The 144,179-nt window shown below is 41.5% G+C and overlaps 3 protein-coding genes across 4 annotated transcripts; all 3 read left to right on the top strand.

Moving 5' to 3' along the window:
* The first annotated feature begins 12,479 nt into the window (after positions 1-12,479).
* taf2 (TAF2 RNA polymerase II, TATA box binding protein (TBP)-associated factor) lies at positions 12,480-64,620 on the top strand. The gene is made up of 27 exons (XM_074683540.1): positions 12,480-12,973; positions 14,038-14,092; positions 17,182-17,342; positions 20,172-20,290; positions 20,407-20,548; positions 20,816-21,047; positions 25,005-25,189; positions 25,667-25,780; positions 33,629-33,728; positions 34,020-34,105; positions 35,352-35,487; positions 35,578-35,732; positions 38,887-39,001; positions 39,098-39,207; positions 44,245-44,310; positions 44,479-44,605; positions 44,805-44,930; positions 48,896-49,036; positions 50,225-50,335; positions 50,552-50,745; positions 52,168-52,307; positions 52,615-52,684; positions 53,774-53,883; positions 57,244-57,473; positions 58,156-58,320; positions 60,072-60,174; positions 62,125-64,620. The coding sequence occupies exons 1-27, from the start codon at positions 12,924-12,926 to the stop codon at positions 62,421-62,423; spliced, it is 3,642 nt and encodes a 1,213-aa protein (XP_074539641.1). The 5' UTR covers positions 12,480-12,923; the 3' UTR covers positions 62,424-64,620.
* Positions 64,621-67,274: 2,654 nt separating this feature from the next.
* On the top strand, positions 67,275-115,459 carry enpp2 (ectonucleotide pyrophosphatase/phosphodiesterase 2). Of its 2 annotated transcripts, none has more exons than XM_074683588.1 (25): positions 67,275-67,321; positions 67,870-67,975; positions 78,696-78,851; positions 80,970-81,095; positions 83,410-83,470; positions 83,560-83,657; positions 83,755-83,834; positions 84,791-84,910; positions 86,537-86,592; positions 90,996-91,061; positions 92,548-92,620; positions 92,765-92,873; positions 94,177-94,302; positions 96,066-96,097; positions 96,431-96,558; positions 100,053-100,128; positions 100,241-100,328; positions 100,406-100,575; positions 104,007-104,052; positions 106,356-106,495; positions 108,514-108,649; positions 110,933-111,010; positions 111,102-111,234; positions 111,550-111,703; positions 112,650-115,459. In XM_074683588.1, exons 1-25 carry the CDS (start codon positions 67,304-67,306, stop codon positions 112,818-112,820), a joined length of 2,547 nt encoding a protein of 848 aa, XP_074539689.1. In that variant the 5' UTR covers positions 67,275-67,303; the 3' UTR covers positions 112,821-115,459. The 2 variants fall into 2 exon arrangements, with proteins under 2 accessions (XP_074539689.1, XP_074539688.1); XM_074683587.1 differs by having other exon boundaries at positions 103,917-104,052.
* Positions 115,460-120,873: 5,414 nt separating this feature from the next.
* nod1 (nucleotide-binding oligomerization domain containing 1) lies at positions 120,874-137,435 on the top strand. The gene is made up of 12 exons (XM_074684515.1): positions 120,874-121,034; positions 123,654-123,852; positions 123,988-124,162; positions 127,010-128,822; positions 131,666-131,749; positions 133,085-133,168; positions 133,281-133,364; positions 135,411-135,494; positions 135,578-135,661; positions 135,739-135,822; positions 135,904-135,987; positions 136,867-137,435. Exons 2-12 carry the CDS (start codon positions 123,676-123,678, stop codon positions 136,937-136,939), a joined length of 2,826 nt encoding a protein of 941 aa, XP_074540616.1. The 5' UTR covers positions 120,874-121,034; positions 123,654-123,675; the 3' UTR covers positions 136,940-137,435.
* The last annotated feature ends 6,744 nt before the right edge of the window (positions 137,436-144,179 follow it).

The following is a 144,179-nucleotide window of genomic DNA, read 5'->3' as shown; positions in this document are numbered from 1 at the left end:
GTACCCAGAGAGGAATTTAAACACACAACAGAAACTGCTTGTGACCGCATTATCTGTGGACACTTATCAGACTGTGACAGACCAGGACGTTAATATGTGTCAATAAATCAGAAACCCTTCCAAACCAAAAAGATCACACAGACTGCTGAGTCTGAGACCAGGTTCATAATACAAGAACCAGAAAACTACGTCCAGAGAACTGCACCAAGTCAGAATATTAATGGTTGAGTATTTCAGGGTTAATAGACTAGTTTATCATTTCATAATAATACTTAATTCTACTTTGGTCATAAAATCCGTTTTTGATAATCATAATTTACGGCTTCACTTATTATTTCCTCTCTACATTGAGTCCATGTTTGGGTATAACTTCAGCCCAAAACCAGCTTTTTCATCACGGCTTCCCCCGATGCCGGGGTAGTATGGGCTCCGCTGCCACGCTGTCCTCTAGGGCAGCAAAGTTCAGCGGCACTCGCACGCCATGGCACTGTTCCACCAAGAGAGGGCGCCTCCGCACCGCGGCGGGAGCTTCTCATGGTGGAGAGGCTGCAAGGGGCATCCATTCTCTCCCTCAGATGGGAGAAATGGGCCGCGCTTGCAGCCTCACCTTGGGTGTTAAAGACGATCTCGAGGGGATACAGGCTGCAGTTTGCAGCAGTTCCCCCGCGATTCGCCGGTGTAATACACTCACAGGCTCAGGGAGAATCAGCTCGCGTTTTACAGGAGGAAATCCTCTCTCTGTTAAACAAAGGAGCAATTTCTGTTGTACCTCCTGCAGAGAGTCAGAGCGGGTTTTACTCAAGGTATTTTCTGGCCTCCAAACGGGGGGGTGGGGGTGTATTCGCCCGATCCTGGATCTACGTGCTCTGAACAAATACCTCAGGAAATACAAATTCAGTATGCTGACACATGCATCGCTGCTGCGTCTTGTACGACAGAGCGACTGGTTCACTTCTGTCGACCTGAAGGACGCGTATTTCCACATCCCAATTTATCCTCCTCACAGAAAGTATCTGAGATTCGCTTTCAGGGGGCTCTATTACGGGTACCGAGTACTCCCCTTCGGCCTATCTTTGAGCCCAGGGCATCCGCTTGGCCACATATCTGGACGATTGGCTGCTGTTGGCACAATCGGAGCAGGAGGCCACAGCGCACACGAGTATTGTCATACAACACCTAATCTATTTGGGTTTCATGATATACGCGGAAAAGAGCATGCTGTCCCCAGCACAGGATATAATCTTCCTGGGATTATACCTGGACTCAGTGACGTTCACAGTCTGTGCAGCATGGATGCTCCTCTCAGGGTAGACGCTCTAGCGCACGCTTGGCCACACGACTGCCCAAGCGTCGATACGCATTCCCGCCCCTGATACCCCCCACTCTGTCCAGAGTGAGGGAGCACGGCCACGCACTGATTTTGATAGCTCCACACTGGCCTGTGATGCATAGGCTGACGGAGATTTATCAGCTGATGTGCGCTTAACCCTGGCAGCTCCCGCTGCGCAGGGACCTGCTATCGCAGGGGGGAGGGGCGATATTCCACCCACACCCGGAGCGTCTGGCACTGTGGGCCTGGCCCCTGAGTGGTTAAATCTGTCAGCTGTGGGTCTTTCACAGAGGGTTATTTCCACTATACAAAGTGCTCGGGCCCCCTCCACTAGGTCTCTGTATGACTGTAAGTGGAAAGTGTTTGAGGGATGGTGTTACAGAAACGGCCACATCCCTTTTCAGTGTCCTGTGGGGGTGATATTATCATTCCTGCAGGACCTGATTGACAAACCTAGGGCTTTCTCCACGGTTAAAGTGTACTTGGCAGCAATCGCTGCCTGTCACGTGGGGTTTGGAAAGCAAACAACGAGCCAGCACCCGCTGGTTTGCCGCTTTATGAGGGGAGCGCGCAGGCTTCTCTCCGTGTCCAGACCGCTGGTGCCACCATGGGATCTGGCTGTGGTTCTGGAGGGGCTCAAGGGCCCTCCTTTTGAGCCATTGGAGGGAGCTAGCCTGAAACATGTGTCTCTCAAGACAGTGTTGTTGCTGGCTCTGGCTTCAGCTAAACGAGTCAGCGACATTCATGCGCTTTCGGTTCATCCCTCATGCGCCCAGCTCTTCCCGGGGGATGTGAGGATGATTTTGAAGCCCAACCCGGCTTTTGTGCCTAAGGTGGTGGGCTCATGTTCCCCTATTGACCTTGTGGCTTTTACTGCCTCACCAGGTGGGCAGTGGTCACATGCGTTATGTCTGGTCTGTGTGGTGCGCACTTATATTGATAGGACAAGGAGTGTCAGGAGGAGCGATCAGCTGTTCGTCTCCTGGGCTAATCCTCACAAGGGAAAACCTGTCACAAAGCAGCGTCTATCCCACTGGATAGAATAGAATAGAATAGATAGAATAGAAAATACTTTATTTATCCCCGAGGGGACATTCGGGAGTCACTGCAGCACTTAAGAAAACAAAAGTAAGAAAGAGTATAGAAAGTGCAAAAAGGTCCATAAGAAATTAGATGACGACATCCCGTCCACCACTCTCCAGTCTCCACCTCCACAGGGTCCAGGACTGAGCCTCCCCAGCAGTCTTTTCAGTCTCTGTCTCCTGGATCCTGTCTGCTCACAGCAGGCGAAGCTCCTCCAATGTGGGGCCGGCGTCCGATGTCAGCTCCGTCAGCCATGTCCGTGAACAGCACGATGCTGCTGGGTTAGCACAGCTAGCTCGTCCATCCCCCGGAGCTTGATCCCACGTTCCCAACAACGATGGATGGAAGGACAGGTCCACGTCGTCACCTCCCAGCTCACATCCGAGAACCAGCACGTCGTCCTCACCTCCTCCTCCTCACCTCGAGTGAAATCATCAAGCCCTACACTCGTTAGCATTGACATGCTACAGGCTGCTAACAGCTAATTTCACATGTAAACAATGCAGCCATGGTTACATGTAGGATCTCCAGACAAACACAGGAGAAAAGAAGTAAAAATATCACTGAAGCCACAAAAAGTTTGGTGTACATGACCAACAATGAACCATACAAAGTGATGATCCACTCCAAATACAAAGATGACAAAAAAGAGACGAAAAAAATTACAAGAAATGGACAAAGAAGAGAGAGCTACTGCAACAGGCAGCTACTTGGGCAGCGCCTAGCAACGGAATATGGATGGATGGTGGAGGTGATTGCTTTGGCTTATACGAGTCAGGGTTTGCAGCCTCCTGGGGGCCTGCGAGCACACTCGACTCAGGGCATGGCTACATCCTGGCCCTTATTCTATATGCTGGACGTCTCTGCTCCCTGCGTGGCACGAGCAGTTTTGCTGTCCTGATTTGAACGGCGTAATTTTCCCTGTAGGTTGGTGGACGCTATTCAGGCTAACAAGAACCACGTGATCTCTCCGTGGCGAGGTCGTGAGTGTCTCAACTCTTACTATCTCTATAGATCCGTGCCTGGGAATACCCGAGTTTTATGATTATTCGTACCACAAAACAATCCCATTTGTGATCCCGTGTAACTGAACATCTTTTGTTATGAAGTCACTTTTTCGCACACAGTTCATGTTTAAATGATAATATTGTGAGGAGTGACATAATGATCTTCACAGTAAATCCTGTAATCAGTGCAGCTTAAAAAATCCAGGCTAAAAGTTTGATTCAGTGTTGTCTGAATGTTCTCCGCAGAGACTTTGTCATGGACATGGGAGTGTATTAAAAACTGAAAACAGCATTTCTACTTTTTCTTTTCTTTTAAAGTAAACCAATAAAGGAAACACATTTTGTTACTGAGAAATCAGCTGGCAGCTCGGGCTGCTCTTTCATAGCTATGTATTTTACAGATTAGTGGAAGAAGAGTGAAATGTTAAAACATTCTTGGTGTCATATCTAATTCATCGATCTAAATACAATTCTAAGAACATCAGTTTTTTTTCTGAAAATGTTTTGTGCTCATATGATCTAATAATTCTTCTCCACAGGCAGATTTCCCCTCGCTGCACCGCGCTTCCCACTGACATGAAACTTGCGTACACGAACTCAGACCTGGTGTGGGATTTGAGCGTACCCGATGCCCATGTTCAGATTGATACATGTCGATCTGTGCATGGAAAGGAGCATATCCCCATTTTTTAAGTGTACGCACATTTGATAAACGAATGAGGGCCAGTGTGTTCAGACAGTGAAATCAGCATTTCAGACCCGAAATGCTCTTTAATGCGGTTGAAGTCTGTTTTTGTGGCTGGGTGTGTACGTGACTTCCAGGCTTTCTCCAGCCAGCCTCAAGCGGATTCTCGATGAACAGCAACTTGTAGCACTTTGGCATAGGCTTCACCTTCTAAACCGGATACCGGAAACCGGTTACCCCTTGGTCATAAACCAGAAACCCCCCAAATCAAAATGATTGTACCATACTTTCATTTTGAACACAAAATCCTTCATAGCGAGTCCATGTTATAACCTTGGCCCACAAAGTGAAAAATCAATTTAGAGTATCCTGGTCCGTCACAGTCTGGTAAGCGTCAGCAGATAATGCAGTCATGAGCATCCAGTGACAGTTGTGTGTTTTAACTCTGGGGTACACGCTGGATTTCAGAGGTCAAAAACACCATCTCCCCAGTCATTTCAGATGGGCTGTGGTAAAATTTAAATAATACACCTGGTAGAAATGTTTTACACATCTGATTGCTGTGGTGATTTGGAGATATTATTTGGCTGCCTTGTATTCAAGTCCTCTTTTTTCTGACAAGGTTTGTTTACATTAGTTATGGGAGGTTAAAAACAAGGTTTTACGTCATGTTTAACGATGGTTGACAGCTGCCGTTCTTTTGTATTTTTTTCAGGGATTGTAAAAAAATATGTCGGGAGAGAAAGCCAAGAGGAGATAAGGATTTTCAAAGGAAAAAATAAAATCATATATGGCTCCACGACTGCCAGTGTCGGCGCTTGTGATGGTGATATTTGGGCTTCAAAGCCGTACAATGGTAAATGATGGACTCCATACACAGTCTATGATCTAAGGAAATCAGGAGAGTCTCAAAAATCCACGCACAAATGCAGCATGGTTTCTAAGTCATAAACTTTTTTTTTTTTTTACATTTATGAATTCCTCCATGTGCGTTTATGAATTTGTGCATGCATTGGTAATTTTTTAACACATTTGAAAATGTGTTTAGACATTTGTGGATCAGTTCACATATGAGCCAATGCATTTACACACACAAACAAAATTGCATTTGAAAATTCATGAGACTGATCTGACTCCATATAGTCGGTGTATTTGGTGTGTTGTACTTCTGCAGTCAAAATCCGCACACATCCGCTGTTGTTGATACAGGGTGTCCGCTCATCCTTGAAAAGTCTTGAATTCATGCATCTAAAATGAAGGCCTAATGGTACAGCCTTACCAAACGCGAATTTGCGGCGGGATTACAAATAAAGTCAATGCAAAGACGCGTTTAGACGCTGATTCACCCCGGACGGCGTGTCTAGGGCATTTGGTGCGGCGCGTTTGGAGTGTTCGCACGTTTGGGCGGTAGACGCAAATTCGCTCAAGTTCAAAATATTGAACTTTCGACGCGAAGGCTGTGCCACGGCAGCCAATCAGCAATGACATTTCCCCACAACATCACTGATTTGATGACGTGTGACGCTCCCGCCACATGCTCCGGCTACAACCCCGAAAAAATGGAGGGGAAAATAATCTGTTCGGTGTGCCATTATCCTGAGTTATACGATACGACGTGTCAACTCTACAGAGACCGAAGCAGGCTTAGGTGAAAGTCGCAGAGGCGACAGGTTTTTAAGTAAACTTCTGTAAATATTGGTTTCCAGCTGGAAAAGGAATTAGAAAGCCAGAAATGTTAAAATGGGTCGATTTTTTTTCTTTGGGGAACATTCCCACAGACCCCCTGACTTTGCTGACTTTTCATACTTTAATTTATTCAAGTTTTATATAGAACACCTGTTGCATCTGTTATTCTATATTAGTGGTCCCAAAATTTTTCAGGCCACACATCCCGTTTCACCTCCTGACTTAGCTGATGCTCCCCGTATGTGCTTAGACTTCATAGCCACATATACAGTATCAAGTTTAATAAAACAGGCTACTGTTAACACAGAACAGAATGTACAATAATGGGCCTAACCATCTCTCACATTAGAAACTCTGGGGAGAATAACAGTAAGGAACAATAGAATAATGACAATAATAAAGTCAAGTGTGGTTGCAGTCATTACTACATCACAAAAATTCAACATTTAAATATTTAAACTGTTAACCCCCTTAAAAAGTGTTCCAATTATTGATTTAATTATTAATGTATTTATTTATTGATAAAGTTTGAATGGATGAATGTTAAATTAGAGGCAAGCTCATATCTGGCAGCCCAGATTTTTAGTTTCAAAAAAGAAAAATGTCCCAATTTTATTCCCTAAATAGAAAAAAAAACTCTGGTGTTTCTTACTCTAGGAATGACATGTTCATTTATTTGTTTTTGTTTTTTTTGCAACCCCCGTGATATATTAAGTATCTGCATGTTAGCTAATCAGTCCGGGAATATGGGTAAATACAAATCTATTGAGGGTTGGCTGGACAGGGTTCGCTTGGATTGTAATACAACAGGATCCCCTGACTATCACCTATACTCATCGTGTTTTTGGCCTTCAACATCATGGCATTAAAAAGTCTTAAATTTGTCTTTCTGAAATCTGCAAACACCCTGTGATAAACAAATTATAAAGTAATAATTACTTGCTAAATTAATAACTTGCTATTACTGCTACCACTTGCTAGGCGCCGCCCTGTTGGCTATGGCTGCCTGTTGCAGCAGCTCTCTCTTCTTTGTCCGTTTCTTGTAATTTTTTCGTCTCTTTTTCGTCATCTTTGTATTTGGAGTGGATCATTACTTTGTATGGTTCATTGTTGGTCATGGACACCAAACTTTTTGTGGCTTCAGTGATATTTTTACTATTCTTGCTCCTATGCTTGTCTGGAGATCCTACATGTAACCATGGCTGCATTGTTTACATGAACTCAGCTGTTAGCAGCCTGTAGCATGTCAATGCTAACTGGTGTAAGCCCTGATGTCTTCCTACAAGGTGAGGAGAAGGAGGTGAGGACGATGTGCTGGTTCTCAGGTGTGAGTTAAGAAGTGACGACGTAGACCTGTCCGTCCATCCATCATAACTGGGAACGTAAGATCTATCTCCAATAAGATGGTCGAGCTAGCTGTGCTAACCCAGCAACAGAGGGAATACCAGAGGACAGAGTAGCATCATGCTGTTCACAGACATGGCTAACAGAGCTAACATCAGACACCAACACCACATTGGAAGAGCTTCACCTGCTGTGAGCAGACAGTATCCAGGAGACAGAGATGGAGCATGACTGAAGAAGTTCAGTCCTGGACCCTGTGGAGGTGAGTACAGACAAGAACGAGTATGAAACAAATTTCTTAGAAAATGTTTTCTACAGCAGCTTTACCCCAATCCATGGAAAACATATCCTTCAAGATTATGATGAAGATAAAATAAGGAAAATAAGGATGAAATATATTCCATATCCACCACCTTCAAAAGTAAAGGAATTCAATTTCAACATTTTAAAAGAAATCTCTCCCACAAATCATTTTTTAAATAGGAGATTTAATATTGAGATGAGTGGTTTGTATTATTATTTGATGTGGATATATGCCATCTTTTGTTATTGTTTAAAGAATGGAGATGGAGGGAGACATTCTAAATGATGTCATAATGCCTTATGACATCATTTAGAATCTCTTAGAATCTAGGAAGATCAGTGTGAGCAGCACACAGCAGAGAACAACTGCAGGAGTTGACATTTTACTATTTCAACAAATTTACAGTTTAATTTTTTGAGGAGTTCAAAATGCTCAGGTTTATGAACAGCACCGTGAACAATTTTAGTGTGGGGGGGTGCGATTTACTCTTCAGTAGAACAAACGTTTATAAAAAAGAGGAGATACTTGGGGAAGGATCTTTTGGAGTAGTTGTCAGATGCACTCAAATGAACACAAACAAGAAAGTTGCCGTGAAGATGATTCAAAACACTGTTTCGTGGGCAAGTAGACGAGAGATAAGAGCACTTACTAATCTCAGGAAGCTCAAAGACAAAGGCATTGTTGAGCTTCTTGACAACTTCCAACACAAAGGACACCAATGTCTGGTGTTTGAAATGCTGGACGTGAGTCTGTTTGACTATATAGTAGAAAGGAAACTGAAGCCTTTTGATGTACCAGAAATCAGAGTGATGGCACAACAGTTGCTGGTGACTCTGGAGGCTCTGAAGTCATTGAATGTGGTCCATGCCGATATCAAGCCGGACAATGTGATGCTGGTGAACCATCGGCTGCAGCCCTTTAAGGTGAAACTGATTGATTTTGGTATGTCAGCCCCGGTCTCATATTTTAATGAGGGATGCAACCTTCAGGCCGTGGGTTACAGAGCCCCAGAAGTCATGCTTGGTTGCAAATTTGATGAGGGTATTGATATGTGGTCCTTTGGCTGTGTTTTGGCAATGCTGTACATCGGAAATCACCTTTATCCTGTAACCTGTGAATACAGCATGATGAATTTTATTGTGAAGCTACATGGCATACCTGGGACTCACATGCTGAGGTCTGGCAGAGGAACCGACATCTTTTTTACCAAAATGGAAAATGTGTGGAGGCTGAATACTAGAGATGAATACATGTTTAAGTCAGGAGTTCCACCTACAGATTTTGAAAACTATTTGGATCATTTGAGCAGTCTGGATGACCTTATGAAGATGAACAAAAAAGTCAAGACTCTAGCTGAAATTCAAGACACAGAGGCCTTCATAAGCTTTCTAAAATGTATACTGCAGTTGGATCCAGAAGAGAGAATTACCCCGACCGAAGCACTAGAACACAATTTCATCACAATGAAACACTTAGATAGAGACTCTTCAGAGAGTGATTCTGAATCTGAAGCACATCAAAGCGTGGAAAAATGCCATGTAGAGCCAACTATACGAAATAAGTCCTACAAAATATCCAAGGACAAGCGTGGTGACACTTTATCGATTGCTAGCTTAGGTAGCTTGGAGTTCTTGGATGACCAGCCTGCAGTTAAACCTGATAAGAGCTCTAGGGGAGAAAACGCAGCTAAATGTGAAACAAAGACTGACAATCAGAAAGATCATGCCCCAACCACAGGCCACAGAGAAGTTGCTAGAAAATCCAAAGCACATCTAGGTGTGAAAAAACGCCATCTAGAGACATCTCTACAAAAGAAGTCCTTCAAAACATTCAAAGACAAGAACGGTGACAATTTGTCGATTGTTAGCTACGATAGCTTGGATTGCTTGTTTGACGACAGAGAAGCTGCTGGAGAAACCATCTGTCCAGACAAAGAGGAGGAACAAACAGAAAGTGCTGGAGACCTTAAAGAACCATCCAATGACAAGAGGGCAGCCAGTAATAAGACAGACAAGACATCTAGCAGTGATACAGGGTTTGTGGAAGTGAAGACCAAGAAGAAATGGCTAACTAGAGTTGGCAAATTTTTCTCCAGGGTGATGAAGTGTTTTAGCTGTATCTCAGGGCAATTTGATTAGACTGGCCTGAAGTCAGGGTTTTTTTTGTTGGAGAGCCCTGGCCAACATGTTCTTCACCTGTAAAAGGGGTTTTCTCTGAGTGCTTCAGTTTCCCCAGCAGATATAACTAAAAAAAAAAATCAATAAAAAATAATTAATAGATAAACAAAATAGAATAAATAAACAACTCTTTTTAAAGAAATGATTCATTTTCAGCCACATCTTTATTTTATCTACTAATTAACATGTTGGTACACTTTTGAAGGAAAGAAGTGAAATGGTAAAGCATTAAATGTAAAAATAAGGAAGAAAAAAGAATGAAATTGTGAGTTTTAACATTCAGCTAGAATGTTTTCAGAATATTTTCTTTTCCTGTCCTTCACCTCTGAATCATCTGACCACTTCCCACTGCACTCCGCCCCTTCTTGAAGACAAATTTATGATGTTACATAAGGACCCGGATCTGGACGGAGCCTTCTTATGGATACAGGGGAAACGGAGAAGTACCAGTGGAAACCATGGGGGCGGTGTTGATGTTACTACCCAATACGTAGCTTTAGTATGACACAAAGAAGAAACAACAGTGGAAGAACTTTAACAGCCTCACAGACCACTTACGAGGCGGCCTCCGTTTTTGACTTTTATATTAAAGGTTTATCAGCAAAACCTCCTCTGCAGTTGCCATGTCTGTTTTTGAGTTTGTTGTTGTCATGAACTTTTGGCTCTGGGCTGCTCCCCCGGTGGATGTATTGGTTAGGGGAGACCGGATATGGTTGTAACACTTTTCGCTTCAGCACGTCCAACTCACATTCAGAGTTCTCAAACTTTAATGCAAAGTACCCACATTTATTTACTACAAATGACACCAATTCAAACCTCTGCAAGAATATCACAGACCTCACCAGGTAATGTCAATCACAGCGTTGCCGTGTAAATAGTAAGCTGGTGTTTTCAGTGGATGCTGAAATCACACTCCGCTTTGCACAAGTGCATACAACAGGACAACAGTACTGTTGTTACGATAATCGCTGACTACCATGTTGTGCATGTGCTGCTGAATCTGCTAAATCTGCTGCCTGTCTTTCAACAAAATGTGCATCTGTGGCTCCACTTCTGCACTCATATGATCCGCCCAACTCTACTTCAGTGGAGATCTTCCTTAAGTGGCTTCTGGACAAGACAGTTGAAGCGCCAACTACTGGCCTGGCATGCTGACTACAGCGTTTTCAGTCCCTCTGCATTTAAGTTTAAACACTGATTTCTTTAGCGTTTTCGGTTGAACCGTCGTTGCAACGGGGCCTAAGAAACTACAATTTATTCTGATAAAAGTGAAATGGTTTTATCTGGAATAGTAGAAGTACTAAACAAAATTATTCAGAAAATTTACTTTCTTTCCTTAAAAACAGTTTTTTTTCTATAGAATCTGCATGCACCTGTTTCCAGCCCTGACAATCACCACGTGTGATCAGGTTGGAAGTGGGTAAATGTTGAAATGATCATATGACTCCTTTATTATTCCTTTTTGGTGGAATTGGTGGTGTTACAACTCTCCCCATGTTACAATCATACTCAGTCTCCCCTAACAGCAAAGCCAATGTAAATGACGCACAGAACTATGTGAGCATATCATTTGCACTTTCTAATGATCTGCATGTATTCTGCACATGCTATTTTGCTCTTTGACAGGCACAATCCCCAGTGCACCCAGTTAGTACATAGGCTTTGTGCGTGCTCTAAAGTTTGCACATGTTTTTATACACGCAAACCTTTAGTAGATCAGGCACTATGTGAGAAATTCAATGATGACATGTCTTTTTAGAACAGAGTACCATGCTGTGTTAGTGTATGTGTGATTGTAGTGTTTACTGCTGTGTGCCAATAAACATGACGACTGCAAGTCAGCTAACAGTTGTTCCTTTTTTATTTTTTCTCATTCATTTATTTTTCTTTTTACAAAGTACACTTTTGGTTGGATACTTTTTGTCAAAGTACACAACCATTTACTGAAAACTGACAGTACATTTTTTCACAGAAACTCTCCTCACAAAAAGAAAAAATACCTTGAAAAACACATGATTGTCCTCAGATGGCTTCCACAAATTCTTGACCACATGCACCAGAGCTGGAAGAATTTGTCATGGTGCATGGTGTTTTGAAAAATACCATGTCCATCCCAGCTTCCTAGTAAATGGAGCATTTTCATTGCTCACAAGCCAAAATGGAGACCAGGGTTCTGATTTCTCCTAAACTAGTCATTTTGAAACCCAGTGTATCACTTTGCATAGCATAAATGTTTGTGTTATCAGCAATGAAACTGAGGATCATGTGATATATAGTTTTTGCTGTCCACAGACTCATAAATTTGGAGACATCCAGCTCTTTGAGTCATATCTGATGAATTACTATGTGGGGAAAACCTGGCCCTTTTGCTTTCTCGACAATTTACACTTATTTAGGTGTGGCGTCCATTGTAATGGACATTAAAAAATACTAATAAAAACGTGAGTTGGAAAAACATTGTTATGTAAAAGAGTAATTAAGATCAGCTAGAGATTATTATTATTATTATTATTATTATTATTATTATTATTATTATTATTATTATTATTATTATATATTTTTTGCTATTGATTTAGAGGCGTTAAGATTCGCAATTCATGTCGGAAAAGACGAGATGCTTGGCAAGCGCGCTCCCGTACAGCTCATGCACTTTTGCCAGCCAGCCAGATGATGCACGCCCACTTCTGACGTCGAAAACCATGTCGGTTTGTGTTTTTAATGTTTATCATGAGAAACACATAAAACTATAAGCAGTTGTTTAAAATTGGTTACATTTTTTCCAATGATTATTAATTAAATTCGTGTGTCAAAAAAATAAAGTTTTTTAAACGCGTTTGTTTTTATATTTACGCGGGAGGTTAAAGGTTAGAAACAAAATGGCCGACCACTGTGGAGCTGCACTCACATTTCTTTAAGCGTCCGTTAAAAAGGGAGAAATATACGGATATTTCATTACATGGCAGCCTCAAAAATAACCTTTTAGACCAAGTATCTTTGGACAAAGCACCGACATGATAGAAATAGTCTGATATTTTATCTACGGTCGCATTACAGGGCCATAAGAAGTCTCTCGAAGATGCAGCACTAAGCAAAAAGAGTTGTATCCTTCGCGGCTCGTTGCATCAAGTCTGATAAAAGATTACTATTGAGCATTACATTGAAATTTGAGCCTCTGCACGTGCTTTTATTTGGGGGTTTGAATCTCAGTTTTACGATGTAAAGCGACAAACATCGGTGGCTGAGTGGTGGACACGGAGCTGTGTTTTGGTGCTTTGCAGCGTCTGCTGAGACACAACGGGAAACAAGGATGAACCGAAAGAAGGATAAAGGATTTGAGAGCCCGCGACCCTTTAAATTATAAGTATCCTTTATTTATTTTTGTGTCATTAAATGGTTTGCTGTTGTATTCAGTGGCTTCGTTTTTTTCAGCTTTTAGTAAGCAGGGGTGTTTCGAGAGGGGGAACTTAAGTGATGGGTCCCTGAAATCCTGAACTGAGATGAGCTATTTGTGTTGTCAGACGTGGTACCTGTGTGCTCAAAAGCAGCTTTTTGGACTAATATTTTACAACAGGCTTTTTATTGTATCCAAACGCAGTTTTTCAACATTTAAGTCATCAGACAGCTGCATGGGAAAGGAATCAGCCAATCAGAAATGGGAATTTTTAATAGTAATAAAACATGAAAGATGTGAAGTTTTGTTTTGTTGCTGTTCTTTGGTGTCATTGTCTAACATTCACAGGAATTTAACATGTGACATTTTAGTATAAACTCTCAGGAGATTAGTGTAGTCTGACAGGGTTAATAAATGCAATATATAGCATAGATGTGTACACACTTGTGCTATGCCATTCCAATCAGAAAGTGTTTGTATAAGCCCCTGGCAACAATAACACAAGTTAAGAATACACACATGGTTTAGGTATAGAGAACATTTAAAACGTGTAGTTGTATTAAAGCTATGGTCTGCGATCTGAAACCCAGGTTGGCTGATGAGACAAATTTGAAAAACACAGCCTGCCTTCTTCCCTTCGCTGTGGAGGGTAACAGTAACAGCTTCCTGGTTTCAGTCTTAACCGGCTCCATGACGCTCCAGTAGCCGAGCAGCTAGATGATGTGAGAGAGGTAGTGGGTAAGGACGAGGCAGGACGGTGCGGAGCAGGGGGAGACAGGGGATTGGATGGACTCACGCACAAACCTGAAATGAGGGGAACAGCTGCTCTGATTGGTCAATTATTATGCTTTTTTTTGCAGCTGATGTACTGAATGGATTTTTTTTGTTCTTTTTGCTATTTATATTGTGGAGTGTGTTATGAATAATTATCAAGCTTCCTAATCGTAGAACATAGCTTTAAGTAAGATGGAATACTATGGACTAAATCTACAGCTTCACATGTTGACATGCTTTTCTGTCTCTGCTTTACGACCCACCAGGTGGTGTGCATCAACAACATCAACTTCCAAAGGAAATCTGTCATTGTGAGTACAGCAGTTATAGTACCATATTTTCCACACTACAAAGCGCTTTGGAGTATAGGGCGCACCTTCAGTGAATGGCCTTTTTGAAAACTGTTTTCATATATAGGGCGCACCGCATTATAAGGCGCATAGAATAGAATTTTCCAATCCGACAATTTTCTGTGCCGTTTTCAAAAAAAGTGCGCTGTAAAGACGAAGCCGTTTCTGCCGTCCACAAAAGCCGTTTCCAGAGATTCGTTCAAAATGCCATAGCTTTGGGAGGCGCTGTATTGCTCTAACAATAAACAAGAGAAGAAGCCCGGGCCAGCCTGTGAGCTAATGTTAGCACTTAGCAGAATTCCTCTTTACAGGTTCTTACTGCTTACCGCTGTTACTCCGGCGACGCCCCCTAACTATGGTACCCATGACTAATCAATATCGATCCATATATAAGGCGCATTGGATTATAAAGTGCATTTTCGGCTTTTGAGAAAACTGAAGGCTTTTAGGTGCGCCTTATAGTGCGGAAAATACGGTATATCATTTCATTCAAAGGATATCTGTTAAGACCAGGGGTTCTCAAACTTTTTTACACCACGGACCCCTTTCAGGTGTGACATTTTTCCAAGGACCCTCTCATTAGCATAACACTGATTAGCATAATATCAATACTATGTAACGATGAACCATGTAGTACTATGCAACAGTAGAACTAGGCTTCATGCCTACTTTTCTTAAATTTGTTTTGTAAACTTGAGAAAACGTTTGCTCCAAAGTGTATTTTGTTCTGTGTTTTTCATTTCTATTATTGCGCAGTGACAGACATCACAATCATATACGACTTGATCCCATGGAAAATACCTTAATTGAGCAGGGTATTGGGAAAAAATAATAGAAATTTTTCTTGGTGCAGGAGATAACATTTTTTTTGCTTTTTCAGTGACACAGCATGCTTTTACAATCATTTTTGAATTATTCCGCAGATCCCAAGCTATGGTTTGTGGACCCCTTGGGGTCCTAGGACCGCACTTTGAGAACCACTGGTTTAGTCAACAAGCTGCTAATACTGACCCAAGTAACACTCTCTGCTACGTTAAGTGCCTGAAGTGTGCTTGCTATATCTTATGCTGCGGACACACGGGATGCGAATAAGAAATTGGCCGAATTGGCAAATTTAAATGCGTGTCACGCCTGAGGCTGGATGCTGGACTATTTTGACAAGCTGAGGGGCGACGCGCCGACTCTTGATGTGTGTGAATATTCATCTCTCAACAAACCTCTACACTCAGTCCCTGAGGGGCCTGCTGCCTCTCCCTGGTTATCCACCTCCACTGGCCCTGCCTGGCTGTTCCCTGCGACCTCATCCTCGCACCCCCAACCCATGTTCCCGGAGGTCTCCCTGGAGATAATGAAGGGGTTGAGGAAAGAGAGGGGTTGAGGACCGCAGAGAACTTCCATCTTTTCCCTTGCTCTGCTGCTCCTTTTTTCCTGCTCCTTCCTCCTCTGTTTGAGGTCCCTGAGGCTCTTCCGACTTTTACGACAAAATTCCACTGAGGAAAACACAGTCAGTGACGACCCGTGCAGGCAAATCCAGCTGGAAACAAATATTTACAGAACTTACCTTCAAAACCTGTCTCCTCAGAGACTTTCACCCAAGCCTGCTGCTTTTTTTCTGGTCTCTGTAGAGTACACACGTCGTATCGTATAACTCTGGATAATGACACACCACACAGATTATCCTCCATCTTCCGGCAGGGTTAGAGCAGGTAGCGGGAGCGTCACACGTCATCAAATCAATGACGTCATGGGGGAATTTCATCGCTGCTTGGCAGCCACAGCACAGCCTCACGCAAATTTGCGTAGAAAGTCCAATATTTTCAGTGTAGAGGCGTCTGACCTACCAAATTTGTCGACGCACCAAACGCGTCCACAAGCCATCTAGGGCAAACTGGCGTACAAACGCGTCTTTGCATTGACTTTGTATGTAATCTCAACGCAAATTCACGTCTGCTGTGGCCGTACCATTAGGCCAATTTTAGGATTCGATTTTAAAAGGAGTGATCCCCTTGACAGGTTGTGATACTGAGAGTTTCTTCTAAGTGTTTGATCTTACTGCTTAGGGAGTAGGGGTAAAATATTGATTAATCAATGCACCAGGGGTTTCACGAGACCAAACAACAACAAAATTGCAGCTTAAGCAGCAGCAGCGTAAAACCAGCTTCTTCAGCTTTAAACTCTGGCGTTGGGGTTGTTTTGTTGCTCCAAAACGTGAGGTGGACCACATATGTTCCATGGGCATGAAAATCAAAAATCAAAGCATTCAAATCAATATCAAATTAAATCACATCACAATACCAAGCCCTAATAGGGTGAATCCACACTGGATTACTGTGTTACACATCAATTAAATACCAAAAATTACCATATTTTCACATTTTACCATGTTTTTTCAATCACCTGTAGTATTTTGGTCATAAAGTTGTTGGCCTACTTCCTCACAGACATCTGCAGGTCTGAGCTCCCCCAGTCAGTGTTAAACAGGATGATACATTTTCCCAATGTGATAACATGAGGTAGCGAGCCATAGCCAGAGACCACACCACCTAACGTCTCTAGCTGCTGCAGGATCGTGTATAACTCAGGATACTTTAGCTGCTTGCGGCCCAGCTGAACACTTCTTCTTCCATCTGCTCCCAACTGCTCTCAGTGTTTGTGTCCCTGCACACAGTCGAGGAAAATGCTGAACTCAAATTATTATTGCTTTATTAACTGTAAAAAAATCTTTATCCAGAAGATAATATCAACATTTTTATAAAACACCTGCTGAAATAAGAAACCTGGTTGGGCACATGCTCCTGTTGTTATTTTTCAGGGGGTGCTGGGAGGACATTCAGGGCTTCAGCACCCCTAAAAGTCAAAAAATGTGGATGCTGAATCTGAAGAGATTAAATGTTACAATGCAGCACATTTTATGATCGACTTAAAGAGACTTCTACAGCGAGGGCCCAAACTTGTCATCAGAACAGTTTCTTCAAAACAAAGCCCTCTATGCAGCTTACCTCAAAAAGATGTGTCCTGAAATGTTAAATCATTTATTTTTCATCCCTCAGGGTTTTGTTGAGCTGACCATTTTCCCAACTGTGGTCAACCTGAACAGGATCAAGCTTAACAGCAAACAGTGTCGCATCTACAGGGTCAGAGTCAACGACCTGGAAGCCCCGTTCATTTACAATGATCCCACGCTGGAGGTGTGCCACCACGAGTCCAAGCAGTGAGTACACCTGAAAGAGTTTAACCATTCATCATTTCTGTATTTTTTACTTTTTAACAAACCTAGAGGAATTACCTTAAAGTTATTTTCAAATAATACCAAGAGAAAGTTTGAATAATCAGTGACATCTTACAGGGATGTGGACTTTAAGGGTTACATCCACATGCTGGACGCTTTTCTTCTTCGGTCCATTGAGAGAGTGTTAGGGGGTGATGACATCACTTTTCAAGATGAAAATGTGTCTTACCAAAAGAGCAAAAAATGTGAAAACTTTCTTTAAAGAAAGGCACATAAGGTCAATATCATGGCCTGCAAATAGTCTGGATCTCAAGCCAACTGAAAATCTGTGGTAGAAAATTAAGAAATTGGTCCATGACAGGGCTCCAAAAGCCAGATTGATGAAGGGTACTGTTGGTCACTGGTTAAGTCCATTCCCCAGAGACTGCAAGCTGTAAGAAAAGCCAGAGGTGGTGCAACATGTTCTAGTGACGTGTTGTAGTCGTGTTTCATTGTTTTTCATGAATCAATTTCAATTTAATTCCATAATTGTTTCCCCGCTGCTTGATCTAAAAAAGAAATTGATACCATCTGCCACAGTTTTTCATGCTGTCTTCCAGTTTCTCAAAGCCAGAAAGTACGCATGCCCATGGGGTCAGGTGTCACTCGGAAGCACAACCAGGTGATAGTTTGTCCAGCAGCAGGAAACAGACGTAGTGTTAGCACATCATCAGTGGCATCCCACCAGTCTGTAAGCTCTGTATCTAAAGCTGAGGAGATATCCTGTTGAAAATATTAGCTTTCATATCCCTGTCATTGTTGGCGGCAGTCGTGTGTACTGCCTCCCAGCCTGACACACTGAGCGAAGAGACATTCAAAGTAGGGATAGACCGATTAATGGGTCGATATTTGGCATTTTGAGGCATATCGGCCTTTTTTTAATCTGACGGCCGATAAGAAACCAATTTAAAACTGTGCTGTTTTGGCTCTGATACAGCCGTGCTACTGTCTACAGTCAATACTCAGTCCCTAGCACTGTTCCACCCACAACAGTACTTATTGTCCCCACTGCAGTGAGGAAAATACATGTATACATGTATACCCCCAGGAAGGTCTGACAGCCAGCCATGGTTGCTTTTTCTCTAAGACCTAAAACTCAGGACACTTTATTGGTTGTTTAGGTTAAAACATGATGGTTTTATTGTTTCACAGGTATTGTTCAATGATTTTCAATAAAATAAGATTGGAACATTGAAGGTATATGCTGTCAGTTATAAAAAATAAAAAATGGTATTGGCTCAAATTGGTATCTGCAGGTCAGGCTTTTTAGTGATAGGTGATCGGCCGGAAAATTGTGATTTTTGTGGGTACACCCCTAGTTCAAAGGATGTCTTTTCAGTATTATTTTTGGAGGTCTAACTTTGGTTCCCACAGACAACATCTTTTCTCACTTCCCCTTAATGTCTTCATATGATGTCAACAGTACCTCCCCACTGCGCAAACAGACGTTTGGTAGACGTAGTTTCTTGGCCAAATTTAATCTTATTTAGAGCAAGAACAATTTCACTGAGCAGACGCTTTTCTTCCAAAGAAAAGAAATCTTTGTCGATGCCAAACCTGGAACCAGCATCCCCCCAGTTAACCAGGCCAAGTCCCTATGCTACTGTCACTGCTCCCGCTGCAGGCATCTAAGTCATTCTTATTGTTTCGATCCTCCTTCTAGCTTCTGTGTCTAACTGTAATCCAGTTTCTGAAGGTGTCAGACTCTTCCTGTTCATTTTCCTGTGGCTTCATATGATTTTATCAGCAGCTGATGTAACTGTAAATAGAGACAAAGGCGTTATACATTTCCACTTCAAAGGTGCCGCTTAGCTGAATGAAGCAACAGGAAAATTAACCGAAACAGGAAAACACATCACCATTTAAGGATTGAAACAGGAAATGGAAACAAACTAAATATAAATTTGAGTCAATGTTTAGAATCAGAAGTCCAGAAATGTTGTTTAAAGGACGTCCTTTAAACGACTGTCTGTGCAGCGGGCTCACTCTCTCCTGCTATGACGTCTACTTGACGTCCCAAAAGCCAACATCCTAGTGGGGTCCTAATTTGAAAATTGTGTAGATGTCCATCCAGAACTGGTCTTTGACCAACAGACGTGACGTGGACTTGATCTGCACATCCATCAGACGTCTGATGTTTAGAGGGGACACACAGCCTCTAGCTGAACTTCTTTCCTGGGCGCTGCACAGCTAGTAGATTTACATTAAAACATGTTTGATGACACCTCCCTGATGACTAGATATGCTATAAGACCACATGCTGTTTATTCCGTGTGATGGGAAAAACAAGAAAAAAACAAAGCTGCGTGTTTGAGGGAAGTCTTAACTATCAACTAATCAACTCTTGGTTAATTGATAACACATTTAATCTGGAGTATTTATTTTGAATTTGATTCACATTTTATCTCACAAATCTAAAAAAGATCCCATCCTGACTGCAAACATTTATTCTGAGTGTAAAAATCTACATTTGAGAAGCTATCGACACAAAATTATCCTCTTTATTCATCTCTTGTTTTAACAATGTCTGCATTTACTGATCACGGAAGAGTTTTGTCTGCCCTTTGCATGAATTTCTCACTCACCATTAATAAGTTGTATTTAGAATTCATGTACTGGAACAGTGAGGACAGAGTTAACTCATTTATCTTCAAGTGAAACTCATGTTCCTCAGATCAGACAGAGACGTGTGTCTTTAAATGATTCAGCACAGGAAAGAGAAAGGACCATTTTTTGACACTCTTTGTAAATGTTTTCTCTTCCTTTCTGTAGGAGGAACCTGAACTACTTCTCCAGCGCTTACACAGCAGCGGTGAGTGCGGTTGACCCAGATGCAGGACACGGGGAGCTGGTCATCAAAGTTCCCTCTGAACTCTGGAAACAAGGAGATGGTAAAAGGATGATATCAGAAGTTTATTTATAAAATAACCAGATACATTTGATGAGATAAATTGCTTTTCTCAAGCATGAGCTTCCATGGCTACATCTGTGTTTGCTCTGTCACCAGATCTAAAAGTTTTGAAGGTGTACATCGAGTTTTCCCTGGACCAGCCTAAAGGAGGACTCCACTTTGTTGTTCCTGATGTTGAAGGCAGCATGGCAGAGAGAGGGGCTCATGTCTTCTCCTTTGGATACCAGAACTCCTCCAGGTCCTGATAGCTGCTCCACAGCACAACACTACCACCAACAAACACAGCTATGAAGTAAAACAAGTTTATTTTTCACTGAAGGCAAGATGATTAGAGCTGCATTAAACTAGAATATCCAGTCGCAGCTGAACCTCCATCCACACGTTCAGTTTGGATGCCGAGCATGACCATGTCCCTTCCTCCTAACAACAACATGAATGACTAAATTAGCACTTAGACTGGTTTGTGTGTGTGCGGTCAGGGCTCATCAGAGTGTCTCCTCCACAGGTTCTGGTTCCCCTGTGTGGACTCGTACTCAGAGCTGTGTACCTGGAAGCTGGAGTTCACTGTGGATGCCTCCATGGTGGCTGTGTCTTGTGGTGATCTGGTGGAGACCATTTACACCCATGACATGAGGAAAAAGACTTTCCATTACGTCCTCCCCATCCCCACTGCGGCCCCTAACATCTCCCTGGCTGTGGGGCCCTTTGAGATCCTCGTAGATCCCTACATGCATGAGGTGGGTTTGTGTGCAGGGACTCTTTCTCATGCTTTCAGGATGACAGAAAAAAGATCAATTCAGTTCTTAGACACACTTATGGTGCAACTTGAACACATCACTGGTGGTGAGCTCCAGGTCGTCAGGTGTTTAATCAGCATGTATGATGCAAAAACCTGAATCAAAGCAAGTAAAACATCCATCTGTAGTTTGAAGCAGGAAATTGAGATCTGATGCTGTGAACTTATCACAAACTCTGTTGAAACCTAACCTGAACGACTTCAGAGAAACAGGATTTTTTGATTTGATATGAGTCACCTAAGAATCACAAACACATGTAGGAAAAAGAAAAGACAAAGCTGTTGTGGATAGTAATGACTGAATAAAGTATCCATCATTGTAATTTCTACTAACAACCACTAGATGTCTCTAACACAGTGCAAAAGTTGGTGTTCACTTTAAATGTGCCTCTCAGGAGTTTCAAACAGCATCAAAACAGTTTGATCAAAAGGCCAGGGCCTGTATTCGCAAAGCATCCTAAGGCTAAAGGTAGCTCTTAGTGACATCACTCTTAGAAAAATCTCAAAACTCCTCAGATTCTAAGATTTTTCTTAGAATTTCCCCTTGGTAAGATATAAGTTATTCTCGAAGCGTCTCAGGCAGAATGCTCCTAAGGTGTAAAACTGTTAGGAGGAGAGAGGAGGACTTTAGGAAGCCTCAGAGTGATGAAGCCTCATACTGGTGTCTGACTTTCCCAACATGCAAAACACAGTTTCTGCCACCTGTTACAGCTGTTAGCTGGCGATTCACCCCCTAAACCAGGGGTCTGTAACCTTTACTTTAAAAGGAGACATTTTTGCCTCAGCTCACCTGGATTAAAGTCATTAAGGAGCCACAAAATCTACTTTATCTTCACAATAAAGACAATACAGAGTGTAAAATTCTATACATCGTAAAATCTAGTCATTACTTATCTAAAAGAGAAGTTTTTCAAATTTATAATATTGAATATAGAATAGAGAATAGAAAATACTTTATTTATCCCCGAGGGGAAATTCAGGAGTCACCGCAGCATTTAAGAAAACAAAAGTAAGAAAGAGTATAGAAAGTGCAAAAATGTCCATAAGAAATTAGATGATGACATCCCGTCCACCACTCGTCCACCACTCTCCAGCCCAGCCAGTCTCCACCTCCACAGGGTCCAGGACTGAGCCTCCCCAGCAGTCTGTTCAGTCTCTGTCTCCTGGATCCTGTCTGCTCACAGCAGGCGAAGCTCCTCCGATGTGTCGCGGCGTCCGATGTCTGCTCTGTCAGCCACGTCCGTGAACAGCATGATGCCGCTGGATTAGCACAGCTAGCTCGTCCATCCCCCGGAGCGAGATCCCACGTTCCCAACAACGATGGATGGAAGGACAGGTCCACGTTGTCACCTCCCAGCTCACATCCGAGAACCAGCACTTCGTCCTCACCTCCTCCTCCTCAGCTCGAGGGAAATCATCAAGCCCTACACTAGTTAGCATTGACATGCTACAGGCTGCTAACAGCTAATTTCGCATGTAAACAATGCAGCCATGGTTACATGTAGGATCTCCAGACAAACACAGGAGAAAAGTAGTAAAAAATACCGCAGAAGCCACAAAAAGTTTGGTGTCCGTGACCGACAATGAATCATACAAAGTGATGATCCACTCCAAATACAAAGATGACGAAAAAGAGACGAAAAAATTACAAGAAACGGACAAAGACGAGAGAGCTGCTGCAACAGGCAGCTACTTGGGTAGCGCCTAGCAACCGAGAAGTGTGATGTCTTAGTTTCTCATTTTTTTAAATAATTTGATAAAAACAACAAAAAAAATCTAGATATTTCAAAAATTGCAAAAATGTAAAAAAAAATATTTTCTAAAAACCTCACAAATAAATTGAAATTTCAACAATTTGGTTTTTTTTTATTTCAATCAAATACATTTGCAAAATAAAAATGAAATTTCAAAAATTTTCAAATATATACATATATATAAAAATAATTTCAAAAATTTGACAAATTAAAAAAAAATGGAGAATTAAATAAAATTCCCTCTGAGAAAAATAAAAATTCTTATTTAAATATTATTTTTTAAAGCTATAAGGAGCCACTGCAAAGGAGTCAAAGAGCCACATGAGGCTCCAGAGCCACAGGTTGAAGACCCCCTTGACAGTCCGGTAAATGAGCATAGGAAACTCCATAACATTCATAGAGTTAGATAATCTGTTTGGAGGTTAGAGAACATTCATAGAGAGCCTGAATGGTAGCCTACAACACTTTTTGACAACAGCTTCACTTCACAATCTCTGCTCTCTCTTGGGGTTGCAGCACGTACCAGCGCTTCTCGCACTCAATATGCGCGCAAGGAGAGAAAATTACACATTAATTTGTTGGGCAATACACTCCCAAGTCTGTCTCTTCCCTTGTGCTGTGATCCTGGGAAGTTCCCTCTCTATACTCTTTGATTCTCCTCCACGAGCTGAGCCATCTGCAGGCTCTGTCAAGTTCTTTTTTTATTCATTTCATTCATTGTTTTGGTCGTTCTGCCAAACCAAACTGCTTTTTTAAAAGGACGCCAGCAATCACTAGAAGTTCTGACAGCTGAGTCTGCATCCTCCATTTAAGTCAAACACATTGAGTAGTAACATGAGCAGCATGGTAAACACAACAATAAGCTAATCAATATAAACATTGTGTAAATGAGGTACATTCAAACGTTTTGAAGCTAAAATACAATTCATTTAATTCAGCTGGGTTTCATCATCATGATGTAAAATTAATCTCACCATTACACATTTCTGAATACAGTCCAAGGTATATGACCCATTGATTTTACTAGAGGTGTCCCAGTCCGATATTGATATCGGATATCGGTCCGATATTAACCAAAAAAACAAGTATCGTATCGTATCGGAATGCATCCAAAATCTTCAATGAAAGCACTCCGTTCTAAGCAGTTTCTGTTACCCATTGGTTAATAATAAATGGGTTCGTTTTTCCTCATGCCTACTATTGCTGACGACTGTTCTTTGTTTGAACAATATCACTTAATCAAGCCTTTTCTAACATGACAGACATACTACAACATAAGTAATAAAAGTATGTATGTTTAATGCTGATATCGTATTGGATTAATATCGGTATCGGCCAATACTCAATGCAGCAGTATCGGTATCGTATCGGAAGTGAAAATGTAACATCGTGACATCCCTAGATTTTACTGTCCATTCATTACAAGGAGCTCCAAGCACTTTTTTCCTCATCTTTTTCACTTTTTTACCAACCAATCACAGCTTTCAGGAGACTGTGTCATACCAAGCAACAGGGTCAACCACACCTCCTTACTAAGATCAAAGTTTCTGTCTCCTTGCTCACAGCTGCTCTGAGAAACTTCCTGAATCACTCTGAAGCAAAGAATCCTTTGGAGCTCTCTGAGAGGAAAAGCTTTGTGAATACGAGCCCAGATTTGTGAAATAGGAGGTGGTGGCTTTACACCCGCAACCACTTTCTCATCCTGACATCCAAGCTCAATTGATCAAGACAGCAAAAATAGTAAAAGTAAAAAGCAGACATCAGTAACCTGACTGAGAGAGCAAATGTGATGAAGATACACATTTCAATCCACAAACGCATTGTTTACAATATTAAGGGGATTTAAAAATCCCAAGAAAATGACTTAGAACAACCCAAGTGAAGTTTAAAAGTCTGGGTTGTCAGACCTTGCATTAAGCTCTAGATTTTCACCTTATTCTTAGAAATATCCCCTATAAACCCCCCCAAAAAGGAGGTCATCATATGCCTCACCTTTGTTGGGGAAACAACAAGAAAATCAAAGCCAGACTACACCTTGGAAAGTGGCCTCCATGCTAGGACCAGTCTGTAGGGCTACATCACCACCGTGCAGCTGTCATCGCTGGCTCTGAAAGATGCACTCAGCTTGTCCTTTCTGCCCACAGGTGACACATTTCTGTCTGCCACAGCTGCTCCCCCTGCTCAAGCACTCCATGTCCTACCTTCATGAGATCTTTGAGTTCTATGAGGAGATCCTGACGTGCCGCTATCCTTACGCCTGCTTTAAGACTGTGTTTGTGGATGAGGCTTATGTACAAGTTTCTACGTATGCTTCCATGAGCATTTTCAGGTAGGCACGAGGAGGAGTGTTTGACTGACTCTGTGTTTTCAGCCTGTGAGATGCATTTGGACCATAGACTGTAAAATACACGGACATCATCTTACTCAGCTCGAAGTGAGATGGCCACAAAAACTGCTCCCCCTGCTGACTGGCTGGTATAGGGCAAGAAATCTGTCTCCCCAGTCATTCCATGTAAGCTGTGGTCAAACTTTAAAAATGAAGTATTTAAAACAGCAGCGCAGCTTCCCCTAAGTGTAATCTTTTTGTTCCAAACGTATCATACAGATGTTTTGATAAATATCTTAAAAGTCTGATGTTTGATATCAAGTGTGCTGAAACCATGGATGATACACCTGTCTTGTCTTGTTTGCAGTATTGTGTGTCTTGCAGGATGTTTAAGCTGAACTTTCAGTCATCGCTTTTCATTTTAACTCTCTATAGATCCTCCATCTTCTCTCAGCTTCTGTTACTGGCTCTGTTTTTCAGCACCAACCTGCTCCACAGCGCCATGATCATAGACCAGACCCCCCAGACGCGCCGCTGTCTGGCCCAGGCTTTGGCTCAGCAGTTCTTTGGCTGCTTCATCTCTCGGATGTCATGGTAAGACTTCATATGAAAGTGTAGCTGCTGGAGGACGGAGGTGAAGTTGTGAAAGGAGGGGGTTCTGGTGATGAAGGCTGCAGAAATCTGGACCAGTTTAAGCTTAAGGGGGATTTATAGGAGACACTGAAAATGAGTAAGTTACAGTAATCAATGCGGGAAGTGACGAGGCTGTGAACCAGGATAGCAGTAGTGAGGGTGAGAGAGGGATGGAGAGGAATCATTTTTACAGAAATGGAAATATGCAGAACAGGTCATGTTATTGATGTGAGAGTGGAAGGAAAGTGAGCTGTCAAGGCTGACTCTTTGCCTAAGAGGTGGGGGACACTGTGGAGCTGTCTGTGAGGACAGATAAAGTGGTAACGTTAGATTTTACCAAGTTAGACTTTTATTAACCCTGAATTTACCTTGACAGCTTTAAAGCTGCTTCACAGAGTAGGGCCCACACTTTCTCAATGGTTCATACTCGGGCTGTATCAATACACTAATTTTTCGATACAATGCGATACACAATATTCAGCTCACGATGCGATAAATGTCACGATACTTGGCTAGCGATACAATTCGATGCAATTTGATATGACACTTGTGACTGTTCCATTTACTTATATTGATTCAATTGATCTAAAAATTGAGTTCTTTAGTGTGAACACTGTTTCTAAATGGGCAACAGCGACACCAGTGGCTGGCTGACTTAATGCTCTTCCTACAAAGCGAACAGCGTGAGGGTTAGCAGGGCTTAAGACTGACTTTTTGCATTGGTTGCACCGGTGCGCCTAATTCTTTTTTTCACTATGAATGCCATCAGGTTACCTTTTCATCACTTTCTATGACCGTCATATAATGTTAATAATTTTACAACATGAATAAGGTGTAGAGAAATGTTTGTTATTATCTACAACATAATTATACAGAAAAAGAAAATGTATTAAGTGTTTAAAGTGCTTCACTGAGCAGAAATGTAACATTTTAAACTCAAACATTCAGTAAAATAAAATAAAAAAAAATTAACATTTTTTTATGTAATTTAATGTAAATAAAAACGGAATATTCTGTTGGTTTTAAAGAGTGAGAGGAAATATAGCCAAACAACAACTTCTGTCCCAAACAGAGAGCAGAAAGGTGACTCCTGTATGAGCGCCAGAAGGACTTACGATCACCTGATGTATGCGTTAATTGGCAGTACGAGCAGCACACTGATCATCATTACAGTCTCCACAAATTGATCAGGTTGAAGTTTAAGTAAATACAGACCACACAAAGTGACAGGGGGTAGCTCTGCTGGTGCTGACTTGGTGGGTATAAACCTGGAAATAGAGATGAACATTTCCTCTGTGATTCACGAGATATTGTGACATGTGCATCATTACACCTTTTAAAACCCAGAGTTAGACGATCACATGTCTGTTAACACTGGTAAATGATCATAGTAACAGTGGAATTGATTTTCTCCAGTAGCTGTTTTTCTTACATGCGTACAGCAGGGTGAACACCGCCGTGCGCCATGCAGAGATGGGAATTGTAAAAGCGCATTAAACTCTGAGCAGTTAGTGAACAGGACCACAGCTAACCCAGGGTGTCCGTGGGGTCTTAAAAAGTATTAAAAGTTGATAAATCAATTCTGGGAAAATTAAGGGCCTTAAAACGTATTAAAAAGTCTTAATTGTGGTTTTATGAGGTATTAAGTTTCATAGGTATTCAAGCTTTGACCCCCAAAAATATCCATGAATTTTTATTTTCCTCCTTGCAACTGTCCCCTGATTGGGACGTTAAACATTCAGCTGATAAAGTTCTAAAAAGAATAGAATAGAAAAGAATAGAGTTACTTTATTGATCCCAAACTGGAAAATTGTTATGTTATCAGCAGAAATCAATGGAGTCAGTAGAAAAATACAAAAATAAAAAAGAATAAATAAAAAAAATGCATAAACAACAGTAAGGATTGTGAGCGGTATAAACACCAGCTATAAATAATGTCATTTCTAGTTTCATAAAGAGAAATTAAATACAACATTAAAGCAAATCACACAATCTCCAGCCCATGTCCTAAATTTGAAAAATGATTAAATAATTTCTCATTTTCTTCAGCAAGTTGGCCTTGAATAACTGCTGTTTCTTGTTGTGGGAGTGTGGATAAACCTTGAGTTTCATTTGTTCTTCAAGCTTTATTCCTCCTTAGCTTACATCATTTCTGTAAAAATGTAAGCTACAACTGTCAAAAAGTGGATGCCAACAACAACTGAAAGTTGCGATAAAGTCTTAAAACTTTTTTAAAGGTTTTTGAAAAAGTCTTAAAAGGGTATTGAAATCAACCTCAGGATCTTAGCATATACCCTGTAACCAGAGAAAAAGGACCGCACTGTCTCTTATTGGTTTAGATCACAATCTGACCCTTCCCTGAGTGTGTTAGGTGGACACAGAGAGATGGCGCGCTTGCGAGAGAGAAAGAAAAGACATTTTCACCCAGCAGCGTCAGGTGCATCAATGCAAACACAAAATAGTCACACTTGTAATTTTTTTTTTAATGTATGTGCAACCAAATTGGTTGCATTCTGGTGCCCAGGCCAGGGGCAGCAAACAGAATGCCAGGTGGAACAAGAGGGATTTGAATGAGACTCAGTGTATCGATACTTGTGGCTGAAAAATCAATACTTTCAGCGGAAATAAAATTTATATCCCAGAATCAATAAAATACAACAGCCCTAGTTCATGAAGGAGCTGGCTCTGAATCCATGCTAGCATAAAGGCCTCAGTTTGAAGGAAACAAAGTTCCTGTTGTCCAGCATGAAAGAAGTCCTTTAAACTTTCTGAAACACTTTATCAATCATGTCAGCTGTAAACAGAGAGTGAACAGGTCTGTGCAGTGTTTGAACTCCTCTGTCAGCCCTTCTTTTTTCATTCTTCACACCATTACCTCCATCTCTTTCATCAGTACAGCTGACTGGAACACCTCGAAGGTCGTCACAGAGGCCGTCTGACTGTTTAAATCTTTACATTTCACTTCCTGCTGCTCCTCTCTGAGCCAGCAGTCCATCTCTGAACCAGATCTCTGATGTAAGTGTAGAAACTTCAGCCCCTAGATGTGATCAGATGTTGGGTTGTTTGAACTGGTTTGTCACCAACATGCAGGGAGTTTGATTAACCTCTGAGGCCAGATCTGAATGAAATGGAAAAGTACTGACATTGTCGTTTGGACTCTCATCAAGCACAAACCACCAAAGCCAGCAATTGTCTTCACTGCAGCCTGCTCTCTTGGAGGAGTGTGGTAACATTTAGCCTTCAGATGTTTTCGTATAGGGAAGGTGATGAGAGATTTACAGCTGAGCTAAGATGTTTTGTCAGTACGTGGAGTCAAACGTTGGGCCAGCAGCAGCCTGAAGACATGATGGATCTCTGTGCGACTGCCTGGCAGTTTGGCGTCTTTGGTTGGAGTGTGTGATGGATTGAGGAACTAATGAAGGGGAGGTTTCTTGTCAAGAGAGGCCCATTAGTGGGGCTTTAAAGGAGAGTTTTGGAATGTATGACGTGAGCCGAATTTGCAGATAACTTAGAAATGATTTGCTTCACATTGCTTCGGCTGGTGGTCCAACAAACTGTGCTTTCTGTTTGCAGAGCCTTGTTAGCATTTTGTGCTTGAATGTCGTCAGAGCAGTTTGTTTCTTGAAGTAGACCTTCAGACAGAGCAGATGGTGGAGTAATGATGTGCAGTTCTTAGTCCAAAGAACGGCCTCAACCCTTTCTTAGTGGATTCCTGCCTTGGTACAGGTTGGATCAGTAAAAACTGATCTTGTTGTGTTTCCACAGCCAACTGTGCCCTTCTTGGTAGGGGGCATGTTAGCTGGATGCCGATAGCTGCATCAGCTACAACAATGTGACGGCATAGCAGGGCGACACGGTGTACCCCCGCTAATAAATCCAACAAAGAATGTGACACATAAAACAAAGAGCAACGATGGAGGACACACAGCAATTGGTCTTCTTTGTGGTTGGCATGAGGCTCTTTGTTACAAAGCGCAGGTTTATCTGTTGTTCTTTATTATTGCTGTGGCAGGAAGTCTTTTCACCAATGCAGTGTTGTAGCTTCACCCTCTGAGGTCGGATTACTATGTCTGGCACCTAAACAGAAGGATACCAAAAAGTGTGATGGTATGGGTTGGTTATTTGGGGACCTGTCCCAGTTTCGGTCAAAGGAAATGCCACAAAATATGTAGCTAGGCCTGTCACGATAACAAATTTTGCTAGACGATAATTTTCCAAAACATTATTGCTGATAAACGATATTATTGTCAATATTATTTTGATTTTTTTTTTCCAGTTTTTCATTGATGCGATTATGATAAATGGGATAATAAAGTGAGTACACCATATCAAAAGCAAGAAACTTAAATTTCTTAAGAGTATTTAACTGTAATTAAAAGTTCAGGATCTTTTAAATAAAATAAATTAAACAAAAAATATAATCAATTTAACAAACAAGACAGAGAAAAAAATACAATGAAAATGAAATGGATTCTTTTTTTTAGAAAAAAATACATGTCAGTGAAAATAATTAATACTAATCAAAAACAATAAAACATAGACCCTGTCTCTAAAGAAAAAACAGAACTCTAAAAAGAAAAAAACAATTAAAACTATAGCCTAAATAGAAGGGAGTTTATACAGTTCCTGAATTGTTTGTAACTTTTTCCCAGTCAATCCGTACTGTCTGTCAAACATTTTGAACATTTCTGGCTTTCAACCGTATTGAAGGGCTGCATTTCTTTGGCAATGTAGCTGTCTTTGAGCGCCCACCATTTGGCGCTTTTATTTCTATTTACTTTGCAGACCAAAAGCCTCAGTAAGAGCGGACTGTCAAAGAACAAGGCTCCGCTGCACCTTCTTCTTCTTCGTCGCCACTATTTTCAAACAAATGTGACATATCAGCTCGTTGGTGTTCATGAGCTCACACTTTGTTCATTCTGATAAAAAACAAAATATTCCCACACTGGGACTGTGGCAGGCGGCTTAAGAACCGTATCTTTTGTGCCATCACTCATATTAGCGTGTGTTTCCTCCTTACCCCTCAGGACGCTCGCTTCAGCTCTCTCCATGTGTACGCACGAGCAGCCCCGTCGCAAAAGATGCCAATGATCGCATTTTGACAGATGCTCACTCCGCTCTAAATCCGCTATAGAGCCTATGCACCTCGATGTTAGGAAAGATAGACGTAGTTAGCCATCTTCTCATTCAGCCTCTTTGGTGGAAAGAGAGGAGGAAAACAAACATGCACGCACGAGTCAGTTTCTCGAGGCTGGCAAACTTACCGAGGACCTTTTTATTTATCGTTTGGTTAATTGATTTATTATCGTGATAGGCCTAGCTATCGGACAGCAGTTGGATTCAGCAGGACTCAGCATGTTTCAGTTTGCCTCAGCATTCAGAGCGAGCAAATTTCACCTGGAACAGGAAGTAGATGACCATGATAAATTGTTTCACTGTAACACAACATACACCATGTTCTGTAATGAACACCCATAGTGTGTTAGAAACATATGGAGCTACAGCTGTATCCATCTCGGCCTCTGTGGTTAGAATGTTGTTTCCTCTTCAGGTGATCTGAAACTAGTTATCTTGGCATGCAGCTTCACTGATCAAAAAGGAAACAGCGCTGCCTATCGAAGTGGAGTGAGATGCTCTGCATATGGGACTAGACCCCCAGTGTGACTTAGTTGGACCGCTGCATGCATGTAAACCCATTGAGTGTGACTTTACCTGCTTGCTAATGTCATGTCCTCTCCTCTGCTCACCACTAACCCCCTCATCATACATAGAGGATTTCACACTGTGAGAGCTTTAGGAACTTCCTGAACATATTAAAAAAGTATTTTGGAGTTCAGAGATGAAAGAGGCTTTTATGAATAAAGAAATATTTGAGTAGTTAAACCATCTTGGATCAAAAAGATGCTAAAACCAAAAAAAAAAAAAAAGAAATCTCATTTTAATCTGCCTTATCCAACCTTGTTCCCTTTTCTGGTCCTGCTGGTCTGTCTCGTCCTCTGTCCTCCTCACTGCTCTCCTCCCTGACCTCTAAACACACATCAGATGTGTGGCCTTGGTTTTCTTCTGCTGTTGAGCTGGCTGGTGTTGTGTGAGAGGAGAGCACAGGAAAGTCTTTGATTCTTGGCAGAGCGTGATGCTGCCTGCGATCAATTAATCAGAGCTGGGGTTGACTGGGGTCTGTAATTGGAAACAGGCTGTGCTCAGTCGCCCATCAGACGTGGAGAACTCCTTTCCCAATCAGTGAAACTGTACTGGCAAAAAAAGGTGGGTTTGTTATGAACGGCAAAAACAAATTAAGACATGGAATCACTGTTTTTCCCACCTTGTTCATCTGAGCTGTTTATTATAATGAAAATGCGACCCATTAGAGCTGTAAGGAGGCAAAATGTGTTTAAATAATAATGATTCAGGCCATAATGTTGATTATATTAACTTTACCTCATAAACCAAACTGGATTCACTTCAGCTTCAAGCAGCGAAGCCACCAAGGTTGAATTGGCATATTGTGTTCCTCTTTTATTGGCTAGTAAATCCAGGCTGATAGATTTATGAGACTAACTGTGCCACAGTTCTTCAGGGAAACACACAAAGGGTAAAACTCACCATAACACAACAGTGAAGCAGCACAAGTGTGGCCTTGTTCCCTCAAAAACTACTGTTTTTATTTGAAGGGCTTAGTACAGTGGGAGCAACGAGTGAAAAATCTGAGTTTAAGGAGATTTTTGCAGTTGAATGTCAAAGAGTAAAGAGGGGCATCCTTCCTTTAATTTAAACAAAGCTGGATGTTCAGACTAAGCATGTGCAGATTTTTAAACCTCTACATAAGTGCTTGGTGGTATACTGGTTAGGGGTGCACCGATCACAATTTTCTGGCCGATCACCGATCTTTAAAAAGCATGACCTGCCGATACCGATTTGGGCCAACAACGATTTTTACTTTGTATTTTTTATATCTGACAGCATATGCCTTCAATTTTCCAATCTTATTTTATTGAAAATCACTGAACAATACCTTTGAAACAATTAAGTCTTTGGGCTCTAATTTCGTAGACTAGGCACAAGCGCAGGCGCACCTGCCCTTCTCATCCTGTCGTAAAACAGCGCCACCTCTGCTGCAGAGCCACAGCTGGCTACGAGGCGCTCGCCGCTTAGTGTATCAGTCCGCGTGCGGCGTGCCAGATATAAACAAACGTAGGTAGTCTGCCAGGACAAAGAGACACAATGAGAACTAGAGCCTTTTTTAGCGGTGATTTTGTGTGAAAGTAACGCCCTGGAAATTCTCTAAATAAAGCGTGAATGCAGACCGATATCAGATTTTTTCGGTGGGAGTCAGTTTATTTGTGTTTTTGGTCAAGTAAGATATGGCCCCGTCTGAGTGCAGAGGAAACCGGCAGAGGAGCAGGGAGGTGGTGTTTGGTGCGTGTGCTCTGGGCTTCTGCTGCACAAAAACACTGCTGTAGGGGTAATTTCTGCCCTAAACCTTGTGATAGGACCCAACTTGTTCCATCCCGGAGTATCACTTTAAGCGGGATGCGGCTTGCCAGTGTGACCACATCCTTAAAGAAACAGCAGCTAAAATAAAGCATTTCAAGAATAGGACATTTGTAATTGTGCTTCCTTTAAATCATCTGATTAATGCACTGTGAATGCACTGTAAATCACCAGAGGGATAGCCCTCAAACTGTTGAAATGCCGGGGTCAAGGGTGAAGCCTGAAGAGAGTAAACTGTGAGGTTTTAATTGGAGAGGTTTAAATGGTTTGTGTCAGGCGGTTGAACTAAAATGACCTTACATGTTGTTTCCCGTGTAGGGCGGATGAGTGGGTGCTGAAGGGAATCTCTGGCTACATCTACGGTCTGTACCTGAAGAAGACTTTTGGAGTCAATGAATACCGCCACTGGATCAAAGAGGTAACAGTCCTAAACTTCCCACCTGGTTTCCACACAGACTGACTCACTCAGAATGATTCATCTCTTTTTTTTTTCATTATTTGTAACACAAAATTAATTCTGAAACATTTTTTGAAAGCTTTCTGATTTTTGCAGAAAAATCAGTAAAAAAAAAACTGTTCAGGGATAATCACTGATGGTCCTGTTTCTGTTGTATGGAGTCAGCATTAATTCAACTTTTCTCACAGGAGCTCTAAACTGTTTAAGTTTTGTTTCTTTAACTTTTATCACTTCTGTGGCTTTGTTTCCTAGGAGTTAGACAGGATTGTGGACTATGAACTAAAGATGGGAGGAGTTCTGCTGCACCCAACCTTCGGCGGAGGCAAAGAGAAAGACAAGTAACACATTTCATCCTTTACGTATATGCTACAGGCTAAAAGTTTGGAAGCAAGATCAGATTTGTACAAAAAAGATCAATCATTAGTATGCTTTTCAACTAAATAAACAGGACTATTTTATAAAAAGAAACTCATCAGAAGATATTTTTACTATAATTCTCAGATATTTCAGCTTTCTTTAAAATAACCATCTGTGGCTTAAACAACAGCATGGCATTTACAAGGCACCCATTCCACAAGTTTTTAAGGTATCTGCCAGGAATTACATTCCAAGTAGGGCCGGGCCAAATGAGAAACAAACTTGTCAGGATATTTTTTTTTTTTTCATATAAGTCAATACGGATATTTATCATGATATAAATCAAATATCTATTTTGTCAAGCTTTAATGCTCTATTACTCATAAATGAGTTGTGTAGATGTCAAAGGTTATTTTTGACTTGGTTTATGTTTTGTCAGAGGTTGAACATGACAGATGTACTGAACAACATTATATGACTACTTTAGAGAAATAAAACAGGAACGTCTACTTTAAACTAAACTTAAAGTCTGTCCAGAGAAAGGCTTTCAGGTCTTAAAAAAAACACTAACAAAACAGACCCTTAACTTTGTTGGTCAACTTCACATAAATAAATAAAAGCTTAATCCACAAAATGAATCCTTATGCTTTTAAGTTTTCTGGGAGAACAGAAACAAGATTGACAAAAACTTTCTTTTTAATGTCAAATAAATAAAATAATTAAATAATAATAAATAGGCATTATGATACAAAATGAATTTTCCATTTTTTTATCAGTGTAGATTCTGTCTCTTGGGTTTTTTGTTGTAAGGTATGAGACTGGAGAGAAAACTCAGTAGTCTGATGGAGTGATACTGTTCCTTCTCTGTGAACCCTTTAACTTCAGACAACAACTTTTGTATGCAGAATCTCAAAACCCATCAAATTGAAATAAATAATGCAAACTGTGAATTGCTTTTTCATTTTCACACTGAAGTTCTGCAACTCTTCTCAACCCTAAAACTTAGCCCATCTTTTCTGTGGTTGACATTTATTCAGTCTGGTAACATTAGTGTACATTTGAATGTAAACTGAGGAATTATTGATGGAAGGAAAGTCTGATCATGCAGAGAAAATAGAAAAGGGTTAATAGAAATTTTAAGTTGCTTCCAAATGTTTGACCTGTAGTGTAAGTTAAAGCCCTTTAACTTAAAAAAGAACCGCTCTAATCAAATGTTTTTCTCTGCAGTCCAACCCCCCACCTCCACTTCTCCAGTAAACACCCACACACTCTGTCCTGGGAGTACTACAAGATGTTCCAGTGTAAAGCCCACCTGGTGATGAGGCTGATAGAAAACAGGATCAGCATGGAGTTCATGCTGCAGGTGAGACACAAACAGCCTAAATCAGAGAAATGTGAAGTTCAGTATAAACTCTGGATTCATCCTTTGCTCTGTGTCGTCATCACCTGAAAGGTTTTCAACAAGCTGCTCAGCCTGGCCAGCACCGCCTCCTCTCAGAAGTACCAGAGCCACATGTGGAGCCAGATGCTCCTGTCCACTCACGCCTTCCTCAAATCCATCTCCAACGTCTCCGGAAAGGACATAGGCCCTCTCATCAAACAATGGGTGTATCCTTTTGTCTGTGTTGAGTCTCAGCCTTTGGTTAGCAGGTTTTCTTCTCATGTCCTAGATTTCTACAAGGGGCCATGTGAGAAATCTGAATCGTGTCAGAGGGACGCACCAGCAATAAGTTGAACTTAATTTTGCTCAGTGTAAATTGTAAAATGCACTTACTTGTAAATTTGATTAGCTGCTACTGGTAACCAGGAGAATAAGGATATTCTGGCAATATGTGAAATAGGAAAATACTCCTATAGAAGTAATAAATCAAAAACAATTTTAGCATGAAAATACAAATAAATTCAAAATAAGGCAATCTGAAGGCCGTGGAAATAGAATTTTAAACTGCAAAAAGTAAATGTAATTACCACATAAAACACACAAAATGGTGAAAATTGGTAGTGTAGAGTACCAGTACCGGTTGCTAGGTACTGGGCATCAGGACTGTATTGTTTCAGTTGTGAAAGGTACCCATCCTCACGAACCACACTGTGATGCAGCTGGACACCCAGGTATTTATTAGCAGTGTTTCCCATTAATTAATGAGACTGTGGCGGCCCGCCACAGTCTCATTTGGCCCCGCCACAGTCTCATATGGAGAAAAAAACAAGATCCGTCACTCCGTCAGATCATTGCACAGCTGTAATTTCCTACCGCACGTAAACAAGCAAGAACAAGAGTGCGCGCGCACTGGTCACGCTCATACACGTCACTCTTTACTTGATACGTTTGACTCGAACCAGATTCCAGAGACACTGGAGTGGGGCGTCTAACTCTGAGGTACATGCAACGTCTTTTTTGGGCATTAGCGCTCATGCTAACTGCAGCCGTGGCCACAGTAGCTCACTGCGCTGTCTGCCTCGTGCATACGACCAAAATATATACACTCTTTTCAGATCTATCAAACTCTGCGTACACACAGCTGAACGCTATTCCCCGTGATAAACCACACAGCGCCGAGAACAGCGTAAATGTGGTGACTTGAACACACCTCGTTTCCCGCCTTCAGCACGCCCGAACATAACCATATATGGTCAATGCAAATCAGTACGTGCATATTAAGTAGCCATGTGCGCTGTGGGATTTTATAGTGACATCAGCGTAAGACGGTGAACACAACAGACGGAGAGAGCATGGAAGAAGCTGAATTTCTCTCAAAGCCAGATACACAGCAATATCAGGAAATATCAGTCAGAAAATGATCTTGTATTGATTTAGGCTACATTTTGTGATGAAGTGGGCTGCAGCAAATTTAGGAATCTTTATTTATTTAGACAATTTTCAGCAGTCACTGTAGAAAAAAAAAAACAGCATGAAAACACAACACTCCTACATCCAGATAGATGTTAAAACAATATAAAGGGTTTCCACTTTGCTTCCCTTTCACCTACTCACATCCTCTGCTCTCTTTTCTCTCATCAGCTTCAAACACACACCTCTTTAACTCAGGTGAGAGAATAAGGGTAGGCTACAGTCTCAGTAGCCTGATAACGGATCACAGATCACGGAAATAGTGTAAATAACCTGTTGTTGAAATATTGTTCAGTAAATTTTTCAAAATATTGTGAGTAAGTGAGTTTTTGGTTTTGTTTCTGAATCAAATTTAAAATATTTCTGATATGCCTTAGTAAGTTCTTATTTATCAGCGTACGTTCATGTCGATGGTCCCAAACTGCACTTACTGTAAGGGCGATACATCGCGCTTAAAACGTACACACACATTAAAACCGCAGAGGGTCAGCGACTCTGCCACCACAGTCTCCTAAAATCCTGTGGGAAACACTGTATTAGGTATCAATCCTTCGTTTTGAGGGTTAGGTCGTGGTCATCAGGCTAACACCAGGCTGGACACCCTTCACCTGTAGGCCGCTTGGTCTCCGCCAGTGATGCGTCCTTTCACTGCAGTGTCATCTACTAACTTCACGGGATGTTGTTTTTGTGGGAGGTGACACAGTTGTGGGCGAACAGGGTGCAGAGCACAGGGCTGAGGACACATCCCTGTTGGTTACCAGTGTTGGTAATACTGCTGGTTAAAATCCTATAAGCCAAAACTCTGTATTGCAGTAGGTTCTGAACAGCCGCTTTAATCAAGCCTCAGTCCCTTCTCAAAGCTCTTTTTACTTTTACTTCCTCTTCCTTAAGCTAGGCTTTCACTTATGTCATGTCAAGAAGAAAAACATTCCAGATCAACAAATGGTAATCTGAAATCAAAAATATACAACTTAGAGATTTGACGATAAAATCAAGGATCTGCGTGTACACTTCTGATTTTTGACTTCTGCGTACCCCTAAAGCCTGGCTCACACTACAGGATTCTCGGCCCGATTTAACCCAGATTCGGTCCTCCCGACAATCGAGGAAGAAATCTGGTCAGGGACCAAAATCGGCCCCGACGTTCGGCAAAGATTATCTTCTAGTGTGAGCGGTTGACAGATGAATCTTTAGCCCCACGATCATCTCACAGACTCGTCGGAGCCACCCCGATAATTTTCAAACATGTTTGATATTTATCATTATTTATCACTAAGGATGACAACAGCCAATTAGAAAGAGCCCCAGAGACCAGACAACAGACAACAAACGCAGGCTCAAAATGCAACTGAAAGGCTCCGGGTCAGCTGACTGCGCGCTCCACTGGCCCACTCGAGCTAGTTCAATAATGCCTTCAAAAATATCACATAACCACGCCATTTTCATACAGTAGTAAGCTGTTGTTTTATCAGTGATGGGTGTGAGATCATGCCATTATTGGCTGATACAGCAACAGTTTCACCTCTGTCCCTCTGCGTGTGCGTAATGGATGAAAGGCACCGCTGCAGACAGCTCCGCTTCTCTCTCCTCCTGTCCCACTAGTGCGTTAAAAACCTCAGATCAAACAACTGAGCACATGTGGTGCATCACTCTCTCTGGTCAAATAATCTTGGTGAAATCCTGTAGTGTGTGCTGGTCAGTATTTTCAAATCTTGTTGTTAGAGTGTGCTTAAGATTTAAGAGAAGATGATCTGTGAAGATTCTCCTTATGTGTGAGATACAGCCCGATTTCAGAATCTTTGAAGATTTTTAAAATCCTGTAGTGTGAGCCAGGCTTAAAGGGGGTAGCTCTTGTCTCATTGTAGAACTCTTCCTGGGTGTATGTTTTTTCACTTAACTCTTTTATCTCAGAGACCAGAGTGCTGTTGTGAAGTTCTTTGGCAGTTTTAACTTCAACAGGAAAAGAAACGTGTTAGAGCTGGAGATCCGACAGGACTACACCTCATCTGGAACTCAGAAATACGTGGTGAGCTGGAGACTAAGGTCTAATATGACCAATAAAAGCTCAATGTACCATCAGTCACATACATGGTCCAGTAACTTCCCCTTTGTTTCCCTTCAGGGTCCCATCAAAGTGACAGTGCAGGAGTTGGATGGATCCTTTAACCACACGCTGCAGATTGAGGAGAACAGCCTGAAACATGACATCCCCTGTCACTCCAAGAGCAGACGGTACGTACTTCAGCCTAACCCAGGTTTACGCTCTCTATAACAACCACACCGCCATGGGATAGACGCGTAATGCTGTCTCCATCCCTGAGACTGCAGATCAGACACTTAAGCCACGTTTCCACCAAGCAGTCCGGGTCGGTTCGTCTCGGTACGTCTCGGTACGGTGCGCTTTTAGCGGCGTTTCCACTGACTCATCCCGGGACGACCGAGACGAGCTTTCCCACTTTTTTGGGACCCTTTCGTATGGGTGCCAGACTGAACCGATCGGGAGGTGGAGCAACACACTGCTGACAGTTGATTGGTCAAAAGAATCGTCACTTACCCCGACAGCGGCTGCATTTCTCCTGGTGGCACACAGACTTCTCTGAAACGAAGCTTGATTGCACTTAGTAACAAAGAGTTACATGAAAATCACAGAGAGGACGTAATGCTGCATGTCTTCCATCCGTGCTCTTTGTTTACTGTGTCGCGTTTTCTTCTTTGTTGGATTTAATAGCGGGGTAAACTGCTACGGTGTTGCACTATTGTTTACCAGCTGCGGCTTCCGGCATCCGGCTTACACGCTGCCCACCACGAGAGGGCACAGTCTGCTGTGGAAACACAAACGGGATGAGACTTAACTGTACCAAACCGTCCCAAACCGTACTGAACCGACCCGTACTGCTTGGTGGAAACGCAGCTTTAGGTTTAGGCTTGGTGACCTCACCGACTGATCTTTGATGTAATGCAGCAGGATGCCTCATCCACTGAATCTTCAATGAGTGAGACAGAAAATGCTTTGCAACACTGATTAACTGACAGATACAAAATGCCACCAAAGAGATCAAGTCTAGAATTTAATATAATCTTGCACGTAAGCTTAGCTGTAAAACAATTTTACACATTTCTTTAAAGAAAGCTACATTTTAATAAGTAGAGTGTGATACAGACTCCAAACTATATCGTGGTTTTGAAAGACAGATAAAGATGTACAGTGGGGAAAACAAGTATTGATGCTCCGCAGTTTACACATTTTCCCTCCTACATAGAACAAAGAAGTCTGTAATTTTTAATCTTAGCTACACGCCAACTATGAGTGAAAGAATCTAAAAGAAATTCAGAAAAGCACATTGTCTGATTTTTAAATGATTGATGTTCATTTTATTGCATTAAATAAGGATTTGATAGTATTGAAAAAGAGGATGAACCAGAGGAGCCATGGGAGAAGGTCATGTGGTCTGATGAGACCAAGATACAACTTTCTGGTTTAAACTACTCCACGTGTTTGGAGGAGGAAGAAAGATGAGAACAATCCCAAGAACACCATCTCAACCACGGAACATAGGGGTTGGAAACATCACCCTTTGGAGGGCTTTTCTGCAAAGAGGACAGAATGACTGCACCATACTGAGGGGCATGTATCCCCAGATTTTGGGCAACAACCTCCTTCTCTCTGTAAGGGTACTGAAGACGGGTCGTAGCTGGGTCTTCCAGCATGACAGTGACCCCCAACACACAGCCAGGGCGACTAAGGAGAGGCCGAAGCATTACAAGGTCCTAGGGTGGCCTACCCAGTCCCTGGACCTGAACCCTATAAGAAAATCTTTGTAGGGAGCTAAAAGCGCCCAGCAAAACCCCAAAACTGGAAAGATGTGGAGAAAATCTGCATGTAGGAGTGGGTCAGAATCTCTGCTGCAGTGTTTGCAAACATGGTCCAGAACTACAGGAGATGTCTGACCTCTAACTGCAAACAAACACGCTATAGAACGCAACTGCATTTTTTAAAAATAAAAAAATGTGCTTCTCTAGATTTTTTTGAAATTTCTTTTCTTACAGTTGAGGTGTATTCAGGATAAAAATGATAGACTGCTCCATTCTTTGTAAGAGGGAAACCTTACAAAATCTGCATTGTATCAATAATTGTTTCCCACACAGTATATACCAATAATTTCCGTCAACGCATTCCCCTTTTTTTGTCAGCATGCTTTTGTGACTTGGAGATTACAGAACCAACCAGCTGCTCATTATTTTTACCGCTCACCTTTTATCAACACCAGTGACTAACTGTTGGATTTATAATAAATAATGTTTAAACTGTATTCTTCTGAAGTGCTGATGCACTTTCTCCGTCTTTCTGCTGCTGACTAAACAATAAGTGAGAACAACATGTTGATTGTCAGATGCCCTTTAAAATGTCTATGACTCACAGCCTTACCTCTACAGCTTTACATGAATTCCCATCAGCCCTAGGGACATTTAAGAATTCAAACTCTGGCTGGATTATTTGGACCCAAAGTGTAGCACACTCGTTGGGGTTTTGGCCCTGACTGATGTGTTTACTGGCACAGTTTGTGATTCTGTTGCCTCTCTGCTTACAATCATAGATAGAGCCAAAGAAACAAAGAGCCTTTCACTGAGAAAAGTGATGTTTAATAGTCAGAAATTTGATAGTGTATTATTTGCAGTGGTTTTGTGGTTGATATAATGCCATGTAATAAAACTAAAAAACCTCCAGGGTTTCACTGTAAGCCTGTGTTTGAGTTCATGTCAAACTTTGATTTGACTTTGGTGGTCCTGGAGCACCTCCGATTTGTTCCTCTAGTTAGCATCTATTAACTCTTGGCTTCCTCTCCTGTCCCTTCTCCTCAAAGAGAGCTGCATTCAAGAGTATTAAAGGAGGAGACAGCTGCATTCAAAAGGACAAACGAAACAAACTGTTGCACATAAAGGCTGAAATATACCAGATGCGGCTGAAGTCAGTCTCCGTTCTGTCACAGCAAACTGATCAGATAGGTTTTTATTCAAGTCAGTCTTTCATCTCACACTGGATCTGTTCTATTGCAGACCATCTGCGAGGCTGGTTTGTCATGTCACAGGTAATATTCAGCCATTCTATTTTTGACGGACGTGGAGCTCTGACGCATATAGGCCTGTCACGATAATCAATAAATCAATTAACCAAACGATAAATAAAAATGTCCTCTGTAAGTTTGCCAGCCTCGATAAACTGACACGTGCATGCATGTTTGTTTTCCTCCTCTCTTTCCACCAAAGAGGCTGAATGAGAAGATGGCTCACTACGTCTATCTTTCCTAACATCGGGGTGCATAGGTTCAATAGCAGATTTAGCGGATTTATAGCAGAGTGAGCATCTGTCAAAATGCGATATTTGGGGTGAAGACAGGGCTGCTCGCGCGTACACACGGAGAGAGCTGAAGCGAGCGTCCTGAGGGGTAAGGAGGAAACACACGCTAATATGAGTGATGGCACCAAAGATACAGTTCTTAAGCTGCCTGCCACAGTCCCAGTGTGGGAATATTTTGTTTTTTATCAGAATGAACAAAGTGTGAGCTCATGAACACCAACGAGCTGATATGTTGCATTTGTTTAAAAATAGTGGCGACGAAGAAGAAGAAGGGGAGGTGCAGCGGAGCCTTGTTCTTTGACAATCCGCTCTCACTGAGGCTTTTGGTCTGCAAAGTAAATAGAAATAAAAGCACCAAATGGTGGGTGCTCAAAGACAGCTACATTACCAAAGAAATGCAGCCCTTCAATACGGGTGAAAGCCAGAAATGTTCAAAATGTTTGACAGACAGTACGGATTGACTGGGAAAAAGTACATGTTACAAACAATTCAGGAACTGTATAAACTCCCTTTTATTTAGGCTATAGTTTTTATTGTTTTTGGGGTTTTTTTGGAGTTTTGTTTTTTCTTTAGAGACAGGGTCTATGTTTTATTGTTTTTGATTAGTATTAATTATTTTCATTGACATGTATTTTTTTCCTAAAAGAGAGTCCATTTCATTTTCATTGTATTTTTTTTCTCTTTCTTGTTTGTTAAATTTATTATATTTTTTGTTTAATTTATTTTATTTAAAAGACCCTGACCTTTTAATTACAGTTAAATACTCTTAAGAAATTAAAACTTTATTATTCCATTTATCATAATTACATCAATGAAAAAATGGGAAAAAAATCAAAATAATATTGACAATAATATCATTTATCGGCAATAATATTTTGGAAAATTATTGTCAAGCAAAATTTGTTATCGTGACAGGCCTAGACGCATAAACTCAGTGTAGGGAAGATCAAGTGGTACAGGAAGTCGTGACCGGAGACTACCTAAAAACACCCTGTGACTTTCAAAATAAAACAAACTGTTTTAAAATCAGTTTGTATTTATCTTGGCTGCAACGTCGAACAGATGTTGAGCGGAGTCAGACCAGGAGTCATCAGGTTTGAGGTTTTACAGCTCAACATGAATGAAGAGAGACTTAACAATGGAGTGGGAAGAGCAGGAACTTCTATGTCTGTGACACGAGCTGTCTGTCAGTCATACAGCTTGATGGACTGAACACACAGGCGATGTGAGTTGACAAACGCAGTCAAGACGCAGACATATCTGGTGTATTTCAGGCGCAAGAGTGATTAAAAAGCAAGATTAGAGAGTATTCAAAACAAACTTGTGCATTTAGGAGTGGTCATGAAAAACTAAACTTGTGTTTGTAAGAGTGTTCAAAAAAAAAGGAAAAAACTTGAGCATTTAAGAGTATACAACTCACTACAGCATTGAAGTGTTGAAATAAACAATCAGCTGCATTTATTAGTGTTAAAAAATCAAACTATATCATTTAAGAGCATTCAAAACAAACTGCAGTCTTGAGAGTGTTCAAAATTAAGTGGTGCATTGAAGAGCTCTTAAACAAACTGCTGCATCAAAGAGTGGTCAGGAAATACGAGGGCAGAATTTAAGAGCATTCAAAGCAAATTACTGTGTTTAAGAAAAAACAGCCAACTGCATTTCAGAGCATCCAAAACAAAGTTAAGTCTTTGGTAGCATCCCTAAAAAACCCAACTGCAGTCTAAAAGAGCATTCAAAACAAACTACATGATTAATTCTGTTGAAAAGACAAACTACAGCCTTACAGAGCTTTCAAAACAAACTGGTGCATTAAAGAGTGTTCAAAATGAGCTGCTGCATATGATTATTCAAACCAAACCGATAACTTGTGCTTTTTATGGCTGATTTTTCGGGGTTTTTTTCTGTTGTTCCAGAAACAAGAAAAAGAAGATTCCTCTGATGAATGGAGAGGAGGTGGACATGGATTTATCAGCCATGGAGTAAGACATCACTTTTGTTGCTAATCCTTTTTAAACAAAGAGCTAAGTCGTCTCAGTGACATGTTACTGCAGAGCAGATACTGTATGCTTCTTCATTCACATCCACACACCTCTTTGGTAACGTTAAACGTGTTAAACAGGCGTAACATGTTCTTCCCATGTTCACAGTGCTGACTCTCCTCTCCTCTGGATCCGGATCGACCCCGACATGTCCATCCTGAGGAAGGTGGAGTTTGAGCAGGCAGACTTCATGTGGCAGTATCAGCTGCGCTATGAGAGGGATGTAGTGGCTCAGGTGGGTTCATGGGAAGAAGCTTTGAACCTGTCTTTGTTTTGAACATTTATAATCCCTCGTAATCTCTCCTTGCTCTTTGGGAAACATTCTGACAGCAGCTTGTCATTTTAGCTCTGCTTACAGTTAGGAAAGGGAAATCAAGTTGTGCTTCATCAGTTCAGATCAGTTTCCATCCTAAAAAATGTGATTCCTCTGCCAGGAGGAGGCAATCTCAGCTCTGGAAAAGTTCCCAACTCCTGCCTCCAGACTGGCTCTGACAGACATCCTGGAGCAAGAGCAGTGTTTCTACAAAGTCCGCATGCAGGCCTGCTTCTGTTTGGCCAAGGTATGTGTCAACCTGTGTGTGTATGTGTTGATCCAAACACTGATTTAGACTCAACAAGAGCTGCTGGGTGGCAGCTTACCATTGCAGAAAATGGAGTTTCTGCTTCTCAACACCTGGCTTTTGTTGAAAATAAATTTCTGGTGTTGGATGCACTGTTTGAAATAGTGTCTGGTACAGATGAAAGGAAGGGTTGTTTAGTTTTACACTAAGTCTAACACGGAGTTTTGGTAAACTTATTGATGATAATTGACAATCCCTCCATGTTTGAGGATCTCAGCCAACAAAGAGTTGAGTTAAAAAATGATCTGTAGTTAAATTTAATGATTCTATCACAAGAAAATGTCTCATGCAGGAAAATGAACCTATGATATCTGTCTTTGAAGAGGGGGTATTTTGCTGTCCCACACTGTAAACACAGATATACAGTACCAACCCTGGATGTTCAGACTGAGCATGTGCAGATTTTCAAACCCCTACATGTTCATTTGTTTTTGCAATACCTGAATCTGTCTGTAAACTGATCAAAACACTCTGTTCTGAAAATAGCATCAGCTCTTCACTCGACTTGCTAAAATAATGAGGTTATTCATATGAGGATGCCTTAACTGGTTTGTGACATTTTTCGAGGGGCAGGTTTCTTTGTGGATATTCATTTTATCCTTCTTTGGTTTAAAGTTATAAATTATCCTTTTATATTAATTTAATGACAAGTCAGTTTATTGTAGTTAATCATGATGTCATAGAACAAGCTGTCCTAAATTAATGCAAAAACAAGGATTATATTTTTATGATGACAGCAGCAAAAAAATATATTTTTTGTTGTAACTTTAAGGGGCTGGTAAGGAGTTTTTAAATGATCTTGAAAAGGTCTCCCTTCTCTATATATGCCTGATCTTAATCCACACTTTAAAATGAGATTATTTGCACAAATGTAGGCTATTTTGAAATTCAACTTCTTAGCTTTCCGATTGGGTCGGGCAGGACCAGATTGATTTACAGCACGTCTAAGTCTCTATGACATCACCACGCCAGCTGGTGAGGCTTAGTAGAGAGAAGAGAGATCTGTGTTTTTCTCTGCTGAAAAAGATTTCTGTGATAAATTTTGTAGTGATGGTGGACTCTGGAGCCTAACTGTCAGACAGAAAAAGGACAGAAGAGCAGAAGAAAAATAAACAGGAGAGAGATAGAGCACGAGCTAAAGGCTAACACAGGAGCTAAACTGTTTGTGCTAACATTGATTCCAACCCACAGTCAGCAGTTATTCTGCAGTGGTCTGTTCAAACTTGAGAGTCTTTCAATAAAATGAAGAGTGAGGTTACATTAGCTCTAATTGGTGAGTTTGTCCCGTTTCAAACCATGGCTCTACCTAACTGTTGATAAATACCTTACCTTGTGGCGTATTTGGTAAAAAGTTGTCTTGAACAAAGAAATGCAGAGTTAAAAAGAAGATCTGATCTCCATTCATTTCCAAAACAAACATAGGTCTTGGTAAAAATGATGTCTTCATGACAGTGTGTGTGAGACTCCGGGCCTAAAGGTGGCGCTGCAGTCTCATTAAAACAGATCCTCTTCACAGTTGGTATTGAAATTTCACAAAAACATTCAAAACACTGAAAATAAGAAATGGTCTAAATACCCAGAGAAAATTTCTGCAGTGTGAATTTGATCAGCCTATATCACCCAAGTGAAACTAGCATATTAAATGGGTCTAAGTTGATGAAATAACTTTTATTGTTTTATCCAAAGAGGGCAGAGGGCTGTACATGCATCTAAAAGAAGCCATCTTTGTCAGGGATGCTGTGGAACATTCCAGAAGTCTGTCTCAAGAGGGATACCACCGGACACAATCTGTGATGCCCGTGTTGTGCAGGTCGGCATCAGTGCAGACTGATGCCGACCTGTGGGTGGAGGATTTTACAGATCACTACCACTCCCTGCTGATGGGGTTTAGGATACACACTTCATATGGCAGACCCCCGCAAGGACACACAAAGAAAGGGATAGTAGGCAGGGAGAGGGTGTAGTGGCCGGTTTGAAAAAGACTGGATATCTCTGCCTCTGACAGGTCTCCAGAGGACTGGCCAATCAGAGGGAAGAGGGTTTGTGGACCAGGGAGCCTTAAAGAGACAGCAGCTAAAATGAAGTGTTTCAGAGGGTGAAGAAAGAGGTTTTTAAAACACCAGAGAGAGAAAAATGGGTTGTATCTGTAAATGATGTTTTCCTTGTATCATCAGATTAATGCACCATGCCTCTCATATCTCTCTGACTCAGCAGCTGATAAGTGAAGCCTTGATTTAGCAGCGTTTGCAGCCCTGAGCTCTGACGGCTAGCTTAGGACAAGCATGTTGTCGGGTTGGAACTTTGTGAAGTTAGAATAATTGAGGATGTGAAGAGTTTCTTTGCTGCACAAAGTAGGCGTTCTTCTTGTGTAGTTTATAAAAGTCACATGGCTCTTTAGGTAGAAGTATAAATGGGTTCAAGTCCCTCCAAACTAATTCTGAAGATTAACCCTGTATGGTGTTAAATGAGGCCATCCTGACACTGTGGTTTGAAATTTCCAGTGTTTGAAGGTGTTTTTACTTCTGGGCTCTGAGTCAGAGGTCACAGAAGTGAGGTTTAGATGGTCTGTGGTGTGGTGAACTTCACGGAAAACAACCCAGCTATGTTCTGGTTAATCTGTTGGAATTGCTCTGGAAATAATAAACTTGAAATGGAAAAAGAGAAGAAGAGCGTGACAGCAGAATCAAAGGACAGAGGAGAGAAGGTGGAGGGGAAGGGTGGAGGAGATCAATTATGGATGAAGGGAGAAAAAAAGAAAGAGGAACCAGAAAGACAAATTCTGTTTTAATACGTTTTTCTGTGTTTGCTGCTTTCTGCTAAAAGTGAGATGACTAACACATATACATGCAAAGTTTTCAGTTGGAGACCAATGTTTCACTTCCGCTGCAGCGAGGCCACCCACCACTTTAACCCTCTCGTGCTGCAGCTCAGCTGACAGAATAATCCAGGAAATTCTCTATTCTCTGGATTTAGTCTTTTCCAACTTTAACCCCACTGGATTTCCGCCATCCGGGTTCCACCTGAACCAATATTTTTGCAGCATGATAAACAGAGTGGAGCTTGAGATGGCGGTACTTCACTTCTTTCATTAGGCTGCTATGTTTGGCCGTGGAGCCCCCCAACAGACTCCATCCTTAATGGCCTTTGGCTTCAACTTCACACACGCATATTGTCACACACACACGCACACTTCAGTATGCACATGAGCACACACTCCACAAACCCACCGTGACCACGGAGTGAGTTATGACTGACTGTAACCCTTGGATTGACTTGGCTGCGTCCTGATTGGCTGGGACGGCGTTTTCTCGCTTGTTTTCAGTGGGAAGAAAGAAGAAACAGCTCCAGGCTGAAAATGTGAAAAACTGTCTAATACATTCCCGTGCCTAAAAAACCGACAGAGAAAACACAGATGTGCTGTGGTGTGTGTGCAGAACGGTGGTGGTGTCCATGTCTCCCTTTATTTACCTTACCAAATGACAACATCCTGTGTCAGTGACCCTTAGCCCTATATTACACATTAACATAAATTCCCCAATATCCTGTTGGAGCGCAGAGACCGCTGGAACCACCGCTCTTCATACCTGTGGAAACCTCATGTGCTTCTTGTGTGTACGTTTGGCTTTGACTTTGTAGTTCTGTTCTCACCACAAAGATTAAAATGAACAGAAAGGACATTGTTTCCCGTGCCCGTGTTTCTCTGAAGGAACTTCCACAGCTCGAGAGCGTGCAGGGCACCTCTGTGTACGTTTCACATTCCTCACGCTCGGCACAAACGGCGAATATTTGATTCTTATTGAGCTGTGATGACAGCAGATGGAACCCAGCTGACAGATCTGACCTTCATGTGTGGAGCTGGAGGGATAACCATGTGCTTCTTTTCTTCTCATGTGTGAATCTTACAGATAGCTAACTCCATGGTGAGCACGTGGCAGGGCCCGCCGGCCATGAAGTCTCTGTTCACCAGAATGTTCTGCTGTAAGAGCTGCCCCAACATTGTCAAGACCAACAACTTCATCAGCTTCCAGAGCTACTTCCTGCAGAGGGTGAGCACACAGTTCAAACACTCTGTCCCACACACCGTCAACCTTAACTGGTTTTACTTTGATGCTCCTATGACAGCGGATATTAATGCAAGTCATTCATGTTGTTTCAGTTCTGACAAACCAGCTTGTCTCAAGGTCAGGAAACATAGTATGACTACATTGAACTCAACATAGGATCACAGAGTCTGCAGATAAACAGTGTCAGTTTGCTGGGTATGGCTAACGTTAGCAGAGCTAGCACCACCAGCCTTCAGTCAGCCTCCCAGATGAAAATCATTTTTTTCTGACACCGTATAATAAAATAAAATAAAGTTCTTACAGCTAGAACAGTGTGAGATTTTTTTTTGGTCAATAATAAACATTTTTGCCACGTTGAAACCAGTTTCTACCAGACCAAGACTTAGGGACGATCCCAGTTGTGCCTCTTTCCCCTCCCCCTTCGTCTCACTTCTTGCCGTTGGCCCTCTGTTTTGAGCGGTGACAACACTTCTCTTAGAAACGAGAGACCGATTGATTTCCACTACGTCGTCACCCCTTGTTGCTCGCTGGCTGTTGTAGTCAGTGCGACTGTTTCTCCTCTTCCAAAGCAAACACATTTTTATGAAGTGATGATAAACTGATATCAGATTGTACTGCATCACATGAGTGAGGAGACAGCTAAGCTACCGAAGCAAACATTAAGCTAACATTACATTTTCTAGAAGCTATATGATGTAGCTCCTGAATACTGTAACGTTAGCTTATCATAACTTGTGTATCTAATGCAGCTACTGAATGCAGCTTATCTGACCAATCATTCATGAAATAGTTCATTGTAGTGAAGTCTGTTTGCTGTGAATTGATCACTTTAGTCTGACATTAGTGTAGCTATTATTAGCTGTAGCTGTCGCTATAGCAGCGTTAGCTAGATCGTTATTACGAGTGATTTCAGAATACAACCAACAATTCAAAACATGGCTAATATTTACGTGGGGAAGCAAAGGATTGAAAATCTGATTAAAATTTTGATATGTTGATATGGGAAATTTCTCATACCCCAACAAAGAATCCTGGATGTGCAAGTGCAAACCCAGGGGCTAATGGGGACAACTGGGATCAGCCCTTACACTAAAGACCCAGCTGTCTCATTGTGTTTCTCATGCTAACATCATCTCATTGGTTTGTCTTCCTTCCTTGTTTCTCTGACAGACGATGCCAGTGGCGATGGCTTTACTCAGAGACGTCCAGAACCTCTGTCCAAAAGATGTCCTCAGCTTCATTCTCGACCTCATCAAATACAACGACAACAGAAAAAACAAAGTAAACACTCACACTCCCTCACAAACATAAGTCATGAACTCTGGCTCACTCACAGTGGTCTTTGTATTGAGTCCCATCATAGAAATATTTCATATATAAATTACTGTTGTAAGCGTAATTACACCAACAGATATTAGCAGTAAATCATTGGTCTCACTGTGATCAACATCCTTCCTCTCCTTGTGTATTTTTCCTGTCCACCCGTCCCGTCTTCAGTTTTCAGATAACTATTACCGAGCAGATCTGATCGAGGCGCTCACCAACTCTCTGACGCCCGCCATCAGCATAAACAACGAGGTGAGGACGGTTGACAACCTGAACGCTGATGTCCGTCTCATCCTGGAGGAGATCACGAGATACCTCAACATGGAGAAACTGCTGCCGAGCTTTAGAAACACCATCACCGTCAGGTCAGGAGTGCAGTGTGTGTGCTTCATTGTCCTCTCAGTTTTTAAATTCAGTTTGACATCACAACATGTGTCTTAAAGTGATACTCCGGGATGGAACAAGTTGGGTCCTATGACAAGTTTTAGGGCAGAAATTACCCCTACAGCAGTGTTTTTGTGCAGCAGAAGCCCAGAGCGCTCGCACCAAACACCCCCTCCCTGCTCCTCTGCAGGTTTCCTCTGCACTCAGACGGGGCCATATTTTACTTGACCAAAAACACAAATAAACGGACTCCCACCAAAAGAATCTGATATCGGTCTGTATTCACGCTTTATTTAGAGAATTTTCAGCGCGTTACTTTCACACATAAACACCGCTAAATAGAAATGATTTTTATGTAAGTTACAATTTTATTCAAAATTGAAATTGAGTCAAAACTGATTATGGGAAACAACTTTTCTATTTTGTTTTTGAACTACTATTCGTCAAAAGCAGTGTTACATACAAACGCTTAACTTGAAAACAAAAATCAGTTTCAAGTTTGTCACTTAAACTATGGTGACATTTAACTGATGTTACAAAGAAATTATTGGAAGATAGACATGGTCAGTTGGTGGAACTTATAAATGTCAATTGGTGTAATGCAATTCTTGTACAAAAAACAAACTTATATTAGAAAATGACGTGACTGGGATTATGATTTTATTGTACAACACTGTAAAAATTAAAATTAAACTTCAAATGTTTTTAAACCAACCAACCCAAAAATTGAGAAAACATTGATGTCTAACTTGCGCAATACAAAAAAAACAAAAACAAAACATCATCAAGTTTAGAAATGAAATATATTAAATATACTTTGAGATTATATTTGTTATTCAGTCTATGGGCAACACACCGTGGAGTAGCTCTGTGATTACAGCCAAGATGTATAAGTTGTATTTTATATCTAACTCGGCTAAAATATGAATTTTTATTTTTACAAATGAACCGATATTAAAAGTTGAAAATAAAGTTGAAATACCAATATTGTATCTGAGGTCAAAGTATCTTGGTATATTGCTGTATCAATATCTTTTACACCAAAAAAGATGCAAAAGTGACCTCTAGACTAGTTTTGTATCATCATCAGCAGCTCTAGAGTTGTAAATTGAATCCTTAACAACATTCAGTGCAGTTTGTTTCTGTGCCATGTAGAGCTCTGTGCGATGTGGACAGTTGATATCAGAAGTCTTTCCTGGTCTCTTATATGGTTGGTGATGGAGAAGTGTAACAAGTACTGCGATGTTCACAAAGTTCTGTTATTTTTAACTGAGAGCATCAACTGAAAACTGGACTAAACTGTGTTAATGTTTTAACATCTGACAGTGTTTTTGCATTAATCCCTTGATAACAGAATCCTCCATGGTTCCTCATCCTTACCCTCCAGTTTTCTTTTTCTGCAGTTGTCTAAAAGCGATACGCCAGCTGCAGAAGAACGGACACATTCCCAGCGACGCATCACTCTTCAAGTCATACGCAGAGTATGGACACTTTGTGGATGTTCGCATTGCTGCTCTGGAGGCTCTGGTGGATTACACTCGAGGTGGGACTTTACCAGTGCTCTTTTGAACCTCCTTAATCTTCATTCATACATTAGCTTTGGTGGCTCCTGATCCATTAGACCTGCTGCTCTGAGTTAAACTGTAAAATACAGAACAATCAAAGACATTTCCCCTTTGTTTCCATCAGAAACAAAGGGATTTGCATAAATGAAAGATGAAGTTCATTTTTCCCCTACATTTAGCCAGATTTCCAAATTTAACTGTGGAATTATTATTATGTGTTTGTTTTGTTTGTTTGAAATGGGACGACCTTTAACTGGTGTTTCTGTCTGTTTGTTTGTCCTGCAGTGGAAAGAAGTTCAGCGGAGCTGCAGTGGCTGCTCAACATGGTCCAGAATGACCCGACTCATTATGTCCGGTAGGCAAACACATGTTCTCACTTCACACACATTCAGGCTTACATCTCAGTGTCCTTCTCACTGTAAACACTGTGTTATAAACACACAAATGTCTTTTGTCAGTGTTTACCACCATAATGCTATAACGCTCTGTAACTCAGGTGTAAACAAGCGCAGGTGAAGTTGTATGGAGGCTGTGTCTGGTTTAAGTGACATATCAACTGGAGCAATGAGGAGCCAGCACAGACAGGACAGGACCAAAGGCTAACTAAGCTAGTGATTGGATTTAAAGCCAAAAATGAAACTGGGGATCTATTGTCCTCTAAACATACGTTTATCTGTGATCGAGTTTTCTAATTTTATACCCTTATCCGGACAGTTTATCCCACAGGATACAGACATTCAACACCTGATTATCAAAGCTGTCTAGATGTTATTCAATATCTCTAAAAAGCAATACATAAATTCATCCTTAAGGAACAATATTTTATTAAAACAAGTTCTACCAAACTATAATTCACATGAAAAAAATTAGGACTTGCCTCATGGTCGCTGTCTTTTTCCACATAGGCTGCCATTCTGAAATTTGATAGAAATTTATCAATATAATTTTGAAAGCTGGCATGAAGTCACATGACCTGGAAATGACACCCCCCCACCCCCCAATAAATTTTTCCTAAAATAAAATTTTCATATACTGTATGCCCCTCCCCCCCACAACCTGCCAGATGTCTGTATCTCCCAGGATACAAAAAAAGTGAAACAGTCCTCGTGTTGTGGTCACAGCACTTTTCTTTGAAGCCCGAGATTAAAAATAGAGCCTCGGTGTTTCTAACAAAGGGAGCATTTTCTTTTGACTATATTAGGAATAAGGATCATTCTTCTATAACTTCTCTTCTGGTCGACTCAGATCATCTTTACTGAAGATTAACCTAAAGAGTTCACTTTTTCTTGAAGGAGGTTTTGGTTTCTCTGAGTTAAAGCAGTGACTGCAGTGTGTCTCTGACACCAGTGATTGTGGTGGTCAAACAAGTGAACGTGTTGTTTAGAGGTCCACGGTTTGATCTTGCTAGTTTGTTTGTTTGTTTGTTTGTTTGTATATATAACAGACACAAGATTCTGGGTATGCTCTCTAAGAATCCACCCTTCACCAAGTCAACTGATTCACCTCTGTGCAACGAAGCTCTGGTTGACCAGCTCTGGAAGCTCATGAACTCAGGTGAGATAACCACACACACACACACACACACACCCACACACTTTAGGCAACGCCATCAGAGTCTCAGATCAGCAGCGTAGCTTTTCCTCAAACCTTGATCATGATCATTAAATCAAATTAGCCTCACACAAGAATTACTAGTCAATGGGAGCTTATTTGTCCCTTTGAATGCATTGATTTTCTCATCAAGGATGAGAACAGGTTTTAAAAAAGGGTTAACCAGAACCAACTCAAGCTTTTTGGCCGTTTGCCTTGAGGCTTTTGGAGTTACTGGGGTCGAGAAATCGTTCCAGCTGTGAGTGGACTTGAAACTCTGGGAGACACATTGTAGCATGAAGCTGACTGGCAGCACTGATAAACTTTGACTCACAGGTAAAACTTTAGACTTGTTCATGCTGATGTTGGAGTTTTGGTTTTAGAGGAGAACTTTTCAGCAGATCTTGGTATTGAAAAGCTAAATCTGATATCCGTGACAGAGAGTTGAGCCAGGTGCCACAGTTATTTCAGCGGGTTCAGGGGGTCAGGTCTGTTTCCTTATTTTATCTGGTTGTTCCTCTCAGTCCTGAACGATTTGGGGTCTACGCTCTGGTCCCGTGCTTGTACCATTTATGTACGTGCACACTCCTGCCTCCTATTGTGTCCTCAGGTTACATGATTTCGCTCTCTTCCAGGGGGTCCTGTGTGTCTCTGAGCCGGGCAGCAACGCTTTAGCCTGCCAATCCAAACACTTGGCACCTCCAAACCCTAATAAGAGTCTGTTTGAACAATCCTTTATGTCCCTGGACGACTGGGCTCCTTCTGTAGCGTGTTATTAATCTGTTTACTCACAGGCTCGCAAATTTTTCAGGAAAATATTACTAATCATTATTTACAGCAAGCTTTAGTTTGAAAGACAGGGCAGTGTGTGTGTGTGTGTGTGTGTGTGTGTGGGTGGGTGTGGGTGTGTGTGTGTGTGTGTGTGTGTGTGTGTGTGTGTGTGTGTGTGTGTGTGTGTGTGTGTGTGTGTGTGTGTGTGTGTGTGTGTGTGTGTGTGTGTGGCTGTGGCTATGGCTGTGTGGCTGCTGGACACCCTGTCTGTGCCAGTTTAAACATGCAGTGACCATCGTGTGCTAACCTTAAATACTATGCTCAGAAAATGTGTTGGTTGTTTTATTCCTCGCCCACAAACCCACAGCCCCCCATGTGTTTAACACACACACACTTACACACACACTCACGCAGGATGGTGTTTCAGCAGCTGAAGGTCAGCGCTGAAAGAACATAAACTCTGAGGGCTTCTGCTGCTGTTAGACTCATCTATTTCTACTGTGCTCACAAAGCCACAGTCCACCCCCTCACACACACACACACACCGCACACACACACACACACACACACACACACACACACACACACACACACACACACACTCAGAGCCCTGGACACTGGGTCTTTGGATCGTCAGCTCAGCATTATTAGGTGTTAAACTCTCCAACACCAGCAGCAGAGGAGTCACAGGGTCAGGTACAGCAGGAAAAGACAGGGGTTTGAGAAAGCAGGATTCTGTATTCAGAGTTGGTTAATCCAGAGCCTCTAAGCAAACATGAACAGAATAAACAAATAAACAATTAAATAGATAAATAAATGGTCTTCTTGTCTGCACCAGACCCGAGTTGCCAGATATTGATTCATGAAAGTGATAACATGATCAGAAATGGCAGGGAGGCTTGCACCCCCTACTGACTGGCGCCTTCTCCAGGTGTGGGATAGGGTGGATGCTCCGTCGTCCCGGTTCATAGATGTTGGTGCACGCTTCCTTATCTCGATGGCCTCTCTGATCCCCCTATGGAATTTGTTACTTTTCATAAAAGCAGCCCATGACACGTCACTTCACCATCATGTGACGCTTCTGACGAAGACCCCGGAAGAGGGTTGAAACTTGTAAAGCAGGTAAACAAACTTCGCTGTCTTTCAAAAAGAACCCTTTCAAACATTAAACAACTTTTTTTTTTTTTTTTTTTTTTGTTCTGGGTTTTTTTTTTTGACTAGTTTCGAAACAGTCATACCAAATGAAGTCATGCTGCACCGATGGTGGGATTTGATGAAATTTTGGGGATCTCTTAGAGATGCAAACCACTGTCTTCTCCCCTCTTTGGTCATGATGAGTAGCTGTTGGAAGGCTTGCTTGAAGAAGTGGCTGTAGAGCTCTTCCATGACATTCTGGAACACAGATCGTTGTTCCAGTATCTCAGAGCGGTAGTCGATCAGAGAGTCTTTATGCTTCAGTTTGCCTCTCAGCTTCCAAGCTTACCGAACCACCAGCTCCTGAATCTGAAATCTGGAAGCATATCATGATTGCCCTGTGTCTCTCAACAGGGCCTGGCTCAGCTGTTAACAAGCGGTGAGCTCAATCCAGCTCCGGGCCAAGGTTAACACGTGTTCACCAGAAACTTAGACCAGCAGCTGAAAAAAGAAGGCCGTTGGGTGGGACCTTCACTGTTGTAGTGGAAGGGCTAATTCTTACTTTATTCCACCCGCACCTACTTTCCAAATGGATGAGTTTGATTTTTAGCTTAGCATTCCCTTCGGTCACTGTTCTTAGCTTTGTGTGCATGGCCAGCACGTCCTGGTTGGTTGTGTTAACAGATAACTCCAGCAAAGAAAGAAGGTGGTGGGGGTCCAGAAGTGTGGTCTGGATGTTGTTCAGCTTTTTGGCGAGTTTAGAGTAAGCAGCATTACACTCTGACAAGAGGAAAGACTTGAGGCCTGCTAGCATTGTTGTTGGCGTAGCCATGATGGTGCTAGTTGCCAAGTCTTCCTTGTTGTTTTCTTCTTTCTTCAATCTGATTGACCTGTTTTCAGCGCCAAGGGTTGTTATGGATCTTATTGATTGTCAACGGCAGTTTGTTGTGTTCAGGGCTGATGATGTGGGAGCTTAGAAAAAAGTGTGACTACTCCATATCACCATCAACCGGAAGTCCAATCTTTTGGGGGGGTTTTGAGGAAAATGTAGAAAAATCCATGTGATTTATTTGTTTCATCTTGGTGGGATAACAAACCAGAAGTTTTTTTTTACTTTAAGATACTACCACAAGGCTCTGCAGTCGGAGCAAAATGTGACTGAGTTTTGTCCTGATGCGAGAAACTCATTGGGTAGTTTGTTCTTTCTCCAATGGCACATTTTGAACTATTTGAAGCAAACCAGATGCCATTTTTGTCTTTCATATCTTGAAATGAAATTTTTCTGTCCTGGTGAATGTGAGTCATTGTGTGTAATAAACAGTTAATGCTAAAAATTAGACAAACACTTGATCAGATTTGAGTTTGTGTTGTGTGTTCTCCATTTTGATCTAACCAACTCTTCCTCCTTCCTTTTCTCAGGTACCTCCCACGACTGGCGGCTGCGCTGTGACGCCGTCAACCTCTACCACACTCTGTTCGGCTTGACCCGGCCGTCCTGCCTGCCGCTGCCAGAACTGGGCCTGGTGCTGAACCTGAAGGAGAAGAAAGCTGTCCTCAACCCGACCATCAAGCCCGAGCTGGGGGTCAGCGCGGTCGTAGATACTCCCGCCAGTATCGGCATCCATGGTGTCGGCATGAGCTACTCAGCTGTGAGTGATGGGGGTTTGTTTGTCAGAAGAGAAAGCTCTTTAGCTCTATACCATGTTTGATTGATTTGTTAGGTTGAGCTGGTGTTTTACCTCTGTGATCACATCAGTTAAAGACAGCGTACCTCCTGCTTCAGCAGCTCAGATTTCGTGGTTTCTTCACTTCGCTGACGGTGATCTCATCGGCGAGCTCCTCGGTGGTCTTCACCCCCTCTGATTGAATTCATTTGATTTAGTAACGTACAAGTTTTCAGATGGCACAGATAGAAACTACATCATCTAATCTGTGTTATCTTGGGTTGGATCTGTGTAATTGTGGGTGCTGTAGAGCTGCCAGCGGTGCTTGGCTGAACCTCATTCCCATTGCATCACCTTCAGACCCAGAATGACTGCAGAGACCCAACCAGACTCTGAGAGGATCTCAAGTGATCAGTCCAATCCCAGCCTTGACCTCCCAGCCCTGACAATTTATCATATTAAAACAGACATTTAGAAAAACTTTCAAATGTAGGTTATTTGACAGAAAATGCTTCACTACAGAGCTTTTTTTGTGTCTGTGTGTGTGTGTGTGTGTGTGTGTGTGTGTGTGTGTGTGTGTGTGTGTGTGTGTGTGTGTGTGTGTGTGTGTGTGTGTGTGTGTGTGTGTGTGTGTGTATGTGTTTGTGTGTGTGTGTGTGTTTTCCAGGTGGAGGAAGAGCCAGATCCTGTTTCCTTAGGAGTGTGTGGGGTGGGCCAGCCCCCTCAGGGCCTGAAGAGGAAGGCTGAGACCCCGCTGGGCTCCCCCCCTGAGCCAGGACAGATCCTGCAGCAACAAGAAGACGAGGGACGAGCGGGGCGCTTCAAGATCAGGGTAACACACTCTCCTGACAGCACTTTGTCTTTTTTTTTTACACGTGTTAATTTCACAAATCCATCTGTAGTGAAATAAAGCACAGACTGCATATCCTCCATCCCAACAGGCTAACTGTGGTGTTGCACTAAATGATGTCTTCAGCTTAAGTGGCGTCATTTTTGCTGAATGACCTTCGCCGTCTTCTTACCAGTCTTTCTGGCTTCTTACTCTGCTGGTCTTGCGTTGTAGTGCAATTACTTACATCCTTTTTTTTTTACATAGCTGGCCTGATTTTCATAAAAGTCCTGCCTTCAGAGATGGGTTGAAACATAGATATATAACAGGCCACAGGTATGGCAAGCGTTTTTAACAATTTATAGCTACATTTGACTCTCTGGAATTAGTATTATAGATATCAACAAAATAATTGTGACTAGTCAAAATTCAGTTTTGACTAGTCAAAAATACAGTTGGAGATATCTATAATTCAGTTTTGACTAGTCACAATAACAGTTAGAGATATCTGTAACTCAGTTTCCACTTGTCAATGTCAATGACTCCCCTAAAGCTGCCCTCCGCATCGTCACGCATACTAAATGTCACTTGCAGATATCTCTAATTCAGTTTTGACTATCCAGAATTACCGTGAAAGATATCTTAACTGTGATTTTGACTGTCAGAAATGTGTTCATGACGCTGGACATGCAAGGCTTCCTATTGGATACTGACCCAAATAAACTGGAGGAGAGAAGAGAAAAATCATTTTCACAATTTTCTTAGCAGAAGAAATGGCGATTGCAGTCATCGACAAGATATTTAGAAAATGCCATGAAATAGAACAAATTTCTAATCAGGGACTTTGTGGGGAACAAGAGCTACGTTCACAAGAGAGTTGTGCAAGAAATCTACGACTTTTGTCATCATTACAGTTATCTGCAACAAGAATTCGCCTGGTCAAAACTCTGTTTCAAGATATCTGTAATTACATTTTGACTAGTCAAAATAAAAGTTTAAGATATCTTGAATTTGAGATATCTCTAACCACAATTAATTTAAAGATATCTCTGACTTGATTATAGATATCTGCAACTAAATTATGGCTATCCATAAATCTAGTTGCAGATATCTACAATTTCATTCTGACTAGGTGTAATTCCAGTTCAAGATATCTATAACGGCCTCTTGACTAGTCAAAATGTAATTAAAGATATCTATAAATGCTATTATAGATATCTTTAATGGAAGGGGTTGAAGATATCTTGATTTGGAATTGTGACTGGCCAGAATGAAATTGTAGATATCTGCAACTAGAGTTATGGATCATCATAATATCCACATCTCACATTGTGGCTATCCATAACTGAATTTAAGATATCTGTAATGAGAAACCCCACACACATGAATTGGGAAGGGGACGTGATTTGTCCTAGGAGGAATTAAGTTGTGGATATCTGAAATTACAATTGTGGATAGGAATAATGTCATTGTGGATATCTGAAATGTTCAATTTGACTAGGAAGAATTGAATTGCGGATATCTGTATTACATATCCAGACTAGCTATTAAATGTTAAAAGGGCTTGCCGTACACAGGAACCATTTGGTTCCTTGAAGAGTTGTTCCAGGTACTTCTGGTCAAAAAGCACCTTTAGCCACTGAGACGTTAAAGGGGAAAGACAGAGTATCCTGGTTGGTTTTTGCTCTTTTTAAGTGAACGAGTGACGAGTGAAAGGAGTTCTTGCTCTAACACCTGTCTCTGGTTTGTTGTAGTTCAACACGATGGAAGAAGAAGACATTGATATGGAGACTGTTCATGACAGTCAGGCCTTCATTCACCATCACCTCAATCTGTTAGAGAGACCATCCACACCTGGTAAGCACACACCACTCTTCATCTATTTATTCACACATTCATTATAAAACACACCCCTCTAAACATCAGACGTCTGATGGACATGCAGATCAAGTCTACATCACGTCTGTCGGTCTAAGACCAATTCTGGATGTCTACACAACCTTCAAATTAGGTCCATTATCTGGACGTTTAACCATGACCCCACTTTGACGTCAGTCTGCAGTTCACATTGGAACACTTTCAGGCGTCAGGTGTACATCTAAGCAGGAGTGAGTGAGTCCAATCCACAAAAAGATGTTCAAAGGACGTCCTTTCAGCGTCGTTTTTTGATGTCTAATTTTAAACATTCGTTTGAATCAAAGAAGTATTTTGTTCGTTTTTTTTCTATTTCCTGTTTTCCATTCTCAAACGGTGTGTGTTTTCCTGTAGAGGTCAATTTTCCTGTAGCTTCATTTGGTTCAGCAGCAGCTTTGAAGTGGAAATGTGTAACGCCTTTGTCTGTATTTACAATTACCACCTGCTGCTGAGAAAATCAAATGAAGCTAGGCCTGGGAGGATACTCAATAAATCAATTAATCATACGATAAATTAAATGAACTCAATAGTTTTGCTGGCCTCAATATATCACCATGTGCATGTGTTTGTTTTCCTCATCTCTCACCTCCAAACAGACTAGATGACAGAGGGTTCGCTCTGCATCACTCTCAGCACCTGGGCGAGTTTGTTCTGCAGCAGAGTGAACAGAGTGAACCCTCTTGTCAGTCATCCAGAATCTTTGTCGCCAGGGGAGGCAGGGCCGTTAGCATCAGGCTAGTGTAAACTCACAGGATGCAGCAAGTGAGCCTCATGAGGAGAAACACAGTTTATTTTGTAAAAATCAGGGGGGAAAAAGATGAATGTAAAGTGAAACGCCATAGCTCCAGTGTAGAAATATTTTAGCTTCAAACCAAACGAGCGAGGTGAGCCCATCAACACAGACAAGCCAGTGTGCAGTAACACAACAAAAACTCACACGTCCACCTAAAACACAACCACCAACCTAGTTTTCCCATCTGGGGAAGAAACTGCTCCTGCAGATGGAGAGCCGTCATCCTGACAGTCAACACTCACTGAGGAGTTTGATCCACAGAGGAAATACAAACAGAACAGAACAAAATGGTGTAGAGAAAGTGTATCCTGAACGCTTCACACTGAGACAACTGGACTGTTCATAGTTTGGGATAAAGATAATGAAGATGATGAAGCTCATATAGCCTTATGGATGAGAGGATGAAACATCTCCACAGACTCTGAACAGTCCAGTTTCCTCAGTTTGAAGCGTTCAGGATAACTCTGACCTGGATGATTAGAATTTACATGAACACAGAAAGTGTAGTTTGTTGCGTAATAAAAGAGATTCTGCACTTTAGTACAGTTTTTATTTAATGGGAGCTCATTTTATTTTCTTTTGTTTGTTTGTTTTTTAGGATATTTAAGAGTTATGGATATTCCAATTACAATAGTAAAAAAATACTCAACAAAAATAAAATTTCATTTCATTTGAAAGGGTGTGCTGCATTATTAGATATGTTATCATTATATTAGTGGTTAATTTGGTCTAAAAATAATATTTTCAATAATATTGTTTATTGTCGATAACCCAGGCCTAAATGTAGCTACAGGAAAATGAGCAGGAACAGTCTGCCACCTTCAGAAATTGGACTATGGTTATACACAGGAACTAGGAAGAGGATTAAAACAATAAGCATGACTAAAAGTTCATAGAGACTTTGCTTTGGAGCTGAAGAGATGCTGGTTCAAGGCCCGGACATGGACATGTCCAGCAAATTAAAATAGCAGGGATGTACCATGGATGTTTAGTAGACGTCAGAAAAAGACGTCATCTGGAGCAACAGTCTCCAGATGACACACACACTCACACACACTCACACACACTCACTCTTACAGGCGTACCCTTTGTCCTTTCAGGAAAAGAGCCGCCGTCAGTGGAGCAGTCCATGCTCTCCATGCCCGCCACACCAGTGCCCTCCTTCTCTAAAGACACCACCTCCTCCTCCTCCAAACACGGCGGTGACCATGGCCACCATCACCACCACCACCACCATGAGCACAAGAAGAAGAAGAAGAAGCACAAGCACAAACACAAGCACAAGCACAAACACGAGAGCAAGGACAAGGAGAAGGACAGAGACCGGGACAACTCGCACGCCTACAGCAACAGCCCGGCCAGTGGCAGGTCCCTGCGCTCGCCGTCTCTGTCGGATTAACGGTTTACAAACTCCTGTTGGTTCAGAGGATAACCCTGACCCACAGTGGCGGGTTTGAAACCCGGTGAGTGCAGAGACAACACAGTAGAAGTTAAGACTTAGTAATAGTAACGTCCAGGAAGTCGTCAGCGGGCGGTTTGATTAGTTTCACAATCATTGATGTCTTTCAGCGAGTTCACTCAGAGGTCGTTCTCCTCCACCGTCACCCTCAGGTCAGGGAGCAACTTGAAAAAAACAAGCATAGATGTTTTTCAGTACAGTTCCATCACTGATAACAGGAAATTTACGGTTAGTTTCTTGAGGTTACAAATTTTCTGTCTTCTCCCCCTGAAATAATCCTGTGTGGATGTCAGTCCCCTGTGTGAGATTTATGCTTTTTTGGGGCCATAAAGCTGGTTGTTGCATTATTTCTGAGATAAAGCGTTTCTTCTTGTGACACCAGGATAAGTTTTTCTCAAAAACAAACCAATTAGCTGTTGGTCTCTGTGACGATCCAGAGCTCAAGGTCAGTTAATCCTTTTTCAAGTTATAATTATTAAAACAATCAAGACCTCGTAAAAAAATGTAACAACGGCAGATTTTAATGAGAAAAGAGCGTAAATAAATGTTTTGATGTTGTCTGCTCAGGGCTCCTGTACTCTTTTTACCCAAAACACAGTAGATGAGACACAGCCATGTTAGGACACAAACAAACGTTGGTTTCTAAGTAAGGACGCATTGGTTTGATTCAACCTCAGCACCATGATCATGGATTAAACAAATGATTTGAATGTTATTGGTGCAAAATGTTGTAATTCAGTTGTGCCGAGGCTGTAGCTTCAGTCAATGCTACAGAACTCTATGACCTGGATGTAAACAAGCACAGAGGATAGACCTCTTCTCAAGCAGTGGAGTGATTTTCTTCGCTTGTTGACCTGGTGAAAATCAAATGCAATGTAACATACAAACACTTGACTCCAAAATATAAAGAACATTAAGTTTGTCACTTCAACTACTATGAGGTATATCTAATCCTCTTCTACATTAAATCTCAACTCACCTGACAGGTGCAGAAATAAGTCTTATTTCAAGATATTACTCATATAAAATGATGCTTCACTTTCTTCTAAAGAGAAATAATAATCTGACAATGGGGAAAGAAAAAATCTTTGGTTTTGGACTTTGTTCTTATTTTTTTCAAACAAGATTTTAAGATTTTTTTTCCTATCTAAACTGACCAGGCCTTATTTTGTACCTTACAATATCTTGAAATCAGACATCTTCTGGACTTTTTCCGGTAAATGATCCATGAATTAAGTGTAGAAACACGTGATTGACTGGAAATCAGATGAAAACACTCTCTCTGTTTTGAATGTGAATCTTATATTCCAGTTTTTCAGCACTGATAATCTGACACAGTCAAGGTGTGAATTCCTGGTTGATGGAGTTGTTAGCATTGCCTGTGGTGACGTAGGACCAAAAGCTTCTGTCAGACACTCTGTAGATGTGATGTATAGAGATGAAGGTGGCCGTTTTCAGCTTCCTCACCTGCTCTGACGTTAGAGGAGAGTATCTGCTGGGGTCAACCCTCCAGGAGCCTCACACACCCACACACACTCCTGATCAGCTGTGTGTGTCGGCTGGTAGCTCTGCTTCCAGGCTGTCTGAGGCATGTAACCACACGCTCCGCTCTCCACAAACAGCAAACACAGCCTGAAGCCGACCTCGCACACTCTCCCCCCACAGAGACCCACTCTGGTGAGCCTCACATCAGTCCAGCCCTCAGCGGTGGCTTCTGAGGGGGGGGTATGATTGATGGTGGTGAGGACTGGACCATTCTCCCCGGACTGGAGCAGAAGGGTCTTTAACACCTTGGAAAGGACATTTCTCTGTTTGCTCAGAGAGGGAAACCAAACGGAGGGTTTGACTGACTGTTTGACTGAAACTCAACACTCTCATGGTTTTATAATCCTTTTTTTTTCTGTCACCGCTGATTAAAGATGCTTTTGTAGTCATGAAATGTTTTAACAGGACTGAACAAGGCTCCACCGTGTCTTATTGTCTGAGTTTACCCTGGCTCTGCTTCTCCTCCTCGATTAGACGTTTTGTAAAACTAAAGAAAGAAAATGTGGAAGTCAACTTTCCCTGTGTTGGAGAAGCCAGTGTCACATTCAAGACAGTCGAGCTTTCATGAATAAATGCAACATTTCTTTACCAGTTTGTCTGTTTTATATTTTAATTTCTTGCTTTGTCCTCAGGTGAGCACAGGCCTTAGTGGGGGGTTTTCTGACACTTTGATTTCTGCTGAAGATTTTTTGATTAAATTGTTTGAAAAATGCACAAAATTCCTCTCCTCACACTTTTTCTGAAAATCTATACTGCAACCAGTCACCAGGGGGAGCTCTGCATGAACTGGCCCCTCTTAGGGAAGCTCATTGTCCCATTTCACACAGTGTGAAAACCAGGTGTGAACAGAAGATTCACCAGGGTTCAGTTTTTCAAAAATTTTAAACTGGATCAGAACGATTGGATTGGATCAAATATCTAAATTATATTTTTTTTAAAGCAGAGAGGGGATCCTGATCCTATAGAAGTGGGATACAGGTTTGTTGATCCAAACCAGCCCAGGATCCAGATCAAATGTTGACATTGGGTATTCCAGAACTTAAATGTGGAGATTAGGATAGGTTTGATGCTAAAAATCAGGATTATCCCAAACTTAGTGGAGTTAAGGTGGATGTGGAGACATGTAGGAAACATGACACATATTAATCGTGCTTTTTTTCCTCTGAGGAGAGATGTAACTGGGCTCATGGATTGGGCTCAAGGATTGAATAGTGTGCTGAAAATGTGCTTTACATGCCTGAACTACTGACACAGATTAAATTATTTTTCTATGAAGCTTTTATTAAATTTGTGGAAATGTAAAAATCATTTTATCTGTGTCAGTAAAAAAAAAAGAAAAGAAAAGAAGATAAGTGTTTTTCTCTGTTTTGCTTTTAGACTCTGCTGGACCAGGTCCTAATCCAGAACTACTTATCTGACCTGGACTACATCATCACAGAGAAGCTTTATTCAAAAAAAAAAAAAAAGATTTTAGGTTTTTGAAACGTCTGTTATTTAACTTATAAGAAAAAGATCTGACTGCAACGAAGCAATCTATGTACAGGTGTCCTGGATCAGGTCCTGGTCTAATGGGGTCCAAAGGTGAAGAAATCAAAACTTAACCCTATAATGCCAAATGTATCATAATTGATACATGACTTTTTCAGTCCTCCACAAAAGCAGTGTGGTATTTTTTATCCTGAAAAACCTGATGTGTACAATCAGATACATGCAGTGCACAGATAAACCAACACTGGGCAGTAAGTCACTCATTAGCCGCCCTTCCAGTGACACTCTAAGACTTCATGAATTAGACACAGGTGGTTTTTCAAGAAGAACTTTGCCGAGATTAAAAAGGTTAAGGTAAGAAAAACATAACAATATTTACTGGCACATCAATAGGAACAGTTACTGGGTTCATGCAAAGTAAAAATACTAAAAAATTCAAAATATATGTTTGAGGAAACTGTGTTGAAGATGAAATTTGATACAGCGGGTATATAAGGTCATGTAACTCTAAAACAGTCAATCGCCATTTACTTGTATTTCATGCATTATATCTAAAATCAAGCAACATACAGTCTTTTCATTTTTGAATTAAATCATTTGGTACATTTAGAGTTAAAAACTAGGTATGAAACTTGCTGTACTGCTGATGGCCTGGGTTGTTTCCCAACATGGGAAACTCGACAGAGATGCAAGCAGTGCACAGGCCACTTAGCCCATGTGTACTGTCAGAAACGCAGAGTGAATCTTTGCTTAAACAAGGAGAGAAACTGTTTTCAGGCCTTCCACCATGCATAATAAAAGGTTGTGAACCGCAAAATGAGTAAAATACTAAAATGTATTTTTTTTCCAGGCTTCCACCCAGCCAGTTCCATTGGTGGCTTTCTCACTACTGCATGATGGTAGAACTGTTTATGTTTGGAAGTACAAATTTGTTAGATTTGTTTGTGATTTATTATGTTTTTGTTTGTTCAGGAAAAAACAATTGTTGAGCATTGTGACCTGATGTATCAAATATGATACAAATTGAAACTCAAATATGGAAAGTGATATTTTATTTTATTTTATTGTTCAGAGGGACCAATCAAGGTTCCATATTCAAAGAACTGGAATTTTCTATCAATTACTTAATGGTTTGGGCTTTATAGAGTTAAGTCTTTTTACTGTTCGTCTTTTTCAATAAAATAAAGGTTTCACTGATGTCCTGAAAAGTCTGAGGACTCTGTGGGGGGATCTGGCGCTGGATATTTGTAACTAGTTTCCTCAGCAGCTGAACCTGGAGCCTACTTTAAAGGTTTAGAGGATTTGTAATAAGGAGCATTTTTTTCTATTAAAAGCTTTTTACAAGTTTTAGGAAAAGACTCTTTGTCCTTGGGTGACCCACAGCTCTTCAAGTTATGATTTAAAAAAATGAGTCCAGGAGGAAAACCAGCCCGTGTCACAGCTTCCATTTCACCCACTCAGAGACACAGTAAGTCACAGAGAGAGTCACTGACAGTCACAGGGCTTCATGTTAGGAAGACTGGAACGGACTGACTCACAGAAGACAGAGTTGTTAGTCCCCCATCAGACTGCAGACTCTCACTTTGGTCCTCACCGAGTGTAAAATCCCTCCCTGAGCCCAACCCGAATCCGGCCCGCAGCTTCCAGTCACCTCCCCCTCTTCCTCTCCTCCTCTCCCTCTCCTCCTCTTCAACGGTCCTCCTCTCCGGTGGTCCTCTGGTGCCGGAGTCAGCATCACTCACTCTCCAAGCTACAGCACAGGAGTACACACAGCCCAAGGGAGCAACATGTTGCTGCACAAACTGGTACGGTAAGCCTGCATGCGTGCTTTGGTCTGTGCGTAAAGCTGTGCGTAAAGCTGTGCGTAAAGCGCATTCAGTATGTATTCATGTAGTCGCTGTTTCTCTTTGAGAAGTGTTCTTCTCTTACGTTTGTTGTCTCCTTTTCCTCCTCATTCTACCCCCACTCATCCCTCTCTCTGTCCTGCTGCTCAGGATTTGCAGGACAATTGTCGATCACGCTGTCATTTCCATGCGGTTAACGATCCGTCAAAGTATCAAAGGCGATTGTTATGCGCAGCTGTGTTCTTTTCACTTCTTCACAGGTCATTGAAAATGCATCAGCTCAGCTTTTGTTCCTCTCTTACAGTCCTCACATCAGAGGCTGAAGCTTTAAGGCGTTTAATAAATGAGGTAGCCTTCGACGGTTTTTGACCTGACGCTTTGTTTTCATCCACGTGAAAAGATTTGGTGACATGAAAAGAATCTGAAGGAAAACATCAAAGTTTAAGCAGAAAGAAACGTGGAATCACTGAAATGCTGCTTTGACGTCAGGTTTGTTGTTCTCCTCTCAGTTCGTTTGGATCCTGTCGCTCCGGTGCGGCTCTGAGCTGTGTTCAGGGTTTGTCTACGACCGGCCCAGACGCTCCGGAGAGGACGGGACTTCATCCAGGACGGACTGTGAGTACTCCTGCCTCATTACCGGTACACATGGGACATCTCTGAACTGCCTGACCCCGGGCAGCAGAGCACTCTCTCTCTCTCTCTCTCTCTCTCTCTCTCTCTCTCTCTCTCTCTCTCTCTCTCTCTCTCTCACACACACACACACACACACACACACACACACACACACACACCTGAGGTCTCCTCCTGAACTTGACCTGAAAACATGCTGTGAGAATGTTTCCTGCTGAAGCATGAGGTGTGAAATCACTGAGCAGTTAAAGCTCGAGTCCTCAGGAGCGCTTCCTCTTTATACTTTACACTAACCCCTTAGTTATGTCCCTAATGACAAACTAAAGACTTTCAGAGAGGCACAGGCCAACGGTTAACAGGGTCACACTTTGCTCTGAAACACCAGGACTCCTAAAGAACAGAAGTGCTAGCAAGGTTTTAGGAAAAATGTCCTAAAAATAGGGAAGGAACTGTTTACAAAATTCACAATTCGTTTTTTTCACCTATTTTTTTTCTTTGTATTTAACCTTTATTTACCAGATTGGTTCCATTGAAATTAAAAATCTCTTTTCAAGGGAGACCTGGCCAACACAGGCAGCAGCAAAAACACAAAGTTACAGATGAAAACACAAATAGACACAGCACAGTCAACAAAACCAGTGGTGTCTAAAGAACTTGAAAGCCATACTTGAGTGAAAGTTCAGATATCTCACCTGAAATCTACTCCAGTAAAAGTGAAAGTCACCTCCTTAAAATCACTGAGGGAAAGTCTCAAAGCAACTCAAATTAAAAGCTAAAATATTAAAAGTAAAAGTAAAAGTACAACGAAACAAAACCACTACACATTGTTGTTTCTCTCAAAAGCTCCCTCCTCTCCTCCGCTCCCTTCACTTCCTGTTTCCCAACCTATACCACAGTCCTGATAATCCAAACATGATGGGACCATATATTCACATTTTATTTTATTACCAGTAATGATGGTGACAATGAAAAAGTAGTGGAGTAAAAGTAGCAATGTTTCCATTTTAATGTAGCGCAGTAAAAGTAAAAGTTGCAATAAATAAAGAAACCCAAGTAAAGTATAGATCCTCCCAAAACCCAGTTAATTACTGTAAAAAAGTACTTTTACTTTGTTTCTTTACACCACTGACTAAACACAAGATTATGGATTCAAACCATGTTCTAGGACTCAGTTGTACACTGACATCTTATAGAACCGGCCTCTGTGTCTTTCACATGTCTAAAAACACCAGCTCATGGAGCTTTAAGTCATTGTGTAACTGGTTCCAGGATGAGAGTGCAGAGCACCTAAAGGCCCTTTTCCCAATTTCTGTCTGAGCGTTTGGGAGAGGGGACATAATGAGGTCCTGAGAATGCAGAGTACTGTCCGATTCTTTTCTGATTGATAAAAACACAGAAATAGTGGGGTTGGCGGCCAAGAACTGCCAAATACATGCAATTACAGTTTGCATAATAATCCATGCGGATGTTATTGTCATGGACGTCGGAAGAAAGGAATAATGTGTGAGAGACAGGAAGCAGGTTGAAAAAACCACCATAAATATGTTTAGAACTACAAATGAATTGTCTCCAGTCAATGTTTGTTTTTTTGAAGTCAAAGATCAGCCCCCTCCTTCATCCGGGCGTGGGACCATGATGAGACACACACTTGTTACAGCAGGAGGAGACTGCTGCAAGTGAGGTGGACTTGTCCAACTGTTTTGGATAGTGGAGGGACTCATGGCAGCACCTGCTGCTCATTGAGGAGAGGAAGATCAAAACGTGTTGTCACGTCACAGTTTCCCGATTTGTCTCCTGTCGCTTTAAACAAAAAAAAAAGTAAAAATGACACAAAACTACAGGTACATCCTCTAACTCTGTCTTCTCTGCTCATCATGTAGGCTACACACACCTCTATCAACACCTGTGCTGCTGTACTCCCTCACCTAGTGTTGTGCAAGCATATTTCAGCACCACACACACACACACACACACACACACACACACACACACACACACACACACACACACACACACAGAGTTGTAAAATTAAGAAAAAAAGGAAAAAACATGCATCACATGCGCCCCGACCGAGTTGAGTCAGGTCAAACTGAATGGTTCAGATTTTTCGTTAACTGCTCCATTCCTACCATGACTGTAAAAAAGGATGGATGATACACCAGTTCCTCCATAGCAGCATAACAGTGAAGACAAAACATCTAGAGCGCCCCCTGCAGAGGTAGTAAAGAAGTCGGCCTCCTCCACGGCAAGAGATGGGTCAAAGTGTTTTCAGACATGCTTTCTATCAGCAGCTTCTCTGAATCATCCTGCTTCCTGTGGAGGTGACGTTACGAGAAAGAAGCTCAGTTTTAAAAAAGGATTGATGACAGCTCAGTTGAGGGATGAGGATTATGAGAGAATGAGATTCTCAGAGTAGGAACAGAGAGAGTCAGAAAACTTTCCAAAGCTGTGAGTATCAGCCTCAGACCATCACTCTGCTGCACAGTCCAAAGAGGAGATAGCTCCATGTGTGCTTCTCACCTGATTTTCAACCTCTATAAATGTTGCTTCACTGAGGCCATGTCCACACGTAGTCAAGTATTTTCAAAAACGATTATCCCCCTCTCGTTCGTTTTTAAAAATACTTCCGTCCACACACAGCGGGTAAATCTGCAAGTGAGTGTGGCTCGAGGCATGCCAAACCCATAATGGGCAGTATTTTCCTGACGTAAAACCCGAGTCAGTCAACCAGAATGAGCCCCCATCATTCAGCTGTGACGTTTCAGAACTGAAAACTCTGTTTACCGGCGTCTACACGAAACCATGAAATCGGGAAAATCTTCGCTTTGGCCGGAGCTTTTAGAAAACATCATTTTCGGTGACGTAAAACTGTGGTTTCATGTGGATGACAGGCGTAAACATATAAAATATATGCATTTTCCTAAACCCCCGGCTACATGTGGACATGGCCCGAGTTTATGTTCTCAGCTCATAGTTAGAGGACGGACAGACAGATTGAGCTTCTCTTCAGTCTTCATTTTTTAAGTGATGTTCCATTTTGTTTGATATGAACAAACTGAGCTCTTGCACTTTCATCACGCTTACTAAGAGTTTTCTGGAAATTGAACACTGACTCCAACACACCTGATTTAAATGATCAGCTGGTCATCAAGCTCTGCTCGAGCCTGATAGCGAGCTATTCATTTGAATCAGGTGTGTTGGAGTGGGGTAACATCTAAAACATGCAGGGCAGGGGGTCCCCAGGACCAGGGTTGGGAAACACTGCCGTAAGGGAACAGGCAGAGTGTAGTCAGCAAAGCAGCAGGATCAAAACCAGGTTTCAGTCCAGAAAGGCAAACTAGTCCAAATAGGGCAAGGACAGGAGGCTGGTCAAATGCAGGCAGAAGATCAAAACCAGGAAACCAATACAGGAGAAGTGTTGGAAAGTCTTGTATGAAGCTGAGAACAATCAGGCAAAGAACTGGTGAACAGGGGAGGTTTAAATGCAGGCCTGATTGCAGATGAGCTGCAGCTGGGTGCTCAGGTGCACTGAGTTGCCTGATTAGGTGGGCGTGTCCCACAGGCAGAGCAGCAGGGAATGAATGTGAAAATACTGCACCTAAGGAGCAGAACTGTGACAGAGATTTTGTCGTTCCATAAATCAGACCAATCCTGTCTGACCCAATCAAGAAGCTAAGAAGTAGCATTTCGAAATAACCTATATTGGTGATCTCATTTTGAAAGTGTGGATTATGATCAGGAATACATCTAGAAGAGACTTTCTCAAGATCACTTAGAAACTCCTCACAGCCCCTTATTATCCTTGAAAAGTATTGTTTTTGTTTGTTTGTTTTTTTGTACTGGGCTGTAAAAATGTTTTAATTTTTTATTTTATTTTATTTTTATTTTTTTTTATGGCTTGGTGTTTGTGGTTAATGGTGTTTCTGCAGCCAGCCTCTAGTGGAAGTTGCAGGAACTGCACTGTTTAGCATTTCCAGTCTGAGGTTGCTGCTTGGTTTTACATGAATATGCAAAATTTAAACAAATACATGTAGAGATCTCTGCTGTTATTCTCCTTCCTTGGGTGTTGTTGATCCATCCTGGGTCCTGCTGGTTGCGTGGTCAGAACATCCTTACCCTCGCTTGTTTGTTTGTTTGCTGGCTTGCTTTCTGCAGGTTTTCCAGGATACGTCCTGTAACTTCTTCCATGTATTTTACTGGAGGCTGGAGAGGAAAGTCTGGGTAGAGTCAGGTTGTAAATTTCCAATGTTTGTGTCCTCATATGCATCCCTCACCAAAAGTCTTGTGTGTTTTCCAGAGGTGTGTGTTAATACAACGTCAGTGTTTGGTCATCACTTACCCCAGTCGGAGTCTAAATGTAGTTTAATGCACGTTTTGGCAAAAATTATAACGAGATCTTCTTAAATGCAAACTGGAAGCATACACACATAAAATATCAACAAATCTTTTTTTCTTTTGGTGATATCTGAATGAAAAACAATCAAACACGGAGCACTGAGCTGGGGTTCAAGTTTCATACAAATTAGAAACATTCATGCACTCAGTGAAAGCCAAGCAGAGAAGAAGTCACACACTTTTATTTTGTTGCCAAGTGGCTCAGACAGGCAGTGTGTGTGTGTGTGTGTGCGTGTGTGTGTGTGTGTGTGTGTGTGTGTGTGTGTGTGTGTGTGTGTGTGTGTGTGTGTGTGTGTGTGTGTGTGTGTGTGTGTGTGTGTGTGTGTGTGTTTTGGACCTCTGTACATGTATCTTGGCCAAGTGTGGGTAAGACTTGCCTGAATCTGCAGCCAGAGCCAAGACACAGGCAGAAAACAGCGTCCAGAGCAGGTCAGCCCTGAACCCCCAGGTGAGGTTGGGGTGTAATCAGTCACCCAGCGTCACTCAGACTGACATGTGTCCACTTAAGGGTCACTCCTCCAAACACGAGGAGCATGCACACACAAATGAGGGCTGAGTTTCCACGCTGCAGGAATGTGTCTGCTCAGGCTTTGCTGGTCTATAAGAAGTGTCTGCCAGCGCGTATTAACCCAGCCAGCAGAGGAGGGGGCGCTGTTTGTGAGGAGGGGGGGTCACAACGGACCACTGTGATCCAGCAAGCTTGTGATGGGGCGGGAAAAATGTTTTCAATTTTTTTTTCTTAGAGGAGGGAGAGTGTGTGTTTGTGCTGCTCTAAATTCAGTCCGTATGAGCAGAGCTTGACATGAACTTTTCTGCTCACCAGCCACTGTGGCTAGTGGTTTCTCACAGTTAGTAGCCACTCAGCATTTTCCCTAGCCACAATTTTGTTGTTGGATAACTATGTTTAATATGATTAAAGCTGACTATTGCATGCTAAAGTTTACTTTACCTAAATTTACAACCTTTTAAAATGTAAATGACCCTGTTCACTCTCAAATCAGGACTACATCAGTGTTTAACACCACAGGTCATTACCAGGTATTCCGCTCTGATCAGGTTGTGTGTAAGGTTGTTCTTCGTTATATGAAAATATGCAGTCTGTTCAGACAAAGTGATAAAAGGAGTAGATTTTATTGTGTATAGTATTGGTGAAGGGTATTGGAGATTTATTAAAAATATAAACTAACTAAACAGAAGAAAACAGTAGTGCCCTTGGCCTCCGGTGATAGGAGTACCATATTCCCCAGACTATAAGTCCCATTAATCAGAAAATGCATCATTAAAGATGCTATGAGGAGTATCTGTTTGATTGGGTTATTTTAAACTGCTACTTCTTGTCTTCCTGATCAGGTCGAGCAGGACTGGATTGATTTTTACAACACGTCTAGGTCTCTATGACAAGTCAGTCCCAGTTGATAAAGATTAGTAGAGAGAAGAGAGATCTGTATTTTTCTCTGCTGAAAACGATTTCTGTGATTAATTTTGTTGTGATGGTGGACACTGGAGCCTAACTGTCAGACAGAAAAAGGACAGAAGAACAAAAAAAAGATAAACAGGAGAGAGATAGAGCACGAGCTAAAGGCTAACAAAGGAGCCAGAGGCTAAAGCATGAGCCAGAGGCTAAGAGAGCTAAACTGTTAGTGATAATGTTCATTCACAGCAGTTATTCTGCCAGCTGCGCTAAATATAGACAGCTACTAAACTACATACAAAATAACAGTGTTTACTTGTTGTCACGTTAGCCTACAGATACATCGGATCCATAGGCTGTGTCCAAAATCACTCCCAATTAACTATATAGTATGTAGTAGTGCACTAGTGAATAGGCCATTTTGTAGTGCTGTCCAACTATTTAGTCCACTCAATGTATCCCACAATGCATTTTGAAAAGTAGTGTATTAGCGAGGATCACTATATGAGCAATATATACCATCATGCATTGCAGTTCAAACAGAAGGAATGGCTGATTACATGATTACTGATTACTGATAACATGAAACAACATTAAAAACTGTCAGAGAATAACACTTAGCTCTCTGTTTAACTTTCTGACAAGCCCGTCACACAACTTCAAGCAGAGAAACAAACAACACGGGCATTAGTTGTTGAACCATTCATCGCGGGTGATGCATTCACAGGACCTTGTAATTCTCAAACACAACATAAATTGCTGTGTTTTTTATTTTATTAAGTGTTTTTATTATATTTGGCTGTTGTGGAAAATAAGCTAAGTATTATATTAGTTATCACTGAAATAAATACCGTTTTGCAGTGTTTCAGGAAAATGATAACTCTACATTCCCAGCCGTCAGAAAGGGAGGTGAGAGTAATTATGTCACTGTCAGCAGCCAGCGAGTGAGAGAGTAGTGTCTGAAATGTTGTTTTAATTTAGCTGATGTAGTGGACTATATAGTCCACCTATAAAAATGGACGCCATCTTGCCTGGCTTGAAGTGAGGTCTACACAACAACTGCTCCCCCTGGTGGCTGGCTGCAGTATAGGTAAAAAAAATTCTGTCTCTCCAGTCAAAGTTTTAAAAATTAACACACCTGGTAGAAATGTTTCTCATGTCTGATTGTTGTAGTGATTCGAAGATATCATTTGGCTGCATTGTGTTCAAGTCCTCTTTGTTCTGAAAAGTTTTGTTTTCATTAGTTATAGGAGGTTAAAAACGAGTTTTTACGTCACGTTTAACGATAATTGACAGCTGCTGTTCTTCTGTAGTTTTTTGGGGGGATTGTAAAATATGTTGGGAAGTAGTCAAGAATTGATTAGACTCCGTATCGCAACTGTACTGACATTACCTCTGTGCTTGAAAAAAGAAAAATTGTTTTTATATGATCTGCATTTAATTTCAAAACAAACACACACATCACTAAAAGTAATTCACAACAGTGTGTGTGAGACTCTGGGCTAGAAGGTGGCGAGGCAGTCCAATTAAATACATCCTCCATAAAGAGTGTTTAAAACATTAAAGCAGAATTTTTCTTAGGTTTGGTTACAGAGAATATTTTATTGAAGAGTATGGAGATTAGCTTGCCTAAATTTTCAGTTGGATATATAGAAGGTGATGATTTGACATGAACCAAATTATTAAGCACATGTGACTTAAACTAATTATGATGACATTTGAAGCACAAACAACCCAGGTGCTCAGTCAATCCAGGTTGAGGAATTTGAGCATGAGTTGCAAAAAATAACCCAAATCTAATATACATAACCAAAAATGGGTTAAATATTTCATCATCCTCCATCAGGACTACTGAAACTTCATCATCTATATTACACTGATTCAACAGCAGTTTTTAAAATGCTGAAATGCTAACTGTAATCAAACACTGAAACAACCTCAACTAAAAATAACCAGCCTGACCAATATCCATCTGAATGGATCTTTTTCTGATCTGAGATTGTGCCAGTTGGGCAGCTTGTTGGATTTACTGACTCAGAATTAACACGTACACTTTAATGCATATAAATATTATAAATGTTATATAAAAATGTCATTGCACATAACATGCATAAACATAGTATTTCCCCCTGATGATCATCTAAATATCCTCTTTGTCTTTTCTAAAAACCCAAATGAAGTTTATGACCTTTGACCCCGTTTTGATGTCAGGTCTTAGAAGCACATCAGTGTACGAGTTCACATGAAGTGGAACCTCTATTTCACTCACAAGTCATCATGTTTACAAGGGAACAGCTTTAAATAGATAAGTGTTTTTCAAAATAATCAGAAATGACTCCAAAAATACACAAGTACACCTCAGAGGGGCTGGAAGTATCATTGTTGTGACTTAAAAAGTCTAAAAGGTTCATTTTCAGAAGGCTCTTTAGATAACTCTGCTGTGAGAAACATTCAGTTTGTGCCGACCAGGACTGAAGCGTATGTTTATCTCTGAGCCTATCATGTTCCACACACGTGTGAGGAACACTTTGTTATTCAATAATCTCCCCCTGTTTTTCATAAACAGTCTGTTTTCTACAGGAGTCTCTGCTGAGGAAGATGTAAACACAGGCTGTTCTGGCAGCACGCTGTGACCAATAAGACACATTCAAAAGACTGAACAAAGATAGGCTTCTTGTTTCAGTCGTCGTGAAGAAATATCAGAATTAATGTGATCCTGTTTAAATCACGCTGAGTTCCTGACTGGAGCTGGTATCTGCTGTTAACTGAAAATTGGAAAATAAAACTTGTTTTACTAACAGAGATGACGTTGGAACAAGACAGGAGAGCAACATACACTGCAAAAATTAACTCCCTAGGAAGTGTTTGTGTCTTTATCACAAGTCCAGGAAAGGGTCTCAGTCAATACAAGAAACTCAAGTTTCAGGCGTTGTTTTTGTCTAATGTCCTAAAATCAGACGTTTTTCTGGACTTTTCAGGTGAATTTGGCTCAGATTAAGCCCAATAGGCCGTTTTTAACCCCAAATTAAGACACAAACTCTGGCTGAGATTTCAGTTTTTGCAGTGTATTTGGTCATTTAGGCTGAGACTAAACAGGCTCTTGTGTTTTTCACCTTCAGCCTTGAGTCTTCACTGCATCTGATCAGGGGTAAATATCTCTGTGAGTGTTGCCCCTCGCTCTGAGTCCATACTGCTGTAGCATAAAGTTAGAGCATGAAGAATTTAAAGTATTGGTTCATCCTCAGAGAGCACATATGCACATGTAAACACATGGAAAAAAAACCCTGGCATCCTCTGAGAGCCGGCCTGTTTTCATGACTTACTGCACAGAGAGCATGTTGTTAGAAAGCTGAGCCGTGTGCTGGAGCTGTCTCGCCCTCACATCTTCAGGATGTCTTCAGTTAGACCAGGAGGTTCTCATACTGCAGGCCCGGAGCCAAACCAGGTCAGTGTGCCTCAGATCCTGTGAGGACAAAGCTGCTCTGTGTTTCAGGAAACAGAAGGCTCCCAGAAGTGAGATCAGGTTACCACAGAGGGTCTCAGGAGAGCATTTAGAGTTCAGGAACGCTGCAGTTTGGCTTAAAGAGCTTTTGTCACTGTTATCATCACCTGTGTGACAAAAAAAGAAAAGAAAACAAACTCATGGATCAATTTCAACCAGATTTATAAAAATGAAAATATGGTAGAAATCCCTGAATCTGTCTGTAAACTGATCAAAACACTCTGTTCTAAAAACAGCTCCAGATCTTTGTGAGATCTTCATAAGATTTCCTAAAATGATGAGGTCATCACATAAAGATCTCCTGACTGATTCAAAACATGTTGGAGGGGCGGGCCTCAAACACTAAGGACTAGACTCAACAGGCCTCCATAGAGCAGGCCAATCATATTCCTTTTCCATCAGTGCTTGTTTGGAGCTACTGCTTGGTTGGTTCTAATCATATTCTTCTTGAGAACTGGTTTGGTTTTCCATCAGCAAGGAGCAAAGTTAAAGCCACTTCACTGCGTCACTGCTAAGTGTCAGTGCGTCACTGCATATGAAGCTGTGGTTGTGCCATAAAGTGACTGTCAACTAGAAACTCATTAAACAGCATTTGTTAAGTTGTATTGCTCCTCTCGGCAAGAAACCAATGTAACACACATATAAATGTGCGAGTATGTCCATGTTAACAGGTAAAGAAGTATGTGACACGTTAGGCAAACAAATATGGTCAATACCTGTCATTTTTTCACATTAAAATGGACCAGAGTGAGTAGAGAGCACCAGTTGGTCTATGTTCTTTCTAATATTACTCCCTCCAACAAAATCAGACCTCTTTAAAGTAGCAAAATGATCAGTATTTAGCATCCTGTGCACACTACAGCAGCTGTTTAATCCGTTTCTGGCAGACAGTCACAACACCGTTTCAGGGGACAGCGAAAAAAAGTTTAAGTTAAAGTTTAAGTTTTGAATGAGCACACACCAACAAAACAACAGACAGGTGGGCAGTTTTCTTTTTTTTTTTAAATGTCCACCTCTGATCTTTGGTCACTGTAGCCCCACCCCTGGCTCCTGACGTAGCTGGTGCTTTGCTCTGGCCCAGCAAAGAGTTGGTGCTTGCTAAGCATCAGCTTTCAGCACCTGAAGCCAGAGCTCTGTCTGTGGAAACAAAAAGAACCAGGGCTACTGACCTGGGGTATCAGAGAGGAGGGGTTTGTGGAGCAGGGAGCGTAAAGAGACAGCAGCTAACACAAAATGTTTAAGACAGAGAAAAAAGTTTTTTATTAGCTGTAAATCATGTAAAGTTACTACAGGAGTACCAGAGGGACAAAATAAAGACAAAAAAACAGAATGTCCTCCTCTTTGAGACTCAGAGAGTTCGTGCTCACTGACTGAATGTGTGTGTGATTCCTCCTCAGCTCGCTCTGCATCTCCGTATGTACCCACCTCCGGCTCCTGCAGGAACAGGTGCTTTGAGCTGGTGGAGCTGGAGCCTCCAAACTGTCGCTGTGACAACCTGTGTAAGACCTACAACAGCTGCTGCTCCGACTTCGACCAGCTCTGCCTCAGGACAGGTACACCACCACCCTCCATCTCTGCTGCTTCACTGAGAGCTTCAGGGTGAAGCTGTGACTACACTTTTTTTTTTATTTTGGGCCTTTTTTAGAGATTAAGAAACTTTAAAAAGTCAGTTTACTCAGGTTCTAGAAATGGGAAAAAAAGACCTGAACTCATAGTGATGTACGAAAAAATATTAAAAGTGACTGCACTACACATCCAGACCTTATCAGCCCAGAGACACTAACACGAGTCCACCCCTTAGTTAGACCCTAAACCACCATTACAGAGAGGACAGTGTCTGTGTTGACTTCAGTGTTTGGAATTAAAAATGAAATAAGGCATTGAAAAAAAATATCCGGAAACTGAAAAAGGAACAGTGACATTGAAATGTGTTTCATAAAGAATTACAATGGCATTAAAACATGTAATGGCACAGATTACATTTTGCTGAAGTTAAAAAAGGCATCAAATGTATAATACTATTTCATTGTTATTTATTTTTGCATCTGAAATAAAATCATATTTTTTCTATTTGAAGTCACTGTTTGATCAATGACAGTTTGTAATTTTAATTATGTTTATCTTCTCTATCGCGCTTTTTTTTTCCCTTAATGTTTCAAGTATCTGTCACTCTTGACATGGAGTGGAGGCTTTGGGGGGAAGGGCTTGGATGGCAGGATTTGCATATTATTTGCATATTATTTGCATATTTTGGTGAATAATACAGCACTGGGCTGGACCATAGACTGTATTCAGCTGGATCCCACAGGACTTATGAGACCCTAAAGTGTAAGGCATCCACAAGCTCACCTGGATCTCCAAAACCACAAGTTGGTCTGTTTCATTCTGCTGTTGTTTATCAAGAGGTGGGATGGACTAAAGGTAATTTAAAATGATATAATAATCCTCCTCCTGCTTATGTGACTGTATTGCAGATTGCTGTGAAGAAAATTTTGAGTAAACATGTCTATGAAGTCTTGTCAGCCATGATGCTGGCCTTAAACTCCAAGAGCGATAAAAGAAGAGGTTACACAGAGCTGGACTATTTCTTGATCACAGTTAGCCACAGGTTAGCTAAATGATACTAGCTAGCTTGTTTAAGCAGACTTCTGCAAACCTGCTGTTACACCATTTCAAAACACAATTTAATTCAATCCACTCTTTGATGCAGAATAACAGAATAAATTTTGGTTTTGGCTCCAGGTGAACTGTAGATGTCTCACACTCAGGGGTCTCGTAGGTCCATGGGGTCCAACTAAATGATGTTGTATTTGCAAACAATATACAAATAATATGCAAATCACGCTGTCCTAGCTCTTTCCCCAACACTCCCCTCCACGCCAAAGGAGTGACAGAAAGGTCAAACTGAAATGAGACAGTAAGGGGAAAAAAAGTGTGATCCAAAAAGAAAAACATCACTGAAATAATACATTTCACTGATCAAACAGTGTCATCAAATAAATGAAATGTGATTTTTGTCAGAAACATCAGAAAAATTTACAAAAATGAATTGGATTAAAACATTTCATGTCTTTATTTTTTACTTTAGCAAAATGTTTTCTGCCATTACCTGTTTTAATGCCGTAATAATTTTTTTTGTAATGCACATTTTTTAGAGCAAATGTACCTTCTTTCAGTTTTAGGACATTTGCTACCAAACATTAAAGTCATTGTTTTGGCTCCTTAAGAGTCAGGCTGAAGCTCCATGAGTCAGTTTCTGATATTTGCCTCTGCCTGAGTCTCACAGCCTGTTTGTTGCTCTCTCTGAGCTGCTGTCTCTCTGCTGCTCTGTCAACACGCCGCCTCCAGCGTTGGTGGTCTGTTTTTATGTTCCCTCCTTCAGCCTGGTGGTCTTTGGCGTACCACCATCCTGCTGCTGTAATCCTCCCTGTGCCTGAAAATGACGACACTCGGCCTCTAACTGTGGCGTTCTCACTCGTAGTAACGTGGGAATGTGGTCAGAGCTCATGAAATGTTGTCAGCATCTGTCCCAAACAGCCAAACCTCTCATACAGCCGTACGCCAGCTCTCATTTCTCATGCTTGTGGTTTCCCATCATATCACTCCTGCTGGTTAACTGGAAAGGACTTTTATCCTTTGGACCAAAGTCTGTGCTCTTCTCCTGAACGCAGACGGTGGTTATGAGTGCAGTAAAGACCGATGTGGAGAGACTCGCAATGAGCAGCACGCCTGCCACTGCTCTGAGGACTGCTTGGCCAGAGGAGACTGCTGTACCAACTACAGGACGCTGTGTAAAGGTGTGTAGCTCTACGTCCCACTGAGCATGATGATTCGCTGAGATCATGCTAGGTCAAGAAGCAGTTTCTCAGGAATTTTTACCTCTGAACTTTTCTCAGCTTAAAATTCACACTATGTTTGTAAAAGTGAGCTTCTTTTTTTTTTACTGATGATTAAAAAATCAACGTTCACAATTGTTCCACAAAAAAATAAAAACACTCCTCAGATAATAATCTACTATAGCTGGTGTTGGAAATCCTGTTTTGGCTTATCAACCTGATAAAGAGAGAGATGTAACCTTTTACAGTGATTTTTTTAAAGAAGCAGACTAACAATTAGACAAGCATTCAGAGAGCTCAGACCTCCTCCAAGCATGTTGTGATGGTCACCAACACTTTAGTCCTACTTTAATGTTATACTCCCTTTCAGCAGACTGTCTGCTACAATTTGCTGTTAGCTGCAGGTTTGTACCATAATTTGTTTCCTGACGGTGTTGAAAATTATGATGACTCAGTACATATTTCATATTCTGGATCTTGGTATCCAGAATATTGCCAGGATCTGGATCGTACTTTTACATCTGTCAGAAATGATGGTGACCTTGTCTTGTATTGTTTTGCAAAGCAATTCCATTTATGACCATTTATGGTAGAGTTATATACACATATGGTGAAAACAGCCCTGTCTCACAATGATAAAGAATCCTTTAAAAAAATCCTGGACCCAGACAGTGATCCAAATCACCTCCAAAATTTTATCACTTCTTCCTTAACCCATTTGAACATTTCCTAAAAAATTTTTTTTATCGGGATCCATTTGTTATTTTTTGAGTTATGTTGTTCACAGACAAACAGACAAACTCCCCCGAAAATATAACCTTCTTGGTGGAGGTAATGATATCCTGGGTAACTAAAAATGGGGGTATTGTGCTTTTTGTCTTTATTCTGTCCCTCTGGTGCCCCCATAGTGTCTAAAAATGATTTACAGATCATAAAAATCCATGTCAAATATATCCTCCACTGTTTTTAGCCACTGTTGCTTTGTAGGTGGGTCAGCTCAGCACCACTCCTTTGTTTTCCTACTGGCTGCTGGCAGTGCCGTCACTAGGTATCTGTTCAGCCCCTGAGCATCTCTTCTGTCAGATTCCCGTGATTTGATACCTAGGGATGGGTACCTATTTCATTTGAAACAATACAGAATCGATGCCCGGTACCTGGCAATCATACCGGTACTCTACTGTATCAATTTTCAATACTTTTTTGTGTTTATGTGGTACAAAATATACATTTTTTTCATAGTGAAATCTCAAAGTTTTTCAATTTAACATATTTATTCTTTAATATATAACCTTGCAATGGTATATTCATGTCCAGGATGGAAAATCACCTACATCGTCACAAGGATGCATTTAGGTACCGGAACATGGTACCTTTTGATTCTATGTGAATTAGTACCCGGTACTTTTTGACAGAATTTGGTCGGTACCTTTAGAGGTACCTAATTCAGTACCCATCCCTAATGATACCATACCATTCCTTAGTAGCTCATAACCCAGTACCTCCTTTAATACTCCTGCCCAATATTCCTTTAGCTTTTGGCATTTCCAGAATATGTGTGTAAGGTTCGCCCCCTCCTGTCCACACAACAAAGTATCCTAGTTTAATTGGTTTCTTTTCGGCAGTCAGATTAAAAAACAATCCAATGCTGAAATACGTCAAAATGCTGAAACTGGCAGCAACAATCTGGCCAATAATCAGGCTGGCCCATAGTCGGCTGGTCAATAGTCAAGCCAGCTGATAGTTGGGCTGGCCAATAATAAGGCTGCCTGGTAATCACGGTGGCCGATGATCAGGGTGGCCGTTGTTGGGCTGGCCGATAGTCTGGCTGGCCGTCATCGGGCCAATGGTCATGCCCGATAATCGGGCTGGCCAATATTTGGGCCAGCCAAACATTGGGCTGGCAGATAATCAGGCTGGTCAATAGTCGGACTATTCCTTGTCCAGTTATGAGATGTTAATGTGGTTATCTCATCTGGTGAAGATCTGCTGTTATTTTCAGAGCAGAGTGTTTTCAGTTTACAGATGCTGAGATTTCTCCAACATTTGAATTTGTAGAGGTTTGAAAACCTGCACATGCTCAGTTTGAACATCCCTCATTGGTGCTCTAGATCCATGTTTTAATATAGGACACCCCTCTTTAAAAACACATCTGAAGCCAGACCTGTAAAGCTGCGGTGAGGAGTAAATCCACTTGTTATGTAACAGTGTATGGTGGTGATGCGAATGCTTTGTTTCTGATGTGTTGGACCTAACATGACTGCTGATCTTCCTGAAGGAGACTCCTCGTGGCTGCAGGATGAGTGTGAGGAGATCAGGAGTGCTGAATGTCCTGCTGGGTATGTGTCCATCTGATCACTGACAGAAACCAAACTTTAACATGTACAGTACGTCGAGTCTACCTCTGCTCTGTTGTGAATGTGTGCAGGTTTGTGCGTCCGCCTCTCATCATGTTATCAGTGGATGGATTTAGGGCGTCTTATGTGAAGAGAGGGAGCAGCGTCATACCTAACATCGAGAAACTGAGTAAGATCTGTGAGACAAGGGGTAGAGGAACAAACAAATACTCGTTCAGGACGTCTCGGTGATTATCTGAGACTTCATTTCTCTGCTTTCCTTCCAGGAACATGTGGAACACACGCTCCGTACATGAGGCCTGTTTACCCCACAAAGACCTTCCCTAACCTCTACTCTCTGGCCACGGTAAGGCACAAGAGTTAGCAGGATGCTGAGAGCAGCAGTGTGCTCAAACAAACCTGTGAGCTGAAACAAAGGGCCAGTCAAAGCTAAATATACCAGGGACTCTCTGAAAATAGTGTTCCTCTTGGATGATTGTGGCAAACCTCTGCGAGCTCTGTGATCATCAGCCGAGCTGTTTTCTTTTCACTAAGACATGTCCCCTGTGAAACCAAAATACTCCAGTGTTTTGTTTCAGCCCAGATTATGATCTTTCTCCTGACCTTAGCAAGTATTTACGTCCCCAAACCTGACCAAACTGCTACCTCTGCAGAGAAAAAACACTCTGTGTTTGTTGGGATGAGGCAGGAAAAGTATAAAAAGACTTTCTCTTTCTGAACGCTGTGTCATGATTTATCTCTGTCCAGTTTTGGGTTGAGTAGCAAAGATACCCATAATTAGGAGACAGAAATATAAGAGATGAAACACAAAATAGTAGAAAGTTAAAACTAAGATTATTAGATAGAAAACATAACTTTTCTATCAGGTGTATCCATTTTTCTGAGTTTGATCATAGCCCATCTGTTGCAGATTAAACTCAATATTTATTCAATATATTAAAAAAAAGCTGAAAAACAGACACACACACACACACAGCCAACAAGACATACAAAACAAAACAGGAAGCACAGAAGATTGAAACAAAAGGGGAACATAGGAAACAAAGATCACTGAGAAATGAGGCAGAGAGGACAACTTATGACACAAAGAAACTTAAAACAAATCCACAAGACAGAGAAACACACAAAAAGGCCAACACATGATGATGATGGAGCTGGACGTCAGATCTAGTCCTGTTAGTCTCATCACAGGATCATGAAGTCTCCTGTACTGAACAACCCTTAAATACAGGAGGAGACACAGAGGAAAGAGGTTATCTGTGTATATCACCTGATCATGACCTCAGTGTGAATCTCTCCCAGGGTCTCTACCCAGAGTCTCACGGCATCGTCGGGAACTCCATGTATGACCCAACCTTCGACGCCACCTTCACCCTGAGAGGTCGGGAGAAGCTGAACCACCGCTGGTGGGGAGGGCAGCCGGTAAGGACTTCATCTTAGTCTGTAATGTTTTTTCTTTTTATCACCTGGGTCTGAAATGATCTTTCACTGTCTTTGAGTCGGTGACGTGTGCTGAGGTGAGGTTCTGACATCGGTCAGATTTACAGATTCATGATCTGAACAGCAGCCTGATATAGAATGGATACCAGCATTCTTTTCACATCAGAAGGGTTCATACGCGGCCATGAGGAGCGTTGCATTTCTATCGGTTCAGAGTGAGAGCACATATATTTTATTTAAAGTCATAATTAAAAGATTATAAAGGCATATGAACTCTAGCTTGTTTAAGGATTAAGCCAAGACAATGAAATTATAAATAAAGTTTAAATAATTGTCCAACAGAAAAAAACCTTTAAAGGAAAAAGTTGAAACTTTTGAGATTGCTGTAAATTTAAATTTTGTTATTACATTTGTGTGCTTTTACTAATTATTGGCTTGAATTAATCCAAACATCAGAAAGTAGTGAGGTAAAATTTGAAATGATGAAAATAATGAATTAACGTATTGATTTGAGAGAAAAGTAAAAGAGCTTAAAGAAGATTCATTTCTCAGAGATAATATGTCTGACATTTTACTTTATATTTGAGGGTACTTTTCTATTAAAGGAGCTATGAGGAGGATCTGTTTTAGTAGGACTGCAGCGCCACCTTCTGGCCCGGAGTCTCACGTGCACTGCCGTAAATGACTTTTAGCGAGGTGCGTTTTTGTTTTGGAATTAAATGGAGATCTGATCAAAACAAATTTTATTTGTTCAAGACAACTTTTTACTGGATACATTGCGCCAAGATAAGGCACAATGAGCGACATGACCATAATGTGTAATGTTGGTGAATCCTGGTTCTGTCCTGCCAGTCATCTACCAATCAGAGCTAACGTAACCTCACTCTTCATTTTACTTATAGACTCTCGTGATTGAACAGACCACTGCAGAATAACTGCTAATAACAGCTTAACCTCACTTATAAACTCCTCACAGCTGCTTTGAGGCTAATTCTGCTATATTCTTTTTTATTTATTTATTTGTTTTTACAAAAAAGGCAATCAAATATAGGTACATTAAAAACTCGAAGTGGGAAAGAATGAAACCATGACTATAAAACTGATGAAGACAGGTTTGTGTGAGAGTGAGGAAGATTTTTTGTTAAACTTTTTTTCATAAGAAAAAACGCTAAAAAAAAGTACGGTCATAGAGGAAAGAGCAGGTCAGATCAGGTTTGTCCTCTGTGAGTGTGTTAGTCAAGGACAAGGTTACAGAAGAACATACCCACGGGGATCCCTCTGAGCCCACTCAGAGCCCTGTGGACTTTAGTTTAAAAACAAACCAACAATAAACTATAATTTACCTCCAAACAAACCTCCACACCTCACATTGAACCTGGGCGGGGAGCTGACTAACAGCTTCTTTTTCTAAACAGCTGAAACCAACGTGCTGCAGGGTTTCTGTCGCAGTCTGGCTAAAAGTCGTCTCATGATCTCTGGCTCTCTGTCCTGGACTGCACAGAACCACATGACTTTGTTTTCTTTTTGTGTCAGGTTCAAGGCTGTCGAGTCCTGAACCGTCTCAGAAATGTGTAATGATATAATCTGAGTTCACTGTTTGTCTTTTAGATCTGGATCACAGCACAGAAACAAGGAGTGAAGGCTGCCACCTTCTTCTGGCCTGTGTAAGTTTGTTTATAAAGAATACACACTCCTACACACTCCTTCACCTCACTGTCTTCTCCCAGTCTGTGGCACGTTACTGCCTACTTTTCATTAGATTCTAAAACCTTGTAATATGATTTATCTGCATTCTGGGTGCATTTCAAGAAGGTATCCAACTGTGTGAGAGAAACCCTCAGGTATATTTATCCCATCTGACATTTAGAGACCAACAGTGCAGAGCACTCACCAACATGCTGGTTCAATGTGGAGAAACATTGTTTTCAGGATGCTGTTTTTAAGGCTTTGATTTGTCCCTCTGATGCCCCGGTAGTATCTTAACGCCATTTAAAGTTAAATAAGAAATCTTGTTTTTCTCTCCCTAGTTTTGATAAACCCTTATATCAGCCTCTGTATGAAACACTTTGTTTAAGCTGCTGTAGTAGGTGGTGCTACAAACACTGTAGTCTGTTGATTGGTTGAAAGAATCATCACTTCCTGTGTGATAGCGGTGAAAAACAACAACACATAACCCTGAAATGTTTAAATATTCAGTTGACTTTGTGAAGAGAACTTTCTGTTTGTTTGGAAAAATGGCGTTACCAAACAGAGTGAAACTACTGTTGAAACCAATCTGTTGGGTACGGTGGCCAGTGGGTGTCAGACGATTTACAAAAGCTACTACATGAATGCAAAAGCCACAATGAAATGGAAGTCATAGGAGATAATTTATTTTAACAGAGACAGAAAAGTTTTGAAAGTAAGTAAATGTTTTTTTTTTTTTTAACTTCATCGATGATAAATAAAGCTTCGTAGGGGACTCACTTTGTCATATCCTCACAGTACTTATATTTCTTTATAAGTACTTGATCGGAAAAATGTGTCATCTTATATTTAGCTTTATAAAAAAGTCACAACGTTCACAGTAGAGCTTTATTTCTCATAGCTGAAGGTAAAAAAGAGAGCAATCATTTACTTACTTTCACAACTTTTCTGTGTCTGTTAGGATAACTGTCCTCTCAACTTCCGTTGTGTTGTGACTTTTGCATTGGTGTTGTTGTGTTTGCATTCATGTTGTTGCTTTTGCAAATTGGCTGACACTTACCTGCCACCGTAGTTGAGCTTTTCTTCTTTGTTGGATTTATTAGCAAGTACACTATGTTGTGTTACTATGGCATCATGCTATTACATAACTGACGCAGCTACTGGCATCTGGCTCACATGCCACCTCCCAAGAAGGGCACTGTGGCTGTGGAAACACAAACAGGATCAGGCTGTACCGATCCAACCCGCACCAAAGTGTACTGATCCAAACCAGACCACTTGGTGGAAACAGGTGTTATGAAGATCTTTGTTATCAGGTGTTTTAGAGTGTAGACCTGTAAAGATCTGGCGTTATTTTTAGAGCAGAGTGTTTTGATCATTTTATAGTCGGATTCAGGGATTTCTACAACATGTGAATATGTAGAGGTTTGAAAATCTGCACTTACTAATTTCACACAGAGTTGGAAGTTGTTAAACACCCGTCAAAGTGAGTTTCTTTAGATAAAAGTTGCTGTTTTCATTTTTTATTAACCTCCTTGACTAGCTGTTATAGTCTGCAGTACTTCTGCTGTGGATCTGTTTACAAACCGTAAAGAGGTCTATACTTCTTTAGCTCTACAGTATGTCCTCTAAGATCAATGTAAACCATGATACAGTGTGACACATGTGTAAACTACACAGAGATGGTTGCGTGACCTCAGACATCAGTTTAAACCCTCTGACTCTTTCACAGTCCAGGACTGTTAAACTCTGTCTCCTTCAGTCTCCGTCAGCCTGAGCTGCTCCTCAACAGTTTCTCTTGGCACCTTTCTGTTTGTCCATGTTACCTGATAGGTGAATCAGAGATTCTTAATAAAATCACAGGGACTCAGAAGTAACTTGTGTAATTCAGGGAATGCATAATTTGTTGTAATGTGTTGACTCTGGCAGCAGCTATGGACACATGAATAAATAAAAGTACAGTGTGTGTTTGTGCTGGAGACTTTACAGCCACGCTAGCTGTCTGCTGCTCAGAAGGAAACTCGACTGTCCTCAGAGCTGTCAGAGCTTGTGTAACAGGGCTGTTTACTACTGACCGTAGGAAATACACAGTCATCAGAACGCCATGTTTCATAGGGTGAGAAGATGATATACACAGAGTATGGAGGAGTAAATCACTTACCCATCACTGTGAAATTATCACAGGAGTTAAAGTTTCATGCCTTTAAATCAAACTTATGCATCAGAATCTATATCGGACATGTTTGACTGGATTTTATGAAAAACACCTTAGTGTGTTTTTACTGCACGAATATAACCAAATATTACACGTCTCTGGACTTTTATGAAACCTCTAGAGTGGCAGAAACCTCTAAAACTGTGGAGCTGCTTCATCCCCTTAAAGGACAGAAAATGGGGACAGAGGAACAAATGTTATTTCATACTGAAAAGAAAGGGTCATGAGTAAAGGCTGCTCTTTATCCTCTTTAAAAGCAAAGTGGTCTGTTGCACCAGTTAAAGGTTGGGTCTGCAGAAATTTTTTGTTACTTGTCAGTACAACATTCACAACCTTTAAACTGGGCTCCTCCTCCTTGGCTCAGTGCCAGCGGTAGCACACAGACACACAGCCTCCATAGGCTGTGACTACATGAACATGCTAACTAGCCCATCAACCACCTTTGGCATCATGTTTCTATGTGTGAGAGACTCAAGAGTCATGCACCTGACTTAGTATGTTAGCACAAGCTAATCACAGGTATTTGACACATACCATCTCACGTTACTCTTTGTCCCAAGCTGCTCTCCAAGTTCCTGAAAGCGAGTGAAAGTCGAGCCAAGCTTCACCCTTGTTCAGCTAAAAACTTTATCTGTTTAGTGTTTTGTTTCACTTCGGTTGTGTTTTTCTTTCTACGAGCTACGTCTACTATCGTAGCTGCTCTAAATAGTTTACTCTCTTGACGTTTACTCTCTGTTCAGAAATGTCCATAACAACCAAAAAAATCATCACACAGACAGGGGAGGGGGTTGAGACAGACACTGACACTGACACACGTGTAGAGGCCCAGAGGAGACGACTGAACAGGATTATTTCTGTAAATGTTGAAATTTTGGATGTGTTTTTTTATTTTTTAAATCCTGCAGACCCGACCTTTTAGGTCAAGTTTTGAAATGAAGAGCTCTTCAATTGCAGGAACCTTCTAAAAGAACTTTTCGAGAATCAATGTGCAGTTCTGCCTGTAAATGCTGTTTTCTTGAAGTCTTGTCTTGCATTCTGAAACAACTTTACAACTTGTGCTCGTCTCCTCCTACTGCCCTCCACTGGTCTGGTGGTGTAGTGCAATTACTTTTATTTTCTACTCCATATGTCTCTGGTTGGAACCTCAGACCTTGATGAAAACAAAGACAGTTAAGGGCCACAGAAACCATTTAGTTCCTGGAAAATGAACTATTAGTTCCTGGAACTTCTGGTCAAAAAGCACCTAAAGTTTGTGATCTGTAGCTCGTTTGCTGGTGTCAGTTTTCAGTCTGAATCAGCGGGACGTGTCTGTTCATGTTCCTGCTGCGCTGCACCTATAGCATGTGAAACACAGAGGAGCCCACATCTATGGGCACAGAGGGGCCTTTGATGGAGCCAGAGCTGGATCTCAGCACAGAGGTGGCGTTGGGCTGTTTTTACAGCAATTTGTGCAAATGGGCCTGTTTACACTGTGCAGGGTTCTTCAGTGAACCGGGGTCACAGACAAACCACTGGGTAGATCCACGGAGGCGGGAGTGTGAGTTTCTGACACTTGGCGCTGACAGAGGTGTGAGAAGGAGCCGCTCAGGACAACGTTGACAACACGTCTGACAGTTAAGTCTAACAGCAGCACCGTGGGATGGCGTGATAATGGGGAGCAGGGATTGTTGCTGGTTGGTGGTGTGAGGCTCAGCTGTGTGGGAGGTCACCCCTCGCTGTTACTACTCTGTAAGTGTGGACAGAAAGACGAGAGGGAGGAGGGAGCGTTCAGTCAAAGAGTGAACACAGTGTAAAACACAGAGAGAGGGCCGGGGACGCCTGCTGTCGACTTAAAAACAGTGTAACCGTGCTGCCCCCCACCGCCCTGTACATCCAGCCCCATTCAGGGCCTCCACCGTGGGCCTGATGCTTGACAGCTGTGGACTGTATGACAGCCAGCTGCTCGGTTGGTGGCCTCATCACTGCACAGACTGCCTTTGACTTTGAAACACTTGAAACAGTCAGAGGGCTTTGAGTGTGTTGGACTCATAACCCTCACTTTTATGGGGCTCTTTGAGAGTTACAGGAACAATTTAATGGTTCATGAAGCATGTGTTTATGTCTTTGGGAAGCAGATATGGTTCTTCTGAAACCAGTGAACCAGTTTGATCTTTCTTTGTGTTCCAGTGTTATCCCGTTGGAGAGGCGGATACTGACCATGCTGCAGTGGCTGCATCTCCCCGACGGAGAAAGGTGAGTCTTAAAATGTCTCTCACACTTTATGCCGCATCAGCTTGATGAAAATGAGAGAGATAAATGATAAATCAAAAGTTGTTTGGAGTTTCAGAATTCAGTGAAAAGTTGGATGTTTAAAGATACACTATGGTTTTGTTTGTGTGCTCATGGATGCTATCTTTCCTCTGGGTCTATGTGTCAGCCATCTTGGCTAAAATCTGGGGTGTAACATTCAAAAGCAGCTGTGTTTGTTTAAAATATGAAATCTGTGCATACCTGCCAACAACAGACTGACAAAGCTGGAGACTGCCCTCCCCCTGTGCATTAACATTCTTGTAGTTGCTTGGTCTGACAACACATACTCCACACGCATTTATGGGCGAGCTTTGGTGCTGTAGCGCCTGCGAAAGAGACCCTGAGACTTCATCCAGGCTTGATGCTAACTAGGGATGGGTAGTGAAACGGTTCCTGTTAAGAATCAAAAAGAAATGTCTCAATCCATCAACATAATTAGCCTTAATGCTTAAAGATGACCTAATCAAATCTTTACATTATGCTGGAGCTGCAGATCCTTATGTCCACGAGTCTGCTGCAACTACCTTAGCTTAACAGATGAAGAAGAAGAAAAACTTCGATTCAGGATTTTCAGCTGAGAGTTTTATTGAAGAACTGAACACACAAAGAAATGATTATTTCTCTCTCACACAGGAGATTCGAAGTCAATACATTGGACGTGGTATAAATCTCCTTATTTACCAAAACAATAAAAACAAAATAGGACTAGCTTGATGCTAACGTACATTGAAAATTGCATTAATATGCTAGTGTTAGCATACACAGGTAAAACTTTGGCTTCAAAATAGTATTTCAACTTTCATTACTGTAACATATCATGGCTACTCTTTGTGAAAAATACAGAGAACTCCAAATGTCAAAATACTCACAGGCAAATGAAAGAACAGTTATGTGCAGGCTCATGGCTGGCTTCATAACTACGGCAAGGTTCCAAACAACTTGGAATAATGCCATAACCACTTCAAGACACTAGATGGCCTACTTTGGTCAGTAACATATTTCAAAGCAGTACATCATCGTCATGTGACATGTGGTTTTTACTTATTTACTAAATATTTCCATACAGAGGTATCCAGACCCAGAGACCTAATTTATGTATAACTTAAAACTTATTAAGCTACCTTTTCTCTAGAGAAAATTCACAGGAGGTGCAAGTGGAACATTTCTAATTGGTGCATTGACTTGGTTTAATAATTCCTGATCAATTATCTTTTTTTCAGCCTGATAGCCAGTTGGCGTAAAGTCTACAACTGACTTTTTCAAACCTTGAGTTTTTTTCTAATGGTTAGGGGATGTTCTTCAGCTTGTATCAAACTGATTGGAGGAGTGGTTTAGACATGACTAAATGTTCCAGGGAGCACGCAGGACTTGGATCCTGTCCATGAAATGTGTGAATATTCTGACTGAATAGATGATGTGTGTGTCTCAGGCCCTATGTTTACGCCATGCACTCTGAACAGCCCGACACATACGGACACAAAATGGGTCCACTGAGCGCTGAGGTGAGTACTGCTACGTTGTTTTTTCTCTTTTTGTGTCTTTGTTTGTAGCTTTGTCTGTTAGAGTCATAAAGTTTAACACAAGAACAAGTCATTGGCGCACATTCACCACATTTCTGTGTGTGTGTGTGTGTGTTCTTGTGTCAGCTCAACAGCCCTCTGAGGGTAATCGACAGGATCGTCGGCCAGCTGATGAACGGACTGAAACAGATGAAGCTTCACCGCTGTGTTAACATCCTCCTGGTGGGAGACCATGGTACGAACAGAAACACACTCACACCTTTTCACCAAGGACTCACATTCTTTATTTGAAGCAGAAGGAGCTTTGGTATTGTTTTTTTGGAGCTATGACGGACAATCGGACAAAAAAGAGCTGTTCAGACTTAAAGAACGTGAAGTTTCTACCCCACTTTAACTTTTTGTTAAACTGCTGCTGTCTTTGTTGACAGTTTATTTAGCTTTTTTCATGCAGAGATGAGGCCAGGAGAAATATAGCAGGAAGTGATGATTCTTTCTACCATTCAATGGGCTGCAGCGTTTCTAGCTCCACCTTCTGAGGCCAGATCTGTACAGTGATGGGTGTAACAAGTTACAAAGTAACGCATACAGTAACTTTTTTGGGTAAACAGTAGTGTAACGTGTTACTACTATAAATATGGTAACAAAACGTAGTTCCTTTTGCAGTTGGGCAGAACAGTACTTTTCCCAAGGATCGATTTGACAGCAACAATGCCTCAGCTGCTCGCATGCGCAATAGTTGCGGACACTCACTGAAACTAACCCCTAAATTCCACCGCACGCGCCACGCAGGGCAACGGAGCGCCGTGGTCTTGCTCCGATTGTCAAACATCACTGGAAGCAGCGCTCTGCGCAGCGTTGCAGCACTCAATCTGGAGGGGGGAAGGCTGGTCACGAGTCACAGGCTCTCGTGTGAATAGCGATATCACACGATCACCATCCACTCCAATAACTTTTGATGTTAGTCCACACCTTGTCCTTTCTGCCTGTATCCTTATTAAAAGGATGTTTCAGATCATACAGAATGTTGAACTTATCCACTTCCAAGATCAGCTTCTCTTCATCCATGCCTTTGTGTAGCGTCTAGGACCCTCGGACCGACTGTTTACCTGATGCATGTGCCTTCAGATGTGTCGTCTTTACAACATATGTGGGGAAATTTACGTTCGAGAGTTAGTGCATTGTGTTTTATTTGGAATCTTCTGGGTACTTCACACAGTGACTTCCCGTCTAGTGCTTTCTTATCGACAGTAAATTTACAAGGTTTGGAAGCAGCCGCACAGAAAATAGACCTGAAGCATATTTCTTGTGCCAGGGCATGCGCTGGCGCTTCAGCAGCGCTTGCAGTGGAATTTGCCTGATAGATTACAATGGAAGCTAAGTGCTCCGCAAGGGCCCTGTGCTCTTGCTGAATAAATGTGACTGTAATGTGAATATATTAAATCTATGAGTACATTTTTCTGCTTGATTAGACACAAAATGGATCAGTTTAGAGTGTGTGTAGTACTGTGTTCCTCCCTCACCCTCCTGTGTGTCCTCAGGTATGGAGGAGGCCCACTGCGACCGCACAGAGTTCCTCAGTAACTACATGACCAACGTTGATGACATCATCCTCACCCCGGGGTCACTGGGCCGAATTCGCTCCAGAAACCCCAACAACACCAAATGTGAGAGACAAACTGAGAAGCTGAAGCTGATTCACTGTTCAACATTTTTTTATATTTTTACATCCAGTCAGAGTCTGCACGTCAGCAAAATGAAGCCTCAGTAGAGCATGTGTGTGTCAGTACAGTCCATTTACCATTCAGCTGATTTATTACCTCAGGAAAGGTTTTCTTAAGGACTTTGAGGTCTCGTTAAGTAGTTTCCAGTTTTCTTTAATACAGCGTGATGTTTGTGTTGTGAATTATAATCCCACTCAGTCAAAGAGGATTTTCTTTAGGGTGAGGCTTCCTTCCTTCCTGAGAAATATGCTTCAGAGATCTGCTTCACTGATCTTTGAGAGGGAATTCAGGTTTTCACTGTGTTGTTGACACACATGCACACACACGTAGGCTAAGTTTCTACAAACTTAGCATCACATATAATGTCATATTTTACTTTCCCTTCTAGTAAATATGGTTTTTGAAGCTTATTTTGGCTGCTGCTGCTGCAGGGAGCCTCTGAGGAGCTGAATCAGCTGTTACAGTGAATAATTGACACAAAGGCATTAATCAGTGTGGAGAGCATTAACTCAGGGATTTCAGGCTCATTTCAGTTCGAGGGCCCCATTCAGCCCAATGTCAACTTGTGAGCCGGACCATTGGCATCATACAAAAAAAAAAAGCTAAACAACAAGTGATTTTTTCCTTTTGTTTCGATGCAGGAAGTACAAGTATATAATAAAAGTCTGAAATTTAATGAACTATCCTTTTAGAAAACATTTCATGACCAGCCTGAGATTACTCTAGAACATACCATAAATTTCAGCAGTACCTCAGTCTATCCTGGGCACAGATAGGGATGGGCACCTTTAAAATTTGAAATGATGAGATACCAATGCCTGGTACATAGGAATTGGTACCGTTACTCAATGGTACCAGTTTTCAGTTTCTTTTGTGTATTTATGTGGTAATTAATATTATTTTTTAATGATAAAATCTCAAAGTTTTTCAATTCATTTATTTTCTAAGTCATTTTTTGGGCTTTTCTTGCTTTTAGTGATAGAGGACTGGACAGTGGATGGAGTAAGAAAGGTGGAAAGTTTTTCAGTTTAACAAATTAATTTCTCAGTTTATAAACTTGCAGTGCTGTGTTCATGTCCAGCATGGAAAATCAGCTACTCTACCACTCCTTCACAGTCACAAATATGCATTTAGGTACTGAAGCATGGTACCGTATCGGTACTCTGTACTCCGGACAGAATTCAGTTGGTACCTATAAAAGTACCTAGTTGGGTGGAATTTTTGAACTGGGGGGGGCTTGACACAGCATCTTAATGAGTTACCTTTCCACTCCATACCTGAATCAAAATGCGTTTTATCTTAACATTTGTATATGAAACAGTTATCCCTTGGGCTGTATGTTTGTCACCATAGACTGCCTTTCTCTTAAAAACATTTTAAAAGATGCGGCTGCAGCTGTGAGAAGCTGAAAACTGGGCAAAACAGTTTTTAAGGATTATAAAGGTAAAGGAGGCCAGTGACTGTCCCAAGATTCATCATCTTACACTAAACCTCTGTGAAGACATTGTTCTCAGAGTGTCTGATCAATTTGAGGAGACGTCTCAGAGTTTTAGTAATTATCAGTTTTTCTGTGCGTCAGACACTTTGTTCAGTCCCAACAGGCTGAGTTCATGGAGTTCAGACTGAGAGTAAAGAACAGTCTGTTTGTTGTCCTGAACAAGCTTTGCAACAGTTTCTCATCCTCCGACCTCTCTCCTGCTTTTCAGACGACCCAAAGGCTGTTGTTGACAATCTGACAGTAAGTATCAAACCTGCATGAAAACATGAGAGCTTCTGTGGACTTAGACCAAATAACTGCCACTTAAAGTGCAATATGTAATACCAGGAAGCTATCAGGATCACAAATAAGTGACTGTTTCATTGAATCACTTCTGCTACAGGAATCAAATCAAGGAGATATATAGAGAGGGATATTGATTGGCAAACTTTAAAGAGGGGTTAATCTGCTGCCCTGTATTTTAAACATAGATTAAAAGTTACTTTTACCATGCGTGGTAGCTGCTCATGTGGTATAACAAGCCTTGTTCTTCTCTCCGTTGGGCTAAACTCATCCTGTGCTCCTCTGTTTCAGTGTAAGAAAGCAGAGCAGCACTTTAAGCCGTACCTGAAGCAGCACCTGCCAAAGAGACTGCACTACGCCAACAACCGACGCATTGAAGACATTCACCTGCTGGTGGAGAGGAAGTGGCACGTAGCCAGGTACTGAGCCATCGTTATTTAAAAGTGGAACAAAATATGGGGACAAATTTTTCAGGCTGAGACTCCAAAGTAGCTTTACTAGAGTCCAGTGACCCTATGCTGTGGAAATTCACTAAAAGACAAATCCAAAAATCAACAAAACCTTCAAAAAAAAAAAAAAAAAAGCTCAAGATACTTATTTTGCTGATCTGCAGAAAATCAGACTACCCTTGGTCACATGTTCCTCTAATGATAAAGATGATATAGATGTTGTATAGATCCTGGTTAAGTCACCTCTGGAGTCTCCGACAAAGAAAAAGAGATCAAACATTTTCTGGTTGCGTGCTTTAATATCAGTTATAACCTCTGTTTTTTATTTTTTCACAATAATAACGGGTTTGTCAGAATTCATATTTCTGGAACATGACTATGGAGCCAAAATGATGACTTTAAAGGTAGGGTCTGCAGGGGTTTTCATTACTTGTTAGTAAACACAACATTCAAAGCTCCTCCTCCTTGGCTCAGTGCCAGCAGCAGCACAAACCCACAGCCTCCAACCGTGACAACTTGAACACACTCACTAGCCCAGCAACCACCTGTAGCATCACGTTTCTACGTGGGCGGAACTTGAGAGCCATGCACCTGACTTAGCATGTTGGCACAAGCTAATCACATCAAAAAGCTAACTCACATTGTTCTTTGTCCCAAGCTACTCTCCAAGTTCCTGAAAGGGGTGAAAGTCGAGCCAAGCTTCACCCTTGTTTTAGGAAATATTCTTCTTCTTCTTCTTCTTCTTCTTCTTCTTCTTCTTATTATTATTATTATTATTATTATTATTATTATTATGTAATAATTTAATTTAAAAACACGCCACAATGCAAAACTTTATAGAAACAAATAATGTAATATTTTATGTCCATGTTTTTAACTTCAGCAAAATGTTATTGCCTTTTTGATGCCATTACTTTTTTTCTTACAACAGACAGACATAAAGTGAACATAAAATGTTTCTATTTTTTTTTCAGTTTCAGGATGTTTCTTTTTAAATGACAAATTTAAGGCGTTTTCAGACCTGGACTGTTTGGTCCACTTTAAACGGACCAGGGTTTGTTTCCCACGCTGGTGCGAACTTTTTATGCAGGTGTGAATAGACACAAACAAACCCTGGTGCGGACCAAACAACCGGACCAAGACCCACTTTTTGAGGTGGTCTCGGTCCGCTTCCAAACGAACTCTGGTGCGGTTCGTGGTTCTCCGGTGCAGATCTGAATACAAACCAAGGTCCATCCAAACTAACTACAGGATACATGTGCCTTTTGGGCCTATAAAGCCACCGTAACCTAACCGTCTTTGGTTCATACCTGATCCTCCATCTTCTGTTTAGCCATGCTGTTGCTAGCATGTTGTGGGTCAGGACATGCAGAGCATAGCGTCTCCTTGCTGCGTGCATTCGTCTTTGCTGTTCCAAAATTGTAAACGGTGTTGTTAAGCTGCTTTGAAGGAGCTGCTCTTGAAACTGAAAATGATTTTGCAGCTCTAATAAGAGCACAAACACAGGTTTACCTCCATTTCCAGGTCTGTATTCTGTGTGCAGCCCTTTGTCTGTGCTGTCCAATGAGAGCACTGATGGTCACACATGTGGATGGGTTTACAGAATATAGTCCACTTGCAAAAAGTACAATCTGAATACAAACCGCACCAAACGATAAAAAATAAAGTCCGCTTTTGGTCCGGACCAAACAAGTGGACCAAAGGACTTTTCTGGTCTGAACACAGCCTAGATTTTGGATACCAAACATTTAAGTCATGGTTTTGGCTCCATACATGTTGTATGCCTCAGATTATATCAGCATAATATCCATCTACAGTCATTGATGAAAAGCACCTCTGTGACTTGATGACAGCTGATGCATTCTCCTCTTAAACTCTCTAATTTGTTTGTACTACAGCCTCAAATCCTTTAATATCCAGTTATCTGATGTTAAAGCCTGACACCAAGCAGGAGAAAAAAGGTTCATGGTGATTTAATCCTGTCATGTTGCCCGCAGTAAGGTGCTCTGCAGATCTGTACAGTCACAGTGTCGATGTGGCGTTTCCAGCCCACCCATCTGTGGCCTTTTTACTGCACATCTTGCTCCACTTAACAACACGTTTTATGTCAACACGGCTGCTATCGATGCATCATTAACACATGTAGCGCTGAAAGCTTTTAAGACGTGCTGTCTCCAGCCACACTCACATTAAAAAAAAACACATCTGACAGAGCTGCAGCTGCTGAGACGTTAATGACGCTCCAAAAAGAGCTCTGACAGGCGTACGTTCTGAGCTCTGAGCGCTCGAGCTGCAGCGACTCAGGGACAAAGTAAACCATGAAGTCATCACGAGAGAAACACGGGCCGCCTCAGCTTTCAGTGCTGTGTGTCTGAGTGTGTGTGCATCAGGCTGTGGGGCTGTTTTGGTTGGTTGGAAGGCTACATTCTCTCTCCCTTACACACACACTCACACACACTCACACACTCACACACACATGCTGAACTGTTAAATGAAAGAGATCTTTGAGGTCTCTGAGCAGCTCAGATAGACAGACAGGCTAATCACTGGCACCAGAGCTGTGAGCAGAGCTTACACACACACACACACACACACACACACACACACACACACACACACACACACACACACACACACACACACACACACACACACACACACACACACACACACACACACACAGATAGATGTGCATGAGTCTAAGGCAGCTTAATTCTGAAACCTACTAACTTTTCACACACCAACTGAAACTGACTTTGTCTTGCCATTCACATTTTTCACATACCTGTGACCTACCCCTGAGAAACACACACACACTCACACACATTCTCAAACACACAGTACATTAGGGTGTCTCACTGGAAGTAGAGAGAAGTGGCTGTTTTTCAATCAGAGGACTGTGGTTAAGGTGTGTGAAGAGAAGCTTGTCCTGAGCTGAGGGCTCATGGAGGTGAACACTAACAGCCCACTGCAGTCATACTGTATGCTACATCAGTGTTTTTCACCCAGCATGCACTGCTGTTTTTCTGTTTGTTGCATATTTGACCATCAGCATCCAGAGGTCACTTCGGTTAACTTTTGAGTTTTGAGTGACAGTGTGCTCTTTGGGAAATAAGGGATGTTCTTCATGAAAGTAAGGCTAAGCTATGCTCACTGGAAACAAAGCTACACTAAACTCAGCATTTCTATCTGCCCCATCAATGCTGGGCTCCAACCTCTGTATGAGAAACAAACAGATGACTCCATGGAGACCACATTCATGCATATGCTCTGTGTTTGGCATCATATGCTGGATATGAACGTCACATTTGAGTGATGTCACGCTGCAGGTGCTGCTGTTGTAATCCACTGATCTTCAGTTATACACACCAGGTCATGATAGAAACGACTTCAGCACTCAATGATCATAACTTCTCTAACAAGAGCCTGCGTCATTAAAAATCCTGACTTTGGCTTTAACACAGGAGAGTTCCTGAGGGGAGGAGGCACTGTGGGTTCGCTGGGGACCATGGATACGACAACAAGATCAACAGCATGCAGGTAAACCTCATCATGATCTGACTTCATCACATGAAGTTCACTGTAGCTCAGCAGCCCAAGCCCACAGAGGTTCACCACATCAACCTAAATCTGCTCCATCTTTGTTTTTCAGACCATCTTCTTGGGCTATGGACCCACTTTTAAGTTCAAGACCAAAGTCCCAGCGTTTGAGAACATCGAGCTGTATAACGTCATGTGTGGTGAGACAGAGTTCTGTGACGCGTGTTTATCACAGTTTCTTTTGGCCTGCCGGTGAAACGTTTCCTGTCTCTGTCAGATCTGCTGGGTCTGAAACCAGCACCCAACAACGGCACCCATGGCAGTCTGAACCACCTGCTGAGAGGCCCCCCCTACAGACCCACCATGCCTGAGGAGGTTTCCAGACCAATAGCCTCTGGTCTTGTTCCTGCAGGGGCAGACGACCTGGGCTGCAGCTGTGATGATAAGGTCAGCCATGTTGACTCAGGGGCAGACCTGGCATCAGCTTCCTGTCAACAGTTTGCAGGAGACTGGCTTGACTGTCAGCTCACCTGTACCCGAGAACACGAGTGATGATGAAATCATAAGGGTTTCATTTAACTCCATCCAAAAATCACTCAGTCCAGAAACCAGTAATAAACGTCCAGATAAGAAAAAAGGTGTGGATGATATATGGATGGATGGATATGAGCATCCATCCTGTGGGAGCGCTGTAAAGAGATAATCATCTGCATGACCTCTTCATATTATTTCAAATTTGAAACACTGAAAACATGAGGTGATGCAGCTTTTGGGATTTAATGCATCTGAGGATTTCATGAAAACATCATAACACAAAAAGGTGCTTTCTAGACAGAGGTTCTACATACCTTTAGTCCACGGAACAACTCTTCCAGAGCTAAAAGGTTCCTGTGACCTATTGTCTGTGTCCAGACCAGTTAGTATGGAAAAAAAAATGTAATTGCACTACACAGCCAGGCCAATAGAGGGCAGTAAGACAAGAAAAGAGGCCATTCAGCAAAGATGATACCATTCTTCTTGAACCTCTTTAAATTATTATCAAATGCTCATCAAATGAAAAAATTCTGATAGCTGTAAAAAAAAAAAAAGAAAGAAAAAAAAAAAGAAAAAACCAGGATGTGTTCCAGAGGACTTTTTCTGTGTTTGAACAGCTGTTGTAAACTGGATATCTACTGACACATTCAGCTGAAGGTCTCCAGTTTACAGGGTCACTCTTCAAAGGAGCTGTGAGGAGTTTTTAAGTGAGCTTGAAAAAGTCTCCCTTTAAGACAAAGGTCCAATTGTAATCCCCTATTTAAAATGAGGTTATCACAAGCGGCAACCTCTGGTCTGAGAATATGAGACAATGCTGAATTGCAAAAATCTGCTGTTTCTCCAGTGTTTGCTTGAGGCTGGCTCCAGAAGTAGCAGAAGTCACATACACACCAAACCAAAAAAGATGTTTTCACAGCAGAAATCAACCCATTTACAACCTGGTTCAAAAAACGTCTACCGTCTGTGTCGCTAATTTTACTGCCGGCACCCACTGTGCTTGGCCGTTTGGAGGATATTAAGATCGTGAGCTCCCCCAATAAGAGGCACAGCTGAGGGTCACGTGACTGACAGGCGCTCTTTGGCTGTAAGCAAAGCCCTTGCCACTACCAATATGGCTGCTATAGCCGATGTGCTTCATTTTCCATTTCAGAAACAGACGGGTGACGTCGGCAAGACAACGTCCATGTTTTATACAGTCTATGGATTATCAGCACTGATGTATGTTATCTCAAAATGCTACTTCGTAGCTTCCAGATCGGGTCGGGCAGGACTAGCTTGATCCAAGTCTCTATGACAACACCACACCAGCTGATGAAGTTTAGTTATGAGAAGTGTTTTTTCTCTGCTGAAAATGATTTCTGTGATTAATTTTGTAGTGGTGGTGGACACTGGAGCCTAACTTTCAGACAGAAAAAGGACAGAAGAGCAGAAGAAAGATAAACAGGAGAGAGATAAAACACAAGCTAAAGGCTAAAAGGGCTAAACTGTTTGTGCTAATGTTCATCCCAACCCACAGTCAGCAGTTATTCTGCAGTGGTCTGTTCAAACTTGAGTCTATCAATAAAATGAAGAGGGAGGTAACATTAGCTCTGATTGGTAGATGACTGACAGGGAATAACCAGGATTCACTAATGTTACACATTACAGACACGTCTCAGAGCACCAGGCTGCCAGCTGAGCTATGTATGGACAGCCACTAAACTACTCTACAAACTGACAGTTAGCTTGTTGTCACGTTTCAAACAGTGCTACGTAACTGTACTGATAAATACCTTACCTCATCGCGTTGTAAAAATTTTGTCTTGAACAAAGAATTTGTTCCAAAAAAAAATACACGCCTGGTTAAAAGTCACATCTTTACGACAGTGTGTACGACAGAGACTCCAGGCCAGAAGGTGGCGAGGCAGTCAGATTAAAACAGATCCTCTTCACAGCATCCTTTAACTGAAACACTGGAAGCTGACAGAGACATATTCACGCTATCATGTTCAAAGAAGACTAGTGATTACGAGGTACTAAACCAAGTTCTTCACAGCAGGGGGTCAGCTTTTTGTAGACGGAGGGAGGAGTAAAAAAAATCATAAAGGCTGCTCCATTAATCAGAGATGTTTAGTGTGGAGGTCCCGGCTCCAAAGTTTCTGCATTAAAAAACTACCTTTTAGATATAACTAGTAACATAAACCATCATCTGCTCCCATAAAGTGCTGTAAAAAATACACTTGTGAAAAACACTGTCAGAAATTAAATCTATATTTTTAAAGATTTCTATGAAGAGACACAACCATGAGAAAGCAGTGAGGTAGTGGTATCTCATGTTTGCTCTCTCTTTAGTAAGCTGGACACCAAGCCAATCTGCATTCAGTGGATTAATGTGATCATTTTCATCCTTTTGAGTTCATGTAATGGGGCAGTTTTTCCATTATGAGGTTTTTTAACCTGGTATAAACTCTACTGTATCTTAGTGAATAGCTCAGAGCAGTTGTGAATTATTTATGAGTTGTTTAACAGGTTAACTTTAACTCTGGTGAAATTGCCCATCATCATGCTCTCAAACAGTCTCCTGTAGATCATGACCTGATGTTTCAGCTCCCTCTTCCTTACTCACAGTCACACACACACCATCAGACACAACTCCCTCCATTTAATCAGGCTCATCAAGTCTGACATTGTGTGCTGAGGGTACGGAAAATGGAACAAACAATGATTCACATTGGACATCAGCAAACAGGGCTCAAACTGATGTTTCCAAACAGTTGACTTACAGACATGCTGCGACTCTCATCACCATGTTTGACGCTGCGGGACATGTGACTCCAGTACAAGTCTTTCTTTTGCAGTGCTTTGTTGCTGAGCGATCAGATCTATGAGACGAATCATCCACATGGGGCTCAGATCCATGATCATCTGATGATTTCTGTGTCTGAAGCATGTCTGACTCAAAGTTTGTGTCTAATCATCTGTTTTCTTCTCTTCAGCTTTTTCCAAGAACTGAGATAACTTTGTTGCTTCCTGCTGCGGAGCCTGAAACATCTCACCTCCAGTCAGTCTGTTCACATCAGCGTAGAAAATCTGCTCAATAAAAATCTTATGTGGGGATTAAAAAAACTTGCAAATAGAGCTTTTGAACTGTTCAGACTGGAAGTGAGTTGTCGTCAGCCCTCCTCTGCAGCGTGTGTCTCCTCATCTTCACTGTGTTTGTGATTCCCATGACGATCTCTGGCATGAGATTGTTTCAATCTCCGATCTTTTTGCAGTTGCGTGTAAAAAGTAGGGGCCAGAGAGGTTTGAAAGTGACCCTTGTACGAGGCTATAACCTGGAGTCACTCTGGCTCTGTCTCTTACAGAACAAAGTGGAGGAGCTAAACCAGCGACTGAGGCAAGCCATGGATGGTTAGTGTTTCACCATACTACCACATTTAGACATTACTGACCTCTTTTAGTCAAAGAACAACACAGATTTTTCCTGTCTTCTCTTTGAGGTTATCAGGCACAAAAGTTTTGAGCTGCTCCAGTAGATCACCTCAGCAGGCTGCAGAAACATTAACCACAGTGACTCTGGTTTAAAGTGTCAACTCAAAGTGTGACAAGGAGTTTCAGAGGGTACACATGTGACATCAGTGAGTGGAACATGAATTTACATTTTTCACTGTTGGAGTAGAGCTTCAAAATGCAAAAAGAAGTGAAAGTAAGACAAAAACAATGAGTGAACAATTACTTGAAAACAACAGTTAAAGGTAGACACTGTTCATCGGCTCATCCAAAGTGTAAGACCACAGTCCAAAAAACGTGAAACCTCTTAAATAAAACAATAAGTTTGAAAATGGACTCAGAAATGAGGAGCTCCCCCGTTCTTGTTGATCTCTTCCTGCTTGATGAGAGTGTTTCCAGGAGGCTCCAAGCGGTGAAGATGTCTTCATGGAGGATCATCCACTGTCTGGACCTGATGTCCATTTCTGTAAACTTCCCTCTCCATCCATCCCCAAATGTTGTCAGAGTGATTTAGATCAGGGGAACATCAGGATGGTCCAAAGAGTGAGCTGATTCCTCTGGAAGAAGTCCTTTGTCAGGCGCCCATTGTGACCTGCAGCGTTGTCCTGTTGAAAAACCCAGTCATTCCCACACAGACCAGGGCCCTCAGTCATGAAGGAGGCCCCCTGCAACATCTCCACAGAGCCAGCCACCGTTTGACGCCCCTGACCAACCTGAAGCTCCATTGGTCCATTGAAGGAAAAAGCCCCAGATCATGATGGCCCCCCTCCACTGTGCCGCCGTGAAAACATCTCCAGTGGGATCTCCTGGTCATGTCAGTAACGTTGAAGCCATCAGGACGTCAAGGTTCAGTTTTTTCTCCTCAGAGAATCAAACTTTCTTCACCTTTCAGTGTCCCATGTTCTTAAAGCTCTTCTCTCTCAGATCCCCATCTGAGAGAGAAGAGCTTTAAGCACAAAACACGTCTTCAAAGGCCTCGTCTCCTTCAACACCACAATTCTGATGGTCATTGGGCTGCAGTCGGCTCCAGTAACGGCCGGAATCTGGGTCCAGGATCATCCTGTGTTTATGGACAGCCAATCAGATCCTCCAGTAAAATGTTTGTGGGTCTACCTCTGGACTCTTTTGTTCCCTAACCCTCAGGATCTTTGAAGAAATCCAAAATGTCTGTCTTACTGCTTCCAACGTCAGTCGTGATGGCGTGTTATGAGAGACCTTTCTGATGCGGCTAAACAATCCAACCACGTTTAGAGAGACAAAGGTTTTCAGCCTTTGTCAGTGTGTGGTCATGACAGAGTGAAAACCTGACAGAAAATGACTTGAATCTGATTTTTTGGGCAGATTTGGTCTTTCAAAGACTATTTCACTTTAATTGTTGTTTGCAAAAATGGTTCACTCAATTTTTTTGTTTTATTTTTTGTCTCATTTCTTCTTTGTATTTTTAAACTCTGCTTATAACCTTTTGAAGATCCAACAGTGCAAAATGTTAATTCTTGCAGTTTCTGAACTGGTCTTAAAGTTTTGATTCGGTGTATTCACCTCATGTTTCTCTTCTGTCTCCTTTGCTCTCTGACAGAAGGCTATGTTAGCTAGGTCAGCTATGTTACAGGGTGTTTTTGGGTCTCAGTCTAGCTGAGCACTTGTGCTGGTTGGAAATGAAGTCAGTGTGTATGCTCGGTCCTCAGACCATGACGACTTTACGAGAAGGATCCTTTAGACACAGAGCTTCTCATTTCTCACCACAACCTCACTCTTCAAAGGCTCCAGACTCAGAGAACCCTGCCGACAAACTGGCCCATTGAGTCATAATAGACCAGAATCTCCTCTGATCTGAAAAGTTAAATCACTGGTTTGTTGTTGACTGGTTGTATTTTTGGGGAGTGGTGTGACTCAAAAACATCTTTTATCTTCGTGAAATCAGAGTTGATCCTTTTCATAACGTTGTTGGGTGATTTGAACCTCTGAGTGCTGCTGAGGGGTCATACTTTTAGTCAGGAACAGTTGACTGGAGCACTTCAAACTTTTGTTGGTTTAAAGAACGATCATTAGTAATTCAAGTTGTAGATGTTAAATAATTTTTCACAACCTCAGGAAACGTACACAATCATTCACACATCTTTTTGTGATCTATGATCGTGCTGTTGTCATGACTTTGTTCTGCCGTGTTCAGTAAGCGTGTCTCATGTCTCCCCGTCCCCTCTCAGACAGCAGGAACCTCCCACACGGTCGACCTGCTGTGCTCTTCCGTACAAAATACTCCATCCTCCACCACAGTGACTACATCAGCGGCTACAGCGAGGCGCTCTCCATGCCTCTGTGGACGTCCTACACCGTCAGCAGACAGGTACGTGTCATTGCAAACTTAAACAGTCAGCTAACAAAGGAGGCATCTTATCCACAGGACGGCTCACTGCAGTGTTTGACAGAGAGGCAGGTTGTGAGAGTAGAATGAATGGCAGAGATGTAGAGCTGGGTATCATTGTTGTAGCAGTGGAAGTGAAGCCTGTGGTGGTGTATGATGGGGCTGAGGGGGATAAACAGAAGGGGACCAAGCACTGAACCCTGGGGGACACCATGTGTGGTGGGGTTGGTATAAGATTTGCCGCTACTGATGTAAATTTATTGAAAACTGTCTGGGAGGAAGGATTTGAACATCAGAGACTTAAAGCAGAGCTGTTTCAGTCTTGCAGTGAGTGTGGAAACCAGATTGTTGTGTTTAGTATTGTTGGTTGGAGCTGAGGTACAGCTTGAGTTGAACTGTGACTGAGTGTTTCAGTGTTTTGGAGAGAAAGCAGAGGTTTGAGATGCATCTGAGGAGCCTGAGGTGCAAAGAGCAAACCGCCTTTCTCTTTGGTGAGCATATATGAAAAGCCAAGGCAGGGAGAGCAGCAGCAAAGACCCAGAGCGAGCATCACATCACTCAGCTAAACATCATGACCTGAACTAACACTACACTCAATTTTTAAGACTAGCAACATTCTCCAGTGACAGATTAGTTTGGATTTTAAAAGTCTACCATACTTAAATCTGAACATCAAATAACTCATCATTGACTTCAGCCAACTAAAAAACAACAACCAACACTATCTTTGGGGTCAAATTTGACAGCAGCTTTTAAACTCGCCCCTGAACAGATTTTTCTTGTCTGAGTTTTCACATCTAAGATGTTTATCCAGATTACTTTGTCTGGCAAAGCTTCTCAAATACACATCTTAAACTACCAAATTTTATCTGTCTACTTCTACTGTTTTATTTTTATTACTTTTTGTGCTCTTAGACTTTTATGATTTTGTTTTTCTGGTTTTGTTTGTCTGACTTTAGGACATGAAAACACACATTTAGCATCTATAAGCTTTGCTTCAGCAGAAACCCCTTCACAGTATTTTATTTATTTTCTTGGAATGATTGGGATTGTGATTATTTCTGGGCAGTGGAAACACTGGGCTGTGGGAACACTGGGCTGTGGGAACACTGGGCTGTGGTAACACTGGGCTGTGGGAACACTGGGCAGTTGAAAAAGGGTTGTGGGAACATTGGGCTGCAGGGAACTAGGGCTGTGAGACATTGAACTGGGGATATAGGGTGGTGACACAGGGCTGTGGGAAAATAGGACTGAGGGAACATTATGCTGTGGGAACATTGGAATGTGGAAACGTAAGGCTATGGGAACATGGAGCAGTGGTGACATAAGACAGTAGGATCATAGGGCAGTGTGAACATCGGACAGTAGGAATAGAGGGCCTACTGGTTGTTGGAAAAGGGATTTGGGGTCAACCTCTGCATGTTCTAGCCAAAGTTGAATTATGTCCTCAGGGTGTTGCTGTCTTGTCCCCCAAAGAAGACAAAAAAACGCACTCTCATTCATCCCTTCTGCCATCAGAGCACTAAACACTGAAAGCAGTTATCAACAGTTGTTTCGTTTTTGTTTTCGTCTTGTTATGTTTTTTTTTTAAGTCCATTCTTCTTTTGAACTTTAACCCACAATGGGAAAACATATATTTATTCTCTATTCCCCTCTAAAGATCTGTTGTCACTGATGTCTTGACGTGTTGTGACTCAAAGAGTCAGTTTCTGTTTGTCCAGTTGGTGGGCTGTAAACTAAACTAACCTTCTATGATGAATAACAGTGAAGTGGCTGAGAAGGTATCATATATTTAGAGTCTCCCTCTGCTGGTTATGAAGGAAAAGTGCAGGCTGAAGGAACATCACATCTGTTTCTGTTTATCAAATGTACCTGTTGTTAAGTGTGAACCAGTTTATTTATTCAGCTCTTTGTGTTCTTTAAGCGCCCTCTGCTGGCAGGAGAGGCTCAGCTCTTCTCTCTCATCTTCATCGTGTGTGTTTGTGTGTTTGTCCCTGCAGGTAGAAGTGTCCCCTCTGCCTGAAGCTTTGTCGAACTGTGTGAGACCTGACACCAGAGTCCCTCCAGCCTACAGTCAGTCCTGCACCAACTACAGAGCAGACAAACAGATCACCTACGCCTTCCTCTACCCTCCTCGTGAGTTTCATGTGGTTTAAAAGTCTTTACCTGCTCTGATGACAAACTCATTATTTTTCAACTCTCTACACTCTCTGCTTGTTAAAGCCTCTGCAAGTTTTAGCAGGTTATGAAATGGACAGAAAATGGTTTTGATGTTACTAAGATTATTTATGACCCATTGAATTGATGCCCGTTGTTCACATTTCTTCTGTAAATATACTCTTATTTTTACTCATGAGCAGACATTACATCCTCATCAGCTGTGAGCCACAGAGTCAAAAAGTATTTTCTAAATTCCTACTGCATCAGCAGGAAAACAGGAAACTGTTTGACATGTTTGACAGATGTCAAGACGTTTTAATATAGGAAAGGGATCCATATTTCCATCCTACTCCTCTTCATGAGACTTCAAAGGTCACAACCAAACATTTCCCTGAATGCTCGAAAGAATAAACTCTATTTGTTCAAAAAGTAAAAAAAAAAAGTCTTTGGCTTCACAAAAACACAAGACACATCTCCAGTTACAAATGAGTCAACATTCATAGACAACAAGAGAGAGCCCAATAAATTAACAATCTGGTGGAAAAAAATCCTCGTACCCACTGGACAATACAAGAATTAAAGTTTAGATGTTTCTTTTTAAATAAGGAGTTTAAGGTAGGGTATGCTGGAGTTTTTTTTTACCTGTTAACACAACATTCAAACTGGGCTCCTCCTCCTTGGCTCAGGGCCAGCAGTAGCACACACCCACTGCCCCAGATTGTGACTACATGAAAACACTCACTCACAGTAACCACCTGTGGCATCAAGTTTCTTAGCATGTTAGCACAGGCTAATCACAGGTATTTGACACATACCTGGTTAGTAGACAGCCAACTTGCGCTTTTGCACTCACAATCATCAACACACAAAGTCACTTGCACACTGGGCGCGCTGTGATTGGCTGATGTAAACGTGCTTACTCTGGACCCAGAAATGTCCTGATACAACCAAACCATCAACATACAGGCAGAGGAGGGGGTTGAGGCAGACACAGAGTCACATTCTTGTTCACCATTTGGAGAATCTACTTACTGACCCCTACCTGAGTGTGTGTAGCCTCTGCATCTCTGTTTCAGGAACATGAGATGTAACATTTATGGATGTGAGAGAACTATCAATATGGCTCCTAAATATTTAAAAACATTTCCCACAGACCTAGGGAAGTTAGAGTCAGCTCCACCTATGTTAGTGCCATATCATCAGCATGTTTAAGGAACCTAAGTTTTCCTCCTGCAGCTTTATTTAGGCTACTGAAGTGAAACAGGGAAGTGCTGAGATAACTCCTAAGAATGAAAGTGAAAACGTGGCGTGTGGTCATGCTGCATCATGGTGCTTCACACTCATCACTCTCAGTTAAAAAAAAAAAAAAAAAACAGCACAGCACATTAGATGAGAGAAAAGAAGCTTTACAAGAGTAATTTAAAAGAAGTTAAAACTGTGAAGTGTCTGATAGTTGGTGGGAGGGAGCTCCACAGTCTAAGAGCTTTACCTGGGAGGGCCCAGTGGCTGTTAGCTGGGGTCTCAGAAGATTCAGCAGAGCTGCAGCCACTGATCTTAGAGCGTAGGCTCAGACCAGGTCCACATGTTGCCAGGTACTTTGGAAACCTGATATATTTTCATATGTTCAGTCTTTTGTCCACACAAAACAACAGTTTTACTTCACTAAAAATGATGTTTTCCCAAAAACTCCAGACAAAGTGAAGATTTTCATGGTTTCATGCAGACACAAGTAAACTGAGATTTTGGTTCTCAGTTGTCACAGATGAATAACAGAAGTTCATTCTGATTGGACGGCATGGGTTTCACACCTGAAAAATGCGCCAAATATGAGTTTGTCATGCTTTAAGCTGCACTCACCAGCGGATTTACCTGGGGTGTGGGGATGAAAGTATCTATTAAAACAATAAAGGGGGGATATTTGTTTTCGAAAATACCCAGCCACGTGTTCACAAAGCCTCAGAGGGTCAAAGATCTGTTGAATGTTTTGGAACGAGTCCATTTAAATCTTTAAAAGTGACAAGTTAAGTCTTGAAATTAATACAATTAGAGTGGAGAAGAGTGGAGGAGTGGAGGGACCAAAAAACTATGATTTCAGATTTGTTGGGTCGAGCTTTAAAAAGGGACATCTAGCTTTACCTTCAGTGAGGAAGTTGACTTAATCATCCAAACCATTTCTGATTATTGGGATGTGTGAGAATATACAACATGGAAGATTTTACTCTCTTATCATGACAATGTTTCTTTTTTCTTTTTCTGCAGAGCTGTCCTCAACCATGGACAAGAAATATGACGCTGTCCTCATCACCAACACTGTCCCCATGTATCCGGCCTTCAAGAGTAAGTCAACCAGAGATTTCTCTACAGGCTCAGACCCCTGTGGATAGATTCACTGACACATTAGCACTGATATCTTGACTCCATCTCACAGGAATATGGGGATACTTCCAGAGGGCGCTGGTGAAGAAATACGCCACAGAGAGAAACGGGGTGAACGTGCTGATCGGACCTATATTTGACTACGACTATGATGGCGTCAGGGACTCAGCTGAGAAGATAAGAGAGTAAGAATGCTGTTCGACTTTCCGTTTAATTCACCTTAAATGAAACATTTTTTTTAAGTAAGTGCCTGTACTCATGCCTGTACTCAAAAGATTTCCAAAAAGTCCAGTTTCTTTTTTGAACCATGTGTTTAATCTTTTAACTGGGAAACTTTAAGAACTGTCTCATCCAGCAGCAGCAAATCACGGTACCAGAGCTAGACCACAGGATGCTGCTGTGTTACCACCACCTTCAGTTAGTGTGTTGTCTCTGAAAATGATCTTTGACAAGAGAAAGAGGGAAAAATAAAAATGAATGGCTCATCTCCTCTATTAAAGGTATGTCAGTGGGACGATACCTGTCCCCACACACTACTTTGTGGTCCTGACCAGCTGCCTGGACTTCACACAAGCTGCAGACTCGTGTAGCGGTCCGCTCAGCAGTGCTGCCTTCATCCTGCCACACCGACCGACCAACGACGAGACCTGCAATGTAAGACACCCCACATCTTCATGAGCATTATTAATGTCTCTTTACACTACAGACCAGGGGTCTGCAACCTTTACTTTCATAAAGAGCCTTTTTGCCTCAGCTCACCTGCATCAAAGTCATTCAGAAGCCTCAAAATATACTTTAACTTCACAATAAAGTTGAAAAAAGTGTATAAAATTCAATGCGTAGTAAAAATCTAGTAAATACTTAACGAAACAAGAAGTTTTTTGTGTTTATAGAATTGTAGATGTGATGTCTCAGTTTTTAATTTTTGACAAATTTGCAAAAAAAATTAAAAATTAAAAAAATTGGTTATATGTATTTTTTCCAATTTGCAAACTTTATGAAAGTTAATCAGCTGCAACTTTTTTCAAAATTTTGAAATGGCAAAAATTTGCAAAATTAGAAAAGGAAATTTTAAAGAATGCGCAAAAATTTGCAAAAAAAAAAAAAATCCCAAATTTTGAAATTTTAAAAATGTGCTACATTTACAAAAGGGGAACATTTAAAAAATAAAAGTTTAAAAATTGACCAAAAAAAAACAGGATTTAAATGATTTGCAAAAAAATTTGAAATTTGCAAAAAAAACTGTAAAAATTTGTAATATCTTAAAAAAATCTTGACTTTTTCTAAATTTGGTAAAATGTATAAACTTGCAAATCTCAAAAAAAAAAAAAAAAGAAAGTGTCATTGCAAGAGTTGATGAATATTTAGTTTAAATGTTCATGCATGATTTCATTTAGTGTCAATGTCTTCAATCATCACTTCCCTCTTTAAGAAAAATAAAAATTCTTTATCAGAGCCGCAGGTTACAGACCATGTTTGTTGTTAAAGACATTTGTCATTCAGTCATTACAGTATGACACCCCTCTGAATGACCTCACAACCTGCAGAGACCTTACAATAATATCACATATTGAAACACTCTTTGTCTGGCCCCCTGCAGAGTTCAGAGGAGGAGTCTCGCTGGGTGGAGGACCTGATGAAGATGCACACGGCTCGAGTCAGAGATGTAGAGATCCTGACTGGCCTGGATCTGTATCGCAGAACCACACGGAGCTACGCTGAGATCCTCTCACTGAAAACGTACATGCACACCTATGAGAGTGAGATCTAATCCCCAAGCAGGCCCTGTTCACGTCACTGATCTTTTTCATCCGTGGTGGATGTTTGTGGTATAATGAAGAGGTGAGATCCTCTCTGGTACACTGACCTACAGCAGATTTAGCTCCCGCTGGATGTTACATAGCATCCACTCTGTGGTTTCTTCACTGAGCGTTTCATTTCATTCATTAGCCTATCATTTCTTAGAGCTTTAACACCACTAAGCTACTCGTGGACTGTATGAAAGGTGGATGGTGACTATCCTGTCTACAAAAGTGAGGCCAAAACTGTTGCTAACAGCTTTTGCTGCTGATGCACTTCAAATTTCACTACTCATCTCTGCTGCTGGACAAAAAGACTGGAAAATTTGAATTAATGTGTTCATAATGCATGCAGAATCCTGTGACTGAGGTAGATGATAAATCTGTCCATTAGGTAAACAGATCAATGTTGTCATCTATTCATTTTATACATTGGTTCATACATCAGTGATGTTTTCCAACGTCCTCAAAGGTGAGTTAAAATACTTTCCCATAGTTAAAATCTGTCTGTAAAAGGATGAGGTCATCGCATCAGGATCTCTTAATTGGTTCATGACACATCGGGGAGGCAGGTCTCAAACACCAAGGACTGCCTTAAGCCCCGCCCTCAAAGGCCTCCAGAGGGCTAGCCAATCAAAGTAAAGGGGGCTTGTGGAGCAGGGAACCTTAAAGAGACAGCAGCTAAAACAAAGTATGACAGGGGCTCAAATACGTTTTGTTTTGTTTTGGTTTGGTTTGGTTTTTTAGCTGTAAATCATGTACAGACACTACAGGGGCACCAGAGGAACTTAATAAAGACTAAAAAGAATCAGAGTACCCCCTCTTTAATCAGCTGATTTTCATGCAACAATGCACAATTTCAAAAACACATCTTGAAATCTTCACTTGACATTTCACTTTTACCAAAGTTGATCTGTGTTTAGGTGAGAATCAATATTGTGTTTTATAAAGATCAAAATTCAAGAAGGTGTAGCAACCATGACGTCACAGGTATTCACAGGGATGTTCATACTTAACATGAGGCATTACACAAGCCTGAAAAAAATGTAAATGGCTGATAAATATATTTGAGTGATCAAAAGTATACTGAAATGGCATTTCATACTCCAGTCAGCCAGCAGAGGGAGTTTCAAATGTTTTGGCCTCACTTTTGTGGAATTGATGTCATCCATCTTTTTTATTCAGTCCATGAACCTTCTGTCTGTCACTTCCTGTACTCTTGTGGACAAAAGAGGGATTGAAAAACATGAAGACATCCTTCACGGTGCAAACAGCAGACAGGGAGAAACCTTTTTTTTTCAAGCAATGTAACAAAAAGAAAACAGGCTTTTAACCAAACACGTTAAAATTTAGTTATATGATCCCCCAATGTGTTTTTAATTAATCACATCACGAAAAACAGGCTGATGCTCTGGAAGGATAATTTACAAAATCCACAAGCACACCTTCTCCCTTTACAGCCAAGACATAGCTGGGTGTCTCCATGAAACCTGTGGTAAAACTGACACAAAAGGTCAACCCACTGTGATCCACGATCCGTCCTGAAACAAAGAAATATGCTTCCAGTTCAAAGTTTAGGTGCTGACAGGTGTCTGTCCTCTACATAATAAATGCACATATGAGGTGCCAGGTAGTGCCTGTAATGGAAGGCAGAGCAGAGTGACACACAGCAGACAGACGGTGAGGAGTTTCTTGAAAAAGTTTCACTTGTAGATATAGGCCCAAATGTAATCCACACTTAAAAATTAGATTATCAGCACAACTATAGGTTATTCCTAAATGCTACTTCTTAGCTTCCTGATTGGGTCGAGCTGGACTGGATTGATTACGTCTAAGACTCTATGACACTACGCCAGCTGACGAAGTTTAGTAGAGAGAAGAGAGGTCTGTGTTTTTCTCTGCTGAAAACAATTTCTGTGATTAATTTTGTAGTGATGGTGGACACTGGAGCCTAACTGTCAGATAGAAAAAGAACAGAAGAGCAGACTAACACGTTGGCTAAACTGTTTGTGCTAATGTTGATTCCAGCCCACAGTCAGCAGTTATTCTGCAGAGAGTCTATCAATAAAATGAAGAGTGAGGTTACGTTAGTTCTGCTTGGTGAGGTTGGAGTTGGTAGATGAGCTCTGGTAGGACAGAACCAGGATTCACTAACATTACACGTTACAGACACGTCACAGCAAAAGGGGCTGAGAGTAGAGCTAAATATAGCCGGTTACTAAACTAAGGTACAAACTGACAAAGTGTACTTGCCACGATTCAAAGTGTAGCTCTACCTAACTCTTGATAAATACCTTACCATGTGGCGTTGTATCTGGTAAAAAGTTGTCCTGAACAAAGAAAAGTAGAGTTAAAAAGAAGATCTGATCTCCATTCATTTCCAAAACAAACACATGCCTTGTTAAGAGTCACGTCTTCACGACAGTGTGTGCGAGACTCCGGGCCAAAAGGTGGCACTGCATTTTAATTAAAACAGGTCCTCCTAAATGCATCGCCAACCGACATGATGTGGCATCTATCTTCCTGCACGCATGTGCATCAGTGTGGATATGTTTTAGAGTTCTGTTGGACATTACGGCTGTGGAACAAACAGAACATGTCTCAGTATTTCTTTTATTTGACTGCTCTTTTTCTTTACCTAAGCTCTCTCTGTCTCTTTTTTTATCTATGTCAATCAACCACAAGTGCCCTCTCTCTACTCTCGCTTGTGCTCATGGCAGCTTGAGATGACAGATATCTGTTTGTTTGTTTGTTTTTTAACAAACTATTGGTGCTTTATAACTTTAAAATAAAATAAAAATGGATATTTTATTTTTTTCAAGATTATGGATTTGAAAAATATAAAAGTGTTTAACTTTTTATTTTCCTTAATAAAAATACATGATAAATAAAACCACAGACTGTAAATAAGACCTGGAAAATGCACAGCTCCTGTCACATTTGGACCTCTGAGAGTCATGAACATGTCTTCAACATTCAGTGGACTGTCTACATTTATAATCTTTCATTTCGGGGCAGTTTACTCTCGTGTCCCCCAAAAAGTAATTACACCATTACATTACAGCTTTCTTCTGTTTTGTTTTTGTATGGTGCATAAAGCTCAAAGTACATAGTCTAATAACAACAATTTAGAGTCTTCATCACACTCCAGAGACAGGCTCTGCGACTCATGCTCATCCGTTCGCTGTGTGACACTGACCCACTCTTTGGCATTAAGGTCTGTCATCACACTACATCTCCAATGTTTAAGGTTCCCTGTTGTGTTCCCTGGAAACAACACGTCCTTCAATCGTGTCAATGAAGTGAAAATGCAATGTTGTTTTGTTTGTGTTTTTTCTGAGTGTGTGTGTGTGTGTGTGTGTGTGTGTGTGTGTGTGTGTGTGTGTGTGTGTGTGTGTGTGTGTGTGTGTGTGTGTGTGTGTGTGTGCGCAGAGTGCATGCTGGATTCTGGATATTTTCTGTGAGTGTGTTTGTAATGTTGTTGACCTTTTGTTTTGTGTCAGTAAAGTAAAAATAATGTCAGTGGTGATGATTTTTTTAAGTGTTTTAATGTTTTTCCTGAAACATGTACCACCTGTGAGACTGTCCTATTTATGCTTTCATCACAATAAACGAGTATTTTTACTACATGAGACAAAGTCTGACTGTTACTCTGTGGACTGCACTCAGCAGACACTCACTACTGCCACCATGTGGACACCAATCGAAATTGCTCCAGGAGTAAAAAGAAAAAAAGTTTTTCCCTGAGATTGGTTTAACCTCAGGTGGTTTCACTGAGTGCAACAAAAAAAGTCTGTAATGTCAAGGTGTGTGTGTGTGTGTGTGTGTGTGTGTGTGTGTGTGTGTGTGTGTGTGTGTGTGTGTGTGTGTGTGTGTGTGTGTGTGTAAAATGGCTGAACCTGAGGCTGTTTTAGAGGAATGCCAGCGGTTTGATCTTAATCAGCTCCTGGGGTAAACACGTGAGTACAGCAGACTAAGAACAGTTTCCACCACCTGCTGAATGTTGCGTAGGACTCACAAAATACCTGGATGTAATCTTATTGACGTCACCTGCTGGTTTTTCAAACAGAATTATTTGGGCTCATCAAAGGTGCTGATCTGGATGCTTTAGGAAGTCTGGGGACTTTCCCCTGAAGTAAAGAAACTGTCAACATGTACATAAACAACTCCTAGGCCATTCCACAGAATCAGTGTCATCTTCTTGATGTTACTTTTTAGAAATTACATTACATTTCTCTGTTTTCAACTCAAGATCTGATAATAAACACACTGAACTACTCAAAATTTGTAATTGTTAATCTCAGACAGCTTTATTTCATGTTTAATAAGGTGCAGAGATGGTTGCATTTTTTGTAGTCCTGTCAGTCATGTGATATCTTAAAAGCATGTTTAAGCTTGGTTACCTACATTCACATTATGAAACTGATCTTCAATCTCAGAAATTTAAGTCATTAAAACTAAAATGTAAAAATCCTAGAATTACATTAATTAATATTCACACTAATAAATCAACTGACTGGGGACTGCAGGACTTTACTCACTCCTACTCAGCATGAAATAATCACAAACCATAGACTGAGTAAAATATGGATGTAGTCTCCACAACATCACCCGTATGTTCCTGAAACAGTGAAATGAAACCAATTGATAGACAAGAGCATACTGTATATGATGCCAGCTTTCTTTTCTATCAGCTACAGGTTACCTGTCAGTCACGTGAGCTGAGCTGTGTCTCTGATTGGACAATCATACTATCCTAATATCTTCTAAACCGCAGAGTTAGAAACAAAAATCACCCTCCGTACAGTGTGTCCTGATAGAGAAATCAACATTTCAGACCCAAGCTGTTTTTTGAACCAGACTGTAAATATGTTTTTGATGCTGTAAAAGTCTGTTTTTTTTTGTGGCTTGGTGTGTGTGTGGTTTCTAGTCTTTATGCTTTTTTTTTTTCATTTTTCCAAACCAGATGTTTCCCCTTGGTACATACATGAAATATAGCCACGTGGAGTTGATGCTAATAGCATATTGACACTAAGCACATTACAGTGCTGTGATGTGATTTTAAAAATAAATAATATCAAAAAATAATTGAGGGAAACAGAACTGAGCTGAGATTGTGACCCCCTCAGTCATAGCTGAAATATCATCAGATACACAGGAAAGTAAATGAGTGAACTCACTTTTGGCCTTCCCATGACCTGCAGAGGATCTGATGATGCTACTTTCTGTGGAACATGTGACTTGTGGAATGTTCCAAATTTTTCAGAGAGGGTGATGTGTCAATAACAGGCCTGAGTGAAAAAAAAACAGGGACGACAATGAAATGTGAATTTTAGCTTAAAGGGGCTGTGAGGAGTTTGAAAGTGATCTTAAAAAAGTCTCCCTTCTAGATGTATGCCTGATCCTAATCCACACTTTAAAATGAGATTATCAGCACCAATATTACTGGTTACAGGTTATATTAAACTGCTGCATTTAGCTTCCAGATCAGGTCAACCAGGACCGGATTGATGTCTCTATGACAACACCACGCCGGCTGATGAAGTTTAGTAGAGAGAAGAGAGATCTGTGTTTTTCTCTGCTGAAAATGATTTCTGTGATTAATTTATTAGTGATGGTGGACACTGGAGCCTAACTGTCAGACAGAAAAAGAACAGAAGAGCAGAAGAAAGAAAGATGGAAGAGTGAAACAGCCCAAGCTAGAGGCTAATTAGCCTCTAGCTTGGGTTGTTTCACTATAACACAGGTGCTAAGCTGTTTGTGATAATGTCCATGACTGGCAGGACATAACCAGGATTTACTAAAGTTACAGATTACAGACACGTCTTTAGCTGCGCTAAATGTAATCAACTACTAAACTTCATACAGACTGATGGTGTTTACTTGTTGTCAAGTTAGCCTACAGATACATTGGAGTACTGGGCTAACGACGTTGCTATCATATAACTTGCTGCTACAACGTTTGCTTGATGTCACATTTCAAACTGTAGTGATGCGTAACTGTACTGATAAATACCTTTCCTCAGTGCGTTGTATGCAGTAAAAAGTTGTCTTGAACAAAGAAATTTTTTTACAATTCAATCTCCATTTAATTCCAAAACAAATACACACCTTACTAACAGATATTTATGACAGTGTGCGAAGACTGGGGGCCAGAAGGTGGTCAGGCAGTCCAATTAAAACAGATTCTCCTCACAGCTGCTTTTTTCCTTTTTTTTTCTTCGTTTAAAAAAAAAAAAAGATAATCTGATAGTTATATATCGTAAAGTTGTCAGAATAAGGAGAAACACAAATGCGTAAAAAAAATACTGAATTTATGAAGGATTTAAATAAACATATCATGGTAAAATCTAATTTAAGGAAGTGGGGGCAGGCAATAATTTTTTTTTATCATGCATTTATACATTTTATTACCTCGGGACACAAATGGCACAGGTTCTCCTGCAGAAAAAATAAATAAGACAAACAGTAAGAAAAGGACAGAAGGAAAAACACCCACAACCCCTTCTCCAAACACAGACACAGATCACTGATGGGCACCTCCAAGGCCTCTGAGCTCGGCTGCTTTTTAACAGGAGGAACAACCGGTGACCTGCACCAACTCATCAATAACAAACCTTTGTTTCAACTCAGAACAACTCACACACACCTGAGTCTGACAAGAAGAGGAAGTAACTGTCCTGTATAACAAAGTGATCAGCACACACACACACACACACACACACACACACACACACACACACACACACACACACACACACACACACACACACACACACACACACACACACACACACACACACACACACCCAGAGGGAGAGAGAGAGAGATAGGAAGACCTGGGAACTAAACCACAGGAATGTGACTCGTTTCAGCTCCAGCTCCTTTAAATTACACTTGACTGAAGTCATAGATGTTTAGTTCACCTGGGAAATAAAGCTTTGGGAAGTGTTTCTGACTCCATGGGATGAAATTCTTAGAAACAAAAAGAATTACCATCAAAAAAATCAGCCTAAACATGGAAAACTTGGTTGATTCAGACTAAATGAATTCAGGCTAAAGCATAACATGAAACTATTCCAGAGGAATTACAGGCACAAATACCCATGAATGTTAAACATGACTTTTAAATAAAGAGAATTGAAGTAGAAATAGGAAACACTGTCTTTCCTCTGTTTCTCAGAGTGTTGAATAAAGTCTGGTATAGCAACAGTAGCTTTCTGCAGAAGTATCACACTCCTTTCCTGGCATCAGAAGGATCAGACTCTACCTGACACAACAGGCCACGCAGCTTCTGGTACAGGCCCTGGTGATTTCACTCAACGACTCCTGCAGCCATCTTCTGACAGACCTCCCTGTGTGTCCATTTAAACCTTTACAGATTACCCAGAATGCAGCAGCACATCTGGTCTTTAACTAGCCCAAAACAGCACATGTCACCCAGCTGTTAATGTCTCTACACTGGCTTCCAGTGGCAGCTCCAATCAAATTCAAAGCTCTTCTTCTGGCTTACAAAACATTGACAAGAACAGCTCCTGCCTACCTGGGGTCCCTCATCCAGGTCTTACACTCCAGCGCGGCTCTGAATCTCAAGCCAGACTCTTCTCCTTTGTTGTGCCCAAATGGTGGAATGAATTACCTAACTCTATATGATCCACAGAGTCCCTTTCTTCTTTAAGAGATGTCTAAAGAAAAAAATTAACTCTAAATTCTTGCCAGAAAACCCAGGTATTGGTACCAGGTCTTAATAATCATGGTAATCTATAAATAAATAAATACAAAAAAACAAAACAAAACAAAAAAAAAAAACAATGAAACTGTACCGGGTAAGTGAATGATGTTCAAAAGGAGCTCTAATGGTTAAATCAGTCTTTATATTTGCTTTATTTGTGCTTGTATCCATCTGTGCAGCTTTGAATATAATCGGAATCCACTTTTTTCCGCAGGGCCCTGAATGCAGCACGCTGAGCTTGTGAAATAGTGGAGAGAACTGACGCACTGAGTCAAACACACTTTCGCTTCCTGAGTCAATGACAGGAGCTTCAGCAGCGGATCATGGGGTGATGAAGTGTTCAACAAACACAGACGGACCGTTTGTTTTTACAGCTTCAGTTTCTTTTTTAACATGAAGCCATTGATCTGAACACGCCCTGTTTACGGCTCTGTGGAGTGGAGGAAACACAATGGTAAGATTCAGTCCTCTGAAGTAGGGTTTGTGTCTATGTTTGGTTTCAGTTAGCTTTGTGTGTGGAAAGCAGGAAAAACAGATGAAACGATGAATCGATGACAACAAGAGCATCTGTCTTCATTAGTTTGACCTGTCAGTTAAACCAGATGTTTCTCTGGTTACCTGCAGCTGTCCACTGGATGTACAGAGACACATCTGATCTTTATAACCCGCTGACTTTGTGGGTTAAGACAGTTTGAAATCAATTCAAGTAGTTCTGGTAATTTTACCCAGTCAAGGTGTGCCATTCAGAAAATAGGCACGGACTGTATAAGAAACCAGGAACAGATAAAAAACGAAAACCACGAACGATTTAACTGACTTTTTTGGCATCGTTTTGAAACTTTTTAGCAGCTGAAATTTTAAAATATGTCCATCAGAAGTTCTCCATGTGCTATATTTACTGTTCACCTTTACGTTGTCAGTTACACAAATATCATTTATGACAACATCATCTATAATATGATAGCCAACACCGTCTCACATCATGTCGTAAGTTAATTTTTCATATTTGACACACTTCAGGACGTCTAAAATAGACTTTTATCACAACGATGACAAAAGACCTTACCATAGTCTGTAAGAATTTTTCTTTCTTTCTTTCTTTCTTTCTTTCTTTCTTTCTTTCTTTCTTTCTTTCTTTCTTTCTTTCTTGACATAAAAACCCATGTATTAGATAGAATAAGTAATGACAATACCAAAGAAAGTGTTTAATTGATGGAAACAATTGACTTGAAAGTAAAACATTACGGTTTCTCCTGGGATGTGCAAGATGTTCTGAGTCTCTTTGGTTCTCTATATGTTTCAGTTTCAGTTCTTTTTACAGTTTATGATAACATATATGATATTTAGTCTATTATTACTACACAATGTACAATAATGCAATTTCCTTTACTATTCTATTACATGCTGCAGTTTGACATCATGGCAACTATGCGTCAGGTCCTTTACAGACAACATGAATGAACCAGGGAGAGTTAACAGTTAAAGTGTTTTATTTAAAAAAAAAATGCTAAAACTCTGACAGTTGTTTGTCTCATTTTCCAGCTTAGTTAATTGATGAAAAAAAGTAAATCTTAAAATTTTTTGATTTAACTGAAAAAAATCATGAAATGTTAAAGCCAATTGGTAAAAAAAAGTGAAAGTGAATAGTAATACCTTAAGACATCTTGAAACACATTATATTTCTAAGACATAAATGATAAAGATTCAGTACACACAGAGTGAAATATTCTCACTGTTTAATTGTGATGAATAAGATGTGATGACCCTTTGTTCATCCACAGTGGGGAAATCTACAGAGTTACAGCAGCAAAGGAGAAAGTGCACTGTTAAAATCACAACAATGACAATATATCAAAGACAGTAATTAAGAGTTTTTTTCTGTTTACATTTTCACAGCCCAGCTCTCAAGACCTGACAAAAAAAACAGGCGGCGCACAGAGAAAACAGTTTTTATAAGTTTTATTCTTCCCTTATTTAAATGCAAAGATCAAAAGACAACAAATAGTGCAATGCCACAGACTGACGCCACACAACCCACACCTCACGTCTGAGACTTCATGACAGGCCACCCGTGGGATGATGAGCAGAGACTAAATAGCCTGCACCTAGACCAGCGGTGTCTGCCCAGGTGCAGTGGAACACCACCCAACAGCATCCTGCAAAGACAAATGAAAAGAGATGGCCCACCAAAACAGTAGACCCTGCTAGTGGGAGTGCCGTTGCAACATATTGAACAAAACATAAAGGTAGGGACATAAGAGGTGGGACATGTTGTCCATCAGAGACGGAAGCTTGGGTATCATTCTCCTGTCAGCCTCCACCTCCACAGTCTCCAGAGCAGTCTTTCTCTCCTTTTTCCTTTGCTCACAGCCGGTGAAATCCTGCCGACATGGCATTTGTTTCCGGTCTTAGCTCTGTTAATGGGGTCCCTGGGAATAGCATGATACTACTCTGCTGGCATTCCCTCTGGTGCTGGGTTAGCACAGCCAGCTTGTCCACCTTAGTGGGGATGAGTCTTACATTCACGTAACAATGGATGAGAGGACAGGGCACAGTCTTCTCTTCTTAGCGCTCTCCACAGCACCAGTACGTCATCTTTGCCTCTTTCTCCTCATCTTGTGGGGAACATCTAGCCTAGCACCAGTTAGCATCGTTATGCAACAGGATGCTGACATTTGAACTTGTGTTTAAAAAGTGTGAGCATGTTTACGTGTAGGATCTGGGACACACAGTAACAAAAGTAATAAAAACACCTCTGCAAACGCAACCAGCTTGGGGTCCATGCCCAGCAAATGAGCCTTAGAAAGCAATTACAGGTTCCACACCCAAAGATGATGAAAAAAATGAGGAAAAAGTAGAAAAAATAAGGACCAGAAAGAGAGCAGCCACTTGTAGCAATTTACAACTTCAGCCTTTTTACTATATTCTATTTTTATGAGATGCTGAATTGCTGAGATACTGAGTTGTATTAATCTTTTAAAATGTTAGTGCCTTTATATACTTGTGTTGATATACCCTGATATAATATAGGTATAATGACAGTGTGGTACACCTGCGCTCTGTTGTTCCACAGACGTGACTGTCCTGCAGTAAACATGGCTCCGATGAGAGAAGTCAGGGTGTCGTGCCTGAATGTCCTGACCTATCACAGAGAGCTGCTAGTGAACCGGCTAAGGAGTGTTCAGTGCATCCTGGACAACCTGTCGGCCTCCGGCTTCGTCTGTGAGGAGGAGGTCGAGATCATACAGCGAACAGCGACCAAGCCGGAGCAGGTTAGAAAATCAGAACATTTTTATTTAAAAGGTTGTTTCTAACTATTGTGCTTCATTTGTGTCATCAAATTTATAAAATGACAAATATTTGTACTGTTGAAAACATTCAAACTTAGTCATGCTGTATGTTTCCAGGTGCGTAAAATCTTGGAGCTTGTCCAGTGCAAAGGGGAGGAGGCCTGTGAGTTCTTCATGTACATCATTTATCAAGTTCCTGATGCATATGTTGACCTCCAGCCTTTGCTGCAAGAGATCAACTACAACCCAAGCCATGACGTATCACTGCTAAAAGTGGTTAACACAGACCCCAGTAAGTACAACAGCCATTTATCATGCTCCTGCCATCTCATTGATTTGTCTTTTATCAGCCCAGAGAACAAATTAATCGAAGCATAAACGATTCTGATTGGTTTGAGGTTCACAAAGTGTTAGGATAAAGAAGCTTCTGTTGGGATGCAAATATCTCAATTTACACCTGGTATTGTTCTGACTGCAGCCTAAGGTCATCAAACCACAGATGGAGTCTCTTTTTGTTAGTGCCATTGTATTGTGTGCAAAATACTTCATGATGGGGTCGGAGAGAGAGATAGAGACAAATAACAATATCAACACAAATGAGCTGCAGACAGTAATGATGGAAGTGTGTGGAATATTTCCAGGAACTTTAGATTTATGCAGATTTAGTCCTCTGGATGCCTCTTATATAAGCATTTAGAAACAAGGTGTTGAAAGTAGGGAAAGGAATAAAAGCTTGAATCAAAGCAGCTGGAGACTGTCAGGTCAAAAGAAGGGGAACCAGAGAAGCCTTCAAATCAAGTGAGCTCAGGAACTAACAAAAAGGTCTATGGCAGTGTTACCCAACCCTGGTCCTGGAGGACCCCTGCCCTGCATGTTTTAGATGTTACCCCACTCCAGCACACCTGATTCAAATGAATGGCTCGTTATCAGGCTCGAGCAGAGCTTGATGACAAGCTGATCATTTGAATCAGGTGTGTTGGAGTCGGGTAACATCTAAAACATGCAGGGCAGGGGTCCTCCAGGACCAGGGTTGGGTAACACTGGTCTATGGTCAACAGTCTGAGCCTTTAGCAGTCTAAGCCTATAATAGTCTGAGCCTACAGGAGTGTAATGCTGCGTTTCCACCAAGCAGTCCGGGTCGGTTCAGTACGGTTTGGGACGGTTTGGTACAGTTAAGCCGGATCCCGTTTGCATTTCCACAGCAAACTGTGCCCTCTCGAGGTGGGCGGCGTGTAAGCCGGATGCTGGAAGCCGCAACTGTTCAACAATAGCGCGACGCCATAGCAGCTTACCCCGCTATTAAATCCAACAAAGAAGAAAAACGCGACACAGTAAACAAAGAGCACGGATGGAAGACATGCAGCATTTTGTCCTCTCTGTGATTGGCATGTAGCTCTTTGATGCAAAGTGCAATCAAGCTTCGTTTCAGAGAAGTCTGTGTGCCACCAGGAGAAATACAGCAGCTGTCGGGGTAAGTCACGATTCTTTTGACCAATCAACGGTCTGCAGTGTGTTGCTCCACCTTCTTAGAGCGGATCAGTTCAGTCTGGCACCCATACGGAAAGGTCCCAAAAAAGTGGGACCGCTCGTCTCGGTTTTTAGGGATCTGTCCTGGGTTGAGTCAGTGGAAACGCCACAAAATGCGCGCCATACTGAGACGAACCAAACCTGTCTGCTTGGTGGAAACGCGGCTTAAGCCTATAATAGTCTGAGCCTACAGCAGTCTGAGTTAATATCTGAGCCTATAGCAGTCAGCGCCTATAGCAGTCTGAGCCCATAAGCAGTCTGTGCCTATAAGTAGTCAAACTAAGATCTGGTTCAAGCCTGATCCAGCTCTAACAATAAGCTTTATTAAAAAGGAAAGTTTGATTTCTACTTTTTAAAGTAGAGATGGTGTCTGCCTCCTGGACCCTGACTGATAGATGATTCCAAAGAAAAGGAGCCTGAAAACTAAAGGCCCAACCTCCCAGACTACTTTTAGAGACCCTGGGTACAACGAGCAGGCTGCATGCTGGGAGCTCAGTAACCTAGGGTGATAAGGGTGCTGCGAGCTCTGTGAGTTAGAATGACCCAATGCTGTTAAGCGCGTTGAAATTCAGAAGAGGAATTTTAAACTCTATTCAAGGTTTTATAGGTAACCAGTGTAGAGACACTAACACTGGAGAGATGTGCTCTCTCCTCCTGGTCCATGTCAGTACCCAAGCTGCAGCGTTCTGAACCAGCTGAAGAGTCCTCAAAGACCTATTAGGACAGCCGGATAAAAGAGAGTTACAGTAGTCCAGCCACCAAAGCATCACTGAGACAGGATTGACTCCCAGATATCAGGAAGTATATTCATGTGTTACCTTATGGAAGGAAAACTACTCGAAGCCTAAATAGTTGGTTTAACATTTCCTGCCTCTGACCAGAAAGCAGGCCAAGGATCAAGACTTAAGGGTGACCAACAGATACTGGACTCACTGAGATATTAAGTAGGTCAGAAGTCATTCATTTTCTCTTTTACATCTAAACAAGCTGACTCCTGTTCATTCTTTGAGTGACTCACCCTTCAGGCAGGACACAGGAGTAGCATGATTATTTTCATACTCCGAGACTTCCTCCTCTTAAAGATTCAACAGATCCTTTTGGTTCATTTTTATATTTTCACTGTGTTCACTTGAGAAAGAGCTGAGCTGTGTTTTATTTGTTCTCAGCTTTTTGTCAATCCTTCACTTCCTCTTTACTGAGGTCTCACCCTGCTTTCATCATACACCACAGAATAAACGGCCTCTATCGATGACACGGTTAGCTGTGTTTGGTAATCATCAGTTGCAGTCAGAAATATTAATAAAGAAATAAATGAAGAATAAATCAATAATTAATACTGCACAAGTTAAAAGAGTTCAGCTTTTATATAAACCTCTTAGTTAAATCAACTTAACTTAAGCCAACTGCTTCCAAATAACTGAGATTTGCTGCCGTCTTCTTCTTCTTCTTGTTTCAGGAGCTTTTTTTTTTTTATTGCCTTTGTCTTTCCACCACACAATAATGTCTTTTGAGAGAAGTGGGGTTAAATGTTTCTGATTCATCCTTTTTTCACTGATCCACGTGATTTGGGAGTGGAACGTGACCCACTGACTCACAGCCTGTGTCCTCTCAGTCAGCAGGTACTGTGAGAAGCTGAGGCAGGAGATGAGCCGGGACACCAGCTTCATCATGTCATACGGGCAGAAAGAGGAGACCCGCCTGGAGGACCTGTACACGGACACTCTGATGGAACTGTTAAACGACTCTAATGAAAGTCTGGGCTTCCTGGAGAGTTTGGACCAGCTCCTGGAAGACAAAGCAGTTTTCAACCCTGAGGGTGAGACCGTCTACGTGATGGGGGATGCTGGTGTGGGGAAATCTATCCTCCTGCAGAAGCTCCAGAACCTCTGGTCCAAAAAGGAGCTCCACACGGACGCCATTTTCTTCTTCAAGTTCCGCTGTCGGATGTTCAGCAGCTTCAAGGAGGCCGAGCAGATCTCCCTCAGAGACCTTTTGTTCAAACACAACTGTTACCCCGACCACGATCCAGATGACGAGGTGTTCGACTACATCCTGCGCTTCCCTCAGAAAGTTATTTTCACATTTGACGGCTATGATGAGATCCAGGAGGATCTTGATCTGATTAATGTCCCTGAGGTGGTTTCTCCAGAAGACAAGGCCCACCCTCTGCAGCTCCTCCTCAGCTTACTCTGCGGCAAACTACTGAAGGGCTCCCACAAGGTCCTGACTGCCCGCACAGGGATTGAGATCCAGAGTAAGGTGATCAGGAAGAAGGTGACGCTGCGGGGTTTCTCCCCATCTCATCTGAAGGCTTACATCAATCTGCACTTCAAGGACCAGGAGCACAGACGGCTGGTGGCGGTGCAGCTGGATGCCAGCCCCCACCTCTGCGGCCTGTGCTCCACCCCGCTGTTCTGCTGGATCGTCTTCAAGAGTTTTAGGCACCTGCACAGCATGCACGACAGTTTCCAGCTTCCTGAAACCTGCATCACGCTCACTGACATCTTCCTCATGCTGTGCGAGGTCTTCCTCAGCCGCTCGGCGTGCCCTGCGCCGTCCCTGCTGAAGAAAAGCGCTCGCTGCGTCTCAGAGACTCTGAAACAAGGGCTCAGGGTGCTCACAGCATTTTCTAAACTGGCTCTTCAGGGGATGGAGAGAGGAAGCTTCATCTGCAGCCAGGAGGAAATCAGCGAGTGTGGCCTGACAGAGGAGGAGCTGCCGCTCGGCTTCCTCAGACCTGTTTGTGACTTTGACTCTGACGGGAGCCCTGGCTCATTTGAGTTCCTCCACGTCACCCTGCAGTCGTTCCTGGCTGCATTTGCTCTGGTGCTGGATGAGCAGACTGCTCCCAGCTCCATCCTTAAGTTCTTTACAGAGTGCAGCAGGAAGGCAGAGGCCTCCTGTCTGTGTCTAGACTCCTGCGGCAGGGCTTCCTCGAAGCCCAGCGAGAAGAAGCCGTTTACAACTAATGAACACCTTCAGTTTACCAATCTGTTCCTGTGTGGACTGCTCTCTAAGGCCCACACCGCGCTCATGGGGCATCTGGTGTCTCCTCTGCTCTTAAAAAAGAAGCGAGCGTTGCTCAAATCCTACCTGTCCACCAGCGTGAAGTTCCACCTGAGAGGCCTCTCCCACTATAACAGCGATGAAGGCAAGAAGGTCCACGTTCTACCAAACTTCCTGTGGATCCTGAGGTGCATCTTTGAGACGGGGAGTAATTACATCGCTCAGATGACGGCTAAAGGCATCACAGCCAGCCTCATCAAGCTGGGCTACTGCAACGTCTTCTCAGGGGACTGCACCGCCATCAACTTTGTCCTGCAGCACAGGAAGAAGCTCCTGGGGCTGGACATGGACAACAACAACATCAGCGACTATGGGGTGAAGCAGCTCAGGCCCTCCTTTTGTAAGATGACGGTAGTCAGGTAAGACCTGAACCCCAGAGGGACAGGACTCAGATACCAAGAAGAAAAAAAACATAGAGAGTAGGGGAATCTAGGTAGTAGGTTCCCAAATCTATACAACAACATCCACACACCCTCAGAAAACTGTCAGATATTTTCAAACAACAGGATTCATACCTTGTGTGAAAGCTCCCATAGTATTAAATCAGTCAGACTAAGAGAAGATCTGAGGCCTTGTACTCATGTAGCAGTGTGTTTTCCAAAGTGAATACTCCCCTTCATTCATTTTTGAAAATACTTTGGTCCACACGTAACCAGGCAAATCAGCCAATGAGTGAGGCTCAAAGCATGCCAAACCCATCTGTGGCAGCGTTTTCAGGTGTGATACCAGCGCCAGCCAATCCTAAGCCCCGTTTCCACCCAGCTGTTCAGTTTGGTTTGTCTCGGTACGGCGTGCATTTTGAGGTGTTTCCACTGACTAATCCCAGGACAGGTCCCCAAATTACCAACCCGTACCATCCCACTTTTTGGGACCCTTCTGTTGGCAAACTGATCCAATCCCAGAAGGTGAAGCTAGAAACACTGCAGTCCGTTGATTGGTTGAAAGAATCATCACTTCCTGTGTGACAGAAGCTGTATTTCTCCTGGTGGCATACAGCCTTCTCTGAAACAAAGCTTAAATATTCTTTGTAACAAAGAGCCACATGCCAATCAAAGAGAAGACAAATTGCTGGATGTCTTCCATCGTTGCTCTTTGTTTACTGCGTTGCATTTTTCTTCTTTGTTGGATTTATTAGAGCTGCACTGTGTTGTGCTGCTTTGGCGTCCCACTTTCATGTAACTGATGCAGCTATTGTCATCCAGCTTACATGCCGCCTGCCACAAGGGGGCATGGTTGGCTGTGGAAATACAAACAGGACAAGGCTTCACCGATTAGACCTGAACTAGACTGTTGTAATAAAATCTACCTGGTTCTCTAGTCGAACAGCTCCCAAAGATCACAAGAAGAGGATCTATTGCTCAGTTCAGCATTTATTCTGGTCACACAGAATGAGCCCCGATACCCATGGGCAATGGGATTTTATAACAATCATTGCTACGCCCCTTCAGAGGTTGAGTTAAACTAAACACCTGAGAGCAATTAGCCAAAAAAACATGACTGACACCACTGTCTCAACCCACAGCTGGTGTCAGTTTACAGAGAGATGTGCTGGATCAGAGCATGGAGCGAGGAGGCTGGGTAAAAGTTTACACAAGGTCAGAGAGACCTCAGACACAAGCTGGAGACAGAAGCTATCCTTCTATCTGCCAGATAAACATACTTCAACCCTGGAACTGTACAAGAACATAAGACTAGATAAGTGCTGAGCTAGGTCAATTAAGTGGAAACAGTGCTAGATTGAACCCCCTGCATTCAGTTGTGACGTTTGAGAACCCAAGCCCCCAGCTTTCATCTTACCATGTGTGGATTATGAAGCTGAAATGAATCATGTTCTAAATGATGTGTACTTCTACATTTTCTGTTAGGGTCTCAAACCAAACCAAAGTCTATCTGCCTTCACCTTTCATAAAGCCTGGAGCATCTGAAACTCAGAGGAAAAGAAATGTAAACAGATTCTGTGCTTCAATAAGGAAGTTCATTAGTGTGCAGTATCATTACTTAAAGACAGAGGTGAAGTCAAAGAAAGACATTCATCTGTAATTACACCTCCTCTAAAGTTCTGAGTAGAATAGTGTTTCAGGAGTGTGACATGGCGTGTTGGAGTCCAAGACGGTAAAAGTCTTCAAAAGTTCATTGGGTCATTTTCTGCTTTACATTAAAAAAAAAAAAAATCAATAACGATAAAGATGAATGCTTAGACAAGTTACCCACATCCACCTTCATAATCATTCATATTGCATCAACTTTTTAATTTAAATTAGTGCTATCAGGCGATTAATCTAATTAATTACAGCATTTGTGATTAATTATTCTAATAATTAAACAAATTAATTAATCTACTTAATCACATTTTAATCTCATATCTGCTTATGTCCCAAATAAAGAATTTGAATTCTAGGACATTGCAAAATTTTAGTGCACAACTAATCAAATGAATACACGAATAAGAGAAGATTTGTAAATCCACATTTTTTCATTTTGATTGCATCTGTTTACTGCATCTATAGAAGTAAGTCATGTTTTTCAGCGAGGGGACACAGGGTCTGAGTGAGCTTGTCAATCAAAATCCTGCTCATAAACTACTGTAGGTAAGAGCGGTGTGCTCTTTGGATGAGAGCTCAGCATGGATATGAGGAGAAATGTGAGATGACAGAGACACAGAGAGACGCTGCAAGTCAGAAAAGTTCAGGCAGCTCACGCTCCATCTGATGTGATGTGATGTGTGATCGTGAGAAAGACAACAGAGATCATAGAGAGGATCAAAGGATGGAGCGCCAAGATGAACGTGACCAAAAAAGTACATTTTGGATCAAAAATTGGAAGAGAGACATGAAAGAAGAGAGTCCACTCTTCTAAGGTAGTTTTGGTGTTTTCATTGTCAGAGAAAACAAGATTATTTGGGTCTTTAAGATTGTTCAAAGTGCTCTGAAAATGGCAGGCAGCCAATGAGTTAATTGTGTTAATTTTCATAATGCATTAATTTGCGTGTGTAATTAATCTAATCAACGCGTTACAGTGAGAGCCCTAATTTAAATACAAAAACACTTGTTAGAAGAAAAAAACTCAGAATGAAAGAGAAAATAATCTGAGATTTCCCCTTGCAGATGTAGTTTTTGTAGTAAGCGTGTGTTAATTATTGTAAAGTAATTAAAGTAATTGTAAAGGAACGTTCAGACGGACTCATCAAACCTTTCCTCTGCAGGTTGTCGGTCAATCACCTCACTGACAGCAGCATTCAAGTGCTGGCTGAGGAGCTGTGCAGGCACAAAGTCGTGAAGTACCTGGGGTGAGCGCACGAGACGGTCAAGTCTGCATTTTCTCATTTACAGAACTTTGATCATTTTGATTTTTGAAACGTAAGTTTAATCATGTTTAACCACATTTTAAAAACACAGTGCACAGATTTTTTAATTTTGTAATCTGACCCCCTGAGCATAGACTCATCTCTGGAACAAGTTGGGTCTGAAGATGGTGAATTGAACACTTGAAAAATACGAGTACAAGTCATAGTTAGGTCTTCTCTGTCAGGAATTCTCTCTTCAGGAGAGGATCCTTAAAAAACTTGAAAACTCACAAAGGACCAAGAAACACAAGGAGAAACAGAACAGCAGACAGCCAACACAGAGACATCGTACCAATGAAAACAATGAACTGACAGAGGAACTCAAGAAACAGACGTAATAGACAGGGGATCAATCAAACAGGTGTGAAATGAGACACAGCTGAAACACATGAGGAGCATTCAAACAGGAGAAAAACACAACGATTGACAACTTTTCTTGTGTCAAAATTTCTTAAAAGGCATCAAATTTTTAGACCTCTTTGAGTCTTGGAGGTCACCTGCACTGCAAAAAATGAAATTCAAACAAGTTTTTGTCTTATTTCTGGTGAAATATCATCTTTTTTTCACTTAATCTGAGCCAAATCAGCTGACATGTCCAGAAAAAAAACGATAATTTCGAGATATTAAGAGACATTTATCTTTTTATACTACAAATATTTCTCAGAATGGGCCCAAAAAATCTCAACAAAGCCAGGTTTTATTTTTTATTATCATAACTGGCAGAAATGGGCTTCCATAGATTTTATTTAGCAGCATACAAACAGAGAATGTTTCCACATTTCTTTGTTGAAGACAAAACCAGGAAAAAGGCAGTATCATTGAAGGCAGATTAATCCAGGAAACACAGCAACATGTGACCAAAGGTAGTCTGATTTTGTATGCATCAGCTAAATGAAGTATCTTCAACCTTTTTTTGTGTTTTCATCTGTTTTTTTTTTTTTTTTTTCTGAGTTGGCCTGTCAGTGTGCTCCCACAGCAGGGAGTCACTGGTCCCCAGCATTGCTAATTTTGGGGCCATAAGATGAAACGTTTGGGAACCCCTGCCTTAGAGAGACACTGAAGTTCTGGCCTCTCTGGTCTTGTGAAGCCCCTGACATGCTAAGAGCCACATTCAGCCTGAGCAACAAGTCAACAGATTTTACCAGTGTGGGTCCCTGGGCCTTTGATTTGTTGCTTGTTTTGAGGATATAAAGGGAACTTTCACAAATTTATTTTGGTATGCTCCTGAAATGATTCATCTATCCTGCTCCAGACCTTCATCTGTCCCTCTGTCCCCAGGCTTTACAACAATCACATCACTGATGTTGGAGCAAAGCTCGTCGCTCAGATCATTGAAGAGTGCCCAGAGCTGCGAGTGCTCAAGTATGTTTGTGAACATTTTCTTTATCATTCTGTCAAGTTTGAGTTTATCAAGTCAGTGACTGTAAAATAAGTCTCAGTCCTTTGACTGATAACCCCCATACTCTGTCCCCAGGATTGGCAAAAACAAGATCACAGCTGTTGGAGGAAAGTTTCTGGCCAAGGCGATTCAGAAGAGCACGTCTATATTTGACGTTGGGTGAGGCTGCTGCTGAAGATCCCATCATGGGGAATGTTTTAATGTGCTGCTCTTACAAAACAGTGAAATCAGAACCACAAACCTGTTTTACTAACCTTACTTAATGAGTTATGCTCATATTAAAGAGGGGGTATTGTGTTTTTTTTTTTGTCCTCTTGTGTGCCCCTGTAGAAGCCTAACATCATCTATAGCTTGAACAACCCTACTTTTTTTTTTAGTTAACCCTAATTTCAGCCTCTGTCAGAAACACTTTGTCTTAGCTGCTGTCTCTTTAAGGCTCCCAGTGCCACAAACTCCCTTCCCTCTGATTGGCCTACCCTCTGGGGGCCTGTTGGACAGACCTTGGTGTTTGAGGCCCGTCCTTCTAACATGTCATGAACCAATAATGAGATCCGTTTTTTGATGACCTCATTGTTTCAGCAAGTCTACTGAAGATCTGGTGTTATTTTAAGAACGGAGCATTTTGATCAGGGATTTCTACAACACGCAAATATGTAAAGGTTTGAAAATCTGTTCACATCTCGTCTGAACTTCCAGCATTGTTACTTTAGATCCAATTTTTGAAATTTGGGATAGCAGAATACCCACTCTCTAAAGAGCATTTACTGTATTTGTAAGATGCTTTTTGCTTCCAGTAAGTTCATGAATAAAAGCTTTGGAGTTTTCTTACAGAGTGCTTCAGGTGTAAGAAGGAGGAAGTTATCATGCAGAGTCTGTAATTGATCTCCTGTGTTCTCGGCGTATCAGGCTACAAATCCAGACCTTTTTTTGTGACCTCTTTCGACCTCTTTTGTGATGAAAATGTGTGATGCTGCACTCTTAAGCCAACCTGACTCCACAGAGAAAAGAGAAATGTTCACTGAGCCTTACAAAGCATGTACTCGGTGCTCTTTTGGTCTCATTCTGCGTCTTTGTTTGGGTGAATTTAGTGAATGAAGTGCTCATTTCAGATCAAACTGTGCTGTGATTGTACACAACAAACACTATTGATGCAGCTGATGACCTTTAAACCTCTGTTTTTTTTTCAGTGGAGCTTGGTGTCCTTAGAGTCAGTGCAGTGGCTCCTCACTCTCCAGAGATCCTTTGTGTAAAGCTGTGAGGATCTTAGATTGAATCATGGCTTGTATTTAGAGTGAACAGCCTGGCTCCGCCTTTTACCATTGTACAGTTTTGTAGCCATAATACCCCCGTCATTGTGCCGCCAGAGTCTGCTCAGTAGAGAACCTGATCGGGGTCCAGTAAAAAAATATGTTGTTCTTTGAGAGTCTACTCTCTTCTTGGCTCTCCTCCCCGTCGTATCTTACTGTTCCCAAAAAAACTACACAAGAACAGCTGTCAATCTTTGTCAAATATGATGTTAAACCCCTTTTTTAACCTCCATTAACTAATGAAAAAGAAACTTTTCTGAAAAAAGAGGACTTGAACACAACACAGCCCAATAATATCTTCATATCACCACAGCATACATGTATTTTTTTTTTTTATTTGACCAGAGCCCATCTGGATTGACTGGCGAGACAGAGTTTTTGACTTATACTGCAGCCAGCCACCAGGGGGAGCAGGTTTTGTGGTCACCTCAGTTGACCTCCATTTGTTTTTGACAGTCTGTGGTTAGAAGCTTTCATTAGCATGAGCAGCTTTTTTTCCTGAAAATACTGAAGCAATTTTTTTGTCCAATATCTTGTGAAAACAGTCTTTTTAGATGTAACATGAGCCATATTTACCTGACTATTCCAGAAAAATGTCTTATTTTAAGGTATTAAAAACTAAAAATGACACCTGAAATGGTGAAATCTACCAATGAGGTGGGAAAAATTCAGTAAATCTGTTTTTGTATGAAGATAATATTCTTATTTTAGAACATAACAAGACATTTCTCTGGACCTGTCAGGTAAATGTGGCTAATATCGAGTTTATTTGGAATTTTTTGACAGAAAATAAGATGTAAACACAGCTTGGATGGCTTTGTGCAGTGTGATGAGTCAGTCTAAGCTAAAGAAACTGGTAAACACAGAGGGTGAATTAAAGAGGAGCTCTTTTCTTCAGGATGTGGGGAAACAGCATAGGTGATGAAGGAGCAGAAGCGTTTGCAGAAGCTTTGAGGCAACACCCGAACCTTACCAACCTCAGGTGAGACCCCACAAAGACTCACCGTCCTCCCCCTGAATCAGACTCACTGATTGATCAAAGCCTCCTGTCCCTCTTTGCTTTAGCCTCTCAGCTAACGACATCACATCTGAAGGAGGGAGGAAACTCGCTGAGGCGCTGAAGGAGAACTCTGTCCTCAGGATATTCTGGTAGGCAGGTTTGGAGATGTGTTTTCAGTCAAACCATGCTCTCTCTGTGCTGAATCCTGTCTCTGCTGCTGCTGCAGGTTGGTGCAGAACGAGCTGGCTGATGATGTAGCTCCACAGCTGTCTGAGCTGATCCAGGCAAACACGGGGTTGAGCCACCTCTGGTACGGACACACATAAGTGTTATCTCCTATGGGGTCACACACTGATTGATAAATTCACTCTTTCTCTGCATTTCTCTGCAGGTTAATCAACAACCAGTTCACAGTGACCGGGATCAGACAGCTCTCTGAGGCCCTGGCTCACAACACGGCCATCAAAGAGATCTGGTGAGGAGCTGTTTGTCCCTGTCACTCTCTGGGTTTTTTTTCCCTGTAATAAAACAGTGTGAAGCAGATGTTGTCCCCTTAGCTGTCAAGTCTCACGCTAAAAGTAACATGTTTTACCCCTTTTTCCCGCCGTCCTCTTGTATGAGTATTCTCCTGTAGTAAAACTAAGGCTGTCAATTAAAATATTTGATCACAATTAACTAATTAATTGGATTTGGATTGGACTTAATTGGATTATGGATCACAACAACAGATGCATTGTCAAACAAGCATTTTTGGTCAGAAAGAAAAAGATAAGCCCTGTGATTGACTGGCGACGAGTCCAGAGTGTACTCCGCCTCTCGCCCAATGACAGCTGGAATAGGCTCCATTCACCCGCGACCCTGTACAGGATAAGTGGTTCAGAAATTGAATGAATGAATGAAAAGGTAACTCCCTGGACACTTCACACTTAAAAAAAAAAATTCTCTCACAGAATGTATCTGCAGCCCCTGTATGCTCGGCCAGCAAGTGGTATTTGAGGACGTGGTCCCACCAGCAAACTGTGCTTAATCACGCTTCAACCCTTGAGCCCAGCTCGTTTGGCTAGTGTGACATCAAGTGTGCCATGCTTAAGCAGGATTCACTTCTCTGCTGTGTCGTAGCTTTTCAGTTTTAAGATAATTAAAATTGCTCTGCATATCCAGAAGTGTAAGCATATAGATGTTAAATTGAAGAGGCCCCAGGATGGAGCCTTGGGGGACTCCACATCTTATTTTGTCTCCTCAGATGTACACATGAAAGATTTGTGTGTGGTATTGACGTAAAGTGTAACATAGTGGCACTGAGGGAATAAGAAGTGTCTGAATGTGTGTGACGGTGCCCGTTGTGTCCCTGCAGTGTCAAAGGAAACCAGCTGACCGAAGAGGAAGAGGCGCAGTTTGAGGCAGAGAAACGGCTGCGCTTCCACTGACTCGGCCCTCTCAGGGGGTGTGTTACGTCCTGACGACAGAAGGGGTGTGTTCACTGTTCACCTCTCGCTGTGAGTGTTTACCGTAAATTCGTTTCACTGAAGATGAAACTAACTGAGCAGGAAATGGTACGACATGTTCACCTGTGAGTTTCCTGGGCTTCAGAGAAGTGTGGCACTGTTAACAGAACTGTAAGGAGAAAAAAGGAAGTGGCAGAAAGGAAGAGGACAGAGCAGGGACTTCCCTCTTCATAGGCCTCTATGTAGACTCTCAGCACCTGGTGTTATTTTTAAGGAAACTTTAATGTTATCATATTTAATATTTGACTGTTTAATGTTTTAATGTGTGATTCAGGAATATGGATGAAGAATTCATTCTTATAACATAAAGTGCTTCTGTGCAAAACCCCTGTGTAGAAATACAGACAGATGGAGGAATAGTTACGTATATTAAAGAGGGGGTACTTTGCTTTTTTAAAACTGTATTTTGTCCCTTTGGTACCCCTGTACGAATATTTACTTGATTTATAGCTCAATAAAATCTGTTTTTCTCACACTAGTGTTTTATAAACTCTTATTTTAGCCTCTATCTGATCAGTTTAAGCTGCTGTCTCTTTAAAGCCACGAAGGGTATCCTTATGTGATGCCCTAATCATTTCAGAAATCTCATAAAGGTCTTCTCTTGTGAAGATCTGCTGCTAATTTTAGAACAGTGTTTTGATCAGTTTACAGATTCAGAGATTTCTCCAGCATACGAACATGTAGAGGTTTGAAAATCCGCACACGCTCAGTCTGAACACCCAGCTTTGGTAATTAAGATCCATGTTTACAACGGAGCAGCAGGATACCCCCTCCTTAAGATAAAACCATGATCTGGGTCTGTGATGAGTCTGTAACTTTATAAAGTTTTAAAGTTACACATTGTTTCATTGTCATTTTTCATGTAGTTAGTCCAGTTAAAAGAGTCAAATTCTTGAATTTCAGGGATCAGTTATTTTCTGCCACATAAAATACAATAAATGTCTTTTAAACCGTTGAGTTGTCCACAGAGAGACACGAAGGAGGACACAACACAAAGTGTAATGCTAATTTTAAACTTTTTTTTATTCTTTCTAAACTCTTTCTCAAGATGCTAAAAGGGCAAGAACATGCAAAAACCCAAGACCTGAAACAGCAACAGTGCAGTGTGGTGTGCCTCAAGGCTCTGTGCCGGGACCTATCTTATTTTCCTTATACATTCTGCCCTGTTGGTCATGTACAGGTCGGGAGGACTAAAAATTTCCTCTAGATTTAATCTGATAAAACAGAGCCCCTCAGAGCCTCGGGTAGCTCCGTGGTCTGGGTTGCCAAAAACGAATCCACAAAGTCCTGGTGTCTTTTTGTCATGGAATACTTGTGACAAACGTATCAAATTGATAAATTGATGACACAATCCTGTTTGCTTCCATTTTAGGAAACATTACAAAACTTAGTTCCATGGTCCTCTGTGCAGAGTTAGAATCCCCCCAGCAAGCTGCATCAAAGTGGGTCAGAATCCCATGAAACAGGGACAGAGTTCTGCTTGTGGTGGAAAAGATGACAGACTCTGGCAATTTATGATGATGTGATCATAAAACTGAATTCAGTCGTAAAAGACTCTGTGTCAAAGCAGGAAACCACAGTGGAAACGGTAAACAGACTGGTGGCTCACATCCAGCCGAGCCCTGACTCTAACACACCTGAATGGAAAGCAGTTGTTATTCAGGTTGTAAATCATGTGCCTCCTCTGCCAGGATGCCAAAGACCTGTTGATCTGCCTGTTAGTTTATGTTTGTGGATTCTACAATACTCCTAAGAACTCTGGATTCTCCGGACTTTGTTGAGCTGTGAAGGTCCTGGGGATGAAGAGCAATACCAGGTCATGACGTTTTCACCAACATGCTTCTCTGTTTGGAGAAAGTTCTTCTGATGGGATGCTGTGTAGAATTTTCATAATGGTTTTGGTGGTGAAGCCTGCAAGCTAGTTCAGGCAGACAACTGGAGCTGACTTGTCTTGTCCCCTAGGTACTTGCTCCCTTTTGTGGTCTGAAAACTCCCAGGGATTCCGGGAAACCCAAATTGTTTGGGTTGCATCAGTGGGAAGCATGTCGTTATTAAAGCACCACTGAACGCAGGGAGTGACTACTTCAGCTACAGAGAAATTACCACATTCACATGTAGTATGCAGGAGGCGGTTTCGATAACAGCGCGTTTCAGTCCAGCAGGTTAGAAATTTTCAAATGTGCGCGGCGTGGAAATTTTCAGTGTGAAAAGGACCGCACAAGGGGCCATAGGTGCGAAAATTATGTCATTCTTCCGCACTATGTGGCGTGGACCCCTTGGACGGATGCAATCCACAAAGGTTTGATTCAGTGAGAAACCACTTAACTACTGGTCTATGGATCACATAGACCAGTAGTTAAGTGAAATGTCACATCCAAACTCATGTTGTAAAAAAGTAACAATAAGTATACCCGACAGTTATTTCAAAGAAAAAATAAATTGGTCTCCAGAGGGAAATTTTTCCGGAGATCTAAATTTGAGAAGATAATTTGGTCGAAGGTCTGGCTCTTACCTCACAGATACTGTATCACTAACAAAGCCAAAGAGGAGCACTTCAAAATGCTACATAAAATGTATCCTGTTAACTGTCTAATTACTAAGTTTATAGGTATTGATATGGGGTGTAACTTTTGTCAAAACAGTACAGAAACATTTTCCCATCTTTTGTTTATTGTGAAATGCCAGAAGATTCTGGAAAGATGTTGAATATCACTTCCTCTCTGTTGCTAACTGTGTTTACTCTCTCAATCTCAAAGATATTGTTTGTTTCTATGAGAATAAGGAAAATATTGCTATGGAAAATGTCATAAATCTTGTCATATTATTTGCTCATTTTTTTTTAATACACAAACAGAAATTCTAAAAATCTTTTCCAAAGTTCTCAATTTTCTATTTAGAATTTAAATCCCTCACCAAATCCCTGCTTTTAATCAATGACAGGAAATGTATTACATTCATAAACTAGAAAAGCAATTTCTGAAGAAATTGCGCTGTGAATGCAGAATGCTGAAGCAGCTTGCGCTGAACTGCTAATGTAACGAAAGCTGAACCTGAATGACCGAAGATATGTCTGAAAATGGTTGAAAAAGTCTTGAAAAGCTTGCGCTCAACTGCTAATGCAGAATGTGGAACATTAATGACTGAAGGTTTGTCTGAAAGTGGCTGAATGAAGTCTTAAAATGCTTGCGCTGAACTGCTAAAGCAAAATTCTGAACAAGAATGGCTAAAGTTATGTCTGAAATCATTTGAATTAAGTCTTGAAAAGCTTGTGCTCAACTGCAAAAGCAGAATGCTAAACATGAATGACTGAATTTATGTCTGAAAATGGTTGAAATAATTCATGAAAAGCTGGCACTCAACTGCTTATGCAGAATGCTAAATCAACCTGCCATGAACTCTTGGATGAAAGGAAATTAATGGATGAATCAGTTAAATGGATAAATAAATTTAAAGTTGAAATGGCTGCATCTTTTCAAAATTTGAAGCAATGAATTAAATTTTAAAGAACAGTTATGGAAATAATGACCTGACTGAGGTAAAATGCAAGTCTCATCTCTGAAACGCTGTTAAAATGAAATTCTGTGTGTCCTGTGTGTAAGTTTTTAATCATGTAAGCCTGTCAGCTGAGGCTCATCTGAAGCCAGATGTTGCCATGGTGATCATTGTTTACCAACTGCCATCAGAGAGCTGGTGGAGTCTGTTGATTCCCAACACATTTCCACTGAAATCAGTGTGTCAAACTGCCTGCAACTGTGACTAAACCAAAGGGCCGATAAGAAAAATGATCACACCGTAGGAATCCTGAGACCCTGAGGAAGCTGTCTGTGTAAATTTCATGTCTAAAGATGCAGAAATAGGCCCATGACAGTGATAGATAGATGAGGGAAATTTGACTGATCTCTGAGAAAACCCCTCAGGAATTAACATTGGAGTACATGGGTGCCGGAGCTGACTTTGCCCGACAGTTGGCCATTTTGTGAAAAAGTGCTCCATCCTTTTGCTTTAAAAACCACTTTGTCAGAGGCAGGACAAGACTACTTACATGCTGAGGGCTTATTTGTGTTGATAGCTCAAAAAATGTGGCCAAGAGAGCAGTTTACCCAGAAGTTTCCCAGGTCTTGTTTCCCCCTCTCCCTGCTCTGTCGTTTGAATCTCCCACTCTGAGCTGAAACATTCCGTCCAATACACACCAATGTTAAACGGCTTGAAGAGCTGAAATGCATCATGACCTTTGAAGGGTCATTGTGAAGAAACTATGAATGCTAGGAAACATTTGAAACCCACTGAATGAAGCCAAAAGATAGCTGAATATTTTGAAGTTTGAATGGAGTTTGTAGCTGAATGTATGACTGAATGAGGAGGGTTTGAAGAAGGCTGAAAAAATGTCCTGAAGGGAGGAAATTTTGAAAATTCCGCATTCATCTCTATGGGACCGAAATTTCGTAAATTGTTGAATATCTTGGAAAGTATTTGTGAAAAGTTTCTGAAGAGTCATAGCCCCCTTGTCCCCACTGAAATACACGTTTTGAAGTTTGAACGGTGAAAATCGGTTGAAGTTTGCAGAAGTTTTAGCGGTCCAAAAAAGCGGGCGGAAGAAGAAGAAGAAGAAGAAGAAGAACTAGACAATTTCCGCGGAAATCGTGAGAGGGGCTCGGGCGGCGGCCGGGCTTTTTGCATTCATTAAATAGTTTAGAAACACCGATGTGACCAGACCTTGTTTTGTACTGACGTCTGATCGAATAGGTGTCAAATTATCCCATGCACAATGAAGCGCGCTTCGCGCGCATACATTCATATCTTAAAAATGTTCAGAAACACGGATGTCACCAGAACTTGTTTTGGACTGACATAGCGAAACACTTCTTAACATTTCTTGTTTCTGATTCAACAAGTATCAAATTACCTCATGCACAATGAAGCGCGCTTCGTGCGCACACTTTCATATCTTTACTGTTATAGCCCTAAAACATTATGTTACAAATATACACCTACATGTCATGAGACATGGTAGAGTGGCTTGTTGCAAAGCCTTAACCCCAAATAAGCTCTTGAGAACTTGTTAAAGTACTTGTGTGTGTGTGTGTGTGTGTGTGTGTGTGTGTGTGTGTGTGTGTGTGTGTGTGTGTGTGTGTGTGTGTGTGTGAGGGACAGAGGGAGAGCTGTAAAGAGAAAAGAGAGAGAGCCAGAGAGAGGGAGAGAAAGAGAGAGGTTGAGGGAGAGAAAGAGCGTATTGAAAGGAAAGGGGGTCCGTGTTTGTGTGTGTGTGTGTGTGTGTGTGTGTGTGTGTGTGTGTGTGTGTGTACACACTTTCATATCTATACTATTCTAGCTCCAAAGCAATACGTCCCAAACATAAACTGTATAGTGGACAGCGTGGCTCCGCCATTGTACAGTTCTGAAGCCAAAATACCTCTGTGAAAGGCCCAGCCATTGGTAGCAGTTGTGCAGCCAGAGTCTGCCCAGTACAGACTATGAGGAATTCTGGGAGAATCTGAGTGGCGCTAGGTAACAAAACTAATAACTTCATTTTTCTTTTGCGGGTCTAATTACTTCTTGACTCTACGCCTTGACATATTTTACAATCCCAGAAAAAAAATACACAAGAACGGCAGCTGTCAGTTATCATTAAATGTGACATAATACCTTGTTTTTAACCTCTCATAAGTAATGGAAATGTAACTGTTCAGAAGAGAAAAAGACTTAAATACAAGGCAGCCAAATGATATCTTCAAAATCATGCACCTGTGTGTGCGTGAGGGAGAGGGAGGGAGACAGTAAGAGAGAAAGAGACAGAGAGAATTGAGAGAGAAGAGATGGGGATTTGTGTGTGTGTGTGCGTGTGTGTGTGTGTATGTGTGTGTGTGTCTGTGTGTGTGTGTGTGTGCACATGGGTATGTATGGGTTGGCTGTATGTGTGTGTGTGTGCGTGTGTGTGTGTGTGTGTGGTTGGGTGTGTGTGTGTGTGTGTGTGTGCACGTCGGTATGTATGGGTTGGCTGTGTGTGTGTGTGTGTGTGTGTGTTTGTGCGCGTGCGCATGTGCATGCGTGTGTGTGTATGGGTAGGCTGTATGTGTGTATGTGTGTGTATAAGAGAGTTTGGGTTGGCTGTTTAGGCTTAGTAAACAAAAACCTGTGTTTCTCTGTCCCTCAATGACCTCATCAGTCCGTAGACACAGCTGTGTGGTTACCATGGTGATCATCATGATGATGTCACACTGAGTGTGATCTGTCAGTTACACTTTGGAACTCCTTTGTATCCACTGATCTACAGCTGGATTTTTGGGCTAGACATAGGTCCGAACAAACTGCATTTATGCTGAAACCCTAAGGGCTAGAAGAAAAACAAAAACATTGTGAGAATCTGGAGACTCTGATGAACAAGATAATGTGCCTCCCACGATTGTAGGATTAAAATAGACCGCACGAGGGCGATTTGCAAATGTAGTTAGGAATGAAGTTGATGAGAAATATAGGTCAGATTTTAACATTACTTCAGATTACAGGGATGTGACAGTTTCACTCACACTGAGGCGTTTTTTGGCAAAACAGTACATTTCTGGGGTAAAATACTCAGTTTGTAAGTAGCAGGAGAGTTCAGGGAACGTCAAAATGTAGTTTTTATTTCTCTGCTGTGAAGATTTTGGAAGTTATGACAATTCATTGGAGAATGCTGCAACCTGTCATCAACCGCCTCTCTCACTCTACTTTCAGACATTCCGCACTGGAGGAGCTGAGGTGTCAGGGCAAAAACCAAAAAGTTTATGTTGCTTCAACAGTAAAATCTCAAAAACTGTAATAGATATCAAAAAAGTAAAGTCATACTCATAGAGCTGAAAGATCAGTGAACATTTTAGTGCAAAAATGATGCCTGTAAGTGGAAGTATGCCAAAGTCATAGCATCTCATAGTTAGTGGAAATTTTGGGCAGTGAGAGGGAGAGATTCCTAGGTTCCCCATTCATTCTCTATGAGGGATTTTTCACCGTTTTTGGCCAATAAGTCGGCCAAAATTTGGCGAATCGGTGAAAAAAATAATAGCACACCATTCCCGGCCGAGCCACACATTGTGATATATAATTTGTGTGGGTTTTCTCAAAGCCCTTGGAGGAGTAGCGAGCCAAAGTTTTGTCCGGAAGATGAAGAAGTTGAAACTAGACAATTTCC

Source organism: Halichoeres trimaculatus, unplaced genomic scaffold, assembly GCF_033239565.1.
Source record: "Halichoeres trimaculatus isolate MK-OKI-2021-1 unplaced genomic scaffold, fHalTri1.1 fHalTri1_scaffold_12, whole genome shotgun sequence".
NCBI lineage: Eukaryota > Metazoa > Chordata > Actinopteri > Labriformes > Labridae > Halichoeres > Halichoeres trimaculatus.
Note: the sequence above shows the minus strand (reverse complement) of the source record. Positions and strands in the feature narration are given on the sequence as shown.

Coding starts and splice junctions, on each gene's coding strand:
- taf2 (XM_074683540.1), top strand. CDS start 12,924: ATGAACCGAAAGAAGGATAAAGGATTTGAGAGCCCGCGACCCTTTAAA. Junction 21,048..25,004: donor TAGATCCCTACATGCATGAG/GTGGGTTTGTGT, acceptor TTCTGCCCACAG/GTGACACATTTCTGTCTGCC. Junction 33,729..34,019: donor ACCGCCACTGGATCAAAGAG/GTAACAGTCCTA, acceptor TTTGTTTCCTAG/GAGTTAGACAGGATTGTGGA.
- nod1 (XM_074684515.1), top strand. CDS start 123,676: ATGGCTCCGATGAGAGAAGTCAGGGTGTCGTGCCTGAATGTCCTGACC. Junction 131,750..133,084: donor AAAGTCGTGAAGTACCTGGG/GTGAGCGCACGA, acceptor CTCTGTCCCCAG/GCTTTACAACAATCACATCA. Junction 135,495..135,577: donor CCGAACCTTACCAACCTCAG/GTGAGACCCCAC, acceptor TCTTTGCTTTAG/CCTCTCAGCTAACGACATCA.
- enpp2 (XM_074683587.1), top strand. Junction 96,559..100,052: donor AGGAAGTGGCACGTAGCCAG/GTACTGAGCCAT, acceptor GCTTTAACACAG/GAGAGTTCCTGAGGGGAGGA. Junction 111,011..111,101: donor CATGTATCCGGCCTTCAAGA/GTAAGTCAACCA, acceptor TCCATCTCACAG/GAATATGGGGATACTTCCAG.